The sequence below is a fragment of the Oryza glaberrima genome, chromosome 7 (assembly GCF_000147395.1).
Source record: "Oryza glaberrima chromosome 7, OglaRS2, whole genome shotgun sequence".
In the NCBI taxonomy this organism is placed as follows: Eukaryota; Viridiplantae; Streptophyta; class Magnoliopsida; order Poales; family Poaceae; genus Oryza; species Oryza glaberrima.
Window position 1 is genome coordinate 22,795,847 of NC_068332.1, and position 104,404 is coordinate 22,900,250.

General features: G+C 43.0%; 13 protein-coding genes across 17 annotated transcripts; 9 read left to right on the top strand and 4 right to left on the bottom strand.

The window, feature by feature from the left end:
- Nucleotides 1-4,907: 4,907 nt before the first annotated feature.
- LOC127779098 (protein WEAK CHLOROPLAST MOVEMENT UNDER BLUE LIGHT 1-like) lies at nucleotides 4,908-9,292 on the top strand. Of its 3 annotated transcripts, none has more exons than XM_052305792.1 (4): nucleotides 4,908-5,132; nucleotides 6,380-6,558; nucleotides 6,646-7,091; nucleotides 7,216-9,292. In XM_052305792.1, exons 2-4 carry the CDS (start codon nucleotides 6,429-6,431, stop codon nucleotides 9,004-9,006), a joined length of 2,367 nt encoding a protein of 788 aa, XP_052161752.1. In that variant the 5' UTR covers nucleotides 4,908-5,132; nucleotides 6,380-6,428; the 3' UTR covers nucleotides 9,007-9,292. The 3 variants fall into 3 exon arrangements, with proteins under 3 accessions (XP_052161752.1, XP_052161753.1, XP_052161751.1); XM_052305793.1 differs by having other exon boundaries at nucleotides 6,685-7,091; XM_052305791.1 differs by having other exon boundaries at nucleotides 6,380-7,091.
- Nucleotides 9,293-10,541: 1,249 nt separating this feature from the next.
- Nucleotides 10,542-14,169, top strand: LOC127779103 (polcalcin Phl p 7-like). Of its 2 annotated transcripts, XM_052305799.1 has the most exons (4): nucleotides 10,542-10,659; nucleotides 10,746-10,877; nucleotides 12,523-13,031; nucleotides 13,393-14,169. In XM_052305799.1, the coding sequence occupies exon 4, from the start codon at nucleotides 13,573-13,575 to the stop codon at nucleotides 13,846-13,848; it is 276 nt and encodes a 91-aa protein (XP_052161759.1). In that variant the 5' UTR covers nucleotides 10,542-10,659; nucleotides 10,746-10,877; nucleotides 12,523-13,031; nucleotides 13,393-13,572; the 3' UTR covers nucleotides 13,849-14,169. The 2 variants fall into 2 exon arrangements, with proteins under 2 accessions (XP_052161759.1, XP_052161760.1); XM_052305800.1 differs by lacking the exon at nucleotides 12,523-13,031.
- Nucleotides 14,170-20,066: 5,897 nt separating this feature from the next.
- LOC127779102 (uncharacterized) lies at nucleotides 20,067-20,970 on the top strand. Its single transcript, XM_052305797.1, has one exon. The coding sequence runs from the start codon at nucleotides 20,144-20,146 to the stop codon at nucleotides 20,606-20,608; it is 465 nt and encodes a 154-aa protein (XP_052161757.1). The 5' UTR covers nucleotides 20,067-20,143; the 3' UTR covers nucleotides 20,609-20,970.
- Nucleotides 20,971-26,359: 5,389 nt separating this feature from the next.
- On the top strand, nucleotides 26,360-27,976 carry LOC127779101 (uncharacterized). The gene has a single exon (XM_052305796.1). The coding sequence runs from the start codon at nucleotides 26,581-26,583 to the stop codon at nucleotides 27,565-27,567; it is 987 nt and encodes a 328-aa protein (XP_052161756.1). The 5' UTR covers nucleotides 26,360-26,580; the 3' UTR covers nucleotides 27,568-27,976.
- An 8,572-nt stretch (nucleotides 27,977-36,548) lies between these two features.
- On the top strand, nucleotides 36,549-46,348 carry LOC127779097 (homeobox-DDT domain protein RLT3). The gene is made up of 18 exons (XM_052305789.1): nucleotides 36,549-36,830; nucleotides 37,623-37,713; nucleotides 37,801-38,214; nucleotides 38,660-38,712; nucleotides 39,416-39,646; nucleotides 39,756-39,818; nucleotides 39,960-40,176; nucleotides 40,258-40,358; nucleotides 40,914-41,000; nucleotides 41,078-41,209; nucleotides 42,004-42,144; nucleotides 42,307-42,429; nucleotides 42,538-42,990; nucleotides 43,394-43,771; nucleotides 43,873-44,523; nucleotides 44,727-44,831; nucleotides 44,956-45,181; nucleotides 45,675-46,348. The coding sequence occupies exons 1-18, from the start codon at nucleotides 36,813-36,815 to the stop codon at nucleotides 45,710-45,712; spliced, it is 3,522 nt and encodes a 1,173-aa protein (XP_052161749.1). The 5' UTR covers nucleotides 36,549-36,812; the 3' UTR covers nucleotides 45,713-46,348.
- A 455-nt stretch (nucleotides 46,349-46,803) lies between these two features.
- LOC127779099 (zinc finger CCCH domain-containing protein 62-like) lies at nucleotides 46,804-51,303 on the bottom strand. Of its 2 annotated transcripts, none has more exons than XM_052305795.1 (8): nucleotides 50,834-51,303; nucleotides 49,925-50,042; nucleotides 49,606-49,667; nucleotides 49,453-49,507; nucleotides 49,277-49,364; nucleotides 49,058-49,156; nucleotides 48,469-48,577; nucleotides 46,804-47,852 (listed from the first exon to the last, which is right to left on the bottom strand). In XM_052305795.1, exons 1-8 carry the CDS (start codon nucleotides 51,153-51,155, stop codon nucleotides 47,119-47,121), a joined length of 1,587 nt encoding a protein of 528 aa, XP_052161755.1. In that variant the 5' UTR covers nucleotides 51,156-51,303; the 3' UTR covers nucleotides 46,804-47,118. The 2 variants fall into 2 exon arrangements, with proteins under 2 accessions (XP_052161755.1, XP_052161754.1); XM_052305794.1 differs by having other exon boundaries at nucleotides 49,277-49,373.
- Nucleotides 51,304-52,052: 749 nt separating this feature from the next.
- Nucleotides 52,053-57,366, bottom strand: LOC127779732 (CDPK-related kinase 5-like). Its single transcript, XM_052306624.1, has 11 exons — nucleotides 56,563-57,366; nucleotides 55,485-55,615; nucleotides 54,788-54,829; nucleotides 54,580-54,688; nucleotides 54,188-54,266; nucleotides 53,777-54,073; nucleotides 53,589-53,701; nucleotides 53,173-53,280; nucleotides 53,029-53,091; nucleotides 52,769-52,936; nucleotides 52,053-52,665 (listed from the first exon to the last, which is right to left on the bottom strand). The coding sequence occupies exons 1-11, from the start codon at nucleotides 57,109-57,111 to the stop codon at nucleotides 52,525-52,527; spliced, it is 1,800 nt and encodes a 599-aa protein (XP_052162584.1). The 5' UTR covers nucleotides 57,112-57,366; the 3' UTR covers nucleotides 52,053-52,524.
- An 11,295-nt stretch (nucleotides 57,367-68,661) lies between these two features.
- Nucleotides 68,662-69,627, top strand: LOC127780306 (uncharacterized). The gene is made up of 2 exons (XM_052307214.1): nucleotides 68,662-68,948; nucleotides 69,315-69,627. The coding sequence occupies exons 1-2, from the start codon at nucleotides 68,662-68,664 to the stop codon at nucleotides 69,625-69,627; spliced, it is 600 nt and encodes a 199-aa protein (XP_052163174.1).
- Nucleotides 69,628-71,730: 2,103 nt separating this feature from the next.
- LOC127780577 (uncharacterized) lies at nucleotides 71,731-75,178 on the top strand. The gene is made up of 2 exons (XM_052307500.1): nucleotides 71,731-73,369; nucleotides 74,549-75,178. The coding sequence occupies exon 1, from the start codon at nucleotides 71,791-71,793 to the stop codon at nucleotides 72,979-72,981; it is 1,191 nt and encodes a 396-aa protein (XP_052163460.1). The 5' UTR covers nucleotides 71,731-71,790; the 3' UTR covers nucleotides 72,982-73,369; nucleotides 74,549-75,178.
- A 683-nt stretch (nucleotides 75,179-75,861) lies between these two features.
- Nucleotides 75,862-80,805, top strand: LOC127779070 (AP-4 complex subunit mu). The gene is made up of 13 exons (XM_052305757.1): nucleotides 75,862-76,099; nucleotides 76,242-76,336; nucleotides 77,022-77,225; nucleotides 77,439-77,555; nucleotides 77,680-77,808; nucleotides 78,187-78,313; nucleotides 78,760-78,863; nucleotides 78,955-79,059; nucleotides 79,148-79,242; nucleotides 79,355-79,442; nucleotides 79,550-79,610; nucleotides 79,698-79,771; nucleotides 80,450-80,805. Exons 1-13 carry the CDS (start codon nucleotides 76,042-76,044, stop codon nucleotides 80,546-80,548), a joined length of 1,356 nt encoding a protein of 451 aa, XP_052161717.1. The 5' UTR covers nucleotides 75,862-76,041; the 3' UTR covers nucleotides 80,549-80,805.
- A 183-nt stretch (nucleotides 80,806-80,988) lies between these two features.
- On the bottom strand, nucleotides 80,989-84,168 carry LOC127779072 (uncharacterized). Its single transcript, XM_052305759.1, has 7 exons — nucleotides 84,045-84,168; nucleotides 83,288-83,440; nucleotides 82,796-82,936; nucleotides 82,538-82,646; nucleotides 82,328-82,389; nucleotides 81,707-81,810; nucleotides 80,989-81,471 (listed from the first exon to the last, which is right to left on the bottom strand). Exons 2-7 carry the CDS (start codon nucleotides 83,378-83,380, stop codon nucleotides 81,369-81,371), a joined length of 612 nt encoding a protein of 203 aa, XP_052161719.1. The 5' UTR covers nucleotides 83,381-83,440; nucleotides 84,045-84,168; the 3' UTR covers nucleotides 80,989-81,368.
- Nucleotides 84,169-84,901: 733 nt separating this feature from the next.
- Nucleotides 84,902-88,883, top strand: LOC127779071 (uncharacterized). The gene is made up of 2 exons (XM_052305758.1): nucleotides 84,902-85,017; nucleotides 86,257-88,883. The coding sequence occupies exon 2, from the start codon at nucleotides 87,475-87,477 to the stop codon at nucleotides 88,675-88,677; it is 1,203 nt and encodes a 400-aa protein (XP_052161718.1). The 5' UTR covers nucleotides 84,902-85,017; nucleotides 86,257-87,474; the 3' UTR covers nucleotides 88,678-88,883.
- Nucleotides 88,884-98,190: 9,307 nt separating this feature from the next.
- Nucleotides 98,191-101,032, bottom strand: LOC127778651 (cyclin-D2-2). The gene is made up of 6 exons (XM_052305269.1): nucleotides 100,426-101,032; nucleotides 100,039-100,125; nucleotides 99,837-99,935; nucleotides 99,544-99,745; nucleotides 99,310-99,434; nucleotides 98,191-99,219 (listed from the first exon to the last, which is right to left on the bottom strand). The coding sequence occupies exons 1-6, from the start codon at nucleotides 100,735-100,737 to the stop codon at nucleotides 98,974-98,976; spliced, it is 1,071 nt and encodes a 356-aa protein (XP_052161229.1). The 5' UTR covers nucleotides 100,738-101,032; the 3' UTR covers nucleotides 98,191-98,973.
- Between the last annotated feature and the right edge of the window lie 3,372 nt (nucleotides 101,033-104,404).

Below are 104,404 nucleotides of genomic sequence, written 5' to 3' on the forward strand. Positions count from 1 at the left end.
GCGTCGGAGGAGGCCGTTCCCGGGCCCGAGCTCGTTGGTGAGGCGGAGGGCCGCAATTTCCCCAGTCTGATCCTGCACCAGGCATTCCAGGTCGGCGAGGGTACTCTAAGCCATGGCGAGCTGGCTCGCCAAACCCGCGCCGCTGGGCGGCCCGCCCGCTGCCAAGACCTTCTCCCGGGCCTCCAGCTCAGAGGCCTTCGCTGATATTGCCGCACGCTCGGCGCGGGCGCTCTCCAGATGACGAGCCTCGCGCCCGGCAACGGCCTCCTCGTGTTTCGCGAGTTGCTCGCCTAGCCGGCGCAAGGCTGCCTCACGGCGATTCACCTCGGCTTCACGCTCGGCGAGTGCGGCATCCCGTTCTCGGCATGCCTCTTCCCGCAGCCGCAGCTCTTCCGCGCGGCGGTCAGCGGAAGCTTTCGCGGCGAGGGTGGTCCGATCACGCTCGGCCGCGGCCTCTTCACGGAGGCGAAGGGAAGCCTCCACCTCTGCCGCCGTTCTTTCATGGGCGGCCAATGTGGAGTCCCGCTAATCTAGCAGGCGCGCTCGCTCTTCCAGCTCCCGGGCCCGCCGCGCCTGTTCTTCACCGCGCGCGTTTTGCTCGCGCTGGTTTCGATCGAGGACCTCGATCCGCCGACGGATTGTGGCTTCAAACTCCTGTGCGGAGCGGGCACGATCATCCAAGGCCCTGCGTTCAGCCTCGAGTGCCGTCGTCCGGGCCCGCAGCGAGGCGTCGGCCTCCGATGCCCGTCGCTCATGGGCAGCGGCTGCGTCGAGGATGCCGCGCGCGTCCCTGATCCTCTTCGCCAAGTCCTCGGCGTGAGCCTCATACTGAAGGCGGATATCGCCTAGCGCTTTATCCAGGACGCTCGAGGCGATCAGTGCCGCCTGCCGCTCCTCTTCCGCCTCCCGCATGACGGAGTCCAGTGCCTCCTCGCGCGCCTGGATTTTGGCTAGTTGGGTTTGACGCATTTTGCGCCCCACCGTCACCATGTCGTCCACGGCGCGATGCCCCTCGTCGACTCGCGCGGTCCGCGGCGAGCTATGCCCACTCTGCATCCAGGGTCGCCCGCTCTTCCGCCAGGGCTTGAACTTGGGTGTTCAGCCCCTCTCTTATAGTGGAGTCGGCAGCAGCGAGCACCTGCAGAAGTGGCTCCATACTTGCCGGAGTCGGGGAGGAAAAGGCCGCGGTCCGCCCCCGGGACGACGGGGTACTGTTGGATCCCCCGCGAGACTGGGGGCTGCTCTCAGCCCCCCTTCTGAGAGGCCAGCCTCGAGGGCGCCCCAAGCGCAAGGGGGAACGGCTGTCCCTCTCACCCTCCCGCTTCGGGTCCTCAAGTGGATTCAGCCTTGGTCTCGGCCTCGGGCTCGGGACCGCCCCCAGCCTCGACCTCAACCTCGGGCTCGGGACCGCCCCCGGCTTCGGCCTCGACATCGGGCCCGGGACCGTCCCTAGCCTCGGCCTCGGCCTCGGGCCCGGGACCGCCCTTAGCCTCCACCTCAACCTCGGGCTCGGGACCGCCCCCGGCCTCGGCCTCGGTCTCGGGCCCGGGACCGCCCCCAGCCTCGACCTCAACCTCGGGCTCGGGACCACCTCCGGCTTCGGCTCCCAGGCCGCGACCTCCTTCACCCCCCGATCCTGGGTGGTGCTCTGCATGGACACTGGTCCCGGAGCCACCCCCGGGAGGAGCGTCGCCACCCCTGCCGCCCCCAGCAGGACGGGTCCCGCCTGAGGGTCGCTCGGGATCGGGCCCGGTGCGTGTCCCTTGCGGGGGGTCTGACCCTGAGATTCCCTGAGAAGGAACCTCGCTACAAGGGAACCCAGATCATGTTAACAAAAGAAAAAGAAGGAACAAAAAAATGGGTTGGGTAAGAGCACCGAAGTGAGCGCCAACAGTCATACCTACGGGGAGGGCGGTTGAAGGTCCACTTTGGGGGCTCGATGAAACCCCCCCCCCCCCCGGCATGGCTCCGTTTGCCCTATCTTCCAGAGCCGCTTCTTTTTCCGACCAGCCTCGGGCCCGGCAGGTCGCTTGTGGCCCGTTGGCGAACGATCCGCTGCACGCTCGGCACCTCCTCCATGCGGGGGAGAGGGCGGCCGGGAATAGGCCACCTTCCGTTTCTCTTTGGGTCGCCGGTGGAATCGTCTCCGGGTCCGCGGCTCGATCTAGGCACCCTTGAGCCACCGCCGCCTGGACCGCCGGCCCGGCTCCCGCCCGTGGTCGCACCACCGCCACCCGTGCCGACGACGCTACCGCTGGCGCCGCCTCGGCTGGACCGACTCCTACCGGCGCTGACGACAGACATCACGGCCAGAATGCTCTCCCGGTCGCGGTCGCAGCAGAGGGGAAGAATCCCATCTGGGATTAGTGTTGGCTCGGCGGAGTCTAGGCCCAGCACCCGCCGAATCACCATCTTCGCGTCCTCCACACCCCAGTCCCAACGCTCGCCCACATGCGTCCGCATGGGGTCGTTGGGACCAATGTATTCCCACGCTCCATGGGATCGTTCCTGAAGAGGTGCGATGCGGCGGCGGAAGTAATCGCCAAAGACCATCGCCCCCGTGAGGCCCAGGCTCCGCAGGCCCCTAAGGCGATCCCACACCGCGTCGTATTCCTCGCCCAGCTCCGAAGTCACCAGCCATGCGGCGGACCTTTCAGGAGGGCCAGCGGGAACTCGAAGTCGCGGATGGTCCGGCAACGCGATGTAGAACCAATCCTTCTTCCAGTCCTCCCATTTCTTGCGGAGATGGCTCTCGATGTACTGACCTGCTGTGCCTGGCCGGGGTTGGAAGTAGCATCCCCCCACCGCGCCTTGCAACAGCTGCGGAATGAAGAAGGCCTGGAACAACCGCATTATCGGTCGCACCCTAATGAACATCTCGCACAAATGCGCAAAGATGGCCAGCGTCATCACGGCATTGGGTGTGAGATGCAAGGCATGAATTTCATAGAAATCCAGAACCTCATGGAAGAATCTGGAGAACGGCGGAATCAAGCCCGTCATGGCGAAGGACAAGAGGTGCACGGATCGCTCCGGATATCGCGGCCGCGGCCGCGACTCTCCCGCCCGCACGACGGCACTGTCTGGCATGATCTTGCGGGGAAGGCTAAGGTGCCTGTCTGCTGTGATGCGGGAGGAAGGGAGCACTGCGTCGCCAGTGTCTTGGGCCATGGCAACCGACGGAGAAGTGGCGGAGAGCGTGAAGCGCGAGACAGTATGAGGTGGCGAGAATGTTAGGGTTCAAGAAGCGAAAGGACGAGTGGGCGGTTGGCGAAAGGAAGGGGGCAGAGTCTCTGCCTCCGCCCCCTTTTATCCTCGCTTCATCCGCACTTGCCTCCTCGTTTCGCGCTCCCATACTTGCCCCCACGATTCTCGCGCCCGCATTTGTCTCTTCGCATCTTGCGCCCAATCATCACGTCGCCCGTTGTATCCGTTCCCGCCTTTAGTGCGTCTGTCAGTGGCGCATTCGAGGTGGAGTGCACAACGGCTATGAGCGCAGGTTGAGCAAACCATCACCACTACCGCCGCAGGAGTAGCGAGCGGGAGAATCGAGGCGTGGTCTGACTGACCCCCCGGGATTATCGCGCCTCAAGCATCTTCATCATGAGCGCAGTCAGTGGCGGTCAAACCGCTGTTATGGTTGGCACGCCAACCTGGCCACGCGGCGATAACCTTTTGGATCCCCTGCCGGGCCCACAACCCCAGCTCGAGGAGTCGTGAGGCGCCATGTCAGAACGATCTCAAGAAATCGATACCTGATATAGCGCCGGGGGCTACTGTCGGAGATATGGACCCGGGGGTATGTGAAGTAGAGGGGAATTACTTTCCCTCCGGCCACGTGACTCTGCAAGTTAGCCCCATTTGCGTGTCACGCGAGTCGTGGAAGCCGCGAGGGGGGGGGGGGGCCTCGGGGCATGGCGTCACCCCCTCGGGCTATCCCACGGCTTCGCCCCGAGGCCCTCACCCGGCTGCCACGCGGCGAAGGGAAAGAGCGGGAGCACAGGCTGAACAACCATAAATGTGCGACGCCCCAACTGTCCCTCACCGCATTTAATGCGGTAAGGGCAGACGTGCGGCGCGCCTAGCTAACCTCTGTCCAACGGATGTGACCGGTCTATGACCAGCCTGGCACCGTCACATCCGACAGATAGGGCAACCATGTCCTCACGTCGCCTTTGTACCCGGCGGAGTGGGGGTGGGTATGACCCGTCATGTCCGAGCGTCGCTCGAGGAAGGGCTGTCACAGGTCATCATTCATTTATGAGGGAATGACAGGGCTGTCCCCCGTGTCAGGCGGGGGGCGGCGCCTGGTTTCACTCGAGAGCTGGTTGTTGCTTAGCTTCCGGGAGAAGGCACGGTTTAAAGCCCAGGAAAAGTGGAGTGGGATCCCCCTCCGATAGAGGGTAGGTAGAGGCGGCGCATGTGGTATCCCCTTGAGCTATAAAAGGAGGACCCTGCCCACTGAGACAGGAAAAGGCGGAGAAAAAACCTAAACTCCAGGAGGGAGGGAGCGAGAGCGCTTTCTAGAGTGAAGAAATCTTTGTAAAACTCATCCATAATCCTAAACACAGGAGTAGGGTGTTACGCTCCATAGCGGCCCGAACCTGTATAATCCGATTGTGTGCAAGCTTGCCGGTGATCCTAGGGACGAGCGAGTGATTTCCAAGAGATGAGCCTCCGCCCCCGACCGAACTCACAAATGGGGGGGGTCTCACGATTCCCCGCTATTGAGGATCTCTCCTCGACAGCCTCATCCCATACTAGGTTGCTATACGGAGGTAGTAAATCACATGGACCACGAGAAGGTTAGATGTGCAAAGATGACAAAAGTTGGAGGTGTTTTTTCACAAAAGTGCAGTGCAATCCACTCTATTTTATCTCAGCATGTGTAGCGGCCGACCAAGTGGGAGCTCCCCGATCCAGACAAACTGCAGCATATACACACACGTACGCACCCGCATCTCCTCTCAAATTAAACTCCCAAATTAATTAAAGAGAAGCAGCAGGAGAAGAAAAGGCTAAGGAAAAAACAAGAAAAGAAAAGGCATCGATCGAGTGGAGATCCAAATCACCGCGAAAGAAGGCCCCCCGCGAGCGCGAGGAATCCTTCCTTCTTCCTCCACTCGACTCGAGTAAGTTTTCCACCTGCCTCTGCTGCAGCAATCCGCCATTGATTGAATGATTGATTGATTTTCCGCGAGAGTGCGATGAGTTCGTGGTTAGTTGATTGATTCGTTTGGTTTTGTTGGATTTGTCTTTTTTTTTTGTGTGATTTTCCTCTTTGGTTTTTCTTTTGTTGGTTTGGCCACTTTCAGTCTAATGCAAGCGATTTACAGAGTGATGAAGAATCTGTTCTTCTTTTCTCTCTCTCTAGAACACAAGTAGCAGATAAAAGACTGGGGAAATTTTCCTTTTTTTTTTTTTGCCCACTAGAGTTCACTTGATGGATTAGTGAAACTAATTTGATAGTGTGATGCATGAAATCGTGTATGGCCATGGGAAGGGAAATATTTGTTTTTTTTAACCATCTTTTCTTAATATTTGCATGGAATTTGAAAAGGAAGAGGAGGAGGATCTCTCTGCCGTACCAAAAAAGAAACATTTCTTTTGTTTAGCTAGTTGGGTAACATCAATGAAGTATTTATTCACATTGCAGGTAGAACTAGCTCTGTAATTTCGAAATTAATGGTTGACTAATGATGCTGCAAGATGGTTATTATGGATCTGTACGGACGAGCAAACCTTCAAGATCAAAGTATTCAACTTTGAAGCACAACCTGAACATGATTAGGGGGGCTTAGAGACTCATAATTGCTGGGAAACAATGATGGTCTAAACATATCATTTTTTAGGAGCAAATATAAAAATGGTTTGCTATATTTTGTTGCTTTGCTTTTGTTCTTTCTTTGCAAAAAGGTACTACTTCAGTTCAGGACACACACATAAAGGTTGGGTTCAATAGTAATACTAAATTATTGAAGGCAGGCAGAAAGCAGGATCAATGTCAGGTCGTGGCAATGATTAATCCATCTAGAACTGCATCCACTTAAGATCTTTTGGTGTTTGCATATTCAGTTAACGCACAAGAGCCCTGTAGGAGTGCTCTGTAATGCAATTCAGTTTGTTCTACCTTGGATTGCAATACTGATAGAATGTACAATAGTGAGCAATGTAAGTTCAGGATAATTTACTACTCAAAAATCGTTCTGAGATTTACCTGTCGTGCAGTATGCTCTTCCTACTTGCTGTTCTTGGGTTTTGTGTTCTAGTTCTTGTTTCTGTAACTTGATAATTGCGTTGTTTACAGAACCTACTTGTAGTGCTTGGATTTTGTGATATAATTTATGTTTCTGTAACCTGATAATTGTTTTGTTTTCAGAATTTCTTTAGGAGCAAACCAGCTGGGGCTTAGAGAAGGCTTTGGAGGAATGGAATTAACTTGTTCCTCTGAAGAAAGTAACTCAAAAGAGAATTCTGTAAATTCATCTTCATCTCCAATAGAAAGTTCAGGACCTTTTGTGTACTACCCAACTCCACCTGCCACCAAGGATGATGCAGGTAACAGTAGTAATCATGAAAAACCAAATGCGCACAGCGAAAAATCATCCCAACCAGTCATTTTGAAATACTCTAATGGACTGACAGATCATGTTGGTTGCATGGATTCACCTTCATCGATCGTAGAAAGGTCCCTCCTTGATTCAACAAAGCCCCACATGGAATCTAACTCTGCAACAGATGCAATTCCTGAAATTCTCTCTAATTCAGGACTAAGTGAGGCATTCAACCACTTGGTAAAGGATGAGGCAGATGGTTCTTCAGAAGATGCCCTTGAGGTGAACCATTTGTCTGTCAATGTCTCAGCTGGTGCTGAAACTATGTTGACAGATGAAATGAATTCTAAAGAAGACAGGATAGATCAGAAAAATGTTGCTGTAAAGCCAAAAATGGTAGAAGAACAAGGAGCGGCACCTGAAAGTCCATATAAAGGCCTTATTGACACCGCTGCACCTTTTGAGTCTGTTAGAGAAGCTGTCACCAAGTTTGGAGGAATTGTTGATTGGAAAGCCCACAAAGCTCAAATGATGGAGGTAATTCTTGTCACTCTTATAAAACTGTAGTGGATAATAGGCTTTGTAGAAGAATTAAAACAGAGATGCTGTACAATTGAATTCTAACCATGCACAGAGTCTAAAATATATTTTTATTATGCAGAGGCGCAAGTTCATACAACTTGAACTTGAGAAGGTTCAAAAGGAAATTCCACTCTATAAAGAGGAACTAGAAGCTGCTGAGATGGTTAAATCACAAGTAGTCAATGAACTAGAGGACACCCGGAGAATTATTGAGGAACTGAAGCATAATCTTGAGAAAGCACAGGTTGAAGAAGTTCAGGCAAAACAGGATTCTGAGCTTGCACTACTTAGAGCGCAAGAAATCGAGCAAGGAGTAGCTGACGAAGCTAGTGTGATAGCCAAGACTCAAATTGAAGTTGCCAAAGAAAGGCATGAAAAGGCTATTGCTGAACTAAACTCGGTGAAAGAGGAGCTGAAAACAGTACATGAGCAGTATGTTACCTTAATCAATGAAAGGGACACAGCTATCAAAAGGTCAGAGGAAGTTATTTCTGTTGGGAAGGACATTGAGAAGCGAGTGGAGGAACTGACGCTGGAACTGATTGCATCCAAAGGTTCTCTTGAGTTGGCGCATGCTGCACATCATGAAGCAGAAGAACGTAGAATTGGTGCAGCATTGGAGAAGGAGGAAGATTGCGTTGCTTGGGATAGAGAGTTGCAACAGGCACAAGAGGAGCTTCAGCAACTCAACAATAAGCTTCTGTCCAAAAGTGATGTGAAGCAGAATCTAGATACAAATTTACGCAGGCTGCGTAGCCTCAAGTCAGAGCTGGCAACTTATGTACAAAATGTAATTAGTGAAGAAGCTGAAGGACTTGCGAAAGAACATGGGCCTGATGATGCTCAACAAATTAGTGGTCCAGTTAAGGAAGCTCTAGCTTCAGCACAGAAGGAGCTTGAAGAGGTTAGAGCAAACATAGAAAAGGCAAAAAATGAGGCCAAATTGTTCAAACTTGCAGCCACAACCCTCAGATCAGAAATGGACAATGAGAAATCTTCACTTGTTGAATTGCAGCAGAGGGAAGGTATGGCATCTATTGCAATCTGTGCACTAGAAGCTGAGCTCAATAGGACGAAACAAGAGATAGAATATGTAAAGTCTAAAGAAGAAGATGCTCAAGAGAGGATGGTAGAACTTCCTAGGATCTTGCAGGAGGCAGCTCAGGAGGCTGAGGACGCGAAGATGGTAGCTTTCTCAGTACAAGAGCAGGTGAGGAAGGCAAGGGAAGAAACCGAGAAAACCAAAACAGCTGCAGCCACAGTAAATACCAGGTTAAGTGCTGTTCTGAAAGAAATAGATGCATCCAAAGCATCCAAGAAGCTAGCGCTTGCGGCGGTTCAAGCATTGCAAGAAAGTGAAGAGGCAGGAGATGATGAGAATTCTCCCAGAGGAGTGACACTTCCTCTGAGCGAGTATTACGCCCTTAGCAAGAAAGTGCATGAAGCTGAACAGCTGGCACATGAGAGTGTCACAGAAGCACTGGCACAGGTGGAGTCGGCAAAGGCGTCTGAATCAAATAGCCTAGAGAGACTATGTGAAGCATCCAAGAGGATGAATGAGAAGAAGGAAGCTCTTGAAAGAGCATTAGAGAGAGCTGAGAGAGCAAACCAAGGGAAACTAACTGCTGAGCAGGAACTGAGGAAATGGAGAGCTGATCATGAGCAGCGCAGGAAAGCTCAAGAAGCCGCGAAACGGGCAGTTAACCCTTTGAGTAGCTCACCTAAGAGAATTGTTGAACAGAAGGATTCTTTCTACAAAGAGTTCTCAGGTAATAGTTATGAGGACCTTGTTCCGAATCGGAAGCTGCGGAGGAAGAAATCTTTCTTCCCACTAATGGGCTCTCTTTTATCCAGAAAGACTCGGGCATAAACATAGCAGAAGATAACAAGGTCCCAGGTCTTGGGCAGTTTTATTTCTGTACATTGCTGTAATAAGTTAATTTAATTGGTCTTGAAATTTGGTGTCTAACTTAAGTTTTGATTTAATTTGTTGGTGTAAACAACCAGAGGGCGTATAGTGGTGTGTTTATAACAATTTTTTGGGTTACTTTGGATAAATTCTGCAAAGAAATGTGCATTCCTTGAGTGTAGCTATGTTCTGTAATCTCCTCAAACTGGAAAGGATCTGACTAGTGGCATATTTCTGTTGGGTATAATATTGTTCTGTGTAATCTTCCTCCCAACTGTGTGCCTCAGTTATCTTTTGTGAAGATCTTAATAGTGTGTTTCTAATGGAATGTCCAAAAGAGCATCAGGCAGGCAATATGTTCTCAAAGTAATGTTGGTTCTTGCAGGAACAGATTTGCATATACACTAAGATTCAGAAATGAACAACAACCATGTGGTAAAACTGAAGGAGAAATTGTACAAAAAAGAACTGAAGGAAAGATTCAGCAAAATGGTTGTCTAATCTTAGTTTTTTTTTTTCCTGAACACAGACAGTAACACCATCACCTCCTTCCAGAGCCCAAGTAGCAGCAGCAAAAGCATGAAACAACCAAATCAAACATGAAACACACAAACAAAGGAGGATGGTCCAGACATACAGGTCTTGTCAATTGCCATCGAAATTATACAGCAATTGACGAAAGAACATTTGGGTATTCTTGGTCAGAGAAAGAAGAATATGCCTCATGCTGACCCTACAAATCTTATTCATCCCCACTCTAAAGTTTATCCGTCCCACAAGAATTGAATACCTTTTCTAAGATCCTGTTCTTCTCAAGGTCCCACAGAGAACACCCAAAGTTGCAATAAAAAAGAATCACAATAACTTTGTAGTGATGAAGAATCTTGAGATGGCACCCTACAGCAATGGGGTTTGTCTGCATAAAGAACAGGAGGCTTTCTGCCATATATTCTTCACAGTGAACCACAAGAAAGACCTAAAGCTATGTAAATGTAAGAAAAAAAACACAAGCACTAGATCAAGGGCACCTGAAACTAAATTGGCTCAGATTTTCATGAGTGAAGAACGACTTGCAGGCAGCACCTCACACTGTCAAGAATTCAGCCACTAACATAGGAACATATCACAGTTCTTCCATTAAGCATGCGATCGTAGCACTCCAAATTGGAGTAATAAGATGCAAAGCAAAGCAATGCTGTCTTGCAGTTTGGACGGTAACATGGTGTGCAGTCAAAACAAGGAAGACCCGAAGAAATGGCGATCAATGGCTTGAAGAAGTTGGCTGAGTTCAGCGGGGCATTTAACTTTTTACCACTTTTAAGATGTGTCAATTAAGAATTTATCGCTCATAGTCTATCACATATGGAGCCTTATGTGTTCAGTAGTTTTCGCTGCCTTCAGGATATAATAATAGGGTCTCTTTTGTAAACTTTAGGATACCTACCAACTAAAGGGAAAACTAAGGAGCTCTTTTAAACAAATTAAGGACCGGTTCCAATAGCAGCGGTCCAACCAGGGGCTGTTTTGCAAATCCATTTCGCCTCGCCGGAGATGAGATCCCATCGACGCGACGCCGCCGCCTCCTTCCTCCTCCTCTCGTCGGAGCCACCGCCGGTGAGGGCACCCAGCACGCATCGGTGGAATTGACGGCGACCGCATCTTCTCCTCCGCTCCGATCTGACCCTGTTCGTTCCGTGCAGGGAGGGATTCATCGCGAGCTGCGGCTGAATTGGAACAGGTGAAACCAATGCAGCCGCACCCGCAGCCAGTGAGAAGATCGTCGTCTCCGGCCCTCCGGGAATAGCGGTTTTTGATCGAAGACGCTTATGAAGGTAATTTATTAACGGTGTTTGTGCATTTGTGGAATTGTGGATAGCTATTCTGATTTTCATGCTCTCTCTTGCTATTCACTATAGCCTTAACAGAGAAAATTATAGGTCATAATCAAGGTGCTTAAATACTGTCTAACTACTTCATGTAGTAACCAAGTGAACACCATGTTTGATTCGATAACTACATTAAATACAAACCAAAAAAGTTACTAGCAAGGCACATCTATTTAGCTAGTAAAGACAAACCCCTAACAACCAATAGATAGAATGGTTAACCTTTTTTATTCCTCTCGAAACCCTTACAGCCAACAGATAGAAATATAAAATGGTGGTTTCCTGACAAAGTTCTAGGGACAGCAACAGAACAAGTGGATGAGAACACAGATAATTGTGTGCGCCTGCGTTGCTCGATTACTCGAAGCAGCCAGTGTGGTAAGAATCCCAATCCTGTCTCCTCTGTGGGCTGGTCAGTCAATGAAGAATGAAGAATCTGCTTCATGCCTACCAAGTACCAAATGCTATCCTCGCACGTGCATTCCAAACTTTCCGAGACTCTGTTCTTCCCAAGGACCCATAGGCTAAAGAGAATCACAATGGAGTATGTAGTATAGTTTAGAATTTGGGTTGGATGGATGGGTGTACACCGTGCACCTAGTAAGACAAAGTAGCAAACTTTGCGCCATTATATTTTTCAGAATGAAACACATGGTTCGTTGTGCCATTATATATATACTGTTATTTTTTCTGATCCTAACTCCTATCTACGCTTTTGAAATGAGTTGGGAAAAGCAATTTAAGAACTCTTCCAGCTTCCATTCACTTGCAAATTGAAACCAAATCATATGGTTCTGCTCCTCGAACAATCAGTTAAGATTGCAGACAAAACCAATTACCAAAGGCTCAAAGCTGCCCTGAAGGTAGGCCCGATCTATGGATGAAAACAGTAATACGATAAGTACTCCTTTTCTGAAGTGAGATCAGTGTGCGTACAAAGAAATAAATCATCCAACAGCCAACAGATAGAATGGTTAGCCTTTTTATTCCTCTCAAACCCTTACAGCCAACAGATAGAATAGTAAGCCTCTTTGTCCTTCTCAAACTGTAAGACGGTGGCTTCCTGCCGAAGTTCCATGGACAGCAACGGAACAAGCGGATAATAAAACAGACAATTGTGTGTACTTGTGCTGCTCGATCACTCGAAGTAGCCAGTGTGGTAAGAATCTCATCCTGTTTCCTCCGTGGGCTGGTCAGTCACTGAAGAATGAAGAATCTGCTTCATGCCTACCAAGTACCAAATGCTATCCTCGCACGTGCTTTCCAAACTTTCCGAGATACTGTTCTTCTCAAGGACCCATAGGCTAGAGGGAATCACAATGGAGAATGTAGTACAGTTTAGAATTTGGGTTAGATGGGTACACATAATAAGACAAAGTAGAAAACTTTATGCCATTATATTTTTCAGAAGGGCTAATGTTCTGGCAGCAAAATATCCTAGAGAACGAATATCTATTTTTTCTGGTTCTAAGTCCTCCTAACTCCTATGCACATAGTATTTGAAAATGAGTTGGGAGGCAGTTTAAGAACTCTTCCAGTTTCCATTCGCTTTAAACCAAATCATATGACTGTACTAACACAATCAATTCAGTATTTTCAGAATGCGGAGATGAAAGGTTCGAAGCAGCCTAGAAGATCCATGGACGAAAATACTAATATGATAAGTAGTTTTCATCGTACATATGGAGTGTATGTTAAACTAAAGAAAAACTCCTACATGATTCGTGGGACAAAAATGATGATACTAGTGAATTACAACTTAAATATGTGGCCAATATCATGATCATCTCAGAAAGTGAGATCAGTGTGCCCACAAAGAAATAATTCATCTTCATATACACACACACACTGTAGTCTGAAGTTGATCCTACAATTGCAGCTGGCTGGTCATCACAGCGAGAACTGGAATCAAATAATTGAAATGCCGACACATCACAGAAAAAGATATGCCATTCTCTCTCGTCCTATCAGATAAAAGCTGGAACGTAACAGTGTGATATTTTTCTGCAGGTCCAAATAACAAAACAACGTGATACACACAAGTGGAAGGTTTTCCATTATCTAAAAAAGCGCACACAAAATGGGAGATACGATGCCAAAGTAAAGAGAGCAAATGTCGTGTCTTCCACTATGAGCAAAGAACCCTTGCAACCTGCAGATAGAAACGAATAAAGCTACGATAAAAATTGTCACTTAAATAGATATACACTCATTTCATACATGTCACCTAAAAAGTCATGATTTTTTTTTAAAAAAAATAGCAAGATAGATCAATATATATTATTTCAATTTTTAAAGTTAAAATTCAACCTACACAAGTAGAAAAAAAAACTATCAAAAGTGCATACTATTACAATTAATATTTGTTACTTAATTATTTATTTATATGAGTCAAATTTGAAGTTACATGTTTGTAGAATAATATATCATATAGTATTGACTTATCTTACTAATTTTTCAGGTGATGTGTATGAAACAAGTGTATGTACATTCGAGTGACAAAAACCACATCCTAATGCAACGATGTGAACATCCAAGGGCAGTATAAAAGGAGGTGCAGCTGCGAGGCATTGACCTGCACTCCCTTCCTCCTAGCTCGAAGCGAGCAATCACTCTTGTGAAACTTTTGCAGACGCCAGCCATGGCGATCAGGGGCATCCCGTCCTCTCGCGAGATGACCGTGGACGACTTCAAGAACTGGCTGAAGCAGTTCGACACCGACAACGACGGCCGGATAAGCCGGGGCGAGCTCCGGGAGGCCATCCGCCGCCGCGGCGGCTGGTTCTCCGGCCTGAAAGCCGGCCGCGCCGTCCGCCACGCCGACAGGGACAACAGCGGCTTCGTGGACGAGTCCGAGATCGAGAACCTCGTCGCCTTCGCCCAGAAAACTCTGGGCATGAAGGTTACTGCCTGGTAGAACTGAACACTACTGGCAGCAATAAGCATAATTAAGCTAGTTTCATGGATTTTCATATGCTTGAGCTTAAAATGGGTAGAGAGCACTGTGGCAGTAGTGCTAGCTTTTGATTAAGCTATAAAAATATTGCCCTCTATGTTGCTTTTCTTTGCTGTGTGGTAGTAACTGGTAAAGTTTGACTTGCATGCCAGCTTCTCCTGAATAATTTGTGTAAAAGCAGGAGAATGTCTGCCATGATGCTGTGATACTTTGAGTGATCCTCTGTTGGTATTGACTCTGGTGAAGATGAAAATGAATTGGTGATTATGGCCATTTTAGTAACACAGTTAGCATTTCTTCTCAGATGGTTTCAACTTTCAAGAGATGACATGCCTGATTATGCCCATTCTTAAGAGAAGCAAACTCAGCAGCAAAGGGCATCATGTTGAGTACTTCAGGTAAGGTTGGAGTGTCAGGTGACAGGCCCAAACATTCAGATAACATAATCAACTAAGTGCAACAAATTTCACATTCAGATAACATATTGTTGAAGGAGTTGAGAGGACAGAAAAATGATCACAATTTCATCCCCCCTTCTTGGCTTGTTGCAGTGCCCTACTGGTAAAATTCGTTGATGGTTTTCACCTAATCAAGCTATGTGTAAAATTCCTAAGAAGAACCAAAGCATGAAGCGCACATAGCTTGGGGTTAATATCATTGAGTTGCATGCAACAGCTAGTTCAACCTAACAATTTAAACTGCTATGAAAAGGCAGGCAGGCAATTTACTTATACTTCAACAAATAACTATACTACTACACCACAAATTAACACACCATCATTTTGTTACAGATCGATGAGAACAAACAAGCTTACATGCATGATCTGCCATGACGATACATGAAAGGAAAATAAAAAACATTGATTCCCAACAGCCATGTTAGAATTTCTTTTTGATGAGAAACACGGTCCTTCCCTAATATTCACATTTTCTTTTTAATTCTTTTTGGTTTTCTTTTGAGTAGCAAGTCAACACATAGTCATCACGAGTCTGGTTCTCTGCTGCTGGCAAGCATAAGCCCCAACTTGAAATAATCCATCCATCCAATTGCCAAATGCATGGGTATATTTCTCCTATAATCTATACCAAACTTTTGGAGATTATATTCTTTTTAAGGACCCACATATATAGAACATCATCCAGTGCCTAGTGGTGTTCGCACGCAAAAAGTCTTCTCTCCCCTCCGTGTCATAATTAAAATTCTAAAAAAAAGATTTAGAGCTTGTTCACTTTGCTACCTTTTTCAACCTTATTAAGTTTTGGCATTGTTAAATTTTGGTAAGGTTGCCACAATTTTAGTAAAGTTGCCAAATTTTGGCAAGATTTCATATGTATTTACTAAAATTTGACAACAAACTAAACGTAGCTAAAATTTTGATAACTTTGCCAAAAATTGGTATGGTTGAAAATGGCATCAAAGTGAACAGACCCTTAGAGGGAGAGACGTCCCCCAAACATTTTTTTAAAAAATAAATTATGAGCATGTTCGGGATTGAAACCACACATCCTATTGCCACTGCACTATCAAGTGCATCTTCATAATTAAAATTCTATATGGCATTCTCTTCCAAATGGTGACGTCAGGTCTATTACGAACTTATTCCTTGTATATCTCGTGTGTATAAGGTTTATTGTTTTAGAAACAATGCACTGGTATACTTTATATGAGATAGCCACTGTACTTTCCGGTTGATTAATTGGTCCTTGCATAAAGAAGTTAGAATTTGCAGAGCTGGTCCAAGATTCCCAAGTTAGCTTAAGTGAAATGGCCACAATAATGCAATATGCTCGCTATTGGTTCTTCAAATTTTTCACCAAGCATTGTCATAATAATCACATACGCAACCATTTGTGTGTACTCCGCAGCTATAGACAAGATACTTATGCTAACTTGGATAAATCTTCAGAACATATGTGCACACATATATTGCTGCAGGCATAAAAATAGCTAAGAATCAAATAATTGCAAGCGACCTTCACATCAGGATGGAAAAAAGATATGCCAATATGCCATAAACCGTCGTTCCATCAGAGAGATACTCCATATAAGAGGATATCGAAGCAACGCAATAATGCAGCTGAAACGTGATGCACACATGCATACTGAATTGCTGATGCAGAAACTGAAGAAAGCTTCAGGACATATAGATATGCAGCCGGCGGCCGGCCTGCAGATTGAAACGAATTAATAAAGCTATACGATCGAGGGGAAACTGTTTTAACAGATCAAGTGGATGTACACCCGTTTATTGCATGTTACCTATGATCAAGAGGTCGTTGCACGACGAGTCGTCGATATATACATCGATCGATCGATATATATAAAAGGAGGAGCTCCAGTTCCATTGCGAGCTACAGCACATGCAGTCGTCGGAGCAGCTGATAATCAGAGCAAGCTAGCTAGCTACAGTAACTGACAGTGGTGTAGCCGACGCCGGCGACGTCGAAGGCGGACAAGAGATTGGGTCGAAGCTGGAGCATTTCAAGAAGTGCAGCTGATGCAGTTCGACGCCGACGCCGACGGGCGGATCAGCCGGAGGGAGCTCCGGGACGCCATGCGCCGCCGCGGCGACCGGTTCAAGCTAGGCGTGGTTCAACCTCCACCGAGCCGACAAGAACGGCGACGGCTAGCTTCCTCGACGACGACGAGATCGAGCACCTCATGGCCGCGCCCTGTACGTTCTACAAGGACATCTTGACTTCAACGTGCCGTCCAAAAAGGAGCTCGACTTGAAGGCAGGGTTTCCCAAACCGTCGGGCCAGGGTTACCGCGCCCCGGCGGTAAGCAGTAACTGTGAAAAACCGTACGAAACCGCATAAAATTTATCAAAAATTCAAATTACTTTTTAAATTTATTTGAATTTAAAGAGGTTATCGCGGTTTTTCTATTACCGTAACCCCGCGGTAAGACTGGTAACCGCGCGGTTACCGACGGTAATGTAAACCCTGCTTGAAGATGCCGTCCAACATGGACCTCAACTTCAAGGTGTCGTACTACAAGAAGGAAGCATGGAGCTAAATGCAAACTGTAGTTTGAGTGCCTGCTTGGGCTGAATAATGTGTGTAAAAGCAGGAGAATTAGATGATACCGCGCGTTTTGCTATACTATAGAAACAATAGATGGATAGATGTATATGTTTAAATAATATAAAAATTATGTGAAGATAATGATTTGACATTGCTTGTATTTTGAGTTTTAAAAATACAACAAAATTATAAATGATATACCATATTTGCATGATATTTTAAAATACTATAGATAATTGTTAATGGGTGATGATGTAACACACTTATACGTTGAGCTTTAAAAGTTAATAGAATAGATGTCTATCGTGTGCAGTTACGATAGTGTTTAACGATGGTAATTAAAGATGAAAATTAACGGGTCTGATGATTGCCAGAATTTCAATAGTACCGATATGCACTTCTTAGGGGACTTCAATTGTGATGACATGTGTGGTAAAGCCCACTCTTAAAACAAATTAAGAAGCAAACTATAAATTTGTCACGATATAACTGCCTGCAAATTTGTCGATAAATTCTATTAAAAATCTATCAGATGTAAACATAGTACAATTATAGCGTAATTACACGGTTACTTTCAAAAATCCCATAATTACATACTATTTCCACAAATTCAAATATGTAAATATAGTTCAAAATTTGGCATTATACATTTAGTTTGGATGTAGAGGTCAGGTTTTAATCCAAAATTTCAGAACAAGCATGGATGATCTGGCATGACGATATATGGAAAACAACATTGATAATTCCCCAGCCATGTGTTAGATTTTTCATTTTGTTTCCTTTTGATTATTGGCAAGTCAAGAGTGAGTCTGATGCTCTCTGCTGCTGGCCTGCCTACCGTCACCAACTTGAAATTCATCCATCCAAATGATCCAATTGATTGCCAAATGAATAGATATATTCTTTCTACAATCTACACCAAACTTTCGGAGATTCTATTCTTTTGAAGGGCCCATGCATCGTCCAATGGTGTTAGCAGGCAAAAGGAGCGTCCAATGGCTGCTACAATTAACAAACGCACAATGAAATAGAATAGCTTAGGAATGAGGTAAACTTGTTGTATTCTTTCTATCACAAAATATAGCAATCTAGTACTGGATTTAACACATCAATTGGATGGAATACTTTCTAGGAGATAGCTGTCGTACGTTCGGTTGATTGGTCCTTGCATAAAGAAGTTTGAATTTACAGAGTTGGTCCAAGATTCTAAGCTAGCCAACTTTGCCTGGCCTGCTACAGTGCTCACTGTTGGTCACCACATATCGTCATTTGTTAGTCACGTATGCAACTATTGTATACTTCAGTGCTTCACACCTAGATAATTAAGATATATCTACACACACTTCTGTTAATTGTTATAAATATTAGGAATTCATCATATAGTATTTAATCAACAAATAAATAGAGTAAACCGTGACTACTTAAGTGTAAACTGCAGACAGATTACGTACTCTTAACAATAGCGATATGCAAAACAGACATGCTATAAGTGTAAACCATTGAAACAAACATATCTAACCATTTGCACATAAAACGAAATCAATAGAAATGAACAGAAGAGGAGATTGGCATGCTCTCATATATTTTGTTAATTTCCCATGTGGACTAAACATACATTGTTGTCGAGGAGTGATCCTCTCTAGCGGGAGATCGTGAGATCCCCTTTTGTAAGTTCGGCCGGGGGCAACGGGTGAGATTCAAGGATTCGGTGAGCGAAGCCGTGTGATGTTGAGGGGGTCGAACCCCTCAAAGACGATGAGACCAAAAGGGTTTATACAGGTTGGGGCCGCTAAGAAGCGTAATACCCTACTCCTGTACTATGCTCCTTGAGTGAAGGATTACAAGCTCTCCTTGTTGGAGTAAAAATGTGGTGCTGATCATCAGGGGCTAGAGACTGCTCTAGAGCGTCCAATGGATCGTCCCGGATCCCTCCTCCCTCTTGTACTAGGCCTGGACCTCCTTTTATACCTCAAAGGGTTACCACATGGGCCCGAAAACCTAGCTCCGGTGGAGAAGTGCTTTGTATTAAATGCATGTCTTATCTCTTGACTTGGGAAGCAAGCGCACGTCATCTTGATGATGGGGCCTATCAAATCTTGCTGCCTGACACGAAGGGCGCCCATGTCAACTGCTATTAATGGGTGAAGACTTCCGGGTCCCTATTTGTACCGGGAAACATGAACCCCAATTGACCAGGGCGGATGGACCGACTCTGGCCGGGATGAGAGGTCAAGACCTCTCGTCATCATGACTGATGGGACAAGAGAGGGTGCGCGCCCCCTGACCCATGCAGTAGTACACCTGACACCCCGGGTCTCGTCGGTCATTCGATCAGTCACAGACCAATTTAGCGTGCGCTGCACGCCACATTAAATGCGGCGTGGAGCGCCTGCTCAAGTCGTCATTAATACGGGTAGGTGAGCGCTCAAAGGTGGCCACCTAACCCACCACACGTGGCAACCCGCTGAAGAGGTCGGGGGAGCCCGACCCCTAGTCACATGAGGGAGTGGCCTCCGCCCCACCTCGGGCCTGACTCCCCTCGGGGGAGGGCCACGTGGTATTGGGGGGCAGCCTCATCCGTATGGTGTCTAGGAAGGAGTGGCCGCCGCCCCACCTCGGACCTGATCCCCCCTCGGGGGAGGGCCACGTGGCGCCTGGGGCAGCCTTCTCCCTCTAGTCTCGGCCAGGGAGTGGCCGCCGCCCTACCTCGGACCCGACCCCCCTCGGGGGAGGGCCACGTGGCATTGGGGGGCAGCCTCCTCCGTCCAATCTCTGGGAAGGAGTGGCCGCCGCCCTACCTCGGGCCCGACTCCCCTCGGGAAGGGCCACGTGGCATTGGGGGGCAGCCGGCCTCCTCCAACTAGTGTTTGGGAAGGAGTGGCCGCCACCCCACCTCGGGCCTCACTCCTCTTGGGAGAGGGCCACGTAACATTGGGGGACAGCCTTCTCCCTCTAAACATGATACCCCGGGCCCATATCTCACACACACACTGAAGCGAACAGCAGTGCACATATACACAGCAAATGCAGCCTGCAGATAGAAACGAATATAACAAAGCTACACGATGGAGACGTACGTCGATACTGAAATTAACCTTCAGCTTAATTTCCGTGTATAAAAGTAGGAGGCAGCTGCATTGCTAGCTGCAGCACATATATATGCAGTCGTAGAAAGCAGCAGCAGCCGATTATATATAGCTAGCTACTAGCTCTAACTGATCGGCCGGCCATGGGGAAGACGGAGCACAAGAAGAAGCAGCAGCAGCACGGCGGCGATGAGGCGGCGGCGGCGGCCAAGGAGAGGCTGGATCGCTTCAAGGCGTGGCTGATGCATTTCGACGGCGACGGCGACGGGCATATCAGCCGGAGGGAGCTCCGGGACGCCATCCGCTCCGGCGGCGCCCGGTTCGCCACCGTCCGGGCGTGGGTCAACCTCTACCTCGCCGACAAGAACCGGAACGGCGTCATCGACGACGGCGAGATCAAGCACCTCATGGACCTGACCGAGAAGGACCTCGACCTCAGCAAGCTGCAGCCCACGCCTGCGGCAGCACGGCCGACGGCGACCGGCGCCCCGCCGGCCATGGTGGTGGTCTCGGCGTGCAAGTTCCAGACGACTCCTCTCGTCTCTCGTACCATTGACCTACGCAAATTAACTGCCAAACCAGTACTTTCTAGTACCGCCAATAATTAGATCTTGTTCAGTTTTGAGGGGGTTAAAAAGGATTAAGAGGGAATAATTCCTCACCGGAATAATAAACTCTATTCGATATTTCGATTAATACCCAGGCGAGAAGGATTGAAGGAGATTTATTCCACACCAAATTATATGGTGTAGAATTATTCCCTCTGTAATCCACTAGTCATTTTTTATCCCTGCCATCGGTCCTTCTGCTCTACGTGTGCACTCATTCAGCTCACGAACCAAACAAGCTAACAAACGAATTGAGTCAAACCAGCTTGTTATTCTAATGAGCTAACCGATGGAGTCAGACGATATTCACCCCTGCATGCATACGGTATTATTATATGTATTTAAAAATATTTTTGCATGATGTTAGTTTTATAGTTGTTGATAATGTGTTGCGAAAGTAACCAAATAGTTCAAGTATAATATTAGAGAGCATGAAAAACTAATATTAAAATCTGATTAGACGTCATTTTTAATACTACAAATCTGGACAGGTTAGGACGGAGAGAGTGGGTCTTGTATCCTATATACTTATATAGTTCATCCCCACTAAGTGTAGTTAATGCTATTTCTCTCTTCTCTTATGAAGCCACATCATTCTAATTATTTTTAGCCTTTGGATGATAGATCTATGGTACAAATAGTCTCTTCTTTCTTGTATCATAAAACCATACAATCTCAATTGTTTTTTAGTTCAAAATTCATAAGTATCAATTACATAAAATATGTTCATCTTGCATTATATTTGTAATCATATGTTAATTATATAAAACATAGGAAGTCATTTTATTTTGGTTTACAAAATATAATATAGCTTATTTTTACATACTATACGACTTAATTTCCCGCAGCAACACGACGGGGTATTCATCTAGTTTTAAAATAATCAGGGACGGACCTAGGTCCATGCCACCTAGGCCATAGCCCGGGGCTTAGGTACTAACACTAGTACATAATTCATTTTTCCATGCGGTCAAAATCCACTTTTCCGTGCGGAGGTAGCGCCCGTTCGTACCCAGGAGTCTGTGAAAATCAATATTTTCGGGTGCGGGTGGCCCAACCGCACGAGACATGGTGGTAAGCCATTAATAACACATATGATAATCCCTATGTTTCAGGGGCGGACCCAAAATTTTTTAGGCCTCGGACCGGTCCATGGTGTATTTTAATCCACACACTAAATACATGGTGAATTTACACACGTTTCTATGGGCTTTATAGAGGGATTATCATATGTGTTACTACTGGCTTACCACGATGTTAATTTCATGTATATATGATTGTCCCAACTGTTACAGTGCATGCTGATCTACATGGTACTACATGGGATTATACTTGAGCACTAGTACATGGTACTACATGGGGTTTGGTTTTGGCAGTGCTAGGTTTTTTTCCTTTTTCAGTGCATCAGTGTCAGTGCTAAGCTTTGCTCTTGCCTCAGAATAGTCAAAGACTCACGTGTTCAACTGGTGCGGTGAGTAAATATGGCTCTGGCGGTTATGTGGGAATGTGAAGTATGGTCAGGGCCTCTTGCTCCTGAGAGATCTGAAGGCCTGGCCCAAAATTGTAAGGGCCCATTGACTTCGTATACCAAACTGAAAGCTCTTGTGGGCCTCAAAAAGGTCCGTCAAGGCCCACAAAAATCAGCATCTGCTCCTGCACGCGGGCGAGCAGCTTAAAATTATCCCGAACTGATTCTCTATTAACAATAGAAAAAAAAGTCGATCCTATATAAAACGTAGTACTAGCATCCAAGGCTCCAACCAAAACTCAAACTGAATTCTTGACATCCGGTGCCGTATGCTCGGATAAAAGTCGTGCTCCATTCCATTCCCTTTCTTGTCTCTTCCAAAATTTTCTTTCTTTTTCTTTTATAAAAACGTGCAGATAAGAATTTCAATTCTCGGCAACAAAAAACCTTCAATAATTCCCTTGCCACTCCCCGTCAGCTCTTTCAGTTTAATCCACATCATCATCAGTTCATCTAGGTGTTCGTACATACAGAATTTATTTCATCCATGACTTTACCTAATTTGTCTTTTGGTGCAACATTCAGAGATTTTTTTTTCCTCCCATCTCCCTACGCCCTACGCCGCTCGCCTATCGGAAAGTCAGAGAGGGACGCCGTCGTGCAGCAAACAGCCGCGTGTGCAACTGCAACAGCAAGAAGCGATATGATCGAGAAGCTTGCAGCTGCCGACGTCGCATCGGACCAACCCAAGCCGGCGAGGGAGAATTAAGGCCCCGTTTATTTCACAAAAATTTTTTCCAAAAAAACATCACATCAAATCTTTAGACACGTACAGAGAGCATCAAATATAGATAAAAACAAAAACTAATTGCACAGTTAGGGAGAAAATCACGAGACGAATCTTTTGAGCCTAATTAGTCCATGATTAGTCATAAATACTACAGTAACTCACATATACTAATGACGGATTAATTAGGCTTAAAAGATTCGTCTCTCGGTTTCTAGGCTCAAAAGCGAGATGGATCATGGATGGATTGTGCGGTGAGACCAGTTGATGATACTCGATGATATTTCGTGTTTTTGTTGCGGGATGTATGGATGAATTAAATATTTGTTATTTTCTCTGTTTTATATTATAAATCGTTTGACTTTTTTTAATGTTTGATCAAATTTATAGAAAAATTTAGCAACATCTAAACTATCAAATTAGTTTCACTAAATCTAACATTGCATATATTTTGATAATGTGGTTGTTTTGTGTTGAAAATGTTAATATATTGTTTATAAAGTTAGTCAAATTTAAAGAAATTTGACTACGCAAAAATTTAAACGACTTATAATAAGAAACGGAGGGAGTAAATATTATAGAAACGGCAAATGAATGTTAAATATGGATGAATTAAATATATTTTCAATATTATAGGAATGACAAATGAATGTTAAAATATTATAAAAAAATAATGCGAAGATGATGTACTATGCTTGTATAAGATTTAATATGCTTTAGAATGATAATTGCTATTGGGTGATGATGTTTAGTACTACTCTTACTTACACTACTTATTGGTCATTTGGTTTAAAAGGTCATTTGGTCCACGCTTTAAAAGGTTTTCTTCTGGTATCGGCATGTCTGGCCGATTGCGTTATGTAACAAAAATTATTTTTCTTCTAATATATTGACGTGCAATCATTTTGCGCGTTAAAAAAATTAAAAGGTTTTCATCAAAATTTAATTTTCTATTGCATTACTTACACCACTTATTCTAAGCTAATATTTGTTGAATTTATTTCTCAAATTTGTTAACTTGTTTTTATAATAAAACAGATAATTCATGTTAAAAATCTAATCTATAACCTACCAATGCAGAGCCAGTTTCAAAGATCCTTAATTTCTCAAAAACCAGTCTATGGCTCTACCCTACATTAGTTACTCTACCCGTTGAATATACCACACAAAACTTTCTAGATAGACGCCTCCTCTCACCGACACATATATTCCCAATGTCTAACAATAAACATGTGCCATTGTTTGGCAAAAACATATATACCTCCATCGTTGCAGGCTGCAAGTCGTGCCAGAATTGAGTCGATGTTGGGGAGTAGTACTCCGTACTTGGTTAGGTTGGTGGATCATCAGACGGATGGAAGGTTCAGACTTCAGAGCCAGGCAGCCAGCCAAGCCAAGCCAGTTCACACCAAATTGCCTTAATTACCCTCCTAATAATAATCATGGTTGCTTGCAAGTTTTCGCTAGTTAATTCTAGGTGACTGTACAGCCAGGGTTCACCAAACTATCCGTAGAAAAAAAAAACTGGGCCGGGTTAGCGGTTTTTCAAAAACCGTTGACTCCTAGTAAAATCCCGCTAAATTTTATTAAAACCAATAAAATTCAGTGTGAATATTTATAAACTTATTAGAAAACCGAGCAATTCGTGTTCTCGATTCGGTTCGAGAGAGTCCGGTTTTCGTGAAAGCCGGATCGGGTTCTGTTGGTTTTGTAAATTGTAAACCCTGTGTACAGTAGGATTGGTACGACTAAACTGACGACAACTTCCTGTTATCAACCAAGGCTCCTCAAAAAGCCAAAATTCAGGGAGAAAAAGATGATGTTTCAGGTGGTTTCAGTACTGTTTTTGCACAAGTTTGAATGGAAAAACAAGGACAGCTTTACTGCACGTAGTACGTCACCTTCACTGTTTAACTAACTACGTGTATCTGCACACATCATCACGTAAAAAGTTTGTCAAAAGTTAAACGTGTTACTCATTATCGGTTAATTGGAAAGCGGTAATTTGACATGTAGTTCAGAGTCTACTGTCTACATCAGGACAGGTTTTAATACAGTTTCCAGCAACGGGTTTTGGTGTTTAAATAAACATGTCATTGAAAAATTCTTCTTCTAGAAAAACACAAGCCAATTAAATCTAAGGGAGACTAACACAAATACAAGCCACTTAAAACGGCATGCTGAAACTGCAGCTGATGAAAACGGCTGCTCTGTTTTTTAGCTCTTTCAGAATTCAGAAACGGCGACATTTATGCAGATTCAGAGCCCCCAAATCACCATCAGAAATCAGAACCTTGTGTGCGGGGACAAATTTCTAATTCTCCATCAAACTCTTCAACGTATTCTAGAACACAAAATGCTCTGCAGAAATGCCACATCGTTTGGTTGTTTGGAGGAAAAGGCGAAACATCATATTTACAAATAAAATATAATTTGTGAATATTTTTTTATATATGCGTTATTAACGATATAAATCAAAGACTAAAAGTTAAACTATAATGAGAAAACCTCAAAATCAACTAATTTATATTGAAGATTTAAATTTTAGCTAATAAGTACTACTCCGTCAAAAAAAAGAATCCAATTCTAGCAATGAACCTGACACATAGAGTTTGTCTCTTTTTTTTTTTTTGGACAGAGGGGTATAAGCGAAAAGATGAGGCAAATTTATAATTAAAAATTTAAATTTTAGCTGATAAGTATAAGCGAAAAGATGGGGCTGGCAGAGTACACCTTTTTTTTTTCCAACATTGCAGGCTTGCAGTTGCAGCTAGCAACAACCTTCTGCAAATCGCTATCGCCATAAAAATCCACCCACCCCTGTTAACGTATGCTGTTAACGTATGCGATCGAAAACTTTTCAGCCACGTGATGTTGGCAATCGCTGTTTGTGATCGATCTCATCTTGTAGTAGCAAAGCTCGTCGCTGCTTCGTTAGTCAGTCAGTCTCCAAATCGTCATTAATTAATCGCCGGCGCTGTGATTGATAGCCTTGCAAACCAGGGTTTGTTGGTGCTAATGATCGGTTGATTGATTGTGATCAGGTTGTCTCATGCATATCACAGAGAAATGGCCACACCAAAAATGTTTTACAAGTTGAATTTTAAGCGTGCACAATTCCTACAGTAATCGAGAAATTTTCCCCCATTTCGATATCATAGGAATGAACATATTTTCTTGGCTTCTTGTATCACGTTTCTTCAGAAAAGTATTTGCCATAACCTTCTTAAAAATTCCACATCAAATATGTCATACTATATCCCTGATGATATCCAAATTCAGCATTAAAAAAATGTCAAATGTATGCGTTTACCTACCGTCACCTACAGTATCCTACTATGGCAGAGATCATCGACCTTCCTGGATGACAACAAAATATGTGCTGTTTTTCAAACACAAACACCCAAACTAAATTTCTCTCTCTCTCTCCTAACAAAAATGTTTGGTGCCAAAAAAAAAAAAATCAAATTCAAGTTGCGTATAAAGACCACATGGTCGATGTCTTAACGAGACGCCTTGTAATATCGTCACTCTCTCGAGCTTAGCTTCCTCCTACCTTCCTCCATCCTCTTCGTCTTCCTCCTCTCGATCGATCGCCTCGCGAAGTCGCGAGCTAGCCAAGAATCTCATCTCCACTACATAAGCGAGAAGCTGGAAGAGAGAGAGAGAGAGAGAGAGAGAGAGAGAGAGAGAGAGTGAGAGGTTAGCTAGCTAGAGATGGAGGTGATGGTGCCAGTGATGGCGCCGAGCGCGCCGTGCAGCCCAAGAACGGCGGCGGAGCACCACCACCTGCCGAGCTACTGCTACTTCTTCTCGAGCGCGCCGACGAGCCCGACGAGGGCGAGCTACTCCGGCGAGGCGGCGGCGGCGGTGGGGGTGGGTGAGGGGGATGGGGCGTTCGATTTCGCGTTCGGGTTCAGTGGCCAGCTGCGGGAGTCGACGCCGATCCTCGCAGCCGCCGACGAGCTCTTCGAGGGCGGCAGGATCCGGCCGCTGAACACGCCGCACCCGAGCATTCTGCAGCTGGTGGATGATAGCGCGTACGCCTCGCCTCGGTCGCCGGGGAGGAGGCGGAGGATCGCCGCCGCGGAGGCGGCGGAGGTGTCGTCGTCGTCGTCGTCGCAGAGAGGGAGGTCGGGCCGTGCTGCGCCTGCGTCGTCGTCGTCGAGCGCCTCGTCTCGTAGCCGGCGAGCCACGCGGTCTCTCTCACCGTTCAGGGGAGGAGGAGGCGGCGGCGCCGACGACGAGTACCCGTCCTCGCCGCCGTCGCCGAGGACCTCCATGATGCGCGGCTGCGGCAGCGGCAGCCGGAAGTGGAGGCTCAAGGACTTGTTCCTCTTCCGGAGCGCGTCGGAGGGGCGCGCCACCGGTGCCGGCAGCAAGGACCCGCTCCTCAAGTACACCATGCTCTCCTCCTCCGCCTCGTCGGCGGCTGCGGCGCTGCACCACAACCCGCAGAAGCTTCGCGGCGGCGGCGACGGCAGCGCGTCCATGCGCAAGGGCCGCGGGTCGACGGCGTCGGCCAGCGACATGCCGTACACGGTCGGCCGCGCCGCCGCCGAGGACATGCGGCGGCGCACCACGACGCCGCTGCCGTTCCACCGGAACAGCCTCTTCGGCTACCTCCGCTCCAACCCGGCCATCCACAGCATCAGCCGCAAGCTCAGCGGCTCCGGCTCCAATCGCGGCAAGCCCGCCGCTTGAGCGACACGCGCCATGGCCGCCGCCGGCGAGTCGCGCGCCATACATGCACGATGCTCTCGAACCCAACCTTGCAGAGAGATGGTCAGAAAATTTGCCAAAATTCGTCCCCTTTTTTGTTTGAATTTTCAATGTATTCTTTCGTTTCCTGTGAAACCACAAGGTTTTTCATATACTAGTGTAGATATGTACGTAGTACATGGGATTCGCAAGAAATTTGGAAGTCCAAAGTATAATACGGCTCTCTTCAGTTCATCCTACACGTATATTCATATTCAGTCTCAATTCTGAAGCACTGTTTTAATTTTGAGAAAAAGAAAATCATTTTCATCGTTACAAACAAATACAGACAATTTTTGCAAGGTGAGGATTAAATTCCGAAGCGCCGCTCTGATCACGACACGTGTCCGGATTAGCTAACCAAAACCCGTCCACTAAGCTCATGTTTTAGCTTTTAAATTCGGGGAGATGCAGCTCATCGCAACATGGGAATACTGTTCTGAGATTCCATCGGATGTGTAATAACACGCACTGATGCTGCGAGATCGGTTTTGTAGCAAGCAGCTCGTGCTCTGAGCTGGTGAGAGGGTTAACATAATGTTTTCCAGTACTGCAAACTGTCACAACTGTTTCATTAGGTTACTGCAGGACGGAATAATTTGGGTTAAGATAAGCTGGAGGATCTGACATTCTTGGATTAAAAATTGCTTTGGATGATGGTGGTAATTGGCATGATTAGAGTGCAAATGTTTAGTAGTGGTGATACTACTAGTACTACATATGTTTAGTAGACGTGTTCTTGTGATGGAAGCAACTGCATCATCAGCCATGCATGCATTTTTTTTCCTCCTCTTCTTGGATTCTCATCTGAATTTTCTCCTGCCCTGCTTTACATTGTTAACGTTATCTTGCATTGCACAGCCCATTTCTCCCAGTGATCATGAGTTATCTTATCTGCATAGGTGTTCTGTATATATATATTTGGACAGTGACAGAAACTGATTTCCATGTAACAACCAACAAATTATCTAGTAAAAGAACATATTTCCCCGTTCTAATTTATACTAGCAATTTAAACTTCCAAAATATATCCCAAAACCCACTCCCTATTCTCAACTAATCCCTCATTTAATTTCTCCGCTACTTCCCTATCTCAACCGCCCCTTGTTCAATTTTATTTTTTTAATACACATGCAAAATCTTAAAAATCATATTTTAGAATGAAAGAATTCGTTTTTCAAAAAAAAAGTACGGAGTAACTGTGTGCATATAGACATGGGAATTTTATTTTTTTTCTTTAATACACATGCAAAACCTTAAAAATCTTTATATTTTGAAACAAAATAAATACTTTTTAAAAATAAAAAAATAGTGATGGAGGTTTGGATTTGTTCTTTTTTTTACTGTATGTATCATCTTAATATATTTGACTGAGTCTTAAAAGCTTTTATTATTGAATTTTTAAAAAAATGGTGCGGAGAAACTGTGTGTATATAGACATGGGAATTTTATTTTGTCTGTCTGAAGAGTAACATGAGACACCACGAATGGAGATCTTGATTCCAGTACACAGGCAGCAGGAGTAGTAGTAACAGGCATGGGGAAAAGCATATGAACAAAACCAGAGAGCACAAATAATGATGATTTGTTACAGTGGAACCCTAATCAAGTTGCCGGTTGTGAATGTTCTCCAAAGGTCAACATCTACCAGCTGCACCCTTTGCCCCAGCTTTTTGACACAAGTTCGTGCATGCTATCAATGGCCAACTTGTGTACATGCAGGAAGCAGGAACAGTCAACAAGAACACACAACAACAACGGGGCCCCTCCAAACCACATACCACCCAAACCAAAAGTCTTCAAGATCGATTGCAACGTTTCGTGGCACAGTTTGCAATGATCTTTTCCCGGCAGAAATGAATGAAATTCTGCATTTGAGGCCTTGTTTATTTCGCGAAAAAAAAAATTTTGGGTGTCAGATCGGACGATTGACCGGATGTTGGAATGAGTTTTCGGATACGAATAAAAAAACTAATTTTATAACTTGCATAGAAACCGCGAAACGAATTTATTAAGCCTAATTAATCCGTCATTAGCACTTGCGGGTTACTGTAGCACTCATAGCTAATCATGGACTAATTAGGCTTAAAAGATTCGTCTCACGATTTCTTTACCAACTGTGCAATTAGTTTTTGAAAGATTCGATGTAATGTTTTTGAAAAATAAGCTTTTGGAACTAAACAAGCCAATCTCTCTCGCGGTTTCGCCTGCAGCAACTGACCGGCAGTGTCGTTTTTTTCAGTAGGCAATTACCCTTCGCCGTCAGGCAAATGGCACAACCGCACAAGATTGAGGCGAAGATAGAGGGGAGATTTTGACAGGTTCATGTATGCCCCCCTGTCTGGGTTTCTGACTAATTCGTGAAATTCGTGAAATTCCCGCGTTCCATACACAATCTCAGCAATTCTCAGCCTCCTCTATGTGAATATTTGAACCAATATACTGTAAATTTGAAGGGGCGACCAGGGTTTACGAAGGTGACAAAAACTGACCGATTTTCACGAAAACAAGACTTTTTCAGGCCGGATTGAGAACATAAAATTTGAATGAATTTTACCTGGAGTCAACGGCTTTCACGAAAACAGAAAGAAACGCTTGCCCCTGGTTTTTTCGCCGGGAGCTTACCCCCTGGTTTTTACTCCTGAACAGTTTGATTGAACCCTAGCGAAGATTAAAAAGAACACTTTAATTTGGATCTGAATTTAATCTCCAAGCACATGTTGTACAAGCAGCTACAAAAGCAAACAAAACTCAAATCCAACGCCATGCATCTCGTAGTACTACTCCTGAAATCTGAATGCATGTGTGATCATGTTTGGTGGGGAGGACTGTGGTCGGGTCCAATCCGGTCGGGCGCGGCAAACAGTTAAACATAGGCCGCTAGACTCGGACAGTTTTTGACATGATTTGTTGCTGCCAACCTTTGCTGCAGCAATGCCCATCCTTTTCTTCGCAAGAAAATTGCCACCTGTTGTTACTGTGCATGTCGATTCTCCTTGCTGGCCCTAGTACACTACCAGTACATTTAAATGTATACTCCTATATGAAAGCAATGAAGAGAGGCAGGCCAGATTGGCCTATGTGTGGTAGAGTCATGGAGGGACTAGCATTGGCAGTTCATGTTCATGTTCAGATGATCTCCTTCATGTGAGTGTGTTTGGTTTTGCATCTCAATTATGTATGGAGATTAGGTACTAGCAGAAGTATACAATGCAGCATTGTGGCACATGGTGCAGAGAACCTGAGGTGAAGGTAGTGGGAGTGAGGATCAATCAGGGTTAACACTCTCTTGCTTAAGACCTGAGCTGTTTACACTTTGCAGAGACATTTTTGTGAAAGTTGCTGTTCGGGTGGCCTTCAGTTCAGAAGATTTGGTACGGAGTAGCTAAGAGAGCAGTACTAAATAATTGGTGGAATTCTAGTCGACCCTGTACTTCTCTCCTAGTTTTGTACTCCTTTCGTATTAAAATATAAGCATTTTTAGACTCTGACTCATTCTCCGAGATACTATTTTGCTCAACAATATACTACCTTCATCCCAAAATGTTTGACGCCGTTGACTTTTTTTAAAAATGTTTGACCGTTCGTCTTATTCAAAAAATTTAAGTAATTGTTAATTCTTTTTTTATCATTTGATTTATTGTTAAATATACTTTTATGTATACATATAGTTTTACACATATTACAAAATTTTTTGAATAAGACGAACGGTCAAACATGTTTAAAAAAATCAACGGTATCAAACATTTAGGGAAGGAGAGAGTATATAAAAGTAAGACATTTTGAATAAAAAAAGTTGCATATTATTATAGTTTGTGTAATGATAAATCTAGTGACATTAATTTTACATGATTGATCTTTTTGTAATTTTGCTATTAATAGTTAAAGTTAAAAATATTTGACTTGTCACTATGCTAAAAAATATTTATATTTTGGGGCGAAGGGAGTACTGTAACACTGAGTTACCGACCGTCATTTTATTTTTGAAATGCTATCCTTGCTGCAGTATTAATCAACCCAAACTGTTGATTATTATGCTGATAAAAGAGAGACGCTGAATATGAAATCCACTTACTCCTCTATACGCAGCCCTGCACCAAACCCTCTCCCTTTAAAAAAAGGGAAAAAAAATGATCCTCTTGATCTCACCTTAAAACATACACAAAGTATGGCTTATATAGTACTCCCTCCATATTTTAATGTATGACGGCGTTGACTTTTTGACAGACGTTTGACATTTTGTCTTATTAAAAAAATTATGTAATTATAATTTATTTTATTGTGACTTGATTTATCATCAAATGTTCTTTAAACATGACATAAGTATTTTTATATTTGTATAAAAATTTTGAATAAGACAAGTGGTCAAACGTTGGTTATAAAGTTAACGGCGTCATACATTAAAATACGAAGGGAGTACATTTTATACATTTAGATGAGGGCATAAGATAATTGGGGCAATTGCGTTCGTGCCCCTACTTTCAATTGTAATTATGATTTTGCCCTCACTTTTTAGGGTTTGCAATTTTACCCCTGTTTTTTGAAAACGAAATCGCCGTTTGCCCCTAGAATGGATGGCAGTTATATGGGACCCACAATTGTGAGGTAAAGAATTGAAAATGAAAAGAAAAAAAATGATTTTTGATATATTAGATTACCGCTTTATCCTTGGAGGCATGAACTGACCTAAAGCTCTACCGTTCCCTATCCATTCCCCATTCCCCAATCCATGATAGGCGGTAGCGGCGGAGGCTCTAGCAAGCCAGTGCGGCGAGGCAAACGGGCGGCGGCGGGGCAAGTCCTTGTGGCGAGCCGGTGGCAATGGGAGCAGCTAGCTGCAACCTGCAGGGCGAAAAGGCGGTTGGGCAAGCAGGCAAGGTGAGGCGAGCAGGCGGGCACGCCGGAGCAACCAGTTGCAAGGCGAGCAGGTAGCGCCGGCAGCGGCGTGGCTCCGCGAGGGAAATGGGAGGCGGCGACTCCGCGTGGCGAGCCGATGAAGGCAAGCAGGGCAGCAATGCTTGTTTAGCTTCTTGATGAAAACATTAATTCCGAATGCTGCTTTTACTTTGTGGTATTTTGTGAGGCTTCTTTTGCATGAATATTCGTGCCATTTTGTCTTTGTCATATTATCAAGGTTGCTAGAAGTTCGTCAAATATCAGTACAAAACGGGGGCAAATTTCATGTCAAACTCCATCTTATCAAAACAGGGGGAGATACACATTTCAATATAGAGACGTAGGGCAAATATGCAATACCAAACAAGGGTATATATGTCATTTCACCACTGATTTAACACCGTCAAACTGACCATCCAAACCAAGGGTAACATGTTGCTTCGCTTTTAAAAATTAGGGCAAAATCACAATTGCAGTTGAAAGTAGGGGCACGAATGCAATTATCCCAAGATAATTTGATACGGTCTAACACGATCTAATGGTGGTGGTTAATTAACCGTGTGAAAGCACAAGCAGAGGAGTGCACGGATTAGTCAGACTCGTCAGAGTCCAAAACATTGACCAGTACGTGATGCTCGTGTCAGTCTCCGTCCCTCTCTCGCGTGCGTGCGTGCGTGCGGCTTGTAGCAACCTTGTACCCGGTGGTGGTCAGCTGGCTCGCTTCACCGACGACGAGTCGAGTCGAGACGACGACTCGGCCACAGTTGGGGCTCCGCTTACCGATGCATCCCTCGCGACCTGCCTGCGACTGCGACCACCACCCGCAAAGCTTCGTGCTCCACAAAAGAATATTCTCCGACCGATGATGCACCATGACTTCATTCGTAGGAGTACTCTAGTGTAATCAAGCACCTAAAAATAATTTTTGAAATTTGCATTTTTTAAATTTTTGGCCTATTACAACAGGTACTGGTAATAAAGTCTTATTCGTATATCACTCGGTGATGACCCAAACTCAAGATATTGCTTCCTAGGATTCGTTTCTTTGTTTTTTGTTTTTTGATTCTCTTCATAGGATTCGTTAACCTCGAATTCAAGAGATACTTTTGTGTTAAAAAAATTTTCCAAACCACACTCTGCATTTCTGCAAAACGAAGCTGCTGGATTACTGGATGCCAAACTGAGAAAGAGAAGCAAATTCAAGAATAAGATCAATCAAACACAATGGGTCAGAAATTGCAGATCACAATGGAAAGGCTTTGCTGCTGCACTCCTTCTACCAACATTTCCTTGGGTCAGATTATCAGCCCCTGTGGGAATTCGATTTACTAGCGCTATACTCGGAAGAAGAAAGAGATTCGGATTTATTGGCTTCTCAAGGAATGCAAATTTCTACAGGAGATTTTGACAGCAAAGGTATGAACTCTAACAGTGCACCTGGACCTGATGGTTTTGGCCCAAGTTTCTACTCTGCGACCTGGAATGTTATTAAAGAAGATGTCCTCAAGCTCACTACAGGGTTCTGTTCAAATTCAGTCCAGCTCGAAAGGATTAACAGAGCTCATATTGTTCTAATTCCAAAACCGGGCAAAGAAAACACAGTAGATGGCTACCGACCAATCTCTCTCCAAAATTGTTAGGTAAAAATCCTATCCAAAGTGCTGGCTCTTAGGCTACAAAAAATTCTTACAAGGATGATTCACATGGATCAGACAGGTTTTCTTAAAGGTAGATGCATCTCTGAAAACTTAATATATGCCACTGAACTGATCCAAGCTTGCCATGCAAGAAAATGCCAGACTCTTATAATCAAGCTGGATTTCGCTAAAGCATTTGATTCAGTAAACTGGCAAAGCCTGTTCCAGATTTTGTCGGTCAGGGGGTTTCCTGATAATTGGATTTCTTGGATCAAAAACTTACTTCAAACCTCAAAGTCGGCAGTGCTTCTCAATGGTATTCCAGGAAAATGGATCACTTGCAAAAAAGGACTTCGACAAGGGGACCCTTTATCTCCTTACCTTTTTATTCTCGTCGCAGATGTGCTACAACGATTGCTTGAGAGAAACCTGCAAATCAGACACCCTATTTATCATGATAGACCCTGTGCAACTATCCAGTACGCTGACGACACGTTGGTGATATGCCGAGCAGTTGAAGATGACGTCTTGGCTCTCAAGTCTGCCTTGCTTCAGTTCTCCAAGGCCACAGGTTTGCAAATCAACTTTGCCAAAAGTACTATGATCTCCCTTCATATTGATCAGTCAAAAGAATCGTCGTTGTCGGAACTGCTTCAGTGCAAACTGGAATCGCTTCCAATGGCTTACTTGGGACTTCCTCTCTCTTTGCACAAGCTCACTAGCACTGATCTTCAGCCGATTGTATCCAAAGTGGATAGATTTCTAGCAGGGTGGGAGGCAGCTCTTCTGTCACAGGCTGAACGGCTAATTTTAGTTAATGCAGTGCTCAGTATTGTGCCAGTTTACGCAATGTCAGCCTTCAAGCTCCCTCCAAAGGTTATAGAAGCTATTGACAAACGGCGACGAGCATTCTTTTGGACAGGTGAAGATGTTTGCTCAGGGGCAAAATGTTTAGTGGCTTGGGATGAAGTATGTGCCCCAAAAGAAAAAGGTGGGCTTGGAATCAAATGCCTAAAATCACAAAATGAGGCTCTTCTTCTGAAAAGATTATTCAACCTGTTCTCGAATGAGTCGACCTGGGCTAACTGGATTTGGAAAGAATTCCATGGAAAGTCTATAATGAAAACTCTTCCTTTGGGTCAACATTGGAGTGTCTTTCAGAAATTGCTTCCGGAGCTTTATAGCTTAACTTCTGTGCATATTGGGGATGGAACGCGAACCTCCTTCTGGCATGATCGCTGGACTGGCAGCATGGAACTCGCATCAAAGTTTGAATCCCTTTTCTCGCACTCAACAGACGTTTTTAGCCACCGTTCAACAAATCCTCTCTATTGGAATCTCCAATTTTGTCACCTCAAGGCTTACAGTTGCAGCGATGACAGAGCTACAGGAACTGCACACTATTCTTCAGAGCTTTACCTTGACTAATGAATCAGATACTCGACTCAATGTTAGCCACGACATCTTAACAACTAAGAAAATCTATGAGTCAAGGTTTTCGACGGGCACATCTTCACCAAATTGGAAATTTATTTGGGAATGCAGAGCTCCGCTAAAAATCAACATCTTCGCCTGGCTTCTCGTCAGGAATCGATTGTCCACAAAGAAAAATCTCATGAAGAAGAAAATCGTCCAGACAGCAATCTGTGAAATCTGTAACCTTGCTGATGAAACAGCGGATCATCTAAGCTTCACCTGCCCTTTTGCAATCAGCTTCTGGCAAACTATTCGTGTTCAGCCGATCATCACTGAAACTAAATTTCTGTTCCAACTAGAAGCGCCAGCGATCATCCCGACAAGACACTTTCAAAGTTTTTTCCTGCTTTGCCTTTGGACTCTATGGAACCACAGGCATGATGTAGTCTTCCGGGAAAGGCCACCGTCCATTGCTGCATGCCTGCAACGCGGATTATCGGAATCCACTTTATGGGCTGCAATGTTTACACCTGATGACAGAACTGTAATAGATATTTGGAAAGGTGTTTTCTCTTCTCGTCTTCAGACTCTAAATTCATTGTAACAGACCTATTCCTTTCTAATTTAAGTGCGATGATAATTCAGGTGGGGAATCTCTCCCCCCAGTGAGTTAGTCAAAAAAAAAAAAAAAACTTATTCAGCCCACGTGAACTTCCTTGTCCATCCAATCCATTTCAGCCCACGTGTCCCATTCATTGGCTGCACACCAGACCCGGCCCACTACATATTGGGCCTAAATGGGCTGCATTTCCATTTCTTCCGACTTTGGATGGGTCGAAATGGCCCGACAGCATTCGGCCCATCGTCCGAAGCGTTCTTATCCAAATCCCACACCATTCGAGGACTGATCTGTAAAAAATCCACATAGATATTTCCCCCAACCCCTAATCCTCCTCGCGAGCCTACACCCGCGAGGGTTTAAGGGGGCCGGAAAAACGGCGCGGCAGCCTGAGTCGCAGGAATGGCCGCTCGCTCGCTGTAGGGTTTTTCGCCGCTCGCCGCCTCCGCCTCCGCCGCCGCGTGCCCGCGTCCACGCCCGAATCGAATCAGCCGCCGCCGCCGCAAACTCGCCGAGCAGCAGCTGAGCCTAGCACCGCGCCGCGCCGCGCTGCGCCTCGCCTGGCGGCGGATGGCCGCAAGCTAAACCCCCCCCGACTCCGCGCGCTCCCCGTGCTGCCCATGGCGGCGGTTCGGAAGGTACTTTGGTGCTCTGATCTGGGCGTGGTTTGGGAGGATTGGGTCGCTGGTGTTGCTGTTTTTGGTGGGAATCGCGGTTTGGCTGCGGGATTGGGAGCGTGATCGGTTTGCTTGGGTGTGGGGATTTTTGTGTGCGTGTGGCGGTGAGGGGTCTCGTTGGGTGGTTGGTTGGTTAGTGAGCTCGTTGTTGCGGTTTGTTTTGGGGATTTGAGTACGGCTGGGGTTAAGAATCGTGGTGCTGTGGGTTATGGGCTGTATGATTGTGTTCTACCGGTGCAACCGTTTTTTCCAGTAGAATTGGAAGGGCAAATCAATTGCCGACTTGAATTGGTTTTGCTTGTTGTAGTGAATGGGATCAATTAGCGAATGAGGTTTTCCCTTAAGCTGTGCTTCATACAGTTGTGGAACAATTGAGTGGTGGTCAAGTTAGATTTCACAATTTTTCAGGTAGGTTTAAGTGGATTGATGAAGTATAACTGAGCTAACCGAATGGGTTTGAGGTATGGCACATTGATCTGGCGACAAGGCCTATGACTTGTTGAGCTCATTCACTCTAGAAAGAAATTTCACACTGGACTGAACTTTCGTGGATGTTATCTGCTCTAACAATAACAATATAAGCTTAGTAGCGCTTCCCGACTGTCTGATGTTGGTCGTTTACATGCTTTTCAACATGTGAGCACTTAGCTGTTTATGAGATATGTGATGACTCACTTAGCTGGATTTCGGTATTGTTTAATCTCCTAAAAAGTGTTTTCTGTTATTCTGGAAACTAATTATAGCTTTGTTCAGATGGCGGCTAATGGCCTCGCAGCAAAAAGGGAGAATACAGGGACAAAGAAATCTCCCCTGCAAATCCAGATGCTGGAGAGATTCTACTCTGGTAAGTATATGCTAACGGTTCAAGCTCTGCCTCTGATTATTATGCTAATATATCATTGTTGGTGTTGACAAATATCTCTTGATCCAGAGGTACAATACCCTCAGTCGGAGGACATTGCAGAGTATTCAACATCTGTTGGTTTGACTTACAATCAGGTCAGAATATGGTTTAAGGAGCGGAGGAGGAAAGAGAGGAGAGAAACGGAATCTTTAGGGGCGCATATGGAAAAGCAACTTAGTGCAAGATCAAATGGGTTCAGATGCAGCAGCAGCAGGTCTTCCTCTTTTAGCCGGTCTACCATGTACCGTACTGTGAATTTACAGGCAGAGGACGACCGTTATGTTGACAAGGGTATGAGCTTCACAGGAGAGAAACACACACTCCGATCACAAGTTCTGTTTCCCAAGGATTATATCCTGAGGAAAGTCTTCCGCAAGGATGGTCCACCTCTTGGAAGCGAATTTGATCCCCTTCCCCATAGTGCACCTGGCCATCTCAGAGGTATATCTCCAGTAATATCTGAAGGTCCTTGAAAAGTTACTACCCATTACCCATCATAAACACATCTAATTTTCTATGTATGTTCACTGGGTCAAATAAAAATACCTAGCTTGGAGGTTCAATTTACCACTCAGTCCTATCAACAACTCTGTAGCAACAACTTGTGCTTGATTATGTTCTTCACTGTTCACTTTGTGTTACATTGTGATTGCTTGTGTTCTGGTGCAAAGCTTCTACTAAACTTCTTGGTGAACAAGGGAAGCAAAATGATCAGCAAGAACTTTCAAAGCTCATTTTATGCTTACTTTTGTAGTTCTGATCTATGTCTAATGTTTCTAATGCTAATGCTGCTGACATATTTCCAAACTTTGCATTTTGCAGATGTGTTTTTAATACTCAAATAATAGTGTTCAACTGATCTAATTGTTTTTATTAATATTCGCAGATACTATAGACGACCATTTCTACCAGAACCAAAGAGTAATAAAGAAGAGAAAGGTATCATAACAATTATTTAGGCTGATTACATTGCATTAATTTCCATTTATGGCAAAGAAAACTGTGCTGAATATGTGTTGCATTTTGTTTTGTGTTGGTGCTGCTTAATGGTGATTTAGTGCCATGTCCTGTGCTGATGGTCAACCTGATTAAGCAAAATGTTTGTTTGCAATACCAGTGCCCCCCTTGATAGGAAAAAGGCAGCCACTTTTGTAATTAGAACTACGAATTGTGACAATTAACCATTCAGGTTTAGTGCTTTGCCATACCTTATGAAGGGCAAGAATTTGTCAATTCAATGAGCACAACTGTAAAATATATGTATTTCTGGGTCAAATGATACCTGCATTTGAACTGTTATATAAGATCTGTAGTACCTGTCTTATGGGCTTCTGGCTATTGCTTTTATTCAGGCGTTGCTTTGACATTCTTTGTGAGGGTCTTAAGGTTACATGCCTACATCCTTCATTTTTTTATTTGCTCAGTTGTATGATCATAGCTCCATTGGGTTGTCTCTTGACAGTTCTGTGTTTCTTACCTCCGGTTTCAGTTTTATAATTTATTTCAGTGCCTCGGATGGAAGTTGTGTTACTAGATGAATAAATGCACTTCCTGCTTTGCTATGGAGTTAATTTATTTTCATGTCATGTCAAGACCTTTAATCTTTGCACCAATATCTCTTCACAATCTTATTCCTGTGTAGATTGTGGAGCCTACCACTCAGAGATCTTCCCTGCCATGTGGGGACAATGGTCCTGTGAGGAAACATGGAGCCGGGAAAGGTCTAATGACAGTGTGGCATGCAATGTATTCCCATAGTAGCAAAATTCAAGATGGATCTAATTTTATTGATGAAACTGGTTGCTTGAGGTCCTTGAGACCATTAGATGATTGTGGCAGAATAGAGGATTGCGATGATGGAAAGCTAATTCAGGTAAAGTCTTATTTGATTTGATCTGATTGAGCTCATTTTACATCAAAAGTATTTTTAATTCCATTCAGAGTTAGTTGGTCACAATTGTCTTGCATTTCCTTGTATGAAGAAAAAAGTTTTGGCACGGAAAAAAGTGGTAAAAAGGACCAGGCCTCCATCCAATAAAAGAAAGGTAACCTTTCATACTTGGGAAGATATATGGGGAAAGGGAGCAATATCTTGACTAGCAATACCTTTTCTGTTTCTGGTTCAGCCAAAGAAACTTAAACCTGCTTTTCTGCTGGGCAACAATGGTGATTTCCCCTTATTTTAGGTGCCAAGTAGCAGAGTTACTGATCCGAAGAAGCATCCTCCAATGGAATGCCATCTTTCAGTTGATGAATCACAATCCCCAGTGCTACAGGCTAACCAAGTGACTTTAGTTGATGATGAGGAGCTTGAACTCCGTGAATTGCAAGCAGGTCCTAACCCATTGAGATGTTCAGCTCACCTTTCTTCAAGTGGGAGACATGGCTGCCCTCTTTGTAAAGGTTTGCAATGCTATTCTATACCTTTCTACTATGTTCTGTAATAAATAGTTTACTCAAGTAGCAGCACCTTTTGTCATGCAGATTTACTTTCCAGGTTTCCTCCATCAAGTGTCAAGATGAAACAGCCATTCTCCACAAGACCTTGGGGGTCATCACCAGAAATGGTGAAAAAGCTTTTCCAGGTGAAAATGAAAACTCTACCTTTTGACTGACTGAGGATCATTGTCATCATCATGGAATTTGTGTACATGAAATTATGAAGAGCAGTTCGGTTTCCAATATATATCCAATCTTCTCTTGTATATTTGTTTATATTACTACATTGTCTATAAAACTATGTGTTGATCTGGAAACAAGGCTGACCAAAAGGTTAAAATTGAATATCTCTGTGGTGCAGTCAATTCTTGTTAATGAGTCCACTAACAGCCACATGGATTATTACTATTACATTAGGGAAGGGGATATTTCTATTCATGTTTTCACACTGATCTTTTCTTATATAAATGTGGTAATTATTTTACTTTTCCTTAGAACACTAATGATCTTGGCATGTAATTTAAAAAGTTAATAGCCACTGCGTGTCCTCACCTATACTTGGTTAACTGTTAGCCAACATAATCTTTCATTCTTTGTTCTGTGTGTCTACTGTCTTAAATGTATCTCACTTCCATTTTTACTAATTTTTATGTTGAAACTTGATGCACATCCATTAATTGGAAAAAATATACGCTTGGCAGGTTGTCCGGTTTATCTACAATCGTTTTGGTTATATGGATGTCCATCCCTTCACACTTGATGAGTTGGCACAGGCATTTCATGACAAGGTCTAGTTTTATATCGATTTTCTTTTGAATTTTCATGGTTCCTGGCATTATTTCTCATGGTGCAATGTGATATCCAGGATTCGATGTTGTTGGGGGAAGTACATGTCAATCTCCTCAAGCTACTTTTGTTAAACACAGAACGGGGCAGCAATGATGTGTTTGTTCCACGATCTTCTAAAGACTGCAGATTTTTAAGTTTTGTGAACTTTGTGAGTCTCGATAGTACCACTTTATGCTTCAGTTAATTTCAAATCTCGAGTATTAAATTATCTTCCGAAGTTTGAATGAATCAAACTCATTTTATTCTGCACTGGAAAGTTGAATATATATTGTTGTAACACCAAGTGCTGTGCTATTCGTTCGGTGATCTTATCATCAATTAATCTGCATTGTTATTTTTATGTTCCAGTCTTTTCTGAAGTATCGAGTTGATTTTGCTGATAGGCAATAAATATTGACAGGGTCTAATAGATCTTCCTTAGGAAGAATCTGGCTCGTTATCCAGTAGCACTAGGTTACTAGTTACTCGTGATGATTTACTGTATTGAACCTGATAAAAGTTATTGTGTATTTGGAAAGAATTGAGTGCCTATTTCCCTCCATTTACTATTGTTTAGTACCATGATTACACTATTTGGAAAGTTATTGTTTAGTTCTATTTCAGTTGAGGCATCTGTTCATCTTATGGAATGCATAATCATGAATTTCATCGAGCTTCCTGCATATTTTGTAATTTGGCTTGACTTTATTTTCGTATGGATATGATGTAAGGTAACTAAACTGTCAGTTGCCCAGGATGAATCTATTATAGCTACTAGAGCTGACTCTTTGATTGGATACACCATTTATGCAGACTAGTGAAACCTTTCAGCAGGCAAAAATTGCTAAAGCAATATTATCCTAAGAGAAGATAATCTCTGAATGACTTAACTTTCCTAGATATCGGATTAATAGGTCACTGTTGTCCTTGTCACTATGCATTTTGAAGATATTTCTCTTTCAGGTTAGGGAACAGGAGTTTGATATGAATTTTTGGATCAAGTCTCTGAATTCTCTTACTTGGGTTGAAATACTACGTCAAGTTTTGGTTGCTTCTGGTTTTGGTTCGAAACATCATATGCTGAATCGGGATTTTTTTAATAAGGTACTCGTTTGATATCACATCGTTCTAGATTATTTCATGCCTGCAGGTGCCAGGTGGTAATATTTGTATATATGCTCTAGCTATAGATTCCCCTACTAGTGTTTGCTCTACAGGTAATTCAAGTATTGTTAGAAGTAATTTAAATCTTCTGTTTTGCTACAGGAGAAAAATCAAATGGTTAAATATGGTTTACGTCCTCGTACACTGAAGGGTGAATTGTTTGCACTATTGTCTAAGAAAGGTAGTGGTGGCTTAAAGGTATCAGAACTTGCCAAATCACCTGAGGTATTACCTATATACTAAGTTAAATATAAATGTTGGTATTGATAATGAATAATCTTCTTTTTAACTTGGGGTATCTCCGTAAAATTTCCTTGATTGTTCTTTCTTCAGATTGTTGATCTTAGCATCTCCAGCACAGAAATAGAGCAGCTGATCTATTCAACTCTTTCTAGTGATATCACATTATTTGAGAAGATTGCGCCTTCTGCATATCGTCTCCGTGTTGATCCTCGAATTAAAGGAAAGGAAGACTCTGGATCAGATACCGAGGACTCTGGAAGTGTTGATGATCACAGTGATGCTAGCAGTGGTGCTGATGAATCTGATGGTTCACATGAGATGAGTTTTTCTGAGCATGAACATAGAATCCTTAGAAGAAAGCGGAAAAATGGTCATGAAAATGTGAATAGATGTAGTGAAATTGATGAAAGTTATTCTGGAGAACGATGGCTTCTGGGGTTGATGGAAGGCGAGTACTCAGACTTAAGCATTGATGAGAAGTTGGATTGCTTGGTTGCTTTAATGGATGTTGTTTCTGGTGCTGATTCTGCTCCAAGACTTGAGGTGATTTTGACTCAAATGTTAATCTTAAACTGCATTATGTCATCTTTGATCTAGAAAAGGCTGCTACTTTTCTACAGCACCTGCAAATTGACCACATTTATATACTTCCCACTCATAGCTATAAGCCAGCTTAATGGCATGCCATATTTATGAGGAGTGGTATTCATTAGAAAATGTTTTCCAGGCTACTGTATAACTGTCAGTTAAAATCTACATATTTCTGTGTACTTGTTTCTCAACAGCAGAGCACTTTAACTTTTTGTGCCCTTCTCTCGATCTTTTCTAACACTGTTCTAATTGCGTTCAACGTACCAATTTCAAGCTCAACCTCCTGAAAATATTCTTGACTTTGTGTCCCCTACTTGAAAATGCAGAAGCTTCATTGTTTTCCTATCTCTTGTAGGAACCATCAAGAGTCGTGCCTAGCATACCGAGAGCACAGCCGCATGTGTCAGGTGGGAAAATAAAGAAATCGACAAGAAACATTTGTCAATCTAGTGATGAGTGCTTTAATGCATCAGGAAGCATGTATGGTTTGGATTCTTCTATGCATGAGCAGTCAAGAAGCCTGAGAAGTCGTGATTATGTTGCTTACTCTGGAAGGAATGATACGTCTACAGGAGTTGCTCATCAACCACAAGTTGTTCTCTTAGGATCCGACCGTAGGTATAATAATTATTGGCTCTTCCTTGGACCTTGTAGCGCAGATGATCCAGGACATCGTAGGGTGTACTTCGAGTCATCAGAAGATGGTCACTGGGAGGTTATTGATTCACCACAGGTTGTCGACCTGCTAAATCTGCTTAGATAATTATGCCTTTTATTTATTCACTCGAGTTTGACTTCTATTGGAACTTTACCATTTTATATATTTGATTGCAGGAGTTACTTTCCCTACTAGCTTCGCTAGACAGCAGAGGTACTAGGGAAGCTTATCTTCTTGCGTCAATGAAAAAGAGAGAGACATGCCTTTTTGAAGCCATGAAAAAGCATTACGAAAATAGAGATGCAGTTCAACCTGCAATGCCATCTGATACATCTCACTCTGAGACAAGTAGTGGAGATGGAGCTTCACCCAAGCTAAGTAGTGGAGATGGAGCTTCGCCAACATCAGACATTGACAATGCTTCTGTCCCCACAAATCCAGCTGAGAATATGATAAATGCATCATCTGCAATAGCAATTGAAGTTGGGAGGAGAGGTGATGAGAAAATATTGAAGTGGGAAAGATCTCAAACATTTGATAAATGGATCTGGACTTCTTTCTATTCTTGCCTAACTGCTGTTAAGTGTGGCAAGAAATCATTCAAGGAATCACTAGTTCGCTGTGAAAGTTGTCATGATTTGTATTGGAGAGATGAAAAGCATTGCAGAATATGCCACTCTACTTTTGAAGTTAGCTTTGATCTTGAAGAACGATATGCTATACATGTGGCTACATGCAGGGATCCTGAAGATGCGTATGATGTGCCAAATCATAAAGTTCTGCCTTCACAGCTACAAGCACTTAAGGCAGCCATTCATGCTATTGAGGTTAGTATTCAAATAATGTAGTATGCAGTTCTATTGTCTCTATTAACTTTGTTTAAAAGCTACTGTACCTGCTGATACAAAGTTGAGGATATAGCCGTGTTAGATTGTCACTCACTTGTTTATTGAAGTGTCTCCAGAACCATACATAGTATATACCAGCTGTCTAGCTTGATTTTATTTTCTTATCTTCTGTTCCGTTTCAGGCACACATGCCTGAAGCAGCGTTTGCTGGTTTGTGGATGAAGTCTTCGCACAAGCTGTGGGTTAAGCGGCTGCGACGAACGTCATCTTTGGCAGAGCTTTTACAGGTGTGTTGTATTCCTTTTTTTAGATTAGATGATATAATGTTGGAACCTTTTTGTTCTGTTTTAAGTTAGTTTTAAGTTACTCAGTATTTTCTGTCTTTTTATCGTTGTGCTGCTTGTCCTTCAGGTTCTTGTTGATTTTGTGGGGGCAATGGATGAGGATTGGCTGTACAAAAGTTCATCATCTGTAAGCTTTTGTTCGTATTTGGATGACATTGTCATATACTTCCAAACAATGCCACAAACAACATCAGCAGTTGCACTGTGGGTTGTTAAATTGGATGCCCTCATCACGCCTTATTTGGAAAGAGCTGATTCTGACAGAGCATTGGGCGAAGAGTCTGTGCAGACAAGTATGTCTTTCCCAGTAACCACTATTTTGGATGCTTGCAGTTTTAACTCTGCAATATATACCGTGACTTTGCTATAATATTCTGGTTAAATATTTGCATATCCCAGAATGCCTTAAATAGGTCATCCTTTTGCATCTTGTGCATGTTCAGTATATATTACAAGATTTTTAAATATTGACACTTGATAATTGTTTGAGATCATCAGCCTGGAAGAGGCATATGATTGTGTATGCTATGTATGACATTAGGATTTCTACAGCACTAATGATCCAAGATAATATCACCATGCATAGAAATTCTTTTCTTTTCTTTTCTTTCAAAGTGCATGTCAGCTCCACTGCTGGGAACAGCATGATTACTGAAATTTTTTCTGAGTATATACGATGAGTTGTGACCTTTTCTGAAATTCTAGGCTTCTAGCTTCTTTCCAATTTTGATGTTATGTTCCTACTTGTCATTCATAAAATAACATCGTGCCCATTGCACATTGCAGGAACGCGAGCATGCGGTGAGATAGCTAGGAATCGATGATGGAATTCTTTCTTTTGTGGTACTCCAAGCAAAGCACCCAGCTGACACGTTCTTTCTCATCAACTGCAAGTTTTTTTGTTTGATTGTCGAGCTTTTTTCTCAAGACTGAGACAACCATAATGTCTCTTCCTTGAGCATCAGGCCTTAGCAGAAGCCATGGCTTCCTAGTTCTGCTGGATACCTGGAGAACATCCTTGTTCCCACCCAACAGAAAGTCGTCCCTTATGTACAATAGTAGACAGGAAAAAAAAAGGGCTTTTTTTTGTTAATAATCATTGCTTCCGCCATGTGAATTTTTTTGCTCACAACATTAGTGATCACGAGGAATACTAAAAACTTCTATATAGGTCATTGCCGGATAGATGATGTATGTTGTTCATGAACTAAGGCGACCCCTTTTGATGCAATAAGAGGGTCAGATATCTCCTTTTTGATCGGTTAGTCTGCCGTGCAGCTCATTTTGCTTCCAGCAGAGCGCGTGTAAGCAGGATTGGCGTCACCACTTTAGTCTTTAGTACTCTTAATGGTGTAAAATCTAGTTGCTCTTTTATTTGGTAGTTCCTCGTAGGAACTCGCTACTACCATTTGTACCTGTAAAACCACATGTCCTTCTGTTCTATAGACGATGTTCTTTCTTGTCGGTTTGTCAAAAACAAATATAGCTATAAAATCCAATCTTGAGTGCAAAATAGCAGGTGGTGTTGCGTGCGTCTTTATTTACTCTATTCAGACAGTACTCATTCTGTCCCACAAAAAAAAATATTTGTAGCAACTCTTAACAAATTAGGCTATGGTGATTCTTATTAATACAAGAAGTTGTATTACAAATGAAGTCGTTATGGGACAGATAAATGAAGTCTTTGTGGAAGAGATGGAGTAAGTGATAATCCTACATATTGGATTGGCTTATTGAAGTCTTGAAGAAGGTGAACCATCGATGAAGGACCACTGGTTTCATCGCCCCTATGGGTTAAAGCCGCTGTCAATTGGGTGGTCTTTTATCCGCTTTTGAGAGTTGAGACTTGAGAGAGATTTTATTTGGCTTAGAAAGTTGGGAGGGACAAAATTTAACCGAATCATAAGTTCAGAGATAAGAAATATAATTTTTACCTCATTTAATTTCTATTAAAAAAGGTTTCAAAAAGCAGGCCTTTGAGATTATTTTTCTTAGCCATCCTATACATATTTTTCTGATGTGTCTACTTCCATTACATGGCTTTTACAGTGGTCATTCAATAATATCGATGCCTTGTTCACAACAGAATCTGCGAAATCAGTTGGCCGCCACATTTTACCAAATTGGCCAGATTTGTTTCATTTCTCTGACATTCACGAAACTGAAAACCATAGCTTCCGGCCTCGAATGCAATCTTCAACGATGCAAACTGCCATCTGCCAAATCTTTCCTACCGAGGAAAACCATTGCTACCACCAGAATATCTTAACTGTGGCATCACATATCCTCCTTCCGGACGAGGACGGTATACAGTTTGTGGCACATTGAATGGTGCAAATGACGCTCCAAGTTGATCCAGAGGATGGTGGTGTACAGTTTGTCGCACATTGAGTGATGCAAATGATGGAAATTGATTCGGTGTGTTTCCCAGATAATAAGCAGGTGGATGCGAACCAGCCAATGCCGCATTTGGATGCTGGAAACCCATCCTAGGGTGTGGGCATGCCGTTGATCTGCCATCTGCGTGAGGTTGCGAGGCATTGCCAACTTCACGGAATGGAGGTGGCCTTTGGGGCCTCACGATCTCAAAGGGAGACTGCTGCACTCCAACCAGATATCCATGACTTGCCTGCATATCATAACCTGAACCTGCATTCCTTTCTCCGAATTGAGCATGGCTGCCACCAGCGAGATTTTGCTGGGAATCAGCTTTCCTTTCTCTCATCCTAGCTCTGTTGGTGCTGCGATCACTTCTATCCAGCCGGGCACGACTTGTCTTCGTGTTCTGACCACCAGCGAATTGTTTTGCGGAAGACGCTTGGCTCTCTTCATTCCTGGATCTTTTTGTGGGGAGATCAGGATTGGAGGACTGCATAACACGCTTCTTGCCTTTCTTGATACTGCTTCCACTATCAGGCCGTCCTGCTTGAGATTGATGTTTTCCCTTTTGCGTCGTTTTCTTGCCTTTATGCCACCAGAAGGATATGTTATAAATTGAAGTTGGAATTCAATTAGTTTGGCAAAAGATACGTACAGTTTCAAGATAATTGACTTGAAAAGTGGAGAGAGAAATTGCTAAGAGCTAATGTAAAATTCATTCTGAACAAAACTCATAAACAAAACGATGCATGAAAAACATTCCAAGAAACAGAAGTGTATCTCTTTAAGTTTATGATCAGCTCAGAATTAAGTTATAATTACATTTTTACAATGGCTTGTGCAAAACTATGCTCTTCTCCATGTAAAAGTGACTAAAAAGGGCTTTTAAACGATTCCCTCTAAGAAACAGCTGCCTCTACCATGGAATATTATAGTTCTCAATGCGAAATGCCCAATACATGATTACATGTCATTATAAAATCTGTAGTATGCGACTAAAGGTCTATCAAACATTTTATAGTATTTGTCACATGGTGCATGCGACATCATGACTGATATGAACCTACATATGTAATAGCACTCAGAAAATTCAGAAATAAGGCAACTGCCATTAGAAAGATTCTCTCTCAATTGTAATCAGGTTAAGGAAACATGTAGTATCTTAGCTTTATTTAACAGGGTTCTCGAGTATAGAAATTACTGTTTCCTGCAGCATCAGGTCTACTCAATGCACGAACACGCCTTGCAGCATCTCCCCTGCTGTGCTTCTCATCTAGAGCCTTCAATCTATCTGCTTCATTTAGCCAAGGCTAAATAATAATAAAAAAGAACTTCAATGTAAAGCTGAAAAGTATACAAACTCATCCTGAGATAGATATAAACACATTTATGGCTGCATATAAGTAACCCATCCACAGAAAATGATAATATCAACAAGATTTTTTGAACACATGAGAATGACAGCTAATCTGCTACAGTATTGTCTAGATAGCACAAGTTCTAAAATAGGGATGCGGGTTGGCCAACCCGCCAACTCACTTATAGGTCAAATAAGTGGTAATCCATGGGTTTTCACATCGTTACCCGGCTTGCCGTATCTAGAGATACAAGTGGATCAACCCATAAACCTATTTATAGGTTAAATTAGTAGGTAACCCACGAGCCAACCCGCGAGTTACCCACTAAATTTTGCCTATAAGTCGGGGTCCGGGCTCACAGGTTGGCCTGCTTGCATCCCTAGAATCTAAAAGGTAACATACTTAAGACAATTCAGGTAAGAGCTATCCTACCTGACGGAAAGTCATCATTCTGTAGAGATTGCGCCCTTTGACAAGTAGCAGATACAAAGGTGGTAATTTGCCTACTCCTTTGCTCCAGAAAACTTGGATCTATCAAATTCAACAGCTAAAGGAGTCAGTAGAAGCTCAAGAAAACCAATGCTGCAGCAGTGACATATAATTATTATTTTCAGACAATAGCAGAAATATATTACTGAAATTAATCCTTACAGTAAAAGTGTGCTGCTGCTTCTCTTTTCCATAACTTTCCTTAATAACACTCCCAGCTACAATTCGCTTTCCTATACATTTTGAATGCCTTTTTCCACTAACAAAGTCAACAGAGGGAAGTTCTCTCATTATTAATCTACGCAAATGCTAGTGAGTACAGAAGTGCAGATTTCTACCTTTTCTCATAAACCTTCTGCTTGAATAAAACGGTATCACCTCTACAGACATCACCTAAAGTGAGAGAGATAAAGGCTTGTTTTATTCAGACAGATAACCTGGATAATTTCGTATGCAGACAGATAAAGGCTTGTTTCCAACTGAGGTGGCACCTTTACAGTTAATACAAAAGGATGAGCGTGGATAGATCTTCTCTGGATCCCTATCTTTGAACCTAATAGGAAAACAAAGCAGAATGTTACATGCGTCTGGCTGTTCTGAAGTGTTGCAAGATCAATGCATTTCCAGGATGAAAGGAAAACTCTTCAATGCATAACAATACTATTACAGAACAAAAGAATCAGGATAAATGAAAAGAAAGAAATGGCACAGAGGAAGTGGTGTTCTCTACATTACTGCTACTCCGGATCATGGGATAGATAAGCATAACATTACTGCATAATTCGACAGAGAATCATCCAAGTAACTAACCTCCAATGCAACACTATTCTTTCTATGCAAGTAGCCAAGTCCCCAGTTTGGCTAAGGCCATTCTTCTTTAAATATGCTTTGCAATCAACCAGCTTAATCCCATCCAAATTTCGCCCCGCTACAATGAAAAAAAACTTGTAGGAATATAATACTATTCAAGCAAGTAGACCATATTAGTATGATGTTCAACTGCATATTTTTCATTCTGGAAACATAAGGTAAATTATCAAAGGATCATATGATTGATCCATGGCAGTGAAGAATATTTTGCAAAATAGCCCATCATTGACTTTTACAAATAACCCACAATTTTAATTGCTAATGTTGGCAGCAAGCCATTTTCTTACAAAATAGCCCCCTTCTGAACCGCTATTCGCTACCCAAGAATTTTGTGCTACAAATAACCCCATTTGGTAGGTATAGCGATCTGGATTTTTACAAAATAACCTCTGGTTTGGACCCTTCAGATTTTTTTTTTGAATTATTTGTCCCACGGTTCGAAAATACATCTTCTTTAGAAAACTTCCTTCTATACCACTAAAACTATTTTATTGAGTTAATTTTGTGAAATAATCAATTTATCTAAATGATAAGTAAATATAATTCCCCATAATAATGTGCTCAATGATCTAAAAATCAAGCGGGCCTAAGCTGATTCCCCACGCAACAGTAAACGCCACCGTGCGAAGCCGCCACTCTCCCCGTCGTCTCTTCCTCCGGCAAGCCGGTCGCCATGGCGAAGCGATGGCTCCCCCTCGACGCAAAGTCGCCAATCCTGAATCGAATCAATCAGGCACCCTCCCGCCCCGCACCTCCTCTCCTCTGATAGCCAGTTCGTCCGAGTGGCATGCGAGCACAAATGGTGGTGCGCGCACGCGCACGCAGCGAGGAGGGGATCGAGGTGATTACCGCGGAGGAGATCGGCGATTTTTCTGCAGGAGGCCTCGCCCCGATCCACGCCTGATTGCTCCGGCTCCCGCTCCCGCTCCCGCTCCGCCTCCGATTCCGATTCCGACTCCTCCTCGCTCCCCGCGCCGCCGCCTTCCTCGCCGTCGCTGTCGCTGATGTCGATGTAGTAGTCCTCGTCGCTGGTGGATTCCTCGTCGTCCTCCTCCGACCCAGACTCAGATCCGGCGTCAGAATCCGACGAGATGTCGATCGCTGCGGCGCGCTCCTCCTCGACCAGCACCGCCGTCACCGCTGCGGCGGCGCGCCTCCTCGTTACAGGCATCGCAGTAAGGGCAGCGCTCCACAGGCACCCCGCCGGCGGCCGCTCTCCCTCCCTCGCCGCCTCGCCCTCCTCCGATTGCCTTCCGCCTCGGAATGGAAGGGCGCCTCAAATTTCCGTGTAGGCGTAGGCTTGTGGTGTTGACGCTTTACCTCCTCGATGAGAGATTCAAATTTCAAATCGTAAATTTGAAAGCACGGCCGTTTGGTTCACGGGAGTCCCTTTTTTTCTTTTTTTGAAATAAAGCGCAAAATCAACGTTGGAACTTCGGATCAAAGCATCGATTGCTAAGATCAATAGGAACCGTTTCAAAATATAACATTTTCTAACCTTCAAAATTTATCCAAAAATATACTACTACAATTTCTCTCCATACATTTTCTTTTCACCATTCAAATTCCATATCTTACCTACTATTCTCAACCAATCACAACTTTCTTCTATTTAATTTCACCAATTTTCTCAATATACTCCTAAAATTTCTTATATTTTGGAAGGGAGATAGTATTGCATTATGTTAGGTCTAGTGCTTATATACTTACTCTCTCCGTCCTAAAATACATATCCTAGTTCAACAAATGTGGACATAAAGCTGTCTAAATTTATTGGACTATGATATGTCTCATGTAGTCCTAGATTTTATATTTTGGGATAGACCGGTACTTTATTTAGAGTTTATAAGCTAAGCTAAACTATATTGGTTTGAAATTTTTATATTTCATGTAAAACACCAAGAAAATAATTCATCTAAATGCTATCAATATAATCACAGATCCATAATTTTCTAGAGCTAAAAATACTCGGCTGCAAGAAATATTTGAATCCGAAGCTGTGAATATGTGCCCAATCGTTGTAGCCCAATCTTCATCAGACATTAAGAAACTGGAGGAGAACACAAGATGAACACCAAAAAAATACCACATTTTTTTCATTCTGAATCAGTATAACGGCACACTTGACAATGGCAGCATTAAACCACCCTCTTGGACATCAGGATCCTTACTTCCTTAACAGCAGGCGACTTCGCCCCAGTTCCAGAGGAACCAGGGAATTTTACAACACAACTGGGACAGTCCCAACAACTGAACAGGATGGCTATCCTAAAGACTGTTAGAGACATCACATGTTGCAGACATGGGGTGAGGTTTTTCATTTTTCCTATCAACTAAAATGGTGGTGATCAGTAGGCAGGCGACAACAAACTGAACTCTATACTCAAATTAGTGAGAAAACAAGGACTGCTAGCACAAGCTGTTATCTTCGGTCGGTGGACTCCGATCGATGATCGATGTTTCCTTGCAAACTTGTCTGGACCGATTCAGCTCGCGCTAGGGCAGCATAAATTTGTGCTGTCGTTAGAGAGTATCAACAGCTATCTCATCTTTGACAAGGACCTGCTGGACATGCCATGCAATAACTTGACAAATCCAAGGAAACTCAATTTCCCGTCGGTGTGCCTGATCCAATCTTGCAGAACAACATGCAATGGCACTGAAGGGCTGAGACCCAGTTCCTGAGAAAGAACAAGTGAAGGTATAAGGAAACCAAATCGACCGATCAGAAAGAACATGAGATCGACCAATTAGAAAGAACATAGGAAGGAAGGCATCGCATACAGAAGCTAGTTCATCAATTACGATAGCTCGATTGCCATCCTTCTCAAAGAAATCATAAGCGGAACGGGCATGTTGCTCCCATCTATCTAATGCTTCAAGCTGGTGCACACTAACTGCTGCTGCACAGAACTCTTGAAAGTCCATTCTTCTGTACTGAAGAGCGCTTAACTGAAATGAAGATCCCGTTATAAATAAAGCAAGTACAACTATGCATGAATGGAAAGTCTGTCCTTTTTAAAAAAAAAAAAAATCAAACATACCGAGACAAGAATCTCCTGAACTCGTGATTCCTTCATAGCATCAGTGGCTTCTCTTGTTAAGGCCTAAGAGAATGAAAACAATGGTCAGGAAGTAGCTTAAAAATGAACAGAAGAGAGCATGTCAGGGCGCTATGGTGGACCAACCATTCTGATATTATCTAGAGTGATGCATCCATTTCTGTCTGGTTCCAACAGAGAAAACTGTCCTTTCAGATAGAAAAGCTCATCAACAGTCAAAGTCTTCGATAGAGCCTGTAACAGGTCAAGAAAGAAAATACATTAAAATAAGTGTGGATTCCAGACAAAGTAAAATTGGACAATCACTGGACAAAATCCTGAATGCAATTGGCACGAAAAAAAATCTAGGATTTCTTGGAAGTTGAACTAACAAAATTATGGCAAAAAAAACTATAACTGGTCTAGTTCAAGAATTTATAGGAGATAACCGCAAAAGAAATAATATTTTTTTACTAAAAATGCAAATTACTTCACGGCCATTAAAAGATTACAGCATTTACCTATGTAAAACAATAGGAGAAAAACAGAACAAGTTTTATTACCCTTAGAGCAGCTTTTCGCAATGATGAGGAACGAATATAAGCTTTGATAAGTCGGAATATAAGGATGTCCAGTGGCAGCTTAATGTCATTGTAATTTCTGATCCATGGATGACCTGAAAACGAAATATAAATATTACTAAGAACAATTCATCATTCATTGGAATCCATATGGATAGGATGGATCTTACTTAAAGCCTGTGCTGCAGTCATTCTTCTACGTGGATCCTTGCAAAGCAAGCGCTTAACAAAATCCATTGCTTCCGGAGTAAGAGAAGGCCAAGGTGCCTCATTATAACTGGGGTCAGCTTTGAGAACGGAACGGAATATGCCAGATTCAGTGCGTGCCCAAAATGGACGACTGCCACAAAGGAGAATATATGCAATTACACCTATACTCCAGACATCAGCTTCTGTGCTATAGCATCTGTGCAGAACTTCAGGAGCAACATAATAAGCACTTCCAACAATATCATTTAGCCTCTCATCTGCATAAATATTAGAAAAGCATATTTAAGAATCTGTTACCAGCGAACCATATTCACTTGTGGATATAGTAATCAATAAGTTAATCTTGGCTGTTTGAGCAGTACGAAACTAACCTGGTTTTACAAAATCTGATAAGCCAAAATCAATAGCCTTAAGTTGAGAGTTCTCATCTTTTGAAGTAAATAGAAAATTCTGAAAAAGGATCATCTTTTGTTAGTCTCTCAATCGTGAAAACAGTTCACATAATTGCACAGAAAAAGGAACAGTAATGAAATAAATAGACCATGCAAGGAATGTTATGAACAAATAATAGGATAACTGAATACTGCAATGCTCAAGATCATGGATAGGACGTAGAATGGAAGAAGAAACATAAAAATAATTGCAGTTTCCATTAAAGGCCTGGCTAGTTTTACTGTCATCATGAAATTCAGCGCTTCAAAAACATCAAATATGAAAAAGCTGACAAGTAAACAATGATTGGGGTGTCGAAAAATCACATCACCTCTGGCTTGAGATCCCGATGAACCACTCCTTGAATGTGGCAAAATGAAACGACATTTAATATTTGCACCAGAACCGCTTTTGCATCATCCTCAGAGTACTTCCCACCTCTAATTACAGCAAATGAAAAACAGTTGTACTAAATCAATTTGTAATGAATATTATAGTGCTGTGCTTGTACCCACTACTAAAGTTTGCATTTAACATACCTGGAAAGTATTCTATCCAGAAGCTCTCCTCCTTCACACAACCTAAAAAAATAGGACTTGGATCAATCAATAGGAACTTTGAACATCAACAGAACATGGTGTGACACATGTTAAAAATAAATAGTGAAGAGGATTTACACATATCAAGGGATCACCATTGGGTGAAGGTATAAAATAAAAATATAAATGCATGGAGATTTTCTTATAGAAGACATTGCTCCTTAGGCCCGTAGAGGTAAAATTTGGCTGGGTGTAATCAATGAAACTTATACCATTTAAGTTCATTTTAACTGCATGTTAATCTCTTTTTTTAAAAAAAAAAAGCTAAAAGAACTTCAGGTAAGGGTACACCACCCAGTCACCTACAAAGGACATTAATTTAAGTTCATTTTAACTGCATGTTAATAAGACAAATAATTAATACCGTATATTTAAACTATCAATGCTACCCTGGAAAAAAGTTGAGTTGTAGTTACTGCTCAGAGCAAGAACATACAATAGAAAGGAAAGGGTAATTAATAATTGGGAATTTGGGGTGAGTGGATAGAATATAGTATAATCATATGAAATATGAAACCTGGGTTTTCCCATGAGTTAGTGGAAACTCAGGCAGTGGAAGAAACTTAGGTTTTTCTATGAGTACCATATGAAATATGAAGCCAATCATATTGCAACTTTGCAGGTATTGGAAGCTTACTCCATTACTATGTACACATTGTCATTGTCCTCATAGGCATCATAAAATTGAACCAAGTTCTTGTGTCCCGCCAAAGCTTTCAATATTTTCACCTCCCTTCGGACATCCTCTATAGCAATGGATGTTGTCATCTGATAAAATCAGAACAACCCCATACGATGTCAAAAAAATAGGTACAGTTGTACATATCAAGAACTAAGTTCATGCCAAGTGGCGAACTGCGAGTAATTGAGAATTCTTTTCCTCCTAAAAGATGATAAATAAAGGTAGTACCAGAATAAAAGATGTTAGAACTACATGTACTCTACAACAGTAACAGAACGATATTGCCAATTGCCAAGGAGCTACCATAATCAAACGTAATTTCACAACAAATAGCACCCAGGCTTACTCAAATCTCATCATTCAAACAGGCATATATTTACAGTAGAAAACCTTGCATGCTATGCAAGAAGGCAGAAAGTATACAGCAGAAAATATTGTTCTACAATGATCCTCAAGGGCATGCAATGAACTGGTGAAGTTTCGTCATGCTTGCAATGCACAACACAGAACTGTACCATGTTAATACACAAAACATACTGTCGGAAGACAGCATTGATCTCGAAATATTTATCGAAATTGGAAACAGCAATCCTACTCCTTTAGGTAAATGCTGTTCTTCTATTACATGAAGGGGGCCACATTTCTTAGGAAATCAGTTGTGCACTAGTGCCACATCATAACTCTTTGTTATTCGGACATCGTTTGCTTTCGCAGAAACGAGGTTCAAGTTTTCACTAGTCTATAAAACAGAGATGCAGACCAAAAAAAAACACATGAATGTATGATGATTTTGTGCAAAATCAGCATATGATGAACACCATAGTGCATTAGCCAATTGCGCCATCAACAAATCTACACCACCTCCAGGAAATCTAAATCCTCACACCGTCATTTCCCAGAAAATTGGCATGCAGATGCACATCCAATTTCTTCAAATTCCACCAACCACACAGTCACACTCACCAAACATGGAGTTGATTTTTCCAGCATTTGCAAGAAAAAAAACAGAAACAAGCAAAAATCGGCACATCACCTTGGCCTTGGGGATGACCTTGACGGCGACCGCGTCCCCCTTGCGCGCCCCCTTCTTGATCTTCGCGGCGCAGGTGTAGCCGAAGTGGCCTCTCCCCACCTCGTCCCCCATGTCGTACTTCGCCGCGAACCCCTTGTTGAACCCGAACCCCTTGTCGAGCCCGCGGCCGCCCTCCCCTTCCACGTCGCCGCCCTCCTCGGGGATCGACGGCCGCGGGGGCCCGTGGCGCCGCGCGAGCGCCTGCCGGATGTGCTTGGCGGGCGACGGCGGCGGGAACGGCAGCCGCAGCAGCCGCCTCGCGGGCGTGGTGGGCGCGGACGGGGCGGGGGACCTCCGCGGGGAGGAGGCCGAGAAGAGGTGGTGCGCGGGGCTCGGGCTGGGCGTGGAGAACCCGAAGAAGGGCGACGCCCACGGCTTCGTCTTCCACGCGGGGGTGGCCGCGCCGGACCCCCGCGGCGGCGTGGCCGGCGGCTGCGGCCGCTCGCGCGGGGGCGAGCAGGCGCCGTCGGCCTCCTCGTGCGTCAGCGGCTTCGCGTGGCATCCCCCCATGGCGTCGCCTCGCCTCGCCTTCGCCTCGGCTCCCTCCCCCGCAAGCGAGCTCGACCCACCCACCTCCTCCTGCGTCCCCGCGGGATCTGGCAGCTGTGGCTGTGGGCTGTGGCTACCACGCGGCGCGAGCGGTGGCCATGGCGGAAGCGGAGGTGGGAGAGAGCTTTGGTTTGGAGAAATGGAGTGGGAGAGGGGGGAGTGGCGAGGTAGTGGGGGGTGGAGGCGAATTGAAACGGGGAAGGTGGAAAGAGGAGTAAAGGCCAAGGGTGAGTGAGCTTCAGCTGTGCTCCCTCAGAGTGACACTGTGACAGTTGGTGTTGGAAAAAAAAAGAAGAAGTTCGTATTGTTGGCTAGTTAAAAATGGCTCTAATTCATCTACTACCTCCGTTTCACAATATAAGTCATTGTATCATTTCCCACATTCATAATGATATATATCTATTTAGATTCATTAATACCAATATGAATATAAAAAATGCTAGAATGACTTATGTTGTGAAAATGACGAAGTAGTTTTGTTTTTATATTTTATAAACGAAATGGTTCAGAGTGACACTGTGGACAGTTGGTGTTGGAAAAAAAAGTAGTAGTTCATATTGTTGGCTTAGTTAAAAATGGCTCTAATTAAAAAAATGGTTCTAATTCATCTAGTTTTGTTTTTATATTTTGTAAACGAAATGGGTCTATGTACTATCGGTGCGTACGATCTATGTCCGACTCAGCTAGTGTATAGATACAAATGTTGTGTTTTTCTGGGCCCACATGGGGAGAAGCCGAGTGTAAGGATTGGTGGATGAGGCGCGGTCGGATACTATTCGTGTGTTATGGTCGTAATTATAGCAGTACTTTTTTATTTTAAAAAAATAAGTGGGGCTGTTTTTACTCCGGTTTGGCTTATTACATTTCATGTAATGGAGAAAATACGATAAATCTTATTTTTCTAATTCTTAACGGAAGTTGTTTTTGCTCAGGCTTAACGGAGTAGGTTATATTAACCAAAATTATAGAAAATAGAAGGAGTCATACAAAATTTAGTACTATAACAAAAGCTCGATAAAAGGTGGAGCTGGCTTAATATGTACCCATAATGGGGTTCACATCGTCTGCCGTTTTAGCTGACGGCAAACATTGCCGTTGCCTTCATCCCTACCACACATCCTTCTATCAACAGCTGCATGCAGTGGTCCCACCATTTATAATTAATTAGGGACTACTAATCAGCAGAATCACTTATTTATCTTCCAAAAAAAATCAGCAAATAGAATCTCGGCGGCAAAGTGAAGCAAAAGAAGAATTTGGTTGACAAACTACATAAAAAAAAAGAAAAGCCTAAGGTATGTATGTATGCTAAAAAGAAAAAATAAATGAAATTAAACGTTCATTAGTTATTTTGTTGTAAATCACAATTTAGGTAACCATGGTCCACTGACAGGCTAAGAATGGGAATGAAGTAGCACATGTTGAGCCATTGAAAGAGAACATATTGGAGAATAGTAAAAAGAATCTCACCAGGATTTTAAATTTTTGGGTAGCTATACCCAGCTACTGGCGGTATGCTAACCCTGACTTTTGTTTTATAAGATTTGATAAATTCCAATTTTTTTAACTTATATCAGTTTATACATTTGTAGGGTGATTCAGATGGATGTGAGTTGTATTATGAAGGACTTTATCAGTAGCTTCATTTCGCTGCTCGTTTTTGGATGAAAAATACTCTATCTGGGACATAGTAGTAGTGCAGCAATGCTGTTTTTGTCAAATGAATACTTAAATATTTTATAAGACATGTACTATTGTTCAAGTATTTAGATAGCTTCTTAGTATAACAGAAGCTTGCTTTGCTGTAGTATTTTGCTCTGCTCTACTTTTGTTTTCGTGCGCTTTGGCTGATTTTTTTAAGAGAAATAAGTGATTATGCTGATTAGTAATCCCTAATTAATCACAAATGTTGGGACCACTGCATGCAGCTGTTGATAGAAAGATGTGTGGCAGGGATAAAGGTAACGGCAATGTTTGCCGTCAGCCAAAACCGCAGACGATGTGAACCCCCCATAATGACAGTGAGGCTAGCTGGTGGCTTGGCTAGATGGTGGTTAATTAAGTTTCTCCTTTTCTTTCTTTTCTTTCTTTGCTATAGGTTTAGATGGGGTCCATGGCTTTGATGCTAAGGGATTAACATGTGGATGGTTCTCATTTAGGACGTTTTGATTTTGGATGGACTTGGAGGGGTTCTTTTCGAGCTGATGGATTAGTCGCTGTCAGTTGGTGTTGATTGAGTCTTTTTGGGTGGATGCGAGGGCTGTGAGCATGTGATTTTTCGAAATGGGATATGGGCATGTGAGAATGTTCTTTTCAAGGGGAAGGAGGCACAGTATGGAGATAAGGGGAGATTGGGAGACCATATATACGAGTAAGATTTAGACTTTAGTTTTGCCGATGCAAAACCAAAAAAACTCATCACTTGACGCTTGCTTGTCAACAGGTGTGTGTGTGGTGAGGTTAAAAGTATGGCGTGTATCCGAAGACGGTTTTTCAGGTGTATTTATCAAAAGTTTTTTTATATAAAGATTACATTTATGAACTAGTAGCTCCTGTAACATATCATATATAGATTGGAGTAATATGGATTCATTCTTTTATGCTTCTTACGCGAGCAACTATCTCATTTTTAGCGTGCTTTTTCTAAACTGTTAAATGATATGTTTAGTACAAAAGTTTTTTATATAGATGTTTTTTTAAAAAAATTGTATTAACCTATTTTTCTACCTTTTGAATCTGAAATACCTATGCATTTCAAAATATCTTGTCTTACAAAGATCAGGTTGAAAACGAGATGCGAATGAATTTTCAGATATTTGCATAGTGGTATTTGCCGTATGATAGGGAAATTTGTGTAGTGACTGGTAAGATTTTTCTTTTTGCAATAATAGCCCCCATAAGATGGGAGAAATAAAACAAGTCAATTGTTCCCATCTTCTTTCGCTTTGTTCCCCAACAGAGCCACTTGTGGTAGTTTTGTGTCACTTGTCTGAGAGTGACGTCAGTCGGTTATAATAATAGGTTTGGTTTAGCATTAGTTTGTTGTTATGCTATGCACAAGCTTGACACCATCTCTATTTAATGGCCATCCTGCCTATTTAATTAGATAGTACTGTGGTGCCAAAAATTAGCTTGGTGTCCACTTACAAGTAAATGGAATGGGGGTCCAAGCATTGCCCCCAACATGTGTTGATTTTTTGGTATCATGTTTAATATTTCTCAACATTCTTTGGTATCATAAGCTTGTCTGCAACCAACCACTAAGAACACTGGACAAGAAAACAAAGGATGTTCATCTTCATCAATTTACACGTCCAAATTATGAGATGACCCACTAGGCCTATAGATCATAACACATAAAGCAAGTGAATAAATATTGTCAACAACTAAACTCAACCACATCAGCATGGCCACCTCCTCCATTTACATCTTATGTACTATTTGTCACTAGTCTTTGTTACTACATTTTGACTTAAGAATAGTTAGATACATCACATTTCGCATTTCTTTTTAGCGCAGGCACTTAAGTTTTTCTACTTAGACCCCGTTCAGTTTAGCTTCTAGCTGGATTATCATAAAATGAAACAAGTCCTTAGCGCAATGATTAATTAAGTATTAATTATTAAAAACTTTAAAATATGTTTGTTTAATATTTTTTTAAAAAAAATCTATAAAATTGTTTTTAGAAACACATTATCTAACAATTCGGAAAACCTGCTAACGGAAAACGAGAAAAATCTCAGCCCAAAGCTGAAACGAACCTAGCCGTACAATTGAACCGTTGACATAAAACACCTCGCCCCCACGTATTATTACATTCTACTTTAGAGGCAATAGATAGATGACAAACCTAGAGTGCAGTCCAATGGTACTCCCATTATTAGTGGCCATTATACTCAGTCCATTACTTAAAAAGGCTAACTAATTCTTTCCCAGGTGGCTCCCCTCTGTTAATTGCCGGTGGTTGATACAGATGAGCATGGAGGTTACTACCACCAACAACCAATCTTTAAAAGGACATAACGGAACTACTCCCTCCGTCCAAAAAAAAAAAATGTCAAACCCTAGGTTTCCGTGCCAACGTTTGACTGTCCGTTTTATATGAATTTTTTTTATAATTAGTATTTTCATTGTCGTTAGATGATAAAACATGATTAATACTTTATGCGTGACTTATCTTTTTATTTTTTTAATATTTTTTTCAAATATGACGGACGGTTAAACGTTGGACACGGAAACCAGGGTTTGTCTTTTTTTTTTTTTGACAGAGGGAGTACACCTTTTTTTTTCCTTGGATGGAGGCAACCAAAACCAGCTAGCAAATCCAATGCAAAATGCAAGACATGTCCAACTCACTGTCCATCCATCCAATATGATCCAAAGGGGGGGTTAGCTCAAGAAACGCCTTTAAAATCTCTCATCGTTCAGCGACAAGGGTCCACACGGGAACCGATAAAATCCAAGCATATGAGACCAAAGAAAGAAAGAAAAAGAGAATGGTTCACGCAAGAAAACACCAAAAAGCGAAAAGGCACGCGGACCTGTTCTTTTGCTAAAGGAACAGAAATATGGATTAAATAACACGTTTTTCGAGCTGGTAAACTGTATAATTTTCATAAAACTTCTTTACACATGATTATTTTTTTAAAGAAAGTATTTTATAGTAGAAGTTAGTTAATTTGTTTGTGTCATGAAATAGTGATGGTAAAATCAATTTAGCTATTCAGTCATTCAGCTGTTCTGAGGGGGAAAAAAGCCCTAGCACCAACCCTAGATTTTTCATATTTTGATCATTCTAGAAAACTTATTCAACAAATAGACGTCTAAACAACTTATTCTAAAAATAATTATTTTCGCAGTGCCAACGTCGGCGTTGTCGATGGTGCCAATGAGGTTGGCGTCGTCCCCTTGACCTCTTGGTGGAAGCTAATTCACTAATGTGAAGGATGAGTGGACGACGACGCCAACAATATTGGTGCCAACCAATTTATAATTTTTTAAAAGGATCTATTTGTACTTAAAAGGATCTATTTATAATAAAAATATTTACAAATGGGTCATCGGCGCGAGCGTTTTTGGTGCCGAGGACCTATTTGTAAAAAAATTCAAATATATTATTTTCTACTGCAAATAGATCCTAGGTGTCAATGATATTGCCGATGTCCCCCTTTGTATTTGTGACTTAGCTTTCACCGGAAGGCGAGGGGGACAGTACCAACGTCATTAGCGCCGTCATATTGGACAACGATGCCAATAACACTAGCGTCACGGAAAGGATTATTTCTAAAATAAGTTTTTAGAGATCTAATTATAAAATAAGTTTCTCAAAACGATCCAAATGTGAAATCCAGAGCAGCAGCCGGGAAAGCAGAGAAAGAGAGAGAGAGAGAGAGGGAGGGGAGTAAAGTTAAAGGGAGAGCGGGTACTGTAGCGGTAGTCCTGGGTACAGTAGTAGCTGAGCTCACGTGTACTGCCATGTCTGGGCTGCCTGTCGGAGCCGAAGAGGAGAGGGCTCCGACTCCGCATGGCGACGCAGGAGAAGAAGCGAAGACCGAAGAATTGCAGGAGTATGGGCGTATGGCTGTGTTTGCCTGCTATGGAGGCTGGTCAACAGAATTGTCAGAGGAAGTGTTCACCGTCACTTGCCCCAAACATAGACAGGACTGGTCCAAGGTTTGTGGAGAGCACACAACACACGGACAGCTGCTGCTGCACACGGGCAGTTGCTGTCAAGAGGTTTGGTAGTATTAATTTGACGACGAAGGAACCATGGATCAGTACTATTTTCAGAATAATCTCGTATTTAGCCTTTTTCTTCCCCAAAACAAATTTATCTTTAAGTAATCATTACGTTGAAGTGTGAACATAAGAGATCATTATATTGGAGATAGATAAAATTAAAAATAATTGTATTACTATTTGATAAGGATTACGTATTCTAGTTTTTTTTAATTTTATATTGATATTTGTGGTAGGATAATTTACTATTCTTAAAAAAGTATCGAAAGATATCACATTTTCTAGGTACTAAATATCTTAATGTACCAAAATTTATAGTATAAAATTTTATTACCTCCAGGTATTTTCGCAAGAACTATAATTTCTCTTTGTGGTATGTGTGAGAAATTAATTTATTTTGTAAAGGATAGAGTAGGTGCATGCATGCATTTAATGTGATAGGCATGCGTGCTTGATAATAATAGCTTTAGGAGGTGTGTAGATCCTTTAGTCCTAGGACTAAACACTTTAGTTCATGGTTGTTTGGATATAGGGACTAAAAGTTATTAATTGCATTGTAGAATGACTATGTTATCCCTAAAACCATACAAAGAGATATGCACCATGCCCATACATAGGGGCAACGGGTGGAAAGAAGCTACTTTCGTCCAAATAAGCTCCTCCTATAGGGACTAATGAACTAATGCACTGTTGATGCGTTGGTCGTTAACATGCACTTTAAGTCCTTTTTAATCTCTCCTGTTTGGGACTTTAGGGACTAAAAAGGACTAAGGTGAAGGGACTAAGTTTTAGTCCCTCCAACCAAACAGGGCCTTATTTAGGGTTATTTATAGGAGTGGTGAGAAGTAATTTTCATTTAGCAAACATGAAATGAAAGATATGACAAAAATGGTTATAACTTATAAGTTTTTGGCGTGTATTAACATAGTAGCGTACGAGAGGTTTGGTATATGACAGCAACGGAAGCTTAGTTAGTTAGTAACAGTATGCTTTTAAGTTTTAACTGTAATATCTCATGTTTATTGATGACAAGTTTATATAATAGAATTATGCGTATAAGAATCTTGACAAAAAAAATAAAAGTAATATTTATTTGGCAAGAGCTAAGGGAAAAAAGTTGATATAATGTTTAAATGCACTGGTGTATGGAGTATGGTCTTATCGTGCAGCTTGCTACAACAATAACATATGTAACGTTGTAGTCAGATTTTAAATCTCCAACTATAACTGGTTAAGAAAGGGTCTAGCTTTATTCTGATGTACAATTTAGCCGCTATAACTTTATTTAGCTCGCTATAATTATTTTAGAAGGTTGTCGCTAAACGTCTTAACTCACTATTTAAAACATTGGCTGCAATAGTGACAGTTGTGGAGTCATAGTAAAGTTATACCGAACACACCATACAGTATTTTAGAAGAGTCGAGAACAATAAAATGACTTACACTAATCTTAATTTTACTTGTGTGATTGTTTTACACTAGTCAGGTTATTATACCGAAAGGTATAATTTATAAGTTGTCCTATCTACTTACATTTATCATATTTCCCGTGAACGCATTCTAAATGAATCATGTCCCTAGAAAAAGCATAATGTTTTTTTTAAGAAGAAGAAGAAAGACTTGAAGCAATCCCAATTTAGACTCGGAAGTGTGGTGTACCATCATTCGAAACGTCCTTAACAAGAAGGGCATGGCATCAAACCAAAGCCATCAAGTTCCAACCACGTACAGCATCAGTTTTGCACATTTAACACCACCGAGGCGGCGCGCTGCAGCGCATCAGCTTTCATTGCAGCTGTATGCATCGGATGATCCATCCATCCATCCACCCATCCATCGACCACATCGACTTTGATTGCAAACCGCCAAGTGCTACCACTCCTACTCCTCGGTCCATCCATCCATCCCCCTTGCCCTCGCTGCAGATCAGAGCAGCAAATGCGTGTACCTCGCCCATCCATCCTCTCTAGCTTTGCAGCATTAAGACCCTGTTTGGAACAGGGATATTTGAACACTAATTAAAAGTATTAAACGTAAACTAATAATAAAACTCATTTCATAATTCTGGACTAATTCGCGAGACAAATCTATTGAGCCTAATTAATCCATGATTAGCCTATGTAACGCTACAGTAAACATGTGCTAATTATAGATTAACTAGGCTTAAAAATTTTATCTCACGAATTAGCTCTCATTTATGCAATTAGCTTTATTATTAATCTACGTTTAATATTTTTAATTAGTGTTCAAACATCCGATGTAATAGAAACTAAAAATTAGTCCCTGTATCCAAACACCACCTAAGACCCCGTTCCCGACTGATGAAAAAAATATATGAACGACATATAAAACGAGGAAGTCATCGGCACACAATTAATTGTGTTTTAATTATTATAAATTGAAAAACATATAATTTAATATTTTAGAGCAATTCATCCTGAAAGTTTTCACACAAAATATATCGTTTAGTAATTTGAAAAACGTGATAACAAAAACAGAGATAGAATCCACATCTTAATTACTACTACCTCTGTCCCCTAATATAAAGAATATTCACTATTTTCTTGTAACGTTTGGCCACTCGTCTTATTCAAATAAATTTATGCAAATATAAAAAACGAAAAGTTGTGCTTAATATACTTTGGATAATAAAGTAAGTCACAAATAAAATAAATAATAATTTTTAATTTTTTTAATAAGACGAATGATCAAACAGTGCAAGTAAAATATCAAGACCCTTGTATTAGGGGACGGATGGAGTAAAAAATAACGAAACCTATCTCCAATGGAAAGCGAAGCCGAACGACCTCTCCCCGCCGCCGCTGGCCGGCGGAACAATCGGGCGGAGGCGGCGCCGGAGTTGGTTGGGGATCTGATCGCTCACGAAGGGAACCCATCGATCCAGCGATCGGAGTCGCTTCGTTCGTGGTACGTGAGTAGGTTTGCATGGCGTAGATGCGGGTGAGCTGCGATGGCGATTTGGAGGAGTACAAAAATGGCGGATTCATCAATCAATCCGGGGACCTACGATTGGAGAAGCTAGGAGAGGAGCAGGAGAATAATTTGCTTGCGCCATTGATTACTCCGATCCATTCACGTAGTACTACTCGTACTACGTTCGTTGTCTTTTGACATTTTGGTTTGTTCATTGATTGGCCTGCCAGGACAGTTCGTAGAGACACGGCCACATGGGTCATTTCTTACCTCAGACTTGGCAGGCCTTGAGCCCACGATGCAACCCAGCCCAATTCTAATCCGGCCTACCCCACCACTCTATCCAAATTTATTGTTTTTTCAGAAGATAAAGAGATAATCTAATAAATGCCATTGACAATCGTCTGAATCCCAGAAATATCATCGATAAGTGTGAGTTCTAAGAAATGCCATCGTACAAACGAATTTGTCCAAAAAAGGGTTTTGGGTTAGGGTTTAGGGTTTTGTCCATTCCACACCGTTAAGTTCTATAGGATGAACAGTGTATTTAAATGCGCAAAATAGACGGAATCCTAACATCAATGGTATTTTTGGGATAAAATCGTTTGTACGATGGCATTTCTTGGAACTCACACTCGATGGCATTTCTAGAACTTGGGCGCTTGTCAATGGCATTTCTTAAATTATCTTTAAAAAAAGAAAAATCCACATAAACTTTACTCTTCTTTAAAGAAAGGTATGTAACCTCCTATGCCTCCTGAGCGATACCTCTTTATAATACAAGTAAAAGTAGGATTAGAAATTCAACTTTATATGTAGAGATTTGCTCCGGTCCAGCAAAAAGTATTTTGAGGTACCGGTACCTCATGGTATAAAATCGTTTCCGATTGTTGGATCTAACAATCCCTGTCCGGCCTAGCTAGATCCAGCAACTGGAAACGATTTGGTACCGTGAGGTATCGGTACCTCAAGATACTTTTTTCTGGACTGGAGCAAATCTCTTATACTCCAATCTTTTAAAGGTATTGCTATTAGTAAGTGTTAGTATGAAATTTTTTTTGAAAATATACTTCTTTTTTTTATATTTTGTGATTATATACATGCATAAGATTAATTTGTAAAAATATACCCAATCCGCAAAATAGATGCGTGGGAACGAGGACGACCCGTAGAATAGAGGTGGGGGAGCGAAACCCAAGCCGGTCCCGCGGAACCAGGATGCGGGACCGAGCCAGTGCCGCAGGCCGGGGAGGCGGCACCTGGAGCTGGCGCGCTCCCGCACGCCGGATGCGCGGGACCGGCTCTCCCGCATGCGTCATTCCCCCAAAATAGCTAATACATCTCCGCACGAAAAACGGAGCAGTCCATTAGCATGTGATTAAAAATGGATCAATATAATTTTTTTAAGCAACTTTCATATAGAAACGTTTTGCAAAAAGTACACCGTTTAGAACTTTAAAAAGCGTGCGCGGAAAAAGAAGGAGATGAGTTGGAAAAATTGGGGGAATAACACAGCCGACCAGGTCGGGGCCGGCACGGTCCCGCGCCGCCATTCTGCGGTACCGCCGCGCGGCAAAGGGCACCATCACTCCCGCACATCGATACTGCGGTACCGACTCGGTCGCGCAATCTAGCCGTGCGGGACCAGCTCGGTCGCCGCGCGACCGGCTCGGGTTCCGCTACCGCATCCCCAGACTGCGGTTTGCACTCGCTCCCGCGCAACCGTTCCGCGGATTAGGTATATTTTTGCAAATTAATTTCAGACACGTATATAAATGTAAAATATGAAAAAACAAAGTATATTTTCAAATTTGATTCGTGTTAGTACGAGGTATATACTTCAATACTCTGTTGAGAAGTATGGCCGTATTTTGTTTTTTTTGGCAAAAACATTTTGACGTATACGGACACACATTTGAAGTATTAAATGTAGGCTAATAATAAAACAAATTACAGATGCCGCCTGTAAACTGCGAGACGAATCTATTAAGCTTAATTAATCCGTCATTAGCAAATATTTACTGTAGCGCAACATTATCAAATCATGGTATAATTAGGCTCAAAAGATTCGTCTCGCAATTTATATATAAATTGTGCAATTGGTTTATTTTTCGTCCACATTTAATGCTTCATGCATGTGTTCAAATATTTTATGTGATGGAAAAGTTAGAAGTTTGAAGGGAACTAAACATGCATGTGTCCAAACATTTGAAGTGAGAGAATAGTTGGAAGTTTGAAGGGAAATAAACACGGCCTATATCACTCCTTCCTAATGCTATGAGGTATATTTTTCTTATAGAGAAGGGTATTTTTACCCGGCCTGTACATCACATACGGCCATCGAAATAGGGAACTTAGTCCCGTAAACAATCCAATCTGAACTTAGCCCCAAAATAGAGAACTCAGGACCTTAAAATATTACTCAGGTCATTGTAACCACTAGACTATGAGACCTATATACCTTCCAAGTACCCCATCGTCCCAAATAAACCAAGCTCGCAAGTGAGCTATGGGCACACTTATCAAGCTCGTAAGTGCTGCAATTCTGCAAAAGCTTTATATATTTAACTTTGTTATAATAATTCTTTAAAACCACACTTTCAGCTTTGTAATGATTAATTCATTCATTTCTACACTAGGATATTATTAAAAAAAAGACAATCCATCATTCATTCGGCTGAAAATAACTAGGCACAATCGCACGTCAGAAATGAAAACAACATATTTATTCTTGCCAAGTTTCACTCCAAAGTTGGAAGAGACATCACATCGGATTCACCGAGACGAACACCTTGAATGCATCATCAATCAGCGGCGAATGCTATCTATCATGCTGAGATGCGTGGCATTATTCCAGTCCAGGCAAAGAATCTCCACCCTGCAGAGATCGAGCTCATCGCCATCGCCATGGCTGGCAACGAAGCTGATGACCATACGAGCGCAGCGGCCACTGTACTGAGAGAGTTGTCGGGGACTAGGGTGGAGGTGGCGCGCGCCCGCGAGGCGGCGGTGAAGGCGTGGCTCTCCGCCATGCCGCTCGGCGAGGAGCTCGAGAGGCTCCGCGCCGAGCTGGCCGCGGCCAAGAACCGCCTCGCCGCGACGGCGGCGGAGATGCCGCCGCTCAAGTCCGCCATCGCGTCGACGAACGACGCCGCCGTCGCGAGGAAGGAGGCGGCGGGGGAGAAGCGGGCGGCGGCGGAGGAGCTCCGGCGCCGCGTTGATCGCGCGCGCGACGAGCTGCGTCGGCTGCGGTCGGAAGCCGCCGCGGCGAGGGAGGAGATTGGGGCGGTGGAGCGGCGGGTGCTCGTCCGGCGCCAGGCCGCGCGCGCGCTGCAGCTGGCCGAGCGCGCCGTGGCGGCGGAGGCCCACACGCTGGCGTGGTCCGCGGCCGCGGCCGCCGAGCAGGCCGCGCGCGCGCCGGGCGCCGGCGCCGACGCCGCACACCACGACGTCGTGGCTCTCCCGGCGCGGATGCTGGAGGAGCTGCGCAGGGGCGTGGAGGCCGAGGAGAGGAAGGCCGAGGCGCGCGTCGAGGAGGCCGAGGCTCTGCGCCGCGCGGCGAAGGCGCGCCGTGCCGCGGCCGCGGCGAGGCTGGCCGAGGCGCGCGCCAGGAAGCGGGAGGCCGCCGAGCAGGGGCGCCGCCGCGACGCCGAGAACGAGCGCAGCGACAACACGGCGAGGAGGAGCCGGAGCGGCGGGACTCGCCTCGCCGCGAGGAAGCTACCCAGCTGGCTCTGCGCCATTGGCCGGAGTGGCGGACGTTCCCAAGCAACAGCAATGGCGGCGCATGGCACAAACAGATGACTTTCTCAGTATGTGCGACATCATTTTTTTTTAAAAAAAAACATCAGTATAAGCGCAAACGCTCATAACATGTGTACACTTTTGTTTTGGTGAGCGATGAAAACTTGATGTAATGGTTACGGTTGAACTTCCTTAACTTTTTTATTTTGAATTGTTAATTTTTGAGTGAAGTATGGATTTCTCTTTGAGATCAAGATTGTAAGTTTTTTCTCGGTGTTTTCAGTGAATTTATTCCCTTTGAAATCTATAACTAATATAAATATTTGGATTTTTCCAATCGTCACCAAAATTTTCGGTCCGCCAATCCGTTTTCGCCGCGCCGCGTGAGTAACTTTCCTATTTTTTAGGCTTTCGTCCACAAGTGACGCCCTCCGCCCTCGCATGTATCACACGACGAACAAAGAACAAAATCGCTCAATCGAAAATCGGAAACAAAGTCCAAATCAAAACCCAATCACTACCCTACTACAAAAATAGACATTATTGCCGGTTGGGAACCGGCCTTTGGTGGTGATATGATTTGCAAAAGAAAAAAAAAAGCAGGCTCGGCTCGAACGCTCCAAATCCATAGAAAATAAATCTAAAAGCGAGAGAGAAAAGGAATCACAAAGTTCATAAATCAAGTGGATGATTCCAACAAAACAAATCACATAATATACATATTAAATAATCGATCACACATCACATAATCAATATTACAAAATTTATCACACGAATTTAGAAATTCAAGACCACTTGCGGCCGTTGCTCACCGTGGAGAATTCCGGCCACTTGTTGCCCTGCAGACAACCGCTTCCGACGACATCAGAGGGATAGAGGATGGGGGAAGGGAGAAGATGAGGGGGGAAACTGACCTTTGGCATCGGTGTCGGGGATGACGCATGCCTGGTTTTGTGATGAAGACAAGGAAGAGGCGGCTCCAGATCTGGTGGAGGCCGCCACCATCATGTCGCCGGGGAGTGGTGAGCCGTTGGCTTCACCGCAGGGAAGAGACGAGTCGGGGAGTAGAGAAGGCGAGCCGCTGTCGCTGAGAAGTGACGAGCCGGGGAGTGGAGAAGGTGCGCCGCCGTCATGGAGAGAGAAGGCGTGCCGCCGTCGTGGGGAGTAGAGAAGGCGCCCGCCGTCGCTGGGGAGTGGCGAGACGAGGAGAAACTAGGGTTTTCGTCGACAGCCGGGAGGGATGGGGTTTTGTCCATCCGACGTCAGTGCCCGGCTGTCCGATAGAAACCCTATGATCGGACAACCGACACCGGCCCAAGTAGAGGCGCGCATGGGTGGCTTCCCCGGCCTAGGCCCAGGTTGTGGCCCGGGGTGGTGGGAGCACCCGCACGTGCGTATAAGAGGCCGTGGGCCGACCGGCCAGGCTGGAAAAAAGTCTGTTCTAGGTCCCTCGACCGAAGAAAAGAAGTTTAATTCTATATCTTAATCTTAACAACTAATTAAAAGATTCGTAACTTTCCGTTCGTCACAAGACGAACGAAGACTCATGGTCACCGCTGTCGCGGAAGGCCAAACACGGCTGCTACCTACGGTGCTACGGTCGTCGATTGGTCTGAGGTTGCTCGCTGGTCAATCGTGGTGCTGAGCGACCTCATAGATCTACCCATATCTTCAGAGTCCATGTTAACTTGCACCGTGTAAAGGTGGAAATCAAGCCGGCTTTGTCTTTTTTTTATCTCCCTTTCTTCGATTTTTTTTGAAAAATAATTTATTATGAGCTACTATATTTCTCTCTGTCATTTAAGACTTTTTCTAGCGAGCAAAAGTACCAAAGTAGTGTGGAAATAACTTTGGTTAAAAACAAATATTTTTAGTTTTAGTCACCGTAGCGAAGCATGGGCGTTTTGCTAGTGATTGTTTAAATTTCGAAATGCAGTGGTGGCCCAAATGGACTCTCTATAGCTTGTTGGGCCTTAAAATTTCGTCTTGAAATCTAGCCCATCTTGCTATAGGAAGTAGACAATTAGTAGATGCAGCAGTATTATTAGCTGTCGGGATTTGCTCTTAACAGTAGTGATTAACTGTAATTAATCATCCACGCCACTAATCTCGCCAAGAAGGTCGTAAGCAAGACTGACAAGTGGGCCCCACAGAGCAGTCAAAGCACCCACTGCTGCCTCGCGTTCTCCATCTCCTCCCCTCACGCACCCAGACGACGACGAGATGGATTTCTCCGGCGGCGGCGGCCGCGGCGACCCGGCACGGTGGCTGGAGATCGCCGGGAAGCTGCTCGCGGCGCGGGACCTGGTCGGCTGCAAGCGCCTCGCGGAGCGCGCGGTGGACGCAGAGCCCCTCCTCCCGGGCGCCGACGAGCTCCTCGCCGTGGCCGACGTCCTCCTCGCGTCCCAGCGCCTGCTCCCCTCCGGCCGCCCCGATCCCATCGCCGTGCTCCACCTCCAGCCCAACCCCGACCCCGCCGAGGTCAAGCGCTCCTACCGCCGCCTCTCCAACCTCCTCTCCTCCAACCCTCGCCCCGGCGCTGACGCCGCCCTCCGCTGCGTGCAAGAAGCCTTCGCCCACCTCTCCGATTCCTCGGCTAATCCCGCTCCCGCTCCCGCTCCTCCTCCTGCTCCTGCTTCCGGCGGCGACGCCTCGGCCGCCGCGGCCGATGCGTTCTGGACGGCGTGTCCGTACTGCTGCCATGTGTACCAGTACCAGCGTGCTCTGATGGGGCGCGCGCTAAGGTGCCCAGGCGCCGGCTGCAGGCGCGCGTTCGTGGCCACCGAGATCCCGGCCGCGCCGCCGATTGTGCCGGGCACTGACATGTACTACTGCGCTTGGGGGTTCTACCCGATGGGCTTCCCGAAGGCCGCTGATCTGAGCACCAACTGGAAGCCATTTTGCCCCATGTATCCATGGAATTCGTCGTCTCCGCAGCAAGCGCCTGCCGATGCTGGTAATGTTAGCAAGCAAAATGTTGAGAGTAATGGTGGAAATGTTAATATTAATGTCAATACACCGCCGTCGAATGCACAGCCAGCGAATAAGAGCGGCGCCAGCAGCGGTGTTGGGGTCGGGCCATCTAGAGGTAGGATTAAGAAGACAACAGCCCGCAAGAAGGTTGGTGGTGGCTTCAAGAAGAATGCCTCTGGAGGCGTAGAAAGTGGCATTGAGCCATCGTTGCTTGGGCCGGATTCGTGGAATGGGGTTGCAGAGAGTGGATCGATGGTAGGTGCAAGAGGAATTAACATAAATGAGGTGGCAAAGGGAACTGATGGCAGCAGCATGATGCATTTCGGTGGGGACGAGGAAATTGGTTTTGATTTGGATGTCGATGCAACGGATGCTATATTGGGGAATTTGCAGCATCTGCCATTCTTGAGGGATGATGACAATGCCAGACGGTTATTTTAGTAGTTGCTGCGGTTGGTGTAGGTATTCCAAAGAAGTGGTGTATGCTAGCCTGGTTGAAGGAATTCCTGCATGGACCGATCCTCTGCTGTCGCTTTGCGTTTGTTGTCATCATGTCTCATGTTGCTCTTGTGTTCCTTGGAAATGTACCCTGTGTCTGTAGTTAGCTGGTGATCTCTTGTACCACCTGGCTGAGTAATCTTTAGTCTTTACTAGTTTGTAGACTGTAGATTATCCCCCAAATTAGTTGGGGGACGTGTAGTATTTATCAGCTGCAAATTAATTGAAGGAGTTTACTGGCGAAGGAAATAATGCACTCTGCATGCCCACATGGATGATCAGCAAGGCTTAACGAAGAGTTTATCATGCAACTGAGTCTCATGGAGCTCCGGTAAGTCAGTGGGACAAGTTAAGTTTATGTTCTCGGTTTATATAAAGCTCTTCCCTCTTTAGAAGGCATGTTTTAATTTTGTGGTGAACTTGTAGCCTGACTGAATTTGAATTGTTTAGGAGTATTACACAGATTATTAGAGTCTTATGCTTTTGATCTGCTGACATGAATACCCCTGGATATTTTGTTGAATGATGATCAATAAATCATCATACTGCTGTAGGTTGTAGTAGTTATATGATCATCCTGCTATAGGCTGTATCCATTCTTCTGGTCAACATTCCGTTTTATTACCTGTTTATAAAAAAATATTAAACTCTCATGCATGGGGTCTTATCCCTCTTCATTTTGAGATTGCACTAGATACATCTAATACAAGTGGGTTACACTTTCTTTTTATCACTATGTTAATATGAACAATACCCTGGTAATGTGAGAAAGTCATGAATTGCACTTGAGTTAATAGAGCTCACAATCGGCAATAGCCAATAGCCAAAACACTGTAAAATAATAGAAGAGGGTATGTTATGGTTACTGGTGTTAGGGCATATTTAATTACTCGGTGGTCATGAATTTTAACACTCTCTAGACATATTATTGAGCTTGCTTGCCTGCTTTGCCAGTGTGGTTCACTCAGTTGATGAGCTGACAAATCCATGTTAACTGCAAGTTGTGTTCTTCTATGCACCCAACAAGAAGTTCAGTAGATTATAGAAAACAATTCAACCTACAGGTTAACTGCGATAAGCAAGTAACCAGTATAAATACATCGAACTCAGTAGCATATGCTGAAATTGGGATGCAACTCTTATACCAGGCTAGCAGCCTGCTATAGCGTGTACTGTATACCGGGTTCCACCAATTGCCTTTTATGAGTGTTAACAGTTCATCATGCAAATATTTCTTATCTTAGTCAAGCGGAATGCTGAAGATGGAGCTCTGGTTACCATCTCATACATCCATGCCATAATCATCCCTGGATGTATTGCATCATGACTTATAGTGCATACCTGGTAGCAATTGGCATCTCTTTATAAAAAATTGACAAGGGAGTTTCCCTTCGTTTTGTTTGCACACATAACATCTCCTAAAATTGCATGTACTACGCTTTTAAATTTGCCGTTCTGCTCAATAGAATGATTGTGAATTTAAAGTGATGGTTATGTTCTTTTGTTTCAGATGTCTGGGTCATCTCAAAATCGCTCTGTATTTTGTGACATCAGTTGATTCCTTGAGTACTTATATCAAAGCAGCTGAATAAGAGGATTCACATGGCCTGGTTTAAGGATATCGGTAGCTTGTAATTTATACTTGTCTTCTTCGTTGTTACTTGTTAGCTAGGTTGTGGATGTCCTAAGTCCTAACTGAAAATAAGTATGGGCCATATGCATGTGTGTGCATCCTGTTTCCGTCAATGAGCAATGAAGCAGAAAATACTTCTAGTGACTATTATGTTACTTCGCCATGTTAAATATCAGACTCCAGTAACTCTTCTGAATTTCTGGTTCTTTGTGCATTAGTTAGCTACTTTTACTGTCCAGTTAATCTCCATCTTTTGCTGCTGGTATTGTGATGGTTTGTGCTCCAGAACGCTGAAAGCTGTGGTGCAGCAACTCCCTTGCCGTCCCAGTTTCCCTGTATTCTGCATGCCGTGCTAATTTTTATCTGCGAATTGCGATTTTACACCTTTTATCCATCTGTAAATTGTAATTTCCGACTGTGTTATGATCCGGTGCTCTCTGTGTACTGTCAGGCATAGCATTTCACATGCTAGTCCTAGTATTTGGCTATAAATTTCTGTGATTACTCAGTGGTTGCCATGGCGTCTGTCTGTCTGAATCTTGAGCCATCATTTTACCTCAGTTTTCTGATTTTACCTCGGTTTTTATTAGCACGTTTTTCAAAAATACTAACCAGTGTGTTCTTTTTTTTAAAAAAAAATCTATATAAAACTATATTTTATGTTTGTACTATTTAAATCTCAATTAATCATAAAGATTGAGCCGAGTTTAATTGCAATCAATTACGGGAAGATCATTTCGAGATCTTCAAGGCTAGTCCACGAGTAATGGTTGTAGGTCCATTACCGTCTGGCTCTTTGAATTGTAGGAATGTAAATAATGGAGGAATAGGAAAAATGCAAAAATCTAATATGAATGTAAGTGTAAAAACATGCAAAATTTTCAAAAGAGGTTGGAGCTCTTCCATTCCATAAGAATTTTATAGAATAACATAGGATTCAATCTTTTGTTTCAAATACCTATATAGAAAATTTTTCTATAGGATTGGAATCATCTAAAATTCATATTTTTTTTTTCTCCAAATAAAAAAAGGCCCTTGATCTTAATCAACCTCAAACACCACCAATTCTGCTTATGGTCTGATTTTTACCGTCGGATTATACACTAACGGCTGCGATCTGCCGCATCCAGAAACCGGCGCGTATCTCAAAGACGTCGCAGGCTTTAGCTCCCGCACGCGGCACGTCGTCGTCTTCTCTCACCTCCTCCTCGCCTTCCTCCTCACTTGCTCTCCTGCTCGTCGCCGCCGCGGTTACGTCACGTCACGTCACAGCCAGGCCACGGGCGTACGCGCGCGCGCGCGAGGCCTGAGAAGCAAGGTATTGGGCGGGGAGCGAGGGGGTGGTGGCATCGCGGTGGTGGGGGGTGGAGATGATCTCGCAGTTCTTCGTGCTGTCGCAGCGCGGCGACCACATCGTCTTCCGCGACTGTAAGATCTGGATCCCCGTCCTTCTTCTTCTTGTTGTTTTTTTTTTCTTTACTCCGTGGAATTTGGCACGGTTTTTGGGTGTGATCTGGTGCTGATCTGGTTGGGGGGGATTTTGGATGGGTGCGTGTGTGGTGGGATGCAGATCGCGGGGAGGTGCCCAAGGGCAGCGCCGAGATCTTCTTCCGGAAGGTGAAGTTCTGGAACGACGACGAGGCCGAGGAGGCGCCGCCGGTCTTCGTACGCATCCGTGCCCTTCTCTTAGTCCTCTTATTCGCACTTTATTGGTAGAAATTCTGCGGTTTTTAGCAGTGATTTTGAGGGGTTTTTTTTCCCCTCGTTTAACTGTCTAAGTTGTTAATAGTTCGGAACACTATGGTTCTGTGAATAATTAGCATTAGCTAGCGGTTGGGACAAATCACCTGATAAAATTTGATTATGTTTGGGATTGTCGTGTCCTTCATGTTTGATTCGTTTGATGTTAGTGATTTTTCCTAACCATTATGTTACCATTTGGTAGTGGGTAGTTTAGCTTTTGTTAATGCGTGATTGGTTAAGTGCAAACCTAGGATATAAGCTTTAAATGAGCTGAGATTACTTAGTGTATTACTTGTGCGATTTATTTTATTAGCACTGAAACTATTTGACTAGTGGCGGTAACCAAATTCAAGAGATGGAACTTTGGAGCTTGTGCTGCATATTACTGGATTGTGAGCGGCATTACAGCTTGCAGTTGGTTCATGTTAGTTGTTTGTTATGCATACACTGGAAACTGTTATGTTTATTAACCTGTAGAATGCCATGACCCTAGATTAAATTGAAAAAGATGGCAGGAGCCATGGTGATCCTACTACTCGTTCTGTTCTGTTTGCATCACGTTCCCACTTGTTCTCACACTGGCCTTTTATCCATTTTGTGATGGCAGAATGTTGATGGCGTTAATTATATCCATGTGAAAGTCGCAGGACTATTTTTTGTGGTAACTACAATGGTTAATGTCTCTCCGTCCCTCCTCTTGGAACTCTTGCAAAGGATTGCACGTGTTACAAAAGATTACCTTGGCGTTCTAAATGAAGATTCATTGCGGAAGAATTTCATTTTAGTGTATGAATTGCTCGATGAAGTCATTGTAAGTACTATGCACTATTTCTTCAGACAATATAACTTCCAACCTTTTGTGACCTGTATTTTTTGGATTACTAGCAAAGTCTAGCGTGTGCTTATCAGCAAAGTAGTATGGTTTTGAAGTGAGTAGTACGGTTCATCTGTTTTTGGGAACAATTGCTATCATCTTTTGGTACCACTATATGCGAATATTTATGGATTGAATTGTGTAATTTAGGATTTTGGATATCCACAAACCACCTCTACCGAGGTTCTGAAGTCATACATATTCAATGAGCCAATAATGGTTGATGCTGGTCGGCTGCCTCCACTTGGTCCTGCTGCTATGTTCATGGTAACTCTCCTGGTTATTATCACATGAAAAAACGGGTTTTGGGCTACTTTAACAAGCGCCGTATAAGTTTCCGTGGTTATCTTGTCAATGACATGGTTCCGTTGAATTTCTGTGTCTTTTGCAGCAAGGCACTAAGCGTATGCCTGGTACAGCTGTTACAAAATCTGTTGTTGCTACCGAACCTGGTGGGAAGAAGAGGGAGGAAATTTTTGTTGATATCATTGAGAGAATAAGTGTGACATTTAGTTCAAGTGTAAGTGCTGATATATACCATTCCTCTGCAGATTCTCTTCAATAAGCATTTCAAGTTGCTTTTGCTTTTCTTCATACCTACTTGAAATCCTCAATATGTTTGTGTTGTATATGATGGTTATGCGTAAGTACTTCAGTATGGTAGTTAACTGGTTATGCCCATTGGAATTTTAATTTTCTGATGCCATACATAGAGCTGGAACTGATTGTCTGAGCTGTCAAAATTTAGTCTCTCTTTTGTGTTTATTCAGCTTCAACAACTAAAGGGCAGCATATCTATCTTTATACTTCTATAGCTATTATGGCTATGGTTCTCTAATAGTATCGGTGTAATGGAGAACTAATGCTTTTGTGCTCCAATCTTCTATGCATTCTGCAGGGTTACATACTTACATCTGAGATTGATGGAACCATCCAAATGAAAAGTTACCTTACTGGAAATCCAGAAATTCGTCTAGCTCTAAATGAGGATTTGAGCATAGGAAGAACTGGCTCTTCTTCGTATGGTACAATACTTGGCATATCTTCCTTTGTCAGCTGAGTTTGGAAAATGGACTTATGGTTGCATAAAGAAACATGATATGCCATTTTTCCTGTATTTCTACATCATTTCCGATCATGTATTTTGTGTGTGACATTCAAAACCACTTATGATGACCCCCGCAAAAAAAAAATAAAAATAAAAATGATGACACTTATTGTGAAATTGGACATATAATGAGTTATTCCATGCACGCATCTCAATGTTACTACCAGCTTAGTTCACCTATTTACATTTTAAAAATCCTACTGCATTTTCTAACTGAAGTTTCAGTGTTCACCGCCCTGTTTTTTTATGACATGAACTTCATGCACTGTGTTATTTCAATCATGACAAACTTGTTGTGCATGTTATCTTTGTCTCTGTTTACACGGTGTGGATATCATTGATCTCACAAAAACAAATATACAGATTACAGAAGTTCTTCTGGAGGAGGAGCTGTCATTCTTGATGATTGCAATTTCCACGAGTCAGTACATCTGGATAGTTTTGACATTGACAGAACTCTACATTTAGTAAGTACTGATATGATGCTTTTATTTATTTTTGTTATTTGTTTTACTTCAGATACCACCAAGATTGACATTTATATTCACCATTTAACAGATACCACCGGATGGGGAATTCGCTGTAATGAACTACCGGATTACTCAAGAATTTAAGCCACCTTTCCGTGTGACCGCACTAATTGAAGAAGCCGGGCCATCTAGGGTATGTCATGTTTGTACTGTTATCAAGTGCCAACAAAATTATTTTTTTCAATTTTCATGGATTTGAACTAAACATCTTGTGTACCCAGGCTGAAGTTCTATTAAAAATACGGGCAGACTTCTCTGCAAATGTCACTGCAAACACAATAGTAGTACAGATGCCAGTGCCATCTTACACAATGAGGTGAGCTACAGCTTTATTTGGTCCCTTTTGTGTTTGGAATTGGAATGTGAAACGCTGCTCCTGTTAGTTTGTTACTATTAGTTGAAGAGTTATATTATGGATTACTTTGCAGGGCAAGTTTTGAATTGGAAGCTGGAGCAGTTGGACAGACAACTGATTTTAAAGAAGGATCCAGGAGAATTGAGTGGAATCTAAAGAAGGCAAGCACCAACAAACGATTTAATCTTTGCTTTCTTTCCTTTATTTTCTCTTCCTTGTTTGTTAACTAGTTTGCTGTACGCTGCTAAATCATCTTAATTTTGCACAGATCGTTGGTGGTTCCGAGCACACCCTTCGGGCAAAGCTCACATTTTCCCAGGAGTCACATGGTATAATTTTGGATTGAAGCTTTCTTGTCTATGCTCCAAGTGACTTCTCTGTTATAAAACTTATGTCACGCTTCTTCTGGAATGCAGGAAATCTCACAAAGGAAGCTGGACCAGTAAACATGAATTTCACTATACCGATGTACAATACTTCAAAGTTGCAGGTAAGGGCATCTGCTACAGTATACTACCTGGAATGCGTCAATTACCCAGGGATATGCTCAGATCTATACTTACTCCTTTAAAAGTCTCCAGTGGTGCTGGCAGTGAATCTGCCACCCCACCACTGTTTATAGTTTTTTGGCCCCTGGTATTTTTTATATTATGGAATAGTCTAAATATTTGATTCAAACAAGTCAATACCATATATTCAAACATGCAAACAAATGATACTAACATATTTGATAAATTTTTTTTTGTCTATTGCATATTATAATATATTTTTATTTTATCCATAGCAAAGCTTGGGCATTTTGCTATTTAAGGAGAAAAGAAAGAAGCCCTTTTACTTAGCCCTTTTACTACTACATATGTTACCTTTAGAGCAAGTTTAATAGTATAGCCCACTACTAGCTCCAAATTATCTATAGCCAATGTAATAGTCAATTCATACAATAGTTTATTACTATATTATTAATACCTGGTCCCACCTGTCATACACACATTACGTCTTATAGTTCGTGTTGCAGCTGGCTACAGATCTGTAGCCCACTGCTCTTCTCTCTCTTCCTTTATCTCTTTAAAATATGTTTATAGCTGGTTTATAGCCCGCTATTGTACCTGCTCTTAGTACCAAATGTTTTGGATGCACACAATGAATTTTACCATTTTTTAACCTGCAGGTTAGATATCTTCAGATAGCAAAGAAATCCAAGACATACAACCCCTATAGGTGGGTGAGATACGTAACGCAGGCTAACTCATATGTGGCTCGTCTATGAGATAGCGATGCTTTGTATACATCTCCCTCTGGTCATTTCCCCTTTTCCTTGCGCTATTATCTTCGAGGGACTTCAAGCAAGCCTGGACAGAGTGTCATGCATTGCATTGTAATTTTATAGAGGAATCCCAAACTTAAACTCTTCTCCTGCAGTTAATATCTACCTAGGGCAATTTATTTTTCCTTGTGTAATATGCAGGAGATACATGATCATATTTTTGTATGCTGTGAAAATGAATGAAGTTATTGTTCATCACATATATATCATGCTATATCTATGCCTAGTCAGTTTTCCGTCATTCAAGACTAGTTCCTTAGCCGTTTCCCATTATATGCCCTCGTATTTGTGAGTTCATTACTAATGAACACGAACGCAGTGCTGATTATTTACGAACAGAATAATTAGTGGCACGTAGTTGCAACTATTGCACCAAGTCAACATGAACGATAAAGTACAAAATGCATTTTTTTTCTTCTCACAGATGTACAAAACTTCTCTGTGCTCTACATTGTCGTTCTTGTTCCGTTCAATATGAAGAAAAAAGTCGCATGACTTTAGGTACATTTATGTGTGCTATGAGCCTATGAGAATCAATAAACCAAGGAATACCCCGCCTCTGTCGTTACAACAGCAGGCTTCCTACCCAAGTGTACAGCTGCAAAGCCTGCAAGAAACCGCACAACCAAGGACGTTTTTTCTTCTCACCGCGTAGCCTGGAGAAGGCAAGAGGATGCCAATTTGTTATATTCGCGAGATTTATAGGAGCCGTACTCCTCAAACGACATATGCATCTGTGACAGGGGGTCTGGCTTATGGTGTGTTAAATCTTCTCAGCTGTTTCTGTACGCGCCATCAGCACCTCGGTGCGTTTACTCCTTTCCATTTCTTCCACCAACCAGTCAATACCAGCTTTGATTCCCGTCCTGCATCGACAGGTATGTCAAAAAGTTTCAAAAGACAAAAAAGATAGGTATGTCAAAAACATGCCTCCTATGTGTACTGATCAAGAAGCGTTTTGAGTGGCAAGTTCTGTGTCACCCTCAAGTAATTTATGTAGTACCGGTGCAAATTTGGACAAGAGCCAAGTGATACTTAGCAAGCATGCTTCAATTTTAGGCACATATGTGTTCGGGGATTACAGGGGCCTGCTTTACTTACCCGTCGTGGGCAGATCCAGCCTGGAACATATATGGCCTCTCGTCTAACTCTTTAAGGTGAAGATGCCTAGCCAGCTCTTCCTCTGTCACAGCTGCTGGTAACTCCTATTGGCATGTGCAGATAATCCTCCAAATATGAGAATATATGGCGGCATGTGAATATTCGTAATAATGAAATGAGCTGAAAGAGCGCTCTAAAATGAATAATAAAAACAGTTCTTGGTCTTTTTCGCTTATCTGTATCTCCTTCAAGGGACTTGAAGTTTCAACACTGAGGATGAAAAGAACGGATAAACTTTTGAAGGCATTTAATCAACAATGAGGATGAAAAGAGTAGGCAGACTCTAGAAGAATTTTTACTACCAAAACACACATGGCTAATTTCCATAATTAACCCTCTTCTCACATTGTTATGCATCTGAAATCAAGTCCTTCAGAAAATCTGACCTTTTATCACACTACTAACGCAGTATGGTGTGGTTTAATTTGATGCCTACTGTGCTGGCTAATTTTTCCACAAATGGAAATTTTCATGCAGGAAGACAAAGTTTTCAACTAAGTGAATGCATGTAATTTAGTATAGCGCATAAAAGAATTTTCATACAAGTGGAAGGTAAACCACCTGCTTGTTTGCAAATATGAGTAGAGGCGCTCCTTGCAGATCCTCGTGATGAAGAACTTTCTCTGCAACAAAATGCTAAATTATCATTTACTTCACTAACAAAACTAATTTGATTGTCCTAACATACTACTCGTATTTACTGTAAAACACAGTAAAGTTAACAGCAAAGTGCACAAATGTTTTGTCATAAAACAAATGAAGCCAACTTACCCAGAGCAGATTTGGCATCTTCAAATGATGATGCAGCAGCAGAGTCAATAACATATATGACAGCATGTGCCTCTTCGTAATATTTCTCCCAGATTGTTCGTAGGCCAGGCTATCCGAATATGTTAATCATGTTAGAATTTGCAAATGCATAGGTCACCTCAAGAAATGAAACTGATCCATGATGCTAAATGGTGAAGTTCCCATAAACAGACTGCTGACAGAAAGTTTTGGTCTATTACTCTGCACGGGAAACTATACCTGGCCTCCCAGATCCCAGAAAACAAGTTTTACATTGGCATCTTCAATACGTCCAATATTAAGCCCAACTGTTGGAACGATACGATCATGTGGAAGGCCTTCCTCTTTCAAATAGATTGACTTCACCTTTTCTAGCAAGGTCTACATAGTCAATTTTAACATGTCAAGTTTAGGTACAACTGTGGAGACTCAGAAAATACAAGATGAAGTGATGAACTAAACCTCCTAGTACCACACAGGAAATGTGCGCAAAAAATGTAAGAGCATAGACGCTGATTGTGCATGAGCATCAAAAGAGACTGTGCATTGTGCCGCGTTAAGCGTACAAATAGAGGGGCATAATCTAGAACTGGCAATTTTACTATTGCAGATACCACAGAGTCTATAAGCCACAGTCATAATTGTATTTGGGGTAGTGAGTAAACTCAACGTCTGAAAACAGATAGATGCTGGCACGAAAATAAACGTAAATGTAAGTTTCAGGATGATTACCGTCTTCCCAGCCTTGTGAACTCCAAGGATAAGTACATGGAACTCTGCCTTGCTGAAGACATGCTGCCATAGACCATAGAACAAGGAGAACATCGTTGTAGGACTTTTCTCTCAACTATCAGCTCTACTAATGGTCCACTAACACAATACGTCCTAAAAAAAAATGATCTCGTGTCATACAATCTTCCTTCCATAATCAACAAATTATCAAACTAAAAACCGAAGGCCCAGCCATAGCAAGTGCTATCTGTTAAACAATTAATCACATGATAATATGAGGGTTTTAGGCTTGCCAATGACCATCCAGGCACAGCATCATCAGCACACTTCCCAATCCCCCCATCCCTGCCATTTCCAACACATTCGCTCAACCGAAGCTGCACCCATCAGCTCAAACCGGTGAAACGAAGCAAATTCGGTCGAAGCGCGATCGATTAGGCATGATCCACCCATTCCCCTTCCACCCCGGGCCAGATTCCAACCTCGTTTAGGATCCCAATTGGATTCAGAGCTCCAATAAAAACCCAAATCACAAAAGCGAGAGGTGAATTCCCTCAAACCGCTAATATTCTATACTGTCACATCGCACGGCTCAACCAATTTCCCCCACGAAGAGCAAATTATTCGGTGGAAGACGACCAGAAGCGGAGCAGCCGGGGGGCGCGCGTCAAATCCGGGCCAAATCGAGTGAAAAAAAAAACACGCGGACTAGCGACATGGAAATGGAGGCGTGGAAGCGAAGATCTGGGTGCCTCACCGAAGAAGAAAAACCGGTGACGTCGTTCTCGGCCCTCGTCGGCGGCGGCGGCGGCGGTCGCCGTCGCGTGCGTTCGCCTCGTCGTCTCCGGCACGCACGCACGACAGGAGAGGAGACCGCCACTGTATCACGCGAAAAAGGTTTTATACGAATCCCCCCTCGAAAGAAGTAAAAATTATACTCCCTCCTTTTTTAATAGATGGCGACATTGACTTTTTCTCACATGTTTAACTATTCGTCTTATTCAAAAATTTTATGCAAATGTATAATATATAAATCACACTTAAAGTACTATGAGTGATAAAACAACTCATAACAAAATAAATTATAGTTACGTAAATATTTTGAATAAGACGAATGGTCAATCATGTGAGAAAAAGTCAACGGCATCATCTATTAAAAAACAGAGGTGGTAATAAAAAGGACGCCGTGGAGAATGACTTGGCTATGGAGCCGTGAGACACTGAGACTGACATGTGGGGTACCAAGCTGTTCCGGCCCCACCTGTCAGTGAGTAGTGCAGGGGAAGATACGGGCAGCGGTGGTCCATTGACCGTATCGTGCGGGCAGTTTGTCGCCATCGTCTCTCGCTAAGGAGAGACTGACAGGTGGGACCGGATTCTGCACAAGTAAGTGGGTCCCACACGTCAGTGACCGCCGCGATGACTGGGCTTTGCCTCGAGAGTCGGCAACACGTACCTTTCCTTTCTGACTTGGCCCGTTGACATCACCTCCTCCCAATGACAGGTGGGCCATCCTCACAGCGAACGGCCCATGACAATGGGGTATGCGAAGGCCCGTATACCTAGGCCCATAGGACGAACACATTAGGCCCAATACAGCCCAAGCCCCGTCGATGGCAAAAACGTAAAATGACTTCTTCTTCTTCTTCTTCAACGAGACTCTACTACACCCTTGGACGACTCGAGATCGAGAGACGCGAGCGCGACTCTCCTCCCAGGCGGCGGCCAAGGTGCGCCTCTCTCTCTCTATCTCTCTCCTGAATTTTCTGGCCATGTCGAGCCCGATCTGTTCTCGCACGAAGAATTCTTGCTCCTGTAGTTTTCTTCCTCGCTGTAAGCTTGGTTCCGTGTGGTCCCGGTAGATTTATGCTGTTCTTGAGCGTTGAATCGGTAGGGGGATGGATACACGGGGGCGCTAGGGTTCAAGATGCTTGTGTTTGAGGTATAGAGATCTCGAGTCAGGGTCGGTTGTTTTTGCGTCTCCTTAGACGAGATCTTGTGCGATCCAGTTATGGGGAATTCTGGTTTGTGAGATTGTGAGAACGCACTGCAAGAGGTGATTCTGACTGTTATCTCCTTTTTGCTAGATGTGTATGTGTTGGTGTATGCTTACTACTAGTATCTTGGTTTTAGTATTTAGTCATGAGTTGACATGATCTCCACTCCCCAAATCCCAGATCCAGTTAGTCAGTTACGCTCTGGTGTACCTTTTGAGTTTTGAGGTTGAATTATACTGATTGAATTAGCTTGTATAGCTGAATTTGGCACCAAAAAGGGTAGTATCATAGATTTTTTTTCGCTGTTAAGTAGTATCACAAAGATTTGAAAAGCTGAAACTCTCTGTTTTTTTTAACACATAGAATGAGCAAGAGATTTCTTGTAGTTTACTTGCACTATTGCATCAGATGCTGTGTGAAGTCATGAGATGTTTTTACGGACAGTATTGTTCCGTCAATTTTAGTGGCAGACCTGCTCATGCTGTCTTGCATAATATTTTGATTTTTCTCACTATCAGTAGTCCAATGGTATGCTGGCGAAGCTTGATTGGCACTGTCTTGACTCTTGAGTAACCCGCTGTTAGGTTGTTCGTTGAAGTATTTTAACTGATTTAACTGTGGTCTGTGTTAATCAATCACTGAACAACCATAGCACATCAAAGAAATTGTTGCAATTAAACCTGTTTTGGTGTTTCTTCCTGCTCTTATTGGAGGAAGAATTAGTGACTGGGATGTGTTTGTGAACTTATAAACAAGGGATTAGTGCATCTGGTATCAATAACTTTATCTGCAGAATTACTTTAATGCTTTGTACTGTTAAATGTTCTTCTTTGAAACTACTTATATATAATTTCTTGGTATGCCTTCCCAAGTCACAAATAACAACCAGTCCTTTTTCTGCTGACATTTTTTTTTATTTTTTTAATTATGTCTTCAGACGTGACTGACATATGCTTTCTACCTTTGTTGCAGATGTTTGACGATCAAGACTTGGGTTTCTTTGCCAATTTCTTGGGCATCTTCATATTTGTCTTGGTCATCGCTTACCACTTTGTGATGGCAGACCCGAAGTATGAGGGAAACTGATGCCATTTTTGTTGAGCAAAGGGATCATATGATCCTCAGATCAAAATAGTGCGATGTATGCCAGTTAATGATAGCAATAGTGCTTGACTGTTATTGTAAGTTCTTACACGAAATCTGGACCTGCAATTTCTGGCATTTTGACATTACACATGTTTAATCGATTGAAATAGTGAATCCAGGATATTCCAAAAAAATTGATTATACTTATCTAGTATCTGCAATTCTGCATATGCTAGTCCGATGGGTGCTGGCTTACTCTATGATTTTTCTCTCCCCAATTTGTTGGATGTGGAAAAACCATATCATTGCTGCGTGCCCTCGATCATGATATGTTGTTTTGGTAATTCTGAATGAATATGCTTCAATATCAGATACATGTGCAGTTCAAGTATCCAGCATATCCATGTTCAAATGCTAAAAAATCATCACCTGTTGCATTTTTAGCTCTTCTTCTTAAGCAGATTTTGCACCTGCACGATTGAAACATGGAGGATTCCAACTGCAAAAATCTCTTGGCTGGTCACCGTTCACGGAAAACACCTCGAAAATAGGTTAGCCAAGCTTACCCCGAACCAATCCTTGTGCCCTAAAACTTACAAGGCCCATACCCAACACAAGAACCATCTCACACCCATTTAACTCCTCTCCTTTCTCCCACTTTCTTGGAGCTCAAACATCAAATCTTCCTGTGTGAGAGATCAAGAGAGAGGAAGTGATAGATTTTTTTTACCTGACCTAGCTGTTTGATACTTTGATTTGTTAATTTCTTGTGCATTTGCTGTTTGTGATCCGTTGCTGTGATCGATGTGCCCCTGAACGAGGTCCACGACGTCGTTGGAGTTGGCGCCGGCGAGCCGGCGAAGATGGATCGCCGCCGCGCGGCGGAGCTGATGCTGCTGTCCCTCTCCTCGCAGAGAACGCGCATGGCGCTCGTGGGTGGCAACCACACCGCCGCCCGCTTCTGCACCCGCTAACCCCGCCGCCGCCGCCGTCTCCTCCTCCTCTTCTTCTCCCATCTCTTCTCTCTCTTGATCATCTTCTCCGTTCATCTCTGCTCTGAGTGTGTTTGATCCTCTTCTTGGCGATATTTTTGTGTTGGGATCAATGGCGACGATGAAGAAATTAGCTGCGAGGGATGGCAGGGCCGCCAGCAATGGCAGGCTCCTCCGGCTGGTGGCGCGGGCGGCGCTCCTCGCCGTCGTCGTGCTTTCTCTCGTGTCGCTCCGGCTGGCGCTCTCGCCGGCCACGGCGGTGGGCGACGACGGCGAGCTCTACCTGCCGGTGCTACTCGCCGAAGTAAGCGACCGCGGCTACCTGCGCCACGGCAGCCGCTCGGTGTTCGTTGGCGACGCCGGGTCGTGGGCGCCGTTCCTCGAGCGGCACCACGTCGCCGTCTTCCGCGCCGGCAAGCTCCGCGAGCTCGCCGACGAGTCCGTCGACGCCGTCCTCTTCGATGGCGACGCGGTTCAGCTCGGCGCCGTCAACCGCGTCCTCAAGCTCGGCGGCGTCGCCGCCGGTTTCGCCACGTCGGGGTCGTCGACGTTGCAGCTGCCTGACAACTACAGGGCCGTGTTCGCGCACAGGTCGGAGGCGGCCATCGCCTTCGCCGTGGAGAAGACCACGCCGCCGACCACGAGCGCCGCCGTGACGGCTTCGCCGGTGGGACCTCACCGGAAGCTCCTCGCATTGCCGGGGAGCAAGAAGGACGACGCGTTGGCCGGTCTCGAGGCCGTGCTCCTCGAGCCGCCGCAGAGGCAGCACCGGCGAATCATCCGGCGGCTGCGGCCAAGGTACCTCCCGGAGCTGACCGGCGACTCGCTGGAAGGCTACCGCCGACGAACGTTCATCGACGTGGCGCCCTCTCGCGGCGGCGGCGGCGGCGGCGGCGCGGCGTCGTGGTTCAAGAAGCACTACCCGAGAGGGAAGCGCGTGTTCGACATGGTGCGCCTCGACGCCGCCGACGCGACGGAGCCGGCGGCGAGCTCATCGGCGGCGGGGATCGCCGAGTGGCTGGAAGGGAACGTGAGGGAGGAGGACTACGTGGTGGTGAAGGCCGGCGTGGAGGCCGTGGAGGAGATCCTCCGCAGGCGCGCCGCCGTCCGCCGCGTCGACGAGCTCTTCCTCGACTGCGACGCCGGCGCCGGCGCCGACGCGGCGCGCCGCCCCTACTGGGAGTGCCTGGCGCTGTACGGCCGGCTGCGTGACCACGGCGTCGCCGTGCATCAATGGTGGGAGCTCATGAATGCTCGACCACGTAGAGAGAGAAAGAAGAGAGAGAGAGAGAGAGAGAGAGAGAGAGTGAAATGATGGAGCTCATGAGAGGGAAGAGATCACTTTGGGTTCAGAACAAACTATGAATATGCAGGGTACTGATTAACAGCTAACGGATAAATATATTTGGTTTTGGTTGGGGAAGAGTATAAACTTATGTAAATCAAGCAAAACAGTTGTTCCAAGATTGGACAATTTTTGGATCTTGAAATTCAACCAGCAAGTAAATATATATTCATGTATCAAGCATGTGTGTTTGGCCAAAATCATTCTTCTAGGGCATCTTTCTTATGGTACTGATGAAGACAAACTTGTACTCCCTCTATTTCCTATTTCTCCTATGTAAAGTAACATAGTTGGGCATCAAGCACAAGAACGAATGATTCTATTTCCTATTTCCTATTAGAAGAATGCTTTGGGTTTATTTTAAGTCAAACTCTTGACTGACTTTGTAAAATATGTAGCAATATCTGTAACATCAAATTAGGTTATTAATTCTACCATTGTTTTTTTTTGTTAGTAATGGTACTACAATTTTCTAAAAGCTTAATCAAATTATGAAAGAAGTCGTATATGCTAAAAACTCTTTCAGGACTGAGTTTCACCAAGCGTGGCTTGAATCCAACAGGCTATAGCACGCAAGACACATGCATGGAGGCCCAGCCCTTACTTAATTTTCTCACATCTCCAGGTCCAGTGGAAGCTGAAGTAGACCTGCCCATCTTGAGCTTGTCAATGGAATAGTAGATAGAGATAGAAGGTTGTACAGATTCGTTGTCCATTAACTAGTGGAAGCTGAGGTAAGGTAGACATGTTCCAATCATTTGTCCCTAAATCTTGATCAAATTTTAAAAAGTTCCGACTAGAAAAAAAATCAAATCAACTTATAATATAAAACGGAGGGTGTACATCTCGTTGTAAAATGGAACCCACCACTTCTTTAGAGTTGCCGTTAGTGCCATCTGTCAGGATCTACTTTTATATAAGTAGTTTTTTAAGGTTTATTTGAAAAATAAGTTTTATAAAAGGTTTTAAATGTCAAGATTTCCTGTACAATAATATGTTCCAACCACTAATCGTGTAAATCTAAATAGGATGGAGGTCCAAGGTGGTCGCACCCCAGGTGCGGAATTGGGCCTAGGTGTCGGGTCCCAAAACTAACGATTCAGAAATCGACATATTTAACTGTATCAAGCCCTGAATCAGTAGATTGATACAGGTTCAACAATCTGGATCTTTATCGCATACATTTGGTCAAGACTCCAAAGGAGATATATTTATATAAAATAATAGGACATTTACAAATTTGTGGCTAACTATTACAGCAGAAGCTATACTATGACCCAATTCTGCCGTTTTACTATAGAATTAAACCGTCTAACTATACTAGACTTGAAGACTAGTTTTAAAGGAAACTAACTTATGTGATTGAACTCCCAGCTTCGGCAAAAACTCCAAATAGACTCTGAAAAAGAGGGGTTGAAGTAAGGGTGAGTACAACGTACTCAACAAGCTATTACATTATTCAACAATGAATGCATGAGAGGTAATATCTGTGTAGAGCTAGATTTACTTGCAGAAAGCAGAGAATATAGAAGTAGAAAACCTGTAATGTTTTAAATGCAGAAGTATTTAATAAAATTTCGAATTAGGTTTCTATCCAAGATGCCATAGTGAGTCCCAATGCCCGATAACCGCGAGCACGGCTATTTGAATAGTTTTGAGGATATTCATACTGCAGTAGATGTACGCTTTACCCGCAATCCATGACGTGCCAAACACATTAGCCTTGTCATGGAAAAGATTTTCGGTTACTAACATCAGTGGTACCTGTTCCATGAACTATAATCCCCATACGCTCTGAACGTAACGTTATCAGCAGCGAGAGGAGTTCTGGCGTTCCCGGGGTCTTTAGAGAGATCTGATTGTATGACACCATGTCATCGCAATCAGGGTTCACAAACAAGTCACATGACATCATAATTTATCTCAAACAAATATTTACCTGCGCCTCGGTAAATATCACAATATTGCCCTTCGCGACATAAATTTGCCTCCTGCGCGAGGACTTAAATAAGAACCACTACATAGAGGTACCATCTTTGCTAGATAACTTAATCAGCTAGGTCTATGCCCATACGAGAATTGCGGTCGTACTCGTATGTTCTTCACATGTACTTGGCAGTCTTATGTCGGTTGGAACAGTACTAGCCACCCGGAAATCAACCATTTCTACCTTACTGTCCCAATCTAGGTTCATTATATTTTATGCAGTCTAACTAGGCAGGGCTAAGCAAAAGCTAGCATATCTGGTTTGCTATGTTCAGGTTATGCATTTGAAATCATGTATGACTAATGCATAGAATAGAGATATAAGAATATATGATCATTATGCTCAAAGGGGAGGAATAATAACTTGCCTTGCTCCAACGCAAATAAATCCAAGATAGGCAACCTGATTATCCGATTCTCGAAATACCAAAGGTTGCCATCCAAAAGACAATAAACTCTACTGAGAAAGAGGAAGAACCAAATTCAATAAAAGCCATAAAATAATAAGAAAACGATAAACAGCTTAAGAGGGCTAGGGTTTAAGGTATAACCTATCTCTTTTGTAGGGCATAGGGATTACTGGGCTAATATTTTATGTGGAGGTTCTAGAGGGTTGGAGGCTAAGGTAAAGAGGGAATCAAGCAACTAATGTTGCTTATATTTTATGTGAAGACTCTCGTGATTTGGATGATAGGAAATATACTGGATAGTTGATATGGTTAAATAGGTATGTGGCTAATATGGGTCAAGGTTGGGCTTTTGTAGAATAGTGGCTAGGGTTTAGTTGTTTAGGCCGATATCGAGGTAGGATAAATATCGGCTAGGGTTTTAGGTGTTTGCTAGTCGTCGCTAGAGTTGGACAACATAACGACTAGATTTGGTACCATTTCTAGCCGGTGTCGATAGACAGCATATCGGCTACAAGAATAGGAGGTGGGTGCAGGTTTAGTGGGATGGAAGTGTTACTCCGACAACCGTGAGTGGCGGCGGAGCGTCTAGGGTCACACAGAGCTCGAGAGCTAACTGTGCGGCGTGCAATGGAGGTCGAGAGGATAGTGAAGCTCCGACCGCTATACGCATCAAGGCGTGGGGTGCCAGGAGCAGCACTTCGACCTTGGGTTTGGTTTTTGCCGGGCTTTACAACCAACGGTCCAACGTTGAGGTCCGTAGACCGTGCGAACGTCCCCATGGAAGGCGTAAAGTTCCAACCGGCGGCCTTTAAGCTAAAGGGTATTTTGGAGATAAAAGAAAATATTTGAAAAGCAAATATAAGTTTAAGTTGTAAATTCAATCATAAGATTAAATCAAATATTTATTCAAATGGTATTTAAATAAATTAAGGAAATTCAAATAAAATATTAAAATAGCAAATTTGGTATGAAAATGAAGAGTTTGAATTTAGATGAATTTAGGTCCAAATTTCACTAGAATCGGATCTACGGTTTAGGAGATATGGGCTTCTAAAGATTGGATTTTGAGTTAAATAAAGAAAAGCGAAATAGTACTGTGCAGGGGCCCACCTGTCAGTATCTTTTCTTTTTCTTTTTCTCCTTCTTCTTCCTCCCGTCTCTTCCTTCTTTTCTCCTCTTTCCAGCACGAGCAGCAGAGGAGAAGGAGAGGAGGGGCGCCGGTTTTCCGGCGGCTGGAAGATGGCGACGCCGGCGGCGGGTGGTGTTCCCGAGCACAACGCATCCGGGGAGGGCGGTGGCTGGCGGAGAAAGTGAAGGAGAAGGCCGAAACGGCGACGACAAGAGCTCGACCGTGGCAACAAAAGGAGTGGCGGTGGTGGCTTGTTGTGGTGGCTAAAAGAGAGGGGAAAAGGGGAAAATGGGTTCACCTCGTCGAGACAAACATGATGGCGCAAGGACTTGGCTTGCAGAGCTGTGGAAGAGGAAATCGGCCAGTGGCGGCAATGGCCGGTCATGAGAAGAGAGAGAGAGAGAGAGAGAGAGCTTGGTTTATATGTAGAGAAGGGGAGGGATGGCCGGCTATTTATAGGCGGTGGAAGTCGGTTTGGAGGAGGACGGCAAGGAGGGTCACGACGCCGGTGGAGTGGAGGAGAAGGAGACGGCGCCGGCTTCGTTTTCTTAGCGGCGACGGAAGGGAGTTTGCGGCGGCGTGCGCGTGTACAACACGCGCACCTGCAGGAGGAAGGTGGTTTGGCTTATGGGCCGATTTGGGCTGAGGGGAGAGATGGGCCAAGGGAAGAAGGAAAGGAAATTTTGGCCCGATGACAAAAAGAAAGTCTTATTTGAATACATGATTTGGATAACTAGGTTTTGCAAAGAATTTGAATTCGGAAAGAATTCACAAAAGAGATTTCCTAATTTATTTGGGTGCAATATTTAGAGGTGGAGTTTGAGGGAATTTATTTGGAAGCACTTAAATAGGAAGGGAAATTAATAATATTCCTCAAAATATTTTTGGGAATATATAGAAGGGAATTAGTTGAAGACAATAAATAGGATACCAATTCTAAAATTGGTATTATGTATATTTGTGGCTAAAAGGGAAAGTTGAATGAAGAGTATAAGTTGGAATTTTCTTAGCACAAGAGCAATTATTCACAATATTTGCAATAATACAATTCTTGTGCCGAAGAGGAAATTAAGCCACAGAGATTAAATTGGTGACTAGATCAAAAGGGGGAATTTGGATATTTGGATCGAGAATCAAAGGATGGGTTTAAAATCAAAGGATGGGCTAACAATTAATTCCAATGAGATTGAAATTACTTTGGTTTAGGTTCAAGGGTAAAATTGGAGGATTTCTTGGACCATAATTCATAATAGTAAAAATGGTTTTCAAACTAAATTTGAATAAAAGAGTTTTAGTCGAAAGAAGGTTTAATATTCAAAAATAGAGTTCCAACAAGAAATACCAAATATGTTTTTAAATGAAAAGCACAAAAGATGTTAAATAGCATAGAGGTTTTTATGCAAGTTAGTTTTAGGAGGTCCCGCTAATTATATTTTCCTAGGTTTAGAAAGTTATTATGAACATAAGAATCAGCATGATGCAATATTAGAAAATGACACATTTTCAGGATGTTACAAATTTACCCCCCTTAAATATATCTCGTCCTCGAGATTTCTGAAGAGTCCATGTAGAAGTGTGGGAATCTTATCTTTTCCAAAATTCCAAATATCTGTTTAATTAGTCGGTTGATAACTTCATGTTTTTGTTGCATAGTATTCACTCTAGGTCTTTGATGGGTTTTGTATCTTTTCCTTGTACCTTTCGTTCCTTAAAGTATTTCTGGATCATCTCTTTGATATTCCTTTATCAACTCTTCTTGTAGTTGTTCTGGCATTGTTTCTTGTTGTCTTTGTGGTATAAACTGGATTATAAAAAGCTGTAGATCACTTGATTAAATCTCATGTGATTCAATGTTTGAGGATCCAACACTTAATAACTTGAACATGTTGTAGGATATTTCTGTCTAGGATTTAATCTTCCTTGCACATATATGTGTAGCGATGATACTCGTCGAGGAGGTTTATTATGATCTTTTAGTTATTCTGGTCATTGGGGTGTATCTTCGGAATAGGGCTGATGAATGATCTTCGTTTGATGGCTTTAATGTCTTCTTAGACAATATTTTCTTCCAACCTTTTGTAACAATTCAACTTAGATTTCTGAATCCTAATCTTGTGTTGTTTCATAATTCCCTAATTGTTCGTAGTTACCAATCCTCTTCTTATGCATTCCCTTACGATATTTCTTGCGGTAACTGCGTACGGTATTTCTACCATGATTGCTACATCACAACTTCTTGAATGGTGTCGAACATTGAAGTCGTATTTTCTAACTATATCTAACCATTTCCTTCAGTACAAATCCATGTAGCCCGGTTGTCCTCACACGGCCCCATCCATCTGTATCCCGTCCGTGCGTGCGCTCGTCGCGTTCGCGTTCGCGTACACCGCCGCGACGCATCCGGCCAAGCGGCGTCTTTGCACATGGCAGGCCGCAGGATCGCGCCGCGCGCTGCCACGCTACGCTAGCGAAGCGAGCCTCCCGCCGGTGTTGATGCCTCGCCCTCGCCAACGACACGCCGCAATCGACAACACCCCAACCCGCACCCGCGGGTCCCCTCCCTCTTCATCAGTCATCACATCTTCCCCGCGGCGAGCTGTGCTGTGCTGTGCATCCTACCTGCCTCCTCCTCTGATGCCGCCTGCAGCGACAGCCTTATGGCTTGCGAGAGAGTTGAATACTCCTCGTGCTCCTCTGCACGCGGCGTCGCAGCGATGGACGGGGAGGCGGTGGTGGTGCAGCGCCCGTGCAGGTGCAGGGTGCAGGCGGAGGCGAGCTGCCACTAGCTGGGCTGTGGCTGCTGGGGTCTCTGCTATGGTTTTAACTGCCCTGAAGCGTTCACTGACGCAGACAAAAGACTCAGCAGCAGCTCGCACGCTACTGTTCCCGCACAGCACCGTAACCGTGACACCATTTTTCTTTTTTGTTCCTTCGTAGCAGCATCGATTATTACACGTATAGGTAATTAAGGGTATGTTCAGATTTGATACCAAAATGAACCTTCCTGAATTTTGATAAATTGACAGCATTGCCATAGGATTGACTTAATAATGTTGCCAAAATTCTTTACACATTGCCAATTTTTGTGACAAACTAAACATAGCCATATAATTGTAAATTTTATCAAATAATGATATGGTTAAAAATATCATCAAATTGAACCCCTAAGCATGATACTACCGTGAATCAACCAGGGAAGAATCCTACGGTAAGGGGGGGTTGGGCAGGATTCACCTTTCCGACTGAGTGCCGGATTCTGGATATTGAATTTATCATTTTAAATTTGAATTCTCGAAAACTATTCGGAATCACGCTCGGAATCTATATATTCGTCCCACGTTCGAAAGCTCTAGATTTTGTGGTTCGTTAACCCTTATGGTCCAATGGATTAATCAAGCGCGACAACAACAGCTGGTTTGGCAAAAAAAAAAAAAAAAAGAAGAAGAAGATTTGAATGATAAATTACTCTGATGTTAATTCATCCCTTAGTTCGATTTTTTTTTCAAGTGCTCAAATCGGTCCAAATGGTTTTGCCGCCTTGCATGATATACTGTACTATACTAATAAACTGGTATCTCCTGACAACACAAGTTCAGGTCAGGCTCATTTAAATCATTTGCCAATCACGTTCTCAGTACAGTACTTACTGATCTAATGCACTGTGGGTATGTATACAAGGACAATGTACTATGTTTGGTAATCTCGGGTAGTCAACGTAACGGCAAGCGATGAAAATCTTTCCATGGATACTAATGCTGCAGTTTAATTTTATTCCGGGAGTAATCAAGCACAACTAGTACATGACAAGACAATATTGTGGAAAATTTACACCCATTTGGAAATATCACGTGCTAATGCAACAGGGTCACCTGTATCTCTCTGTGTATCTAAGTAGTACAGTCAACAAAGAAAATCCGTTTAGGACAAGTTCTGTACTAGTACTGTATTATCAAGTGCAGATTTACTTCTAATGCGATCAGCAACAATACGGGTACAGTTAGGGATGAAAACGGATCGGATACGGACGGATAATGCTCATACCATATTCGTTTTCATTTTTTTTTACCAGATACGGAAACGAATATGGATAGCTCGAATACGGAAACAAATACGGATTATCTCGAATACGAATAAGAATCGAATATGATCGGACACGAATACGGAAACAAATTTTTCTCGGAACACGAAAACCAACTCAACTTCTAATAGAAACAAATATCAACATATATAATTAGCTCCTTTTATATAAAATATAGTATAATTTATAAATATTTTTTAAAAATTTAAATAATATTAAGAGTGTGGACTAGTGTTAAGAGATAAACTACTATTAAAATCTAAAAAAGTATCTTGAAGATTATAGAGTTATAAAGAAATGGGGTATGTCTTATGGCTTCTGCGGATATCCGAATAGCACTATTCACCGGATATCCGAATTACTATCCGTATCCGACGGAAACCCCGATACCATATCCGTATCCGTATCCGGGAGAAAATATCCGTATTCGTATCCGTATCCGAACTATCCGAGAAATATCCGATCCGAAAGGTATCCGTATCCGTTTTTCTCCGGAGCGGACGGAAACTATCCGCTCCGTTTTTATCCCTAGGTACAGTAAGTACTAACTAATGCTAAGGAGGAAACTATGCATCCGGATCTTATTGTAGCAAATTAAGCACTCATCTCAGGTTGAACAACTAGCTTAGCTACTTGCCGATTTAAGGATTACATAATGATAAATTTATTTCTTGAAATATTTTATTTGTATCTATAATTTAATTTTTTTCGCGAACGCGCAAAAGAATTGCACGTCAATATATTAGAGGGAGTATCTATAATTCAATAGACAATCCATAGCTAATATGGTGAATAATCTGTTTCCATACCTTATTATTCTACCACAAGATCCGTTGGAAAATTTGCAACCAAAAAAAAACAAGAATTGAGACTTGTACTATCAATTTTCAGGGGCTGTGAGCAATACGTGCAATTATGGGATGTATTTTTTTAAAATAATTTAATGTGATATATTGGCTCAATTGGGTCTGGCCAATGCCAGGAGCCCAGGACTCAGGACCCTCTCATGACAAGCATGCATGCATATTTATCATGGGTCCACAGTACAGAGACCATGGCAGGTGTGAGGACTGAAGTCTTCAACTCCTTGCATTGCATGAGTAAAATAGCAGTTGGCATAGCAGCAGCCTCTTCTTCACCCATTTCAGGGGTTGTCTTCACGGACACTGTCCCTCACAATATGAAAAAGAACTGCAGCCACCAATAAATTTTCATTGCAGGCTTTTTACCAGCCTTTTTAGGTGAATTTATTGAGCCATTCATTCAATCAGTATCACCACTACCATGAGAGAAAAAAAAAAGGGGGGCAGATTTAGGTGAGGTTGTCATTGGAAAATCCTACATGTCTGTCCCTGAACAGAAATTCAGATACTCAGGTGACACGTTTTATATTGAAATTTAGTACTTGGTGAGACTCCATGATAGGTTTGGTTCTCATGAACCATGAGGCATGTATGCTCTCCTTCTGTCTTATTGTCTCTTTAAACTGTTTGATTGGGAAATTTTGATAGATAATAATTGAATCCATTTGTGATGTAAGAATTTCAAAAGAATCAGCCCATTTCACATAAAAATCAGAAAAAAGTTACTACAGAAGAGAAGGCAATGAAAAGAAATCAAAATGATTTTCAGTGGGTGGTGTGGCACGCTCACGGTGAGTGGTAACGACAACATGTGGAGTTGCGGGATTGGGATTCGGTGACATTCTAGGTGACTCAATGTCGCCGAGAATATCACAGGGGAATGTCACTGAATCTGCGTTCGGAGTTGCGGTGCCTAGCGGCACTTCACCGTGACCTGTGGTGAAAGATCATCATATATGATAATTAATTTTTAGTTATACGATGATTAATATGGAAAGGAGGAATTACATTATAAAGTTCACGTTACAATTGGGGGCCAATAAGAGCCAAAACACAGACAAGGTCATTGAAAGGTATGATTCCATCATTAGTTTAGGGGGTTTAAACAGATCGTTGGAATTGCATATTGCCAATAGTTATCAATGCAAATGGGAGTTCAGACATGGGACCCATTTGTTTGTACCTACTTTCCACCATCTCACTATCAAGATACACTGTTTGTTTATCATGTGCCATACCAAGATTTGTACTTACGATTGGTTCTCTTCATAAAAGATTTGAATCATAAGAAAGTCATTGCAGAGAACTTTCAAAAAATAAGAGAGAAATGCAGGTCTCGCAGACAAGCAGTCAACTCATTGATGAATCAGAAGCACACCTTTACCAGAATTCAGATGAAAAAAATAATGGCAGAATTTCTCACACCATGAATCGTTTTTATATGGTGAAAGAATAAAGGAACAAAACGAAATTCTTTTTGTTGATTTTCTCTCACATCCTCACATCTCCAATCTCATATCCACAAAGATTTCTCTGCTCAGAGAAGGGGAAGAAAAAGATAAATAGAAGCAGGAGGAAAGGGGAACAAAACTGCAAGAGGAAGAAGACTTCCTCCTCTCCTCAAAACACACCCTTTCTCTCTTCATCCAGAGTTCAAGAAGCTGATACTAGCTTATTACTGCTCACTTTCATCCTTGCTTGTTATGATGATGCTCGCCATGCACCACTACTTGCTACCCTGATGAGTTGCTCACTGAATGAACAATTGCAAAGCAATGCCAAGTTATGTATGTACAGTTATCAGATTGGTGTTGTGTTTAATCTCCTCCTCTTGGAAGCAGGAGCAGAGTCCTGGCTGTTGTAATCTTTGTTGTTGCTGTTTGACTGTGATGATCCTAGTGTTGTGTCATCACTCCTAAAACTGAAGCACGCCGCGTCCAACACGGTGATCGGGCTGTGTGGAACTGAAGAGCTTGCATTGCTGTTCCTTATCTTCTTCACCAATGCCTTCTCTACCATCAGCTCATAGCATCTCATAACCATCTCCTGCGGATGCACAAACATGACACATTCAGAAACATTGAAAATACAATGGCAGATCAGTATGCCATTCCTAAAATGCAAGAAAAGGCTCACCTTATTTACAGGGATTTCAGATTCTCCAAGGGCACTGTTGAAGACAAGAAACTGATTCTCAGCAAGCACAGCTAACACCACTGCGGCCGCAATCTCAGAAGGTCTGAATGACAAGAACCTAGAGTCTGTAAAACCATTGCGCATAAATTTCTAGTAAGTACAACTTCATCAGATGTTGCCATTGGCAATGCAGGTAGATCTTCTCGATTAAATCATCGGGCAATATGATCAAACCTTTCAGAGTGCCCACTGTGAGATCAGAGCACCATGATGCCAGCGTGTAGCTCGGCGGCTTCCCTTCATTGAACTTGTCCAGGAAGTAGCCGATGAAAGAGAATGGGGTCACAGCTTGCAGCCTCCATTTCAGGGTTTTCATCACAATAAGCTCCATCCTCTTAATATGCCTTGCTTCAAACACATATTCCGCATCAAAAACCTATCATGCAACAAAAGCCCATTTTAGCACAAGATCATCGCGCGATCACTGAACAATTATCGATTTCAACTGTAACTCTTCATTCATTCACCTGAAGGTCCATGGGAAGAGGGACCACGGTCTCCTCCATCTTCGTAGCAAGAGATAGACAACTAACTGACAGCAACTGTTGCATCCAAGATTCGTCATGCTACAACAACAAGAACAAACAAAAGCATCGCAATGATCACTACCGGGATTCACTATACAGTAATTAAGTAGTGGCAATGTACATACACGTCCCAGATTCTTACAGGGAGATTAAACGAGGAGAGGAACCTATCCAGGTAGTTCACTGCGAGGTAAAGGCTGAGTGGTCCAAAGTTGTAGTAGGAATGGACCTGCAAGCGCACATGAGAGAAGACAAGATTAGCACCTTCGTCAGTTTCTACTTAAAAACAAATTTGTCCATATAAAAGGCAAAGCCCCATTGTTATCTGCAATCTGGTGCTTTGTCAAGTTTAGCAGCAAAGGCAAATGCACAGAGCCAAAGCAAGATCGACGCTAGAGTCAAAGATGTAACGCAAGCATGCAACAACCTACCTAGAAGACCCAATTAATCCATCAATAGTAACAAATAAAGCAAAAAAAAAAATCCTAGAGCTTTATTTATTTTTCCTACACTTTTGATTCATATTCACCTTGCAAATCCAATCAATGGCATCTTTCCTCCAAGAACACTCCAATCCACCGAGCTCCAGCTTCTCCAGATACCCCCGCTGAGGCTGATGATCCATCTCCTTCTCCACCAACAACGCCACGAACTCATCGGAGTCGATGGGGAACACAGCACCACCACCGAAGCCAAAGAAATCAAAGCCGCCACCGCCGCCGCACCCCAGCTCCGCCGCCACCTCGCCGCCGCCGCCGCCAAAGCCGCCCAGGCCAAGCACGCTGCTGCTGTCCTCCGCGCAGAGGAGGATGTTGGAAGCGCCGAAGCAAAGAACACCCATATCAATCAACCCAAGATCGCAAGAAACAACACCTCCTACTCTAGTACTATTAGCACAAGTGATACTGGTATTGATTCAAGAACTCAAGAACGCATTGATTCAAGAACTCAAGAAGAGAGAGAGAGGAAAGGAGGTTGGTGGTGTTTTGGGGAGTGAGTGGCCTAGGGAGGCGAGAGGGAGAGGGAGAGGGCGCAGCAATGGAGGTGGAGGAGGAGGAGGAAGAGGGGCGACGCTTTTGTTGGTGCGTTGTCTTGGAAAGTGGAAAAAGGGGGGGAGAGACAGAGGAGAGGTCTCCTGGGGAAGAGAGGAGGAGGGGTTTTTGGGGCGTGGCAGTTTTATAGGGCGTGCGCGTGCGCGTGCGACGAGACAGGAGGTGGATCCGTGTGCGGTGGTGCACCCACACGCTGCGCTGCACCGAGGCGTGCCAACTGAAGGCCAAAATAGAGGAAGCCGGGAGAGACGTGGCGATAGTAATAACATTTCCTAGTGTCCCGAACGAATTCAAACAAGTTTAGACAAACTTTTTTGATAAAAAGTATTTGGTTTTTCTCGGTTTTACACCCTTCTTGCGACGGTAAGGTAAACATTGCTCCTCTTATGTCTACACTAGACATGTTTGTAATTCAAAAATATGACATAAACATCAAATAGATTGGCGTCGAGTAAAATTGGGTGAATTTGTTGTTACGTTTAGAATATTAATCGGGCACTACATGGTTTTTTCTTCTTCTTTTTTAAGTAGTACAATGTCTACGGTGCAACTAACCACGATGCGCAATATCTAAAATGTGATTAACCACGAGTTATTTGGTTCACTGGTGTTATGTTCTATGCTAGTAGTACTTTATTTTTAATCGTATAATACTTGTTTAAAAGTCTCTAGTGGTGGTGCCAATGAATATGCCACTCACTGTTGTTTTTGTAGTTTTTACAAATTGCCTCAATATTTTTCTAATATTGTAGAATAGTCTAACATTTAGTTCAGACAAATAAATAATAGATAATCAAATAAGCAAATAAATGATACTAAAATATTTGATTAAAAAATATTTTGCTATGACATATTATGATTCTTCTATCCATAGCAAAGTATGAGCATTTTGCTAGTATGAGAAATGTGTGACACCTCCTTACAACATAGAGAAAGGCACAAGAAGGCAATTGTCTCTTGGTTAGTGGTATTAGGCCATCCCCAACCTAGAAACTATCAAGTAGTTTCCATATTTGCTATGTTATATATACATTATGCATAGAAACTATATATACAATGGATGATGTCTTCAAATTAAGTTCTCATCCAATCATCTTTCTTCTCTCCTTTATCCACCTATCCCCTTCTTTTCATTATTGGTTCTTGTGTAGAGATGATTTCTTGCACGAGAAATGGTTTCTCCATCTTTTTACCTCTCTCCTCATTAACTCTCTTGGCACATCACATTTTTGTTTATGTGGCAATATATTTTATGCTATGGATACTAGATGTCATGGAGGGTTAGGGATGGCCTTAGAGTAGGTACAATAGCAGACTATAAGCTAGCTATAAACATATTTTAAAGAGATAAAAGAAGAGAGAGAAGAGCAGCGGACTACAGATCTATAACTAGCTGCAGCACGGATTTCAAGATATAATGTGTGTATGATAGGTGGGACTATGCATTAATAGTATAGTAAGCAACTATTGTATGAATTAGCTATTATATTGGCTATAGATAATTAGAGCTAGTAGTTGGCTATACTATTAAACTTGCTCTTAGAGGGGCGAGGGGGAAGCTAGGAGAGGGGAACCACATTACAAGGATTAAAAAAAAAGAACTAGAGAAGTCACCTATGGCTTAAATACAATTATATGCATTTTTTTTGGTACAATGATATGTACATTGAAGGCAGAAATCTATGGTGGTGAGATACTTATTGTACTACATATAACTGTTCCTTGTTTTTTGGGGGTGAATAGGGAGGAGTGTTTTATTTTTTTTAACAATTCTGAACCAAAAATAGTCATTTGTGCTATACAGCACCCTGTGAATATATGCCCAAAAATTACAACTCTTCACGCATCTATGGCTTCACGATACACTTGGTGATAGAATTGCGAGAAAAAACTAGTCAACTGTGCTAATTTAAGATGCTACAACTAAATATAGTTAATGACCATGGTAGCCTGATATATGTTTAATTAATTCTAGAAGATGCAGTTGATAACAATTGTATAGTCAACACAACCTGATAGCGTGCTAGTTTTCTTTTAGCGCGCACTCGCTTGCATTACCACATCGATTACTAAATACTAGGTCTGTACATTTGCATCTGTAAATTTCCACAATTTATGTTATCTGTCAGGTAATTGGGATTGATGCGTCCATTAAAAAAAAAACTAATCAACCCGAGTGTTCATGCTGGACTGTCGAACAGAAGGAATTTCATCGCTTACAGCTGCGTTGACAACACTCAAATTTGCAGGCGTAGTACAAATTACAATTACACATGCCCACATTGCATTTAGATCAGAATGACAATAAGTAGACTGTCTGTAACGTAATTGGCACCCAGAATAAACTGGTGGTTCCTAATTCGCGTGGTCAACGAGTTCTTTTTAATATAATCATTCAAGGCGGCAATCCATTTTGGATTGTGAGTTAAGAGCTGCTTAAATCCGATGGGCAAAGCATCAAGATTATCCAACCATTGGTTACGCATAATTAACCAATCAATTTGGCCAAAGCCCATAGGATTCTTCTCCATGTATCGATGGATCACACAATAGATCAAGTAAAAGAAAGAACAAATGCTGCAAGATATCACCTTGACGTTTTTGTTAGCATATGCACCCCGTCCCCAGTGGTCCTAGAGTTGGATAAACCCAACACATATCCTTTTCTCCATGCAGATTCACGATATACTCACATTGCCTTCTCTTCGATGCCACTGCACTCTTCTCATGATGCAAAATTGTTACTACCACAGTTTTACAAAATGCTGAGCTGTCTGAAAAAAACTCTGAATGTGTGATGCTGCTCTGATACATGGCTCCTATGAACAGATCGGTCAATAAAAGTTTAGGCAATTTAACCACAGCCACTCTCATTCTCATCATGTATCAGAGGAAATGCTGAAAGCTATAGAATCTGCGATGCTGCTCTGAATTCTGAAACATTTTTTTCTTGGTACGGGTACTTATGAGAGCAGGTTTAATAGTATAGTTAACTACTGATTCCAAATCATATGTAGTCATTTTAATAATCAATTCATACAATAGTTATCTCCAAACATATACTACATAATTAATATCTAGTTTCACATATCATACACATATGTATCTTATAGTCCGTGCTGCAGTTGGCTACAAATCTATAGCTCCACTGCTCTTCTCTCTTACATCTTATCTTCTTGAAATGTGTTTATGGTTGGCTTATATCCTACTATTGTACATCCTCTGATTCTCTGAATATCTGTCTACTAGACCAGTAGTAATAAGTTGACTAGTGGTGCTGTGGAGGCAATTTAACCACGGCCGCCCAGGCGGCGAGGCAGGCAAGCAGGCGAGGCGCCCCCCGGGCGTGCGTTGTCGCTTGCGGCGTCTCCTCCGCGATGGCTAGGTGCAAAGATTGCGAAGACGCAGTACGCGTTTGGCTCCATCGCCTTGTACGCGACGGTGGCGCACGCCCGT

What these genes read in the sequence shown, in the direction of transcription:
- LOC127778651 (XM_052305269.1), bottom strand. Translation starts at nt 100,737, where the DNA reads ATGGGTGTTCTTTGCTTCGGCGCTTCCAACATCCTCCTCTGCGCGGAG. An exon ending in CCATTGATTGGATTTGCAAG is followed by an intron (nt 100,126 to 100,425) that starts GTGAATATGAAT and finishes GTGCGCTTGCAG; the next exon opens with GTCCATTCCTACTACAACTT. An exon ending in CACAGTGGGCACTCTGAAAG is followed by an intron (nt 99,435 to 99,543) that starts GTTTGATCATAT and finishes ATGGTTTTACAG; the next exon opens with ACTCTAGGTTCTTGTCATTC.
- LOC127779103 (XM_052305799.1), top strand. Translation starts at nt 13,573, where the DNA reads ATGGCGATCAGGGGCATCCCGTCCTCTCGCGAGATGACCGTGGACGAC.
- LOC127780577 (XM_052307500.1), top strand. Translation starts at nt 71,791, where the DNA reads ATGGATTTCTCCGGCGGCGGCGGCCGCGGCGACCCGGCACGGTGGCTG.
- LOC127779099 (XM_052305794.1), bottom strand. Translation starts at nt 51,155, where the DNA reads ATGCCTGTAACGAGGAGGCGCGCCGCCGCAGCGGTGACGGCGGTGCTG. An exon ending in AGAATAGTGTTGCATTGGAG is followed by an intron (nt 49,668 to 49,924) that starts GTTAGTTACTTG and finishes TTTTCCTATTAG; the next exon opens with GTTCAAAGATAGGGATCCAG. An exon ending in GAATGATGACTTTCCGTCAG is followed by an intron (nt 48,578 to 49,057) that starts GTAGGATAGCTC and finishes ATTATTATTTAG; the next exon opens with CCTTGGCTAAATGAAGCAGA.
- LOC127779072 (XM_052305759.1), bottom strand. Translation starts at nt 83,380, where the DNA reads ATGTTCTCCTTGTTCTATGGTCTATGGCAGCATGTCTTCAGCAAGGCA. An exon ending in TCATATTTGCAAACAAGCAG is followed by an intron (nt 81,811 to 82,327) that starts GTGGTTTACCTT and finishes ACATGCCAATAG; the next exon opens with GAGTTACCAGCAGCTGTGAC. An exon ending in GCTGGATCTGCCCACGACGG is followed by an intron (nt 81,472 to 81,706) that starts GTAAGTAAAGCA and finishes CTGTCGATGCAG; the next exon opens with GACGGGAATCAAAGCTGGTA.
- LOC127779097 (XM_052305789.1), top strand. An exon ending in TTTTAAGTTTTGTGAACTTT is followed by an intron (nt 41,210 to 42,003) that starts GTGAGTCTCGAT and finishes TTTCTCTTTCAG; the next exon opens with GTTAGGGAACAGGAGTTTGA. An exon ending in CTTTGGCAGAGCTTTTACAG is followed by an intron (nt 44,832 to 44,955) that starts GTGTGTTGTATT and finishes CTTGTCCTTCAG; the next exon opens with GTTCTTGTTGATTTTGTGGG.
- LOC127780306 (XM_052307214.1), top strand. Translation starts at nt 68,662, where the DNA reads ATGCGTGGCATTATTCCAGTCCAGGCAAAGAATCTCCACCCTGCAGAG. An exon ending in GCGGAGATGCCGCCGCTCAA is followed by an intron (nt 68,949 to 69,314) that starts GTCCGCCATCGC and finishes GGAGCTGCGCAG; the next exon opens with GGGCGTGGAGGCCGAGGAGA.
- LOC127779098 (XM_052305791.1), top strand. Translation starts at nt 6,429, where the DNA reads ATGGAATTAACTTGTTCCTCTGAAGAAAGTAACTCAAAAGAGAATTCT. An exon ending in ACAAAGCTCAAATGATGGAG is followed by an intron (nt 7,092 to 7,215) that starts GTAATTCTTGTC and finishes TTTATTATGCAG; the next exon opens with AGGCGCAAGTTCATACAACT.
- LOC127779071 (XM_052305758.1), top strand. Translation starts at nt 87,475, where the DNA reads ATGGCGACGATGAAGAAATTAGCTGCGAGGGATGGCAGGGCCGCCAGC.
- LOC127779070 (XM_052305757.1), top strand. Translation starts at nt 76,042, where the DNA reads ATGATCTCGCAGTTCTTCGTGCTGTCGCAGCGCGGCGACCACATCGTC. An exon ending in TTGACAGAACTCTACATTTA is followed by an intron (nt 78,864 to 78,954) that starts GTAAGTACTGAT and finishes ACCATTTAACAG; the next exon opens with ATACCACCGGATGGGGAATT. An exon ending in ATTTTCCCAGGAGTCACATG is followed by an intron (nt 79,611 to 79,697) that starts GTATAATTTTGG and finishes TCTGGAATGCAG; the next exon opens with GAAATCTCACAAAGGAAGCT.
- LOC127779732 (XM_052306624.1), bottom strand. Translation starts at nt 57,111, where the DNA reads ATGGGGGGATGCCACGCGAAGCCGCTGACGCACGAGGAGGCCGACGGC. An exon ending in TGCGAAAAGCTGCTCTAAGG is followed by an intron (nt 53,281 to 53,588) that starts GTAATAAAACTT and finishes GACCTGTTACAG; the next exon opens with GCTCTATCGAAGACTTTGAC. An exon ending in TAATTGATGAACTAGCTTCT is followed by an intron (nt 52,666 to 52,768) that starts GTATGCGATGCC and finishes GTTCTTTCTCAG; the next exon opens with GAACTGGGTCTCAGCCCTTC.
- LOC127779101 (XM_052305796.1), top strand. Translation starts at nt 26,581, where the DNA reads ATGGAGGTGATGGTGCCAGTGATGGCGCCGAGCGCGCCGTGCAGCCCA.
- LOC127779102 (XM_052305797.1), top strand. Translation starts at nt 20,144, where the DNA reads ATGGGGAAGACGGAGCACAAGAAGAAGCAGCAGCAGCACGGCGGCGAT.